The sequence below is a fragment of the Myripristis murdjan genome, chromosome 15 (genome assembly GCF_902150065.1).
Source record: "Myripristis murdjan chromosome 15, fMyrMur1.1, whole genome shotgun sequence".
In the NCBI taxonomy this organism is placed as follows: Eukaryota; Metazoa; Chordata; class Actinopteri; order Holocentriformes; family Holocentridae; genus Myripristis; species Myripristis murdjan.
The window spans coordinates 22,161,991-22,272,839 of NC_043994.1; the positions used below are offsets into that span (position 1 = coordinate 22,161,991).

Consider the following 110,849-nt stretch of genomic DNA (forward strand, 5'->3'; position numbering starts at 1 on the left):
TGATTTTTACCCACCTGCAGCTTCACACTCCCCAGCCAAGGGAGAATAAAAGATGTGATTCATTTGGCTTTTCATTAACTGCTCTACATTTGATCATTTTCACAGGACCTCGACTCAAAGCTGGCTGAACACCGGCTCTGCGTTTGTTTTGCTCTGATCCTTGCGAAACCTTTGCTGAGCTCAGTATTTATTTCAGATATAATTACAACCAGAAAGAGTACAACATGCTTGAAGGACCTGGAAACAGTGTGGCTCTCTTGTAAACGCTCGATCAGGATGTTAGTCATAACAGGAGACCTGTAATTGCATTCATTATTGAAATAACTCTGATCCCTGCAAATTGTGCTCGAAAACAGCACACATTATTGCTCTGCACATGGGGTTAAGAGGAGTCTGTGCCGAGGAAATCTGTCACTAAGTCTGTGCTCATCAGTTGGTCTATTTTCTGTTTCCACCATGCGCAGGCAGACAACAAAGCCCTTTGCTGTGGGATTGGTCAGTTGAGGCAATTAGCGGAGATGCTGAACTAGAATGTTTCCAATTTTTCCCTCACCATTTACTTCGCCACTTTTGATCATCATGGCTTTTGTTTTTATGTAATGCCTGCATGTTGCCAGGCTTGTACAGTACAAAAAGCATCATAAAAAAAATAAAACAGCTATCTCTGTTTCCCAAAGGAATAGCAGACTTGGAAATTAAACACACTACAGCCAATCCAACCCAGCTTTGACACCCAAATCAGTTTGCTTATGTAAAAAAATGATAATAATAATTTGAATAATGACAAATAAATCAAATTCTTGAATCTGTGCTTTGTTTTCCCTGGGTCAGCACACAAATGAAACTCACTGTCACACAAAGACAGTATGTACATGCATGATTATCCTAAGGGGAGGCGAGATTGCAGCTGAACCTCCTGCACCAAGCCACAGTCTCGCCTTGGGGTCTCAGCTGGTGTCAGAGCCATGCGCCTGAGTTCCTTCACTGCGGCACAAACCTCTGATTCCCTCATTTGTCAAAAAACTGCTGTTGCCATTCCTCTGCCTCTCCTCCCTCCCCCTCATCCCTCTCCTCTTTAGATTACAGCACATTAACACCCCTATAGCAGTTGTTATCAGATAAACTGCTTTTGTTTTCACTACAGAGGAATACACTAACTGAACACATATTTAAAAAAAAAAAGAAAAGAAAAGAAAAGAAAAGGAAGAAGAAGAAGAAGAAGAAAAGCTCCACCATGTTCCTGAACCCACTGGTGAAATGCCCTTGATCTTCATTTTAACAAGTCATCTAGATGGCAAGCTGCACAACATCAGCTCCTCTTTAAAATCCTGTCAAAGCAAACACATTTTCTGCTCAGGTTTCAGAGTGTGGGGCAGCTGCAGTGTTTTAGAGGCATTAACAGAGTCAAAGCGGCTGGTAGATTATAGGGTCTTAAAACTTAAATTATGTAATCTAGGTCCAATTTGTTGTCTTAATTTTTTTTTATTATGCATTTTAAACCACTGGGAAATGGTGTGTTTTGATTTAACAAAACAGTGAGACATAAATAATCAGCCTATATATTTTATTGTGTATTATTAGAATAGAATAGAATAGAATAGAATAGAATAGAATAGACTGCAGCATTCATGGGCAATTTTGTTCTTTTGTGAAAACTGGACTGGAAATTGAATCGTCTGCTCACTACTAAAACTGGACCAAAACTCAATGCCCATATGCCTTCATTTTAGCAGTATAAGTAGTTTCTGTGTAATTAGAATTTACAATATAGTGTTTTTTTTTTTTTTTTTTTTTTTTTTAATTGTAGCACAATTCCCCTTTAATCATAGAAATAAGGCAGCCACAAGTTAAAGGTTTACTCTTTTGGTCTGTGCTTGACTAAATCCGACCATTAGAATGTACTGATTAATATTCAGATTGAAGAAAATGAAAAATATCAAACTGTAATGTCAAAGCCCTAACTTTCCTACATTAGCTGTTTTGTACATTCATTTTCTCTCCGTTGCTCCCCATGCTGAACAAATTACAGCTGAGCAGATGCATACAGATGCCCTGATACACTGAATGTTGTCTTGAAGAGCTACAGTAATGTGTTTCTTTCCATTGACTGACTATGTAAAACAGAGCAAGGGTAACTGGAGGACTCTTGATGTGTATTATAAGCAGAGTGCAGAGGTCTGCCATTCTGAAGGACAAAATGGCCTTCAGTATAAATTTAGACATTTAAACACCGACTGTAATGGTTTTAAATCATTTAGACTGCCTCAGTCTGATATTCTGTACTCTGTGTGCTCAGGTCTTAACTCGGGGCAATGCATTTAGCATGATAGATTTAGCCATATTAAGGATCACTTTCATCCCAGCAGCCTCTCCTTAGGTATGCATTTCATGTGCGATGAAAGGCAATGCTGTTTTTTTTTTCTGCCTTTTTTTGCCTGTCTATTGAGAATGCACATGGGCAAGTCTCTTGAGATAACCTCTGGTGATATCTGAGGAAGTCATTCGCACATCTAAATTAAGGGTAGAGTGTGAATCAAAAGTCGTTGTAGAAACGAGAGAGTTACATGTCCATTGCTTGATTACCCTGAGTGATGATGCTATTACCTTATAAAGTCTATTCTTTGCTTTTTCTGGAGGAAGAGGCAGAGGGAAGGACGGGTTAAAAGATAAGGGAAACTCACAAATTCACTTAATGAAGTTTGAAATGATGCCCTCTCTCAGGTTCGTCTGAGAATACAGTGGTGTTTATTTGCCGAAGCTGAACGCAAGAGACGATCCGTCACCTTCACTGCAAATAAAGTGAGCCTGCTATTGATCAAGCTCGGAGGCGAGAGGAAAGCCTTTCTGCATTTAACACTTGAGGGATTCCTGCAGATCTAGCGCAGATAAACCAAAGTGCAGTCAGTTTGTGAATAAAACGGCTCCACAGAAGTCCCACCTGCCTTTTGGGAACTGAAATAGGAGATTTGATTTGCTTGAGTCTGCTTAGATCTAAATAATCAGCAATGAATCTCAGGACAAAATAATGCAAAACCGAATTAATTAAAAGAAGGAAACACTATTTTGCAGAAACAGAAATCTTTAAATGCAATAAGTCCACGTGATCAAACTGGAATCAGACCAAGAGAATAAATGTCAGCTGCAGACTAGAGTTGATTTAGATAATGGAAGCCCTCGAAAGCCTGGATTTTGTGTGGCGCACTACATCGTTAAAAAAAAAATAAATCAAAAGATCAAATATTTAGCTTTCCTTACAGGCAAGTCAGACCTGATGTTTGAAGTGGGATTCACGCTGACATTTCTTACAGTGTCTCCGTTCAGAGCCTCTGACATTGTAATGATGTATTTATGCAAATTTCCACAGTTACAGGCATTTCTTTTTTTCCCCCTATATCGCTGCTGTTGTGGCAGACTGTTTTAAAGACAGACTGGCCACCTCCAGATTTTATTTTCCCTCAACAAACTGCTGCGTAGTTTGCAGCTCAGCTTTTGAACTAAGGCGCCAGGTAGGAATAAACCTTGTTTTTCTTTACGCTGTTGCTTCAGCCAAAAGCTTTTGGAGCATTGGCTTTGTGTGGAAAGTGAACAGCCGGGAAATTCTATGTTAAAGGGAAATGATGGTGCATTTTAACTCTTCTTGCCTCATTACCTTCATCACACCTCATGCAAATTGCCTCTTTGCAATTTTCCTTTGCATGACTTTGTTGTTTTAATTTGGACAGGATGATTTAAAATCCGGTGCTGTAAAATGTAATTACTGTTAAGTTTACACAAGATTGTAAAAATCCAATCGAAAGCTGTCTTGGTACAGAGTGCACGTACCTGCCCTGGGACACTGACCACAGTATGGCGGTGGGTTCAATTGCCCTAACTCTGAACCATCTTTTAGCCCAAATCTATTTGCAATATCTCCCACAGATACTAATGTGTAGTGCAAAGAAGCATAAAAGTAGATCAAAGAGTGGTAATGTAATACCATTGATTTTTTTTTTTTTTCCATTGAGCACTATGGTATGTTTACAAAGAAGTTAATCAGTTTTTATTTCTAATGAAAACTGTATCAATTCTACGTAACTGTATTATGAGCTGTATGTATTATCAATACAAGCTTGTGCAGACCTGTGTAAAAGAAAATATGTCCTGTGTGGCGTTAAAAAGCATGAAAGTAGATCAAAGAAAGGCAGTGTGTCATTGTTTAGTTGATCGTTTTTTGGTCATTAAAGGTGCACTACATGCAAAATTGCTGAGGGGCGATTGAAGTGATTGTTCAAACCTTGGTGTAGACTCGGTTGACAAAAAACATGGAATAAGTGTGTAATTTTCAGAGAGTCAATGTGAACCACATAGGCTCGACCATCAAATTTTTCACATTTTTCTCTGAGCGACAGTTTTGCGCGCTGCACCTTTAAACGTGATGGCGCGCTCACAGTGAAATCAATCAGTTATCAGTTCTAATGCTTTTTGTATCGACTCCACATAGCTGTATTATTCCAAGTCTTCTTGTCTGCAAGGTAATGGTGTCTGGCCTTGGACTGAGGATGCTGTATTGGTGTGATTTTACATTGAATGGGATCCTGTGCGAGGTGGCGGCTCAATGGCTTTTGATGCGCACATCACCGTGTAACATGCAGCAACCTTGGTGGATGTGAAGGAGTGGAGACATGACAGAGACAAGTGGAAAACCCATTAACACCTGCATTTTCTCTTTGGTGTCTCATAGTCACACTGTAACAAATTGCTGTAAGAAAACAGCCAAATCGTGACAGTAACATACAGTTTTCCATGAAAACAGTACTATACGGTAGAAAACAATGCATTCTGGGCAATATTTATCGACGGCTACCCGTTTTACATAAAATACTGTAATATACCGTAAATAACGTTGCATTCTGGGAGTGATGTAGAATTCATGGCAAATAGGCCACACAAATACAGAACACTACCGTATTTCTGTAGGAGAGGAGCAGCACAGTCGACGCCAAAGAAATTTATTCTTGAGGAATATCCACCTGAATCCTGCACTTTATGCACAAATCGAGCAGAACACACGGTAAGTTGAAATACATTTTATCTGTCTGGTGATATTTGCTTGTACTATCGGGTGAGGACCGGCCATTTGGACTTTTCTGGAGAAGCTAGCACAGGACTCCAGTGGTCGAGTACGGCTAGCTGAACTGTTAAAATAATTTCAGAAATCGCGATTTGAAATGCAGTTAGTTAATTGCAAAGGCTGCTACATGTAAGCCATACATGCAGCGCATCTCACCCAGGGCAAACTCATGTCATGCAGGAGCACAGGGTGACAGAGAGCAACACGTGTTGGAGCCAGTAGCGGCATTCAGTTACAGAGTGGGCGGTAAGTAAGTACCACGGAGCCGAAAGCGGCAAATAAACAGTGTAATCCCCACTAAACCTACCGCTAAACTAAAGTGAGTCGTTGACAACTTTTTCGACTTCGTCAGGTGATTAAGTATATTTTATTTTTTGGAGACAATCTTGCTTTTTACTGTGATAGCTGACTTGTTTAGCTTAGCAAGTTTACCAGTTTTAACCAACACAAAGTCACCGGCTGCGTCTGAAACTCCTGCCAACATATTAACCACGCTATTGTGTGGGGTTTATCAGTGTGTCTGAAACTTTAGTGTAAAACTACAACTCGTGAATTGCAGATTATTAATGGGGATTTATTCCAGTATACAAGTACAGTTGTAACTTTTGCAGCCATTCTAATACTTGTCTCTAGCCTTTGGTCATCATATCCAAATTACTAATGATTTTCTATCAAAAATCATGTATGCAAATATCTTACAATAACATCACAACATTGATATTGAGGTATTCGGGCAAAAATATTTTGACATTTGATTTTGCTCCTATCATCCAGCCCTACTCTATATGGTAGTAGACTTTATTTCGATCCAACCTCTAATCTCAGACTGCTGTGTTTTTCAGGCGCTTCATTGGGATGAACCCAGAGAGAGGTACCAAGGCCAGCCGGGGCAAGATGGTCTCCAAGAGGACAGGGAAAGTTGTTCAGAAGAAGCCTGAAACAGTCAATCCCCGTGTGTCCAGTCTTCTGAAGAACCTCATAGACTTTGAGTGGAATTTCATATAGGTCAGTGAAATCTCTCTACATCAACGCAGCCACGATTTTTTCACACTGTTTGTCTTAAGTTATGTGTTCTTGTTTGCCTGTCTGCTAAATTTGCTATATTTCACTTCAAAAATTTGTGTATTTATGCTGTAGAACTACTATTTGGCATATTTAAGACCAAAACACTACTGAAGCCCCTTCCAGTTCCATTATTTTGCAGCAAGGAGGAAGGAGCTCCTGGTGGAAGGGTGAGGCGGGTTTTAGTGCAGATTTTACAGAGTGCTTCCCCTTCAGATGTAACCAGCCAGCTACTCTGCGGCTCTCCTTGAGACAGACGTAAAAAGCCTCACTGATAGAAATAGGGCCTGCATCTTCCTGAACACTGTCTCACTTGGCTGTAAGTGTTGCGTATCCCTGCGTGTTTGTCACCAAGGTAAATGTACACAGCCCCCTTTTTATTATCCTACAGTGGTGCGCCGACGGCTACATCTCGGAGACTGTCTCCATTTAGATCTGCAACAGAGGTGATGGTGGTCCCAAATCTGCCCCGAGACAACACAGAGACCTTCATCTCACTCTTCAGTTTCAGATGCGGGAAATGAGAAGATTAGTTAATAAAGGCATACTTAAATGATAATCCCAGTATTTTTCAACCTGGGCCCTGTTTTGCCACCTTCTTGAGTCTAAAAGACTGATAGGGTCAGATTTTTGGAATTGGAAAAACTATGTTTGTTGTTCTTTTGTCAGGGTAATACTTTCCTTTTTTTTAAATTCAGTGTCTCTTGTTTTATCTTTTGCTGCCACTCCTCATACAATCTCCTCGTATCCATATTTTGTCCTCTTTTCACCTTTGGCCCTGTATTTACCTTTTCCCTGTCTCCTCTTGTATTTTTCCAATCAGAGCATGCAAAGTTGGCTTGTCACAAACCCTACTGATGTTTCACATTTCAATGAGCTAGTGTATTCCTTTATGATGGTGAGCTGCGATTGTTGTTTGATTGTTGTGTTTGATGTTTGCCCACTGTGGATTGACACTGACAGTCCGTTTTAACCAAGATAATGAATGTTCAACAGTTCTTCATTACCATTGGTTTCTGGTGGATAATTGCATTTCACCCTGCTGCCTTTTTAAATAAATCATGGGTTACATCGTTAGTCATATTTTGTAAGTCTCTTCTTTTGAATAGGTCTTTTTTCATTGCTACATTTTAGTTAACTAAGTCATTCATTATATATTGCACATATCACATTGAAATTGCTAATCAAGGTTACTGTAAAGACAGTGCTTACTTCATAGTGATTGTCTGTCATCAATACTGCCAGTAATATGCTCTTTTTAGAAAAATGACTACATAGCACTGTATTTGGTATTATGGTGAAATTCCATTGCTAATTTGAAAAAAACAAAAAACAATACTGTAGACCCTGCCACAAGTATACTGTAAATTCAACAAAAATCAGCACTATACTGTGTTTTAGTACATGACACTGTAACAGTAATAAACTGTAAATAAGTTTACAGTAAGCAAACTAGCAAAAATGGTAATTTACTGGCAACCTTGCTGCCAGTAGTTTACTGTAAATCAGGAAAATACAGCAATGTACTGTAATTCAGTGTGTGGTATTATTACAGTAACATACTGTTGAGTTGATTACAGTAGGAGAACTGTTAAATTAACAGTAAAATACTGGCAACCCTGCTGCCAGTATTTTACTGTTAATCTACATGACAATTGTTTACAGTGCAGTTTTAGAAGAATTATCTATCTTTTTATGAATCTATCTCAAATTATTTGTAAAACTTTAGTAGCTGCATGCATTTCTTGTTATGGAATTGCACATGAAATTACTCATAGGAACACAGCACTTTGGAGAGGGCAACATACATTCAACCCTCTCCCTCTCTATCTCTTGTTCACTCTCTCTCTCTCTCTCTCTCTCTCTCTCTCTCATTCTCACCCACACATGCTCTCTCTCTCTCTCTATTCTCTCTTTCTCTCTCTCTCGCTCTTTCTAGAAAGAAGACATTGCAGTCAGTGTAGAATCTGCTGACTACACTTAAAAGCCTGCTATCAGTGACTGCCTCCACTTTAGTTCCCCCAGCAGCAGCTGAATTAATGTGACTGAACCCTTGGACATTTATGGTATTTCAATAAGGCTTAGTGGCAGAACAGAGCGGGAGAGGGACTGCAAAATCATTGAATGCATAGCTGTGAGGAGGCAAATTGGCAAGAGGCATTAATCATTTGCATATGGAGTTTAATTGGTCTCTTTTTACTATGAAGAAATGAACGTTACCAGAAGAAAAAAAAAAAAGGCCCTCTCTTATGATAAAATCCTTTTATGTTGGGCTAAACTCAAAAGAACAACAAAGACAGAGGCATTGTTTATCTGCTCTTCCTATGTAGTCATTAAACAGCAGGGGACTGGGGAGAGGGAGCATGAGAATAAGGGAAGGAGGGTGGTGGTGTAATTTCATGATGCCTCTCGATTCACTACGAACATTGCATTGGGATGCACTCGCTACATGAGAGGGTTAGGAGCCTGATGTGCGCTCCTCATTATGCTGAGAGCATTCCCATATAGCTCACATACTAGCACTGCGCCAGGAGCGGCTGGAGAGGGAGAAAGACACCCGGGAGGAATAACGAAGGTAAAAAAGAAAAAGAAAAAAAAGGCAATGGTGCTAGAGGCTATCAAAGAGAATGGAAATAAGAGCGGGATAGTTGAGTCACACAGCAAAGAAAGTCTCTGCTCTCCCCTCAGCTTTAATGCATTTGATCTATTCCCCAAAGAGTCTGTAAAGATGTTTGTTTCATTTAAGGAGAAAACTGGCCTGATTGAGCTTTTTTTTGTGCTCGTTTCTTATTCTTTCCACACTACTTCAAAGCCACCTTTCAGACTGCACTTCCTCAAATATGATTCCAAGGCTCACACGACGCCGCTCGGTTTGAAACGCTGTCAAATATCACGTTGACAGGTACCTTCATTCTTTGTCAAGCCAGAACCCCAAATACACCAGCGAAAACTAAGCTGTGCCGCTTAATTCTGACTTGAAAATGGGAGTTCCTGGCAGTGTCTGCTTGCTAGGTACAAGTTTAGGTTTCTAGTGGTAGCTGTTAATTGTTATTCCATGCATGCCGCCATATCTATGAACTGAATGTCACTCGGTGAGCCTGCATCTCCTGAAATCTCATTTGAAATAGAGGTGTGACGAGGGGAATGAAAGTGAAAAATGCCTGCACTTTTTAAAGCCGCAAAAACCAACTTCGTACTTTGACGGTCCCAAGTGCCAGCAGGAGATAACAATTTTTGAAAGTTTGAAGGACTTCTTTTATTTATTTATTTATTTATTTATTTATTTTATTATTAAACCCAGAAATCGTGTAACGTGACGTCCATAAGGTCTGAAGTCCTCTGAACTTTTCTTCTCATGGCTGGTTGGAGTGGAGATTCCTGTGCTCGGAGAAGAATACCAACCCTTGTCCATAAGCAACACAAAAGTTTCATCTCGACAGACAAAACAAAGCAGTCTTGGCTCAAATTAGTGGTTGGGGTTGTTAAAGCCCCAGTTTGTGATTTAGTCAGATAAAGCATGTTTATTTTTACATTAATATTTTACCAGGCACATCTTCAAGCTTTATAATAGTAGCATCAGCTGCAGTGGAGCAATATATAACTTTTTATAACCCCATCACTGTTTGCTTACTTCCTGAAAACGCTTTACACAGGTCAAACAAGCGCACACATTTGTGAAAATATCTGTCATCCAAACAGGGTTTATAAAGAAGACTCCACAGCACTGAAATATAAATAGTTTATGATTCGAGTAGTCTGGTATATATTATCCCTCCGGCTCATGGCCGTAATGCATTCATGGCCCTGCACTGAGACAGGCTGAGAGGTGAGGAAAGACTTGGTATGGACGCTGGTATCTAAAAAAACACATCTACAGTGTGTTACCCATGTGTTTTAACCGGTGAAAGTCAACACCTGTTAGCCACAATATCTGCCATTGTACTACAGTATTGCATCATCTTATTTGCAGGTCCTGCTTTTATCATTTCGACAGACTGTCGCCCCGGGGCACTGACGAAAGTTTTTTCAGAAACAGACAAACAATGAATATCCAAGTGTTCTCCGGAGCGGAAGATCTATTTAATTATCCATGATCCTCAGACATAACTGACTGCTGGATTCTGCTAAAAGACAGACACTCCCTGTGATCTGTGGGCATTTGTATGTGACTTGCGTATTACTGAAACGCCCTCTCCCCTTCTCTCCTCTCTGTCTTTCTCATACACGTATTTTCAACAGCGATGTAGTTATAGTTACTCATTGATGAGTGATGACCAGTCTATTTTCATTGAATTAAAACCACTCTCCACAATACTGCTGTGTAAGGTTTCATAATACTGTCTTAATTAGATGCTCTCTATCACCCACACACCATATGCCAAAAAATCCTATGTGGGTGGATGTTTGGCTGTGCTGAATATTCAAGGACACTCTTGTTCCGTGTTTATGCATGTGTTTATGCGTGCTTTACTCTATGCTCTGACACTAAGCCATTGTACTGTAGATGTATTTGGATAGGCCTTTTTTTGTACAACACAATAGGGAATAGCATCCGCACTAAGACTGTAATATTTCAAGTGATGTTTTCTGCTGAATCTATATAAAGTGAAGCTGCGCCTTTGCCCATTAAAGCCCACTGTTTGTAGCAACAGACCAGAGGTGTAACTACAGTCTGAGAGGTGTGGTGGAATCTTTCTTTTTGCCTTTTATTATTAATGTACAGCTTTTTTACACAACCCCACATGACAGATTTACATGTGTTGATGTGGATTTCCATTTTTATACTCACGTGTTGGCTAGATGTTAACTAGCTAACCAGTTTAATGTGCAAACTATTGTGTACACGATCTGTAAACTACATTTTTGTATTTCTATCAAATGTTTCTGTATGTACTGTAAACAAATAAAGAATGTAATTTATAGAAATCTTACAGTGAATATACATTCTTTGTTAATAATAACTGATTCTTTAAAATTAAATAAATAAATACAAATGCAAGGAAGGTAGATGGGGACAAAACAGCAATTTTCTTAAGAGCCTACCCCGTCCTTCATGAAAAGATGTAGAGAGAGAGATAAAAACTTCTCAGCAGGGGTCTGGACGTCTTTGATAGTCGCTTTTCTCTGTTAAACTAAGCAAATGCACACAGTGGAAAAAAGAGCTCTGTCTCTTTTTCCCTTGTAGGAGCAATAACTCCTCCTGAAAACTAATAAATGTGACCATACTGTGACTATTTATTGTGTCATGTTTTCAAAGAAAAAAGGCCAATCATTTGATACCGAATCGTTATATTATCATTCACCGGCTTCTGCTCCGTATGTGCGTACCTCACCACACGTTCCACACACTGAGGTGTGGTTAATGGCTGATACGCAACAGTCCCTTCCTGTTCCTGTGCAATTTGATTCTGTCAGTGTTTGGATAACACTGTGTGCAGGTTACTAAGAGCATCAGATATCCAGTGGAATACATTTCCTTTGTTGTGCCTCTATTTGACACATACAATATGTGTGACCGCTGATTTGCATATTTGTGCTAAGGTTTTGTGCTCACCCGTTTTCAGATCTCAAGAGAATCGTGAACATGAGGATGTCATATGCGTCCCTGATGGATGAGATTGTATAGATGTGTAGGGGCCCCTCTGACACCGTGGAGCCTCCTGAGTGACTATTTTCATTTGAATGTTTGATCAAATGCCAGTTTGCATGATTATAGAGGGTATGGCAGAAGGCTGCATGATGACAAGCAGTTTTCATCGCTGTTGTCTCACTATTAGACATTTCATCAACAGACATTTCAGTTCCTCATCATTTCCAGTATCCCATCCTGAACCCCTTGTGCATTCAAAGACACTCTACATATGCATATCATCAAACACAATGCGGTGATTATACTTGAAACACCCATGCTGTTACATTTTCCTGTTTTTAATGTTTTCCATACACCACAGTGTCTGTCATCAATCATTTAGGTCTGGCTGATGCTGCAGAGACAAAGCAAGAGATCAGCTCTTCAGCACTCGTGTCCATTTCTCCCGCAAGATCAGTGACAAAATCAACCATTGCCTCTGTCGCTCTCTTACACACAGTGATAATTATATTCTGGCCATAAGAGTTGAAATGTATGCATGCATGTATGCACCGTGAGGCTTAAAAAATGTATTTGTGTTCTATAAAATGTCTTAAAAACAATACCAGTCTTTTTTTCAATTGTTTATGACATTTTGTTAATCTTAATTGTTTCTGCATGCTGTTTCTTCTGTTTTTGTTTTTTTAGATGTCAGATTTCAGTTTCCTGCCTTCTGCAGAAGTGATTTGGTACCAGTCATTTTTTTCTTGGAAACCGCCTGCGCAGGGTAATCCATCACAGTAAACATGCTGCCTTCAAGGAGAATTCCAGCCTAAAACACATTAACAACTATTTAAAACACCGGATTGTTGATTTTCTGGTGCTGTTTTGTTGTTGTCTCTGCCAAAGAGGTGAAACCTGCAGCAGGAGGTTGTGAGATTGTCCCGTCCATCAATCTGTCTGTCTGTCTATCAGGAGGAGCAGGATAATCCAAAAAGTACTGGATGGGATTTGCATAAAACTTGGTAGGAAGTTTGGTCAAACCTTTTTGTTTTGTTTTATCTCCTATCACACTAAAAACAAAAAAGACCAAAATGAACGTGCCTGACAGAAAATAACTCCCCTTTACTTTGTTGCTGTGGTTTTCATTTATTTATTTATTTTATTATTTACAGCACAATTGTCAGTGTCAGACAACAGTTCAATTCAAGCTAGGTTGGACATTGAAATAGCCAGTAGGCTCTCTTAGGGGAAACTGGAGACTAATTCTTGCATGCAGTGTGTACAGGGAGGGCAGTGGCAGGTGCTCAGGCACATAAACCAGTACAGTAACACACCTCTGTCTGCTGCAGGTCTCCAGGATGGAGCTGCACTGAGGCAAAACTTATTGGGAGAATGCATTTACACTTGATGCCACTGGGACATGTAATCTAGTGTGCATTCCTGGTACTTCGGAGGAGATTTTATAATTATTCCTAATGTGACTGAGGGTTGATTAGCTTTAAGAAAACGTAATGAGTGTGTGGTCGAAACTATGACTGACAGTGTGATGCTAATCGGCTAGACAAGAGCTTCAAAGTTATGTAGCCCAATATTACTTCCTGTTTTGCTGTGTCTCTTTAATGCATTTTTTTCTAGCACCAAGAAGAAAACGGGTGATTCTCAGATCTCTTGCACCTCTACCTGATAACCCCCACCGCCACATCCAACATGCAGCAAATATCAACTTTCCTCTATACATGCACACACACACACACGCACACGCACACGCACACGCACACATGCACACATGCACACAAAACACACAGAGGCAGCAGTGGCATAGACAGACAAGAGAATAGATGGGTATAAACTAATGAGACTTCAGATCTGCTGTATTACTGTAAGGAATCTTATTTTACAAGGACGGGACCATTTTTTTCACTAGTCTATTATGCACATGGATTTCACACACACACACACACACACACACTCATACACACACACACACACACACACACACACACACACAGAGAGATAAAAGAGAATAGATGGCTAAAAACTTTAATGAGACTTCATTAAAGTTTTGTATCACTGTAAGGAATCTTATGTTACAAGGACAGGGCCAATTTTTTTCATTAATCCATTATCTACATGGATTTTTATGGATATCGTGACTCCATATTAGAGAGCAGCAACACAACTCGGCCAAACAACGGGGGAAACAAAAAACTGTCTTGTACATTAGGAGAAGCTCCTGTCTCGGCCAGTACCCTCAGTAATGTCAACAACCTGTCAGGGCCACAGAAACATGACCAGGCCGTGGGGCTAACAAGCTAGGAGAGACTGTGGGAGAGCTAATAGGAGGACTGTGAGGGAGCTGGAGAGCATCGCCCTCACTAAGGTGAAGAACACACACTTGCACATCGACTGTGTAAAGTTTGACAAATCGGGGCGTGTTGTCATAGAGTGGACATGCGATAATGCAGCCACACGACTCCAGCAGATGTCAATTACCTGGTTGGGCTGAACGAAGGCGGGTGGTGAGAGTGGCGTTTGTTTAAGGCAGAATGAGCAGGATTTGTCAGTTTTAGGTCATAAACACAACATTCAAAGTTGGCCCTTTCTCCTTGGCTAATGAAATGAAATGTAATGCTGTCATCCTAGGAAAAAAAAATTGGCCCACCGACCTGTCCAATAGAAAACAGATCAACACTAAGTCGCTCTTCATCCTCATCCTCTCCTTCAGTGCTCGCCAGTGGGTGAAAGCCAACCTCAGCTTTGTCCACTTGGTCTTTCGCCTTGCTATATTTCCTTTTTTTTTTTTTTTGCAACCCTCATCCACAATTTTAGAGGCCTCCTATTGGATGTTGTGTGCACCATCTGGCACTGCACGCTGTTATTGGCTGGGAGCTACACACCCACCCAAAGGCCGACACCCAGAAGTGTCCCAAGCTCAGCAGAACAAGAAAATGCAGGCAGAGGGTAGGGTCCCTGCAGATATACACACACACCAACACACACTTCTGGTGGCACATAAGTGGTGACTGAGATGAATTATTTTTGTATGAATGTATGCATTGGTTTTTAAGAAAATCCTACTCATTCTGCCTTTAAGTTTGGCTTTTGTTTTGTATTTTGTTCAGTTTATCATGCATGTTATTTAATCAGTATCAGGCAACAGTCATTTGTACTTTGTGTATGTAAATATTAGTCATGCTAAACTTATAATACATTTGCTAAATGTAGTGTAGGAGTGCCCATGTACCCTTCTCTGTATAATGGTGTTGATAGAGACCATAGCTATAAATGCCAGGTGGGAAAGCAGTGTGGTGTGTCACCTCAGACAGGCTTGTATTTGCTGGAGCAGAGAGAGAGAGAGAGAGAGAGAGAGGGAAAGTCGACCTTTTAACAGTATTTTCAGTCCACGTTAGTGAGCACTACTCCCAGTACGCACAAGTATATCGAGATGGGTCAAAGGATCCAGAACACCAGACTACTTGGGTTGCTTTTTTAGTTCCAGCAGAAAAGTTGCTGGAATAAACTGAGCTTCAAATTATCTGTGAGTCTACCCAGTGGAGATGGTGGCAGTACTCTTGGCTCTGCACTGGGCAGAGGAGAATAAACCAGTCGACACATTAATATGCTCTGGTCCTGTTTCAGTTCTTAAGAGACAGAGATGGAGGTGGTTTGAAATGTGGTTCCAGTCGGATTTCTACAAATGCATCTCAGTCCCGATTCTGCTCAAATCCTCTTTTGCATCACTTACAATGCAACACACAGCGATGACGGCACATCCAGACTGACGGAAGTGCATCAGAGCGGCAGAATACATGCTACTAATAGCAAAGCAGTTTGGAGGACAGCCTTTCCGTGTTGGTAAGCCTGTGTTGTTACCACAGCTACCCATGCAGATTGGTTGGTGATGTCTGCACACAGAGAATTTGATCTGATCACTTGCCAATAACAGTGTGGACAGTCTGTCTTAAAGACCTGACTTGAGAAACAAAGCCAATTTGCCTGCAGTTTGAACAAGGCCTAAGTATAATCAAGAAAGACAATATATGAAGGAAGAACTTAGGAGGACTGAAGTTCAGGAGCTCAGCATTAAAACTTTAATGAATCCCACTGGGTCGAGAAGCAGAGCCTCTGTTGAATTTATAAAAACAGATAGGATTAATGGGTAGGATTTAATCTCTGATCCTCACTCTGGAGCAGAGGGTGGCAGTAATGCACATTACCTGCTGGATGCCTACTGCCATTAAAAAACAAAAAGGAGAAATGTGTGGTGGTGTGTCAGAGAGAGTGGGTCAGGTTGGTCGTCAAATCTGTTGTTGGTGTCTGCTGCACCTGGGGTGGTAATTTTGTTGTCCACCAGCCTGGTACATGTTTTGTGAGAATTGTGGGACTTTTTGTAACTTGTTATGGTCACTAGTAGAAATCAGAGCTCTGGAAAACAAAAATCTCCGCTTGACTGACGCCGCTCATCTCTCCATCACACTTTGCACCTTGATCCTGCTGGCTTTCATCCTGTTTGTAAGGGTGCACCACCATCAAAACCTCTCAAGGACATATAGGAAGAAAGCTAATGAGAGGGGAGCAGTACAGCTGCAGAGTTCAGGGGAGTGAAGAGAAAGGTAACAGAAGGTGAGATTAAGCGTGATGGGGTAATGAGGGTACAGGTGACATGAATATGGTAAAGGAGTTGAGTCAGAGAGTGCAGCAGCATAGGTCAGCTCTCGACGAGAATGTATAAGCTGGAGATGGGATCACAGCCAGAGCAGTGGATAATTGGACAGTTCTCCCGGAGCACTCTGGATGCAAAAATGTGGTAATTATTGCTGGAACATTTTCATGTTACTCTGTGTTTTCACAAACAATGCAGGCATTTGAATACAGCTGTTAATACGCGAGATGTGCTCACTGATTTATGGCCATCAAAACCCAGGATTATTAATGAATGTGCGTTGGCTCATAACTGGCTTCATTTGTTGTCATTCAGTGTCAAAGGGGTAAGAATAAACATCAATATCAACATGATAAAATGCATCAATAATATATGCTTTGTAAATATAATACAAAACCAGCTCTCTCTCAGAAAAGCTTTTTAATATTTCCTCTGAAAATACACTGTCATCATCTAAGCTGCATCAGTTTGATACAACACAGTATGACATATACTCTGAATTTATGAAAAAAAAGACATCTGCCTAGAGTGGTGGGTTTATCCTTCATTTCTTCTTCTGTGTTGCTGCCATGCATCTTAGTTGTGCTCAGTCATTAAAACCCCCCTGTCCTTTCATAAGGCTCTCTGTCAGACCATCATTATAAAAAAAAAAAAAACATAAAATTGAATATCTTTTCAATTATTCTCCTCAGTCAGTAATGATTAAAAAGCCACGACAGATCAGATAAATGAAAATACAAACTTATATGGCAAAAGAGATAATTGTTGCAGAGGTGGAGAAGTATGAGTCATTCTCCTTGTGTAATGGCCCAATATTACCATACAAGCACAAACTATTTCAAGACCAAAATGATGCATGGTTTTGTTTTGTTTTGTTTTGTTTTGTTTTTCCTTTTTTCCCTTTTTCTGTCTTTTTTGGATATTGTATAATTTGTAGATATTGCCTTTTTGCAGAAGCAGTCTCATCAATAGTGAGCCCAGGCATGAAATTCAAAATGTCAGAAAATGGTTGCAAAGAGAATATAATTGCTATTTCTGAAATAAAACCGTGGCCTAAGATTGCCAACATGCAGGGCATTACAGTAAGAACTGTGGCGCAAGAGAGGGAGACAAATGAAAATGATAAATAAGACAGAAATAGACAAAGTCCTGTCTCTGAGGAACAAACATGCAGACTCCCATCTCAGCATCCCATCCTCCCAGCCATGATGAGTCATAACTGTGAGTCTGTGGAAACAGAGTAACTGTAAACCAGACACAATGTCAAGAGGAGATAAAGATAGGATTTGGAGACAGAAGGAAATGGAGACTGACAACCATGAAAGGGCAAAATAAAACTACGCATATACTTGCTTGTGTCTTTTGCATGCCCTTTTAAGTGGAAATGTCTGTCCATGTGAGCATGAAAGAGGAGAGACAATGAAGGAGAGAGAGGGTACGATGTGCGTAAGCGTTCTGCACTATATTAATCTGTATCAATAATTAAATTTAGAGCCACACAAGAAGAACATTTTCAGCTGTTGTGATTAGATGAGTTGAACTCCTTGCAGTTCTAATTACAGTGCACTGGTTCGGTGGCGGAGACAGTGAAATGCCATCTGGTGACGCTGAGAGCGGGTCCAAAGAGAAAAAGATTAACATGCGTAAACAGCTGTGACTTTGCTTATCCGGCCAACACCTTACAATACAACAAATGTCATCAGTATTTGTGTTTAACACATTTGCAAAGTGACAGCTCTCTCACTATCTTGCTCACACTCAGATATGGGTTTTCAGCATTGGAAGTGCAAGTAATTTTCCAACTGAAATACTACTCAAACTTTAAATGGCAAGTGTAGAAAGTATAAAAAATGTTTTTGGGATGTTTATGGATAAAGACATTGACTGATTACCGAATTTCACAATAAATGCTGGGACAAATACAACAGGAACTGAGACATAGTGCAAGAAGACGGACCAAGACATACTAAGAATAGTACACTATACACATGACTTTGCATATATATTCACCTTTTAATATTCCTTATCTGTGTGCATTTGAGCACTGTGGCATAGAGGTCTCATATATCTGGACGGAACTATGGTGAGTAACCGGGGCCTGATTCTAGTGGACCATGAGGATTTTATATTGGGTAGAATTAAATGCATGAAATAAATCACGGTTATGAGAAAAGCCACACTGCCAAGCAGAAAAAATGTCATTGTGTGCAAAGTCTGAGGCCACTCAGGGTTGTGCAGACATTGTAAATTGTGCCTGATTGCAAAGAAAGATATTAATGGTAGTAAGTTAAATTGGATGAAGAGGACTACAAAAACTGTCAGGGTTTGTAGGGCGGGTTCACTGGAGCCTCAACTCTGCAGAAGAAGTTGTTGAGGTGATAGATATTCTTTGTCTTAATGGACCGGTTTTGTCTCCCCGAGGTAAAGCCTTTGGAACAGATGGCTTCCAGGGTGGCAAAGGCGGTGGCAATCCTTCCTGCTCTTTTAGTTGTATCCCGCCATGATTACAACAGATGGTTAAAACACCCAAAACAACCACATTTACATTTTAACTATATGCTTAGAGATGGTGTCATGGACTGAACGCTGCCCCTGGAAACAAATGTGCCTTGGCTCTGGATGAGACACCCACTGCAACATTGTCTCATGTGTCTCCCTGCTCTTTCTGTCTCATCTTTCACACTGCCTGAATCCAGGAATAAAACGCACAAGGGAATGGACTGCCCTCTCGTTTAGTCATCATGAGTCACTAATATGTACAAATAAAACTCACTTCTACAGGCTATGCAACCTTTCATATTCTCTCTTTCCAAATGAGAGCTCATAAGTAAAACAAGAATCAATTTCGTCATATCAAATTAGTCTGGGCTCATCATTCTTGAATGAACCCAGCTAGAAGTTGAATAAATCTCTGAAGTGAAGAGCCGTAGGAAGAGTGCAGACTGGCCTCAAGATGACAGGATCATTGCTGTGGTCGTCACAACCAATCAGTAATATTAGATCTGACACATGTTTCAATATTTCCCATATCCAGAAGCAGCCAGTGTTCTTCTGTTTGAGATCTAGCCTCAGTGTAATTTCATACTGCCTCCATGTGAGCCTGAATCTACATCTCAGCCCAAAGCAGTTCTGTCCAGAAGACTCCTCTTCATCTTTTGAGAAAATGTCTTTGTTTGTTTCTTTAACCATACTCAGTATAACATTATGGAAATCTATGACAGTTGAGCAAGACATCAAAAATCCCATTATCATTGTGGTCAGGTGTGTGGCCATTAAAACATTTCAGATGCAGTTTATTTTGCTGCAACTCTGATGTGTTTTCATTGCCAACCATTTTTTAAAATTTCGTATCTATTTTGTATCTTATTTAACATTGCTAGCCAGTCTATTCAATAAGAGAATACATAATATACTATAAATGTAGTGATACAGTGTATTATTCTGTGTGTTGTCAATGTTTTCCTAACAATGAATCTGAAACAAACAAACAAAACAAAAAAATGCACCCATGTGCATCTTCATGTATCACCTTTACCTCCCTAATCTGCTCTTCACTCTGTTTGCAACACAGCCCCCCTTAGCTTTATCAGTGAAAAGATGAAAAACATGTCACAGTGTTGGCCACATTCATCACAAGCAATTTGGATTCTGCCCTGCTTTTCAATTACATTACTTGTTTTCACACTTGAGTCCTGTTATATGTGAGTGGCTCTCAACAGATATTACATTAGGATGTGGAACCTGTCTGTGAAATCATAACCATAGTCAATAGTACCAATAGAAGGCTTAATGACGCATTATTTTGAGGTAGAATTAATAATTACTAATATACTGTAGAAAGACTGCCAATATACAGTGTGTATTATAAACCATATTGCTTGAATGAAAACATTAACTAAATACTTTTTTCATAACAGCTAACCTCTGCTATATCACCCTAACTTTGAATAAATCTGATTTACTGATTTACTGAGTAAATTTAACTTAAATGTGGCAAAATGAAGGTACTTGTTGAAAGCCCCCAGACAGCTCCATAAAGTGAAACTGAAGCACCTGATGTGAGACAGTAAGCCCTTAACAGTGACAGGTACAGCAGAGCCTTGTTACAGATGGATCCATGGCCCTGAGGACTTCATCACATCTGTGCAGTTGTGTTTCATGCCGGACAAATGCAGGTCACTGGGGCTGAGGAGGAACAAGGTGACTAAACATATTTGGCTTTTTCCGAAGAGCCACTCTGATTCCATGCATCACGGAGAAACCAATCAGAAGCCTGAGCAGGGCCTGTGACTGCGCCCTGAGGGACAGAGTGTCCGTTGGGAGCGATTTTTCCAAGCTCTGGGAGGCTGAGCCTCAACATATCAAATTCACAATTAATCCTCAGCTGTTACCCATGAGCCCGGGGAGACGGATGCTAACACTGGCATCACAACCAGGTGCTGAAAGCTGCAGAGGCTTCATAAGGCATCACAGGCATACACAACTGGAAAGCAGTCAAAACCAGCACTGAACTGCAGAGGAGGAATAAAAAATGACTGTGGGTGGAGAGGAGTAATCTCTGGAGAGCATGTACTATTTTGACAGGCTGATTAACTCAGTCTGGGTTACCTCAGTAAAGTTAACTGAAAGACTGGAAACATCCAGTACTCTGAGATTATGTCACTGATCATCTGTTCAGGTTCATCAAAAGATATGTATATAAACAAGGCGCATGAAGAAAAAATATATATATACATACATACATTTTGTATATTTAATTTACCAAAGTCTATACCCTATAAAACAAGATGCCTCATAGAAAATCCCACATAATTACCTTCATTTTTAGCTGCTGCAGTATCTGTCCATACTTAATGTCCACTCTCCCTGCAGAGAGCTACTCATTAGCTGTTTTTCCTTAAAACATCAATATACCTCAGTCAATACAAAGCTGATGCAAATTAGCCAGCCATTTAAAAAGCTTTGTGCAAAATCCCAGAGAGCAAGGTGCAACATGGGCAGGAGTCAGGACACAAAGAAAATGACCTTTTTCTGAGATTTATGGTTGCCCTTACTCAATGCACGTCAACATTCACAGTATTCTTGGTGCTATTCAACTGTGCAGGATCCCGTTTAGGGCCGTTGCCCCACATTTGTAAAACTCTGTCAAACTGTGTGTGCCCTAAGCTGTTTAGCACCTTCATGTTATCCCGCTAAGTTACCATTTACCAGCAGCTCAAAATAAAACTGCTGTGGCAGACATGAGACAGCTGGCTCCCCGTGTCCTGGCCCACCCGCTCTACTGCATGACTCAGGGTGAGGAAAACTGCCTCGGGGTAAAGGGGAGCTCCATCACCCTGCCGTTAACCACCCATTGCTCACATCCACCCCTGTTCCAGGCATCCATCCCCACTGCAGACAAAAATGCCTGCTGTGTCGTGAGCATGGAGCCTGAATGCTGAAAAAAATGCAAATTACGGTCTTTATTTTACTTTCCATTTAGGCTTGAAAGACCAGTGAATCTGCACACACAGCAAATGGCTTTGAGGCCCAAAACGACACCTTTTTTGTCATCTTTTCTCCAACACACAGTAAAGTCTGACCCAGAAATTTATTTTAGGATATTTGCAAAATACCGGTTTCTAAAAGAAGAAAAATGTACTCCCACCCACAATGACATCTTTTTCTATTAGGTTCTTTGTATCTGATAGTTTTCATTACAACTCTTGAGGATGTTATCACTCATTCAATAGATTAGAGCCTAACAGTATTGAGACTGCACTTAATATAAATACTGAGAACGCAGTGCCATGATTCCACCACAAATCATCAAAAGATGAAGCAGATAACTTTGATCTCTCTGAACTGTGCTGCTTAAATATGTTTATGTGCTGTGTGGATCTTCCTCATTCTGTGAGAACGTCTACATCAACCACCTGCTGACATGTAAATCAGCACGGCTTCAATATGGGGTCACGGAAGACATGTTTCATGTTTCAAAAAGATGGCACAAGCATATGATGAATTTTTCATCCCCTCTGCTGCAGAAAATGAATAATGGCTAAGAAGAGGTGAAACGTGTCCCTGTCATTGACACATTCTAAAGAAAAAGGTGTACTCTGCAACTTTCCATTCAGGAGCAGGAGCCAGGAATTAAAGGAACTAAAGCTACAGGATGTGCTTTTGATAATGGCAAGGTCATGGAGTTTCCATTCTAGTTTTATGGGACCCAAGGTAGGTTAGCATCCTGGCCATTCTTGGTCCTCTGTTAATCACAATTTACATGCTACCCCTCAGGCAAATCATGTGTGAATTTGATATCCATTTCCATTGCTACGCGGATGATACGCAGCTATATGTCCTGTTAAAACCTGGCACTACCGCTGTTTCATCCATTACGTCCCGTCTCTCAGATATCAAAAATTGGATGTCCAATAATTTTCTGCAGTTAAATGATTCCAACGACTCCCCACAAACAATTTCTCTTCTAGTCTGTCTGCAAAGGGGCCCACAACCTGGGAGTGATTTTTAACTCAGAGCTGTCTTTTGATGCTCAAGTGATCAAAATGCTACAGTCCTGCTTCGCCCAACTGAGACAGCTAACTAAGATCAGCTCTTTCCTTTCGCCTGCAGATTTAGAAAAGGTCATCCATGCCTTTATTACTTCCAGACTTGACTATTGTAATGCACGCTATTCTGGTATTAGTAAGAGAAACATTCAGAGATTGCAATTGGTACAAAATGCTGCTACCAGGCTTTTAATAGGTACAAAGAGAGTCACCCACATTACACATGTACTTGCTGCCCTTCACTGGATACCTGTGGATTTTAGGATTGATTTTAAGATTTTACTGCTTGTTTTTAAGGCATTAAATGGCCAGGCTCCTGTCTCTATCTGTGAACTGTTGATCCCTTATGAGCCTGATCGCTGCCTGGGATCCTGGGATCCTGGGATCCAGATCAACTATGGGTCCCTTGATCCCTGCTTGACAGGGATTTTTCTGTTCACGCCCCTCGGTTGTGAAACTCCCTGCCTGGAGATCTCAGGTCGGCAAAGTCAGTGTCCTCTTTTAAATCTCTTCTTAAGACTGACTTTTATAATTTACCTTTTGTTGTCTGATGGTGGCCGCGTCTTAATTATTCTATTGTGTATTATCTCATGTTGGATTTTATTTCTTGTGTTATTGTTAAGCACTTTGTAACCCTTGCTCTATAAATAAAGTTTATTATTCTAAAAGCATGAATCTCTAAAAAAAAAAAAAAAAAAAAAAAAAAAAAAAAAAAGTATAAAATGTCCCTGAAACTCAACATTATGCACGCAGAAATACGGCTGCTGCACCGGTGGAGGTCACCTGTAGTGCTTGTCATTGTACAAAACTGCCTGCAAAGGTCAATCAGCAGAAACAGCACCACACTGGTAAAACATCCTACTAATTGAAACTGGGCGAGGTGTGGCAGCACAGAGACATACATTACCACACAGTCACTTTGGCAATTTCTGGGACTCTGGCCAAAGCTATCAAAGCAGCTCTTCCAGGTGGCAAAGAGGCATTTGCCACACAATTAAGAATACAACAATGGTACTCCACTGAGAGGATGTAAGCACCATACCAGAGAAGTCACAATATTAATTAATTTATGTTGATGGAATCTTAAACCAAACATGGAAAAATAACTGCATTGTGATACATTATAATGGGATTCAATAGAAGCATCTCTGTTGTAATATTAGGCATACCTTAGCAATACCAAAGGAGATAAAATAAATAAATAAATAAATACTTTATGCTCACTATAAACTCACTACCATGTGCCACAGACCAACTGTAAATCCCTATATAACAATAATATATGTAATACTGTTGTTGTAGTGTTTTTTTTTTTCAGGGTCCACAAAGAGTGCCTCTGATAAATTACTGTTATATTATCATAGGGCAGAGCCTCACGCACTCAAGAAGACTGGTGTTTGAAACATGATGGCATAAATATCATGGAAGTCTTGTTAGCTTTGCTTGAAACAGGCCTACAGCAAAATGACACTAAACTGTGGCCAAGCACTGTCCTCTTCTGTTCGGGCAATGCTATTGTTTGCATGTAACTTTTTTTCTTTATTTTATTTTATTTCATTTCCCTTTTTGAGAATAAGGACGTGTGGGATAGTGGCACACAGTTTGAAAACTACATGAACATTCTTTTTAGTTATTCATACATTCCCTCACAATTTGTGCATATCATTTAGTATTTATTATCCTGATTAAATCCTCATAATGAATTCACTGTAAATGTTTGTAGGATCTTAAACAAGTGTTGTACCTTGCCCTACCACTCTGTCATGAAGGCCTTGCTTCTGAACAGTGCATATTGGCTATCCCCTATAATTATTGTAATTATTGTATTATAATTAAATGGAAACTTTGGAGGAATAAGTCATCGAGTAGCTACTCCTCACATTTTAAAACTTTATAAAATCACGTAGCAATAAATTAATTGAGATTTAGGAGCATATCCACATGGGCTGCTGAATCAGCCTGCGCCATATAACCCACAGTTCTTGTAGATGTTACCTTAAAACGTTATACGACTAATGTTGGCAAGCATTGCATTCAGAAGTGAGCGATGCACCGCTCATATACGATTAAAATAATCCATACCCAGCCTATGACATACAATCATATCGTGTAGTAGATGAGTCAATATGAATGCAAGGACACAGTATGCTCAATTTGTTCATGCCAGAGGAGTGCACTCTCCTCCAAGGGGGGCGGTCTAGTTCGTCTAGCGGCGGACTGGGCCTTTAAACGCGGCTGTTACCGTTTTTCCTCCACGTTGGCCGCACAGGCGCACTGATCCCAGTCACCTGCTGCAAATCTGAGGCGAACAAGGAAGTCCAGCACTGGAGACTGGATGCCAGGATAGCGTCAAATAAACACCTTTCCGCCGGACTGTAGTTATTTGGTGGTTCGTCTATAGCTACATCGGCGTGAAAACATGTTTAAAAAACTCAAGCAAAAGATAAACGAGGAGCAGTCACCGCAGAGGAATGCGCAGTCACCACAACAGGCCCAGGTTGGTTGTTGTGCAGTTTGTAGCTAACTGTTAACTAGCTAGCTAACATCTGTTTTGGACTGTCTGTGGTGAGGCCAGGGAAATACCCTTGTAAACAGGCCCTAGTTGAGGCTTCAGTGCCGATTAGTTAAAGACAAGCCTTTGACACAACTTGTTGAAGTGTGTCCTGTTTGCTGACGAGCTGGTTTGTAGAGGCTAGCAGCAAGCTAACGTCGTCTAGCTAACAGGCTGGCTAGCTGTCACCAGCTGCTGTGAAGGTGCGTCCAGGACACAAACTAGGAAGTTGTGGCCTCCAAGTTGGGAAAAAAAATACCACAACAGGACGACCAGCCAGCCAACTGGGAAGTCTAGTGCGGTGAAAAAGCTGGAAATGTCGTCAGCATTGTCATGTAAACAAGAGTGGTGTTTGTGCACTGTGCTGCCTGCCTGCATTTTGTTGGTGGGCTGTCAGCCTGGGAGCTTTGACGTGTACTCGCCCTGATTGCGCTTTCCTCTGTCCTCTGCTGTGTCCCCAGAAAAAAAAACTGTGCATATGCCGCTTTTTACTGGAATCAAAGCCCAGGCCAGTTGCTTGATCTAAGTTAACTTCAGTGTTTGTGTTGCCCATAACTCAGGGAGTGGGATGGGCACAGGGGAGTGTTTGGGGTCACCTCTGAGCTGCTTCACTTGGGGAGGCTTTCCAACAATCTATTCACAATTTGTTTTATAAACCCACTGTGTCATTTAGACAAGGTCAGGTGTGTATGGAAAGTGAAACTGGGTGAGTGCACAGATGGGCCCCAGCAGAAAGTGTTTTTCCCCACATGGTCTGATTTACAGTATGTCTGTTCCACACTATGCTTTATGATGAAGAAAATTGGGTTGAAGTCCAATTAATTTCCAGCTGTTACTGAGGAACATTTATAAAAATATTTATCTCCAACATCAAAGACTTTGATTGGCATAATAGGCTGATTGAATGCCCACATTTCTTCCACATGTCAGCACCGTACACGGTCACATAATACTTTTTTTTTTTTTTTTTTTCACCATAGTGTAGAATAGCCTAAAACAACAATACTGCAACATTCAAAACATTAAATACCCCAGGGCTCTGGGGCAGAGCTTAAAGAGTAAGAATTTATGGATTAATTTGATGAACATCAAATGAACATTTTTCTCTGCACAGTATCTTGACAGACTTTTATCTTGACAGATTTTTTTGTACTTTACTACTGTTAATTTGCCAGAGGATAGTAAAAACAATGAAAGCATACTGGTTGGACCTTGAAAAATTATCTAATGTTGTGAGTACTCTTGAAATGTTTGGAGGTAATACATTTACTTTAAAGGCACATTAAGCAATATTACAGGTATTTTTGCAGTAAAATTACCTCTTGCAATGTGCAAGTCATCACAGTAGTTCTTCTTTCCACCAGAAAATTTATAGCCAGCCTGTTGTTTTTGCCTGGTTTGAGCTTTCTAAATTTCTGTAGCAGCCTGTCAACAAGCTCCTCCTCGGCCGAGTCTCCTCACCCTCTTGCTGCTATCAGCTTCATTCAAAACTTCTCTGATGCCACATACTCTGTAGATCAGGTATCCAAATTTCAGATCAGTTGTGCAAGTGCCTCTGTCGCTACATTCTGCCCTGCGGTGACAGAAAAAGTTCATTCAAAGCAGCTACATAATGGCTGAAAGTCTGCAGCTTCGCCACATTTTCAGATTAGCCAGAGACAGGTCAGAGACAAAATAATACAAATAATCCAACAAGAGCCTTGTGAGAGTGAAATGTATCCCTCATTTCGATCCCAAAAATGCTTTTTTTTTTTTACCTTCTTGTTTTGTACAAGCAATCTACTGTACAAGCATTACTGACACTGTTTACAAGTGGAGTTTGAGCTCTCAACACCTGCAGCTTTAACCTTATCATGCCTTGATGTTAGATTGATATATAGACATAGGCTCTATCTATCTATTTGTCTATCTATGTGTCTATTTAGGAATGACTTTGCTGTCAAACCAGTTGGGCATATTTCAAATCATTTTTTTTTAATGTTAACGTTAACTACCTAGATGACATACTTGTCATTTTTTGGCGAATTTTTTTTGTTACACTTTGTCAGTGATTGGAATTCATGACATTGTCCTATCACAAAACCTGCTTGTCAAGCTGAACAGGTCAAAGGAGAAGCGTGATAAATAGTGGAATGCACTGACAAGGTGGTAGACAGGACAAATAGCGAGACTGAATTACCATAATGGGGTTACTGTATATCACACTTATTTTAGGCTACCAAAAAACTTCAATCTCCGGTATAATCCGGTTTTTACACATTTGATTGCTTATTCAGAGATGGACCGTTATCTGGTTTGTGTCTTATGATATTGGAAGGGGAATTGGTAGGGTCACTAGGTCAGGTTGGCTTTGTGGAAGATCATGTTTGATACACGTTTATAATGTCTCGCTGCTCTTTTTTGTTTTTGTTTTTTTACAGGGGGCTGGAGAGAGGCGCAGCAGCCACACCCCTGCATTACACCATGACGGCACACCCTCTCCAAGTGACAGAGAGGTAAGCATGGAGTTACTTTGTGACTGATGCAGTTTCAATAAGCTTGCACTTATACTGCCGGCTGCCTGCACAAGTGGAGCATTCCCTCCCCTCCCTACTTTATATTCACTGCGATCAGTAGACATCTTTTAGTTATCAGTGCAGCTCAGTGATATGGGCAAGTACCCAAAATCTTCCACTCTTAACGCCCCCTAAATAAAGAATTTTTAATCAAGCCCTAATCAATGGCTACACTAGTAAGTCAGAGTAAATCTGTGGCAAGTAAATGTCAGAACTGTAGTTTCCAAAGAGGGCAGGCTATGATACCTAATTCAGTGCCCGTTCTCAGTCTTTGATGTAAGCTGCTAAAATTATCTCAGCTGTCAGCTTTCCAAATCTGATTGCAGCTGGTTTGCACACTGATGATAGAGGCAGATTATTCACATTGAATTGTAGATGTTGCGTTACTTACCCCACTTCAGTGTTTTGGTTGAAGACAACAGATGGGAATCACCACAGGGCATCTAATACGTTTAACAGAGTACATGGACCTCCTTCAGTTGACTGCAGGAAAAAAGCTGGATTATCCCTTAGGGTAATGTCCAATTTTCAATAAATTCAGAGCCTTTATACTTCTCATTTTTTATCATCACAAACATTTGGGAGATCATCATTACACAGTCTTTTGTCAGAAGCTTTGCACTTTAAATGAAATACCAATATATGTCGTCACAGTGTCACAATGAGATATTACAATGGCGTAACAATCCTATTTTCCTCCCCTTCAGCCCTATTTAAGACAGGAGATGAATTATTTTTCATTAATGTACCGAAACAGCCCCCATAAAACCAGATTCTCCATCCAAGGCACTGGGAAGGGCATTTTGTTTGTGGCGAGCAGACCATATTTCAGCATGTTAATGAATTATTGATGTATCCTCCTTTCAGTGTTTTTTCTCTAGTGAGTTGTTGCAGTGTTTTTCCCCAGTGATCTCTGTTGATGGGTATGGACAAGTTTATGTAAGACTTCTTTGACTCATTATATTGAGGTACATTAGCAGTGAAGTGTACAACATGACCAAAGATGGATGATGCAACTCATGGTTAATACATGTATTTTAGCTTTTAGTCTGAGCTGTTTGATCTTTAGATTATTAAAAAAAACGGACCTGCGTTATTTATGATTGTTCATTAATGACACATTTGCTACACTTCACACAGCAGACCCCAAACTGGAAAGGTCTTTTGAGACATGCTTGTGATGAAAGGCTATATAATGAAGGTATACAGTAGCTTTTGGTCAAATTTAGACATCCTTGTCTCTTTCGCCTCTGGAAGCACAGAGGGTCTCTCATAGCTGGGGACCATGTGCCTGTCAACTTAGAAGCTTTCTCATCATCACAGCATCTTTGATTTTTCACCTCACAATCTTTGACATCGCTGACACAGTCTATTTGATAAATTTCATTAAGCCTAAAAAAGGAAACATAACCTATTTTTGAGAGCATCATGACTTGAGATGACTTCAGAGATGTCAAATGGTTATTCATAACATTGATGTTGATTGGGTGTTTCACTTTCCCCCTTTTCTTCTTTATCTTCCTATTTCATATCTTTCTTACTATGTCTTTCTCTCCCTCCCTCTCTTTCTCTCTGACTCTCTCTCCCTCTCTCTGACTCTGACTCTGACTCTCCATCCATCTCAGTCTCTCTGGCCAGCCTGTGCAGAGAATATTCTGGACAGTCTGGCAAGACGACCCCCTCAAGGCTATTTTCACACTCATGGTGTTGTTTTTTTTCCATTGCTCTCTGTCTCCCTCTCCTCTCCCTACCTTTCGTCCCGTTACTGCACTGACGGGGTCAGATGCTGGCCGGGATGATAGCAGAGCCCGCTTTTCTCTCTGAGTATACTATCTTTGCTCTGGACCATTCAAAACGACCCAAAACGGCCCAGGTAGCCAGTGTGGTGAGTTTGTCCTCACTCCCTGCCTCCTCCCTTTCCTCTTCCCCCTCCTCCTCCTCCTCCTCCTCCTCCTGCCCTGTTCCTTCCTCGCATCTCAGTACCTTTGGGGACTAGGTAGAGGATTGTGGCCCAAGTAGGGACAGCTTGTTCCCTGCTCTCTCTCTCTTTCTCTCTTTCTCTCGCTCTCTCTCTCCCTACTTCCTTTGGATTTAGCAATAAGAAGGCATCTCACATCTAGGCTAACCTTGCATCCAGTGGGAGTAATGGTTTATACTGTGGGATAGAAGCTTGTGTGCTTCCTGGCATATGCTGGTGTATTGCCCTACCCTTCAGTTACTCTAATCTGTCACAGGACTTGAATGTCATCCTCCTTGTCTTTAGGTATCCCTTAGCTCTGAGCTGCTTCCCTTTTTAGACCCCCAACATTTTGTCTGTTATGTTGACTGATGGCCTTTGTTCGTTCTCCCCACAAGCCTGTTTATTTGGAGATTTGTTGTTGTCCTTTTATAAGCTGTGGGTTCTTTAAGCTGTGGAAATGTTTTTTTTTTCTTTTTTTCTTTTTTGTTTTAGCTTTTCCATATGAACAAACAGACCCGGGGCACCTTGGTACATGCCCTTGTTGAGCTCATATCATAAACTGTGTGTTCCTGTTTGGAGGCTGTTCAAGCTCATATTCAAATAAATGATCTTGCAATAGTCACACACAAGAAAAACAAATGTACATATGCTAATTTGGGCCAGAAATTACTTTATTTCAAATGTATCCTTAATTACTACATGAGGAAAGGTAAAACAAAATAATCTTGTCTAAATCTAAACCTCCATTTTGTAAACATGATATTTTCTGGGACAGGAAATGTTTTGGCATCACATGCAATAAATAAAGATGTTGTATTATTTCTGTGTTTAATTTTAAATAGATATGAGGTGTTTTGCTAACTCAGTAACTGCTCCATGGCAAGAGATTGAGGGTGCTTTTCTGCTGTCACTATGATGTGCATCTGATTTTAATATGCTGGTTCAGGCTGTTTACCCTGCTCCCCGTAGCACTGGTACAGTTTTCAAATGCTCTGGGTATTTTATGGTAATATTGATGTATCTTATAACAGCAAAAGTAGCTGAGGTAGCTCATTATTTGTAGGTAATGCTAATTTGTACTGCCTAGGGTTACAGTAGTGGCCCCATCTGAATAGTGTCCTCAGTGTTTACTGATGCCAATAAATACATACTGGTAATGTGGGCAAGTCCTTGGTCCAGTCAGTCATCATGTGAAAATGGGTCCTCATGATAGCTCCAACTCCTTACTCCATATCTTAATATAATCTAAAAATCCACACAGTTCTTTCTGGGTTAGCCTAAAACTTATTTTTCCCCTGTTGAAATGCCTTTGTTGTTATTTATATTTCCTAGATTGTGGTGAGCATTAAATTATTGCTTTATAGTCCAGAGTATATTCATTGTAGTAAAGCAGTCGAGATTGTTTATTGTCATCACAGTGATAACACAACCACACCAGACTTTTTCATCGTGCTAGTTTTTTCCTCATAATTGGAAATGTCAGCCATGTCATCAACACACTTAGGGTGAAAATTTATGCCATAAAGTGTTGGTCTGTGAAATGTCAATTGCTTAAGCATACTATGTAATGTCCATTGCATATTTCTGTCATTCCAGCAGGGCTCTACTGAAGGAAAGATGTTGTTTTTCCTGTCTCTGTAAGCTATCTGTGTGGTGGCAGCTGATAAAGATACCACTGTCTGCCGCTGTGATCCACAATGCAAGTGCTGTAGAGCACAGGAATTTTAATTCATAAACTATTTGAAGCATTGGAGTGTTGTTCATAGTTAGTGACCCCTTTTACACCTGGTATTAACATGTGTCTCGTATCTAGATTGTTTGTGGATTAGGGATGGGATGATATAGGATTTTATCATTGATTATGATTTTAAAAAAAAAATAAATAAATAAAAATAAATAAACACTAATGAAAAGTTGACTGTGGTGAATTTCCATTATCGGGATCATTATAAATTGGGATAATTGTGAATACTCTCACATGAGTGATTTGAAAAGCTATTAAGTTCGCTATATTAATATCCTGGTTTATATATACTCAAAAAAAAATTTGGTGCCAAACAAAATGTAATGTGAGGTGATTCCAGTATGTTTTAGTGCCACTTTTAAGTTTTAAGCATATTTTGATGATCAGGATAATATTGTGAATCACAATTATTTTGACCAGGATAATCGTGGCATGAATGTTTCATATGCCTATTCTGGATATGATTTAGCTGGAATACATTTACACTTGGTATTAATATGTATCTCTAGTGTCCGCACTGGGATCCAATTGCTTGTCGTTATGAGTCACATGATATTATAAACGTATGATCCTCTGCGTGTTTTTATTTATTTATTTTTGAATAATGGTAACTGTGTGCAATTTCTGCCCATCTATTTGTTGAGTATGGATTGAAGATGCAACTGCATTTACACTTCTGTTCAGTGTGGTTACGACACGTCCCTGACCACCTCCAGAGGCAGTTCGGGCGATTAGATCACATCATCTGTCCTCAAAGCATCTTGGGTGCATTTACGGCTGTATTTTCAAGTGGTCAAGCACTATCTGATTGCTGCCTGACCACCCAAGACACATTCTAACACCAGGTGTAAAGGGGGCCTCAGAAGTGAGAATGGGACTTTACAGCTGTGTCCCTTATGTGCTATTGTAAGGGACGTTAGTATGCTATTCATTTACTTAATCTTCTGAGACTACATAAAGAGTCTCAGAGTTTGCCTTGATCTCTGACCTTATCGAGGCTTAGCCTGTCAGCTTGTTTCACTTCACGGTAAAATCAGTGTTGTCTTTAAGCTTGTTTAGCTTTTCTGACACCAGAACACAGACATACACAATATACAGAAATTGCTGCCTACCTCATCATTTGGTCTTAAAGCCCTAATTTTCTAATCAGATTGGAACCATTCTCAAATTACAACACCGATTAAAACTGATCCTTCAACTCCAGGCGTGACTACCGTGCCATCTACAAATGTTCTGCAGGAAACACTAAAAATATCTTGATTGTTTTGTAGAATATCCCAGAGGAAGGAGTAGCTAGGAGCTGGACAAGGGAGGAGAAAAATCTGCTTACTCTGACCCTGCTTCTAACAAGTCAACTAAACCAAGCTGCTCAATGTTTACACACTTCAATTTTGACTCTGTGCTCTTGTAATACAGCTGCGCACAGCACCGCCAAGCATCTTTTAATTCAAATACTGGCTCCTTTAATTGAGTTTGACTGTTTGTTTGTTCTGACTTCATGGCTGTTCAGTAGTGTATAGTTTTAACCCCTTTTTGTTTAATGTACATAGAGATGCCTTCTTTTGTGTATTTAACCCCTCTGTTTTTTCCAAGTTGCATGAGGGTACCCATTGCCCCTGCATTGCTCCCAGCAATACTAATATTGCTCCCTAAAGAGTAATCAGGGAGTGGCACGCTGGGTGTGGATGACTAACTGGCCCGGGATAAATCCCCTGGCACATTTTATTTTCTCACATTTTATTTTTCTGCAGAGTGCCTCTAAAGGAGTGACAAGGTCTCCCAGAGGCAGCGTCAACGGAGATGCAAGTGCTTCTCCCCAGGTATGTTTATCACCCAATCATCATCAATCTCTTCAGTAAACTTCAACTTAATGCTGTAATGTTTCAGCTGCCATGCTGAATGTAGCATCAGGGACTATGAGACAAAATCTTGGGATCTAGTCACTTTTAGTGAATTAAAAGCTGTTGTAAAATGTAAGGAAACATCATCAACAACTGTAAATGTTAATTATGTTTTTACTGCTTGCACTTTTGATGTATTGTACTGTGTGCTTGGTGTTGTCTTGTGAGTTTTTAAATCATATCCAAATCATATCCATGTACTGCTGCTCTTCTTGGCCTGGTCTCTTTTGTAAAGGAGATTTTAATCTCAGTGGGATTAAACTGGTTAAATTAAGGATAAATAAAAATAATAAATGGACCATATTCCGCAAATAACCACATTACATCAAAACGTGAAATAAGAAATGTTCTTGTAAACAGCATTTTCTTAGTATAATATCCCGAATAAGGTCATAGTTGGAGTAATGCTCTGATTAAGACGTGGAGTATTCCGACTTCATTTGGGTTATTAAAGGGTATTTTTGCAATGCATATACATCAATCATAATATGTCATCCTCTTTGAATTTTTGTGACAAATTGCGACACATACAGCAGTCCAACTGCTTGATGGCTCATGTTCTTTTATGACCTTTATGGTGAATCACTACTATCAACTAGTACTTTGGAAAAGATGACCAACAACGAAGGCAAAAATCTCATTTTTGGGATGAGGTGGAAACACACTGCATGCTCAAATATTTTCTGTGAAATGAACACACAGGGCCCTATCTTGTGCCACCCGCTATCCGCTGCCACTACCCGCTACCCGCAAATTGCGGATTTAGGAACGTCCGCTATCCCTAAATGGTATCTTGCGCCACCCGCTACCCGCTATCCGTTATGCCGACTGCATCATTTGCGCCTGGAGGTGCGTCGTGGGCGTGTTTCATGCGCTATCCCTAAAGTTGCTATCTTGCGCACACACTTTAGGGATAGCGGATAGTGGGTGGTCAGGACCACCCGCTATATCGCCCCGACGGAGCCTCACCACGCACACGGTCGGACTGATACCGGGACGCCGCCGGAATGGACTGAGTATATTACTCATATAGACTGTTTAGAGGAAAGACTGTTTTAATTGGACACTTACGCCAGCACGTTTTATTGTTTTATCATAAGCCAGCAGCTGTGCTATATTTTTATTTTTAATATTTCATTTGCCCAATCTACCTTGTCAATAAATTAGTTTACACATAGTTCCACCTCTGCCTCTTGTGTGTCTGTGGTGTGACCCGGGGATTTTACTCAATCAGTACAACCTTGTGACACGTCCACTTGGACACATGTGGCTCCACCTCCCGAATTAACTCGCCTATAATATAATATAATATATAATATGTATATAAAGCCAACTTGCTTTAGCCTCAGTAGAAGCCCTGAGAAAATCTATCTCCCTCTCTCCATCGCGGGTTTAGGATTTAGGATTTAGGATAGCGCATCCTGCCCTTAAAGGCAATGGCACCTGGCACACTGATTGGTTTAACTGGCGTAACGCCCAAAACACGCCTATGCATAATATAGCGGGTAGCAGAGGTGTTTTGCGGATAGCGGGAGGTGCACAAGATAGCAACTTTTACGGGGGAACGCCTCTTCCTAAATCCTAAATCCGCAAATAGCGGGTTTAGGGAGTCTGGCGCAAGATAGGGCCCACAGTGTCTTATGTAGCACTTGGTAAAGCCAGGAAATATGAATGGAATCATTGTATAACCAACGCCTGTAAACAGATAGTAATCTGACTTTTGTCATATTTAGGGGAAGGCCAATAATCTGATTATTGTAACTGTGGGCATTGTGGATTAACATGAATGATGTTAGAATTTTATGTGATTTCTCATAAAATTTCCTAACAGAGAGACGAGCACCAGTCATTTGCCCAGAAACTACAGCTGAAGGTTCCCTCTGTGGAGTCTCTGCTTCGTGGCGGTGCCAGTCGGGCAGAAAATTTGTTCCGCTCTTCCTCTAGAGAGAGCCTGGTACGCAGCCCGTCCAGAGAATCCCTGACTCCTTTTGGGGAAAATGAATCTGTGGCCACCCCAACGTACGACCCCCCTTCAGATATTGAGAGTGAGGCTGAGGAGTCACCAGGAAATGCAGAGGCCATGTCCAAAGATCAGCTGCTGCATCGCCTGCACAGGGTGGAGAGGAGCCTGGGAAACTACAGAGGGAAGTACTCTGAGGTGAGGCTCATAATTAAATTTTCCACCCAAACTCTCCACTGACGGTTAAGAGGTTTAATTTGTTAGCTAGTTCTGATATACAGTATATCATGATATAATGCCCAATCTACTCATCATCTCTCTCTCTCTGTAGCTTTCTCTCACCCTCTTTCACCCTCTCCGTATGATTCTCTCTAAACTTTTCTTACTGTTTTTTCTTAGCCTCTGACTTACTTCTGCTTTATTTTTCTACAGCTGGTTACTGCTTACCGAACCGTGCAACGAGATAAAGAGAAAACCCAGGTAAATTTCACAATCTACAGTGTCAGTTAATATGTTTTGTGATCTTGATACTTCACAGATTGCGCTTTCCCTAGGAGGTCATTTTCGAAATGAATTCTTATCATGAACTGATCGGTTGTACGTTATTCTCTGCTCTTATCCTCTCAGGCCATCCTTAGTCAAAGTCAAGATAAAGCTCTCCGCAGGATAGGAGAGCTGAGGGAGGTATGGCAACAATGTGATTGTTGTTATCTCGTCATGTCAATATCTTAACCTCGTGTATCTCTTCCTTTGGGCTATCAGAGCAGACACGTGCTCAGCAAGCACTAGTAACAACAGAAGAGTGTCTACTCCTAAATTCCTCTTCTGAGATTTCGTCATATTGCACACAGTACCAACACAGCAAGTTCTTTATCTAAAACATTGCTTTTATTACAGTATTGGATTTATAGTCAGGACTTAACTGTGTATTCCCTTAAACAAATCTAAATAGTTTAACATAATGAGTTTTGAACGTATTTGATGATCTCCAGGAGCTTCAAATGGACCAGCAGGCCAAGAAACACCTGCAGGACGAGTTTGATGCTGCCCTGGAGGAGAAAGACCAGATGATCACCGTCCTCCAGACCCAGGTCAGTGTGTGGGTGTGTGGATATGTGCGTAGATACATGTTGAGGACACAGCCAGAGTTTTTAATCTTGTCAAGCCAAGAAAGTATTAATTCATGTTGGGCAAAAAAACTAACCTCAATATATACATTTTCTACCTCAAGATACATTTGCAAAGAGCATGTCATACAAACAATATTTACACTTGTTTTTCTGTAGTGGACTACAGCGTATCTCGTGGTCACTAAGTACACAGGGTACCAAATAACTGACCTTTGCGGTATGAATATTGATGCGGACAATAAATGAGGATGAAGGAAAATGCACAGACTAATGCATGGATAAAATCATGCCACATTTGGAAAATTAAACTCTCCTTGATCCCAGTAGTAGAAGAGGCTTCTTATCTCTTAGCTGTGGTTTTGTCTCCTTGTCCCAGGTGGCTCTGTTGAAGAAGCGAGTCAAGGGGGTGTCTGATGGTGCTGTGCCACCTGAGAATGAGGCCTCTCAGTCTGCAGATGCTGTGGACTCTGCTTCAGCCCCACAGAGCCCCTCTAAGGAGCCAGAAGTAGAGCCTGGTCCCACTGAAGGTAAGCACATATTTATTACATATGCACATATAATTTGAGTAGATGTATCATGTGTAATGGTTAAATAACAATTTGAATGGTTGTTGACTTTAGAGTTACTATTTAAAAGCCGTGACTAGCTTTATTTTGAGAGTGTTGCATTTTGTCTTCTGAGCAGAAGAGGGCAACAGTGATCCTGCCAAAGTGATGGAGGCACTGCAAAAGAGAGTGAAGAGGCAGGAAAACCTGCTGCAGAAGTGCAAAGACCTGCTGCGAACACACAAGGAGCGCAGTGCCCAGCTTAGCAGTGAGAACGAAACTTTGCAGGAGCAGCTGCAGGAGAGACTGCAGGAGCTGGAGAAGATGAAGGTAGCCAGCCTTTGTGTATTAACAACTACATTATACCAATCCTCATCCTGCTCATAAATGTTTATTAATGGAAATCATCAAGGAATTTCCATATTAAACTATTCTATCAAACTTCCCACTAATCTCCCTTTTTATACCAAGACCAGCATCACCTATAAGATATTTTCAAATGTAAAACTGTTAACCAGATATTTCAAAGGAATTCCCCAGAGACAGCCAGTTACTAGAAATTGATGTGGCGGTGAACTATAATTATGATGAGTTTTGATTAATATGGGGTTGGGTCAAGATGTTCCAAGTCACTCAACAGTGTATTTGAGCTATTGAATATAATGTTGTAAATCTTCTTCCACAGTCTTCATGGTCCACTGATAATGTGACTCCATTATCTCAGTGACACAGTGGAATGCTGTGGTTCTCACAGTCCGAGCCTCCAAACACTCTGGCTCGGCTCCAGGAGCGGGGTTCATGTCATGTCAGCTTGACATGAGTGGAACTTGATTTTTTTTCTTACTTCAAACAATTTGCTTTAGTGCTAAGCATACGGCATAGATACTATGATGTTTTGTAGCATCTACTCGCCAATGTTTGTTGGTAGAAAGACTTTGTGATAATAGACAGTTTGTCTGTGTCTATATGTTTGACTTGCATACTTTGATTTTTGTGTACTGAATCTGAACAATGTTTTGGAATTGGGCCTTTCCTGTGTCAGGAAGAGCAGAGGTTAACAGGCGTTTAGCCATCCTAAACGGCGTGGCAGCATCCTGGAATGGCTGGCCTGTGCTCATCCTCTGCCTCTGACAAATACCCTGTAAAACAGGCCAGCTGTCCACAATCCAGTCCTTCCCTCTCAGGGATTTTAGAATTTATTATATACTTTCCTGCTTCATAGAACAATACTTATTGTGTAAAGTGTACTGGCATCAGTGCATTAGTGTTATGGATTTGCATATGGATTTTTTTCTTGATATTGATAGTAAAATTCTGGATAATAGCATATCTGTATTTTTATTTCTGAGCCTTTTTGAACATGTAATGTTAGTTGTTGCATCGCTCTGTAAATCAGTTGGTTGAGTAGACACTCAAGCCCCATTACATTGATCAAACAACTGGGAAATATTCAGTCCAGCATTTCCTCTTTAGTAACCACCAGCTAAATAGCCGTGGCATAGAGACACAGCTACTGCAGGCCACTGCTGCTAACCTGGCCTGTAATTTGGGTTGGCTTGTTGGTTAAGCTGGGCTTGTATAGACTCTGGTTGCTTGCCTTGTGGGTGAGGTCTCCTGGGTGGTGTAGCAAGCATCTCATTTTCTGTGTCTGGCTGGTGAAACATATATTGCCTGCGAAAGACTACCACTGTAAAGGCATGAAAAGTGTCACTACTTTGAAGAACATGCAGCAAGTTACACATCATGAAATTTGAGATTGCCTAATTGTATTTGGGTCATATATATGTTTATGTTCATAGGAACTGCACACCACAGAAAAGACAAAGCTGATCACTCAGCTGCGTGATGCCAAGAACCTCATTGAACAGCTGGAGCAGGACAAGGTGAGGGAGAAGAGTCTTTTATGCTTTGGCCACATCTTGACTGAATATCCTGCAGACCCTCTTATTTATGAAATACAGCCATGTTTTTTACTCTGCCACTGAGGAAAGAGGTCAGAAACACTGCAGTCCCAGGTTTTTGCTCTTAAACTTTGACCTCAGCTCTGTGGGATAGACGGCAGCTCATGAGATCACGTTGAGGAATGCACCGACAAATGTCCGAAATGATTACAGGCCCAGAACCTGATTCAGAGTGAAAAATGTAAAGACAATGCTTGTCAAATTAAATTTAGTTTGAGTGTATTTTTATCTCTGTCTCTGAATGTAAAACCTTATTTTTCGACTATGGCTTGTTGGTATTTAGGGAATGGTCATTGCAGAGACAAAGCGTCAGATGCACGAAACTCTGGAGATGAAAGAGGAGGAGATTGCTCAGCTACGCTCCAGGCTTCAGCAGGCGAGTGCCCAGAGAGACGATCTGCAGGAGCAAAAAGAAAAGTCTGAGAAATCAGGTGAATGGAGTCCACCACTACTATAAATGAGCAGTGAAAAGATGTTTATGGTTGTCTTGACGATATGTTTTCCTTTATAGCTTTTGAAGAACTTGAAAAGGCTTTGGGTGTAGCCCAAAGGGCAGAGGAGGCCCGAAAGCAGCTGCAGGTTCAGCTGGAAGAGCAGGTGAAAGAAGTAGAAAGGGCCAGTGAGGAAGAGAGGAAGAGTTTGCAGCAGGAGCTCACACGAGTTAAACAGGAGGTTGTCACCATAATGAAGGTCAGGAACTGTCTGTCATCGCAACACTCCCTTTCCATCTGTTTACATTTCAAACAGGAAATTTTTTGCATTAACTGTTTTCCTTTTCATCCTTTTTTTTTTTGGTTCTTTGTTAATAACAGGGTGTCTGCAGGTCTTTAAAATGACTTATATTCAATTTTATAAATGTTAGGCCTGAAAAGTCATTAAATTTGAATTCCTTTCTAAAGTTCATTATATTTTCTTAATCCTTTTTCCATTATTTCTTTTTGTCAAATTTATTTGAGCATAACAACAGTTCATAAAATTATCTGGTCAACTGACTGACCGTATTCCTACATGAAACATGCACTGGACTAAATATACAGCACTAATCTTTATCATTATCTGTAATGCTTTTTGCATGCATTTTTTTTTAAAGATGATGTCCAAAAATGTGTTGTTAAATTTGTCTCAGAAATGTCTTACAAGCATCATATTCAGTCCTCTGATACCTGCAGACACCCTATAATATCCAGAGTTGTATGCACTTAAGGTCCAGATTTCTGTTCACATTATCAGATATGATAACATACATTTCAGCTGCAGTGAACACTAAAAAGACTAATAAACAGTCACAGTAACCAAAAATGACCAGTTGAAAAAATTTCCTCTACTCTCTTCCACACAGTGCAAGTAATGGTGATGCATTTTAATTTTTTTTTTTTTTTTTTTTTTTTTAATTGCAATAGTTAATCTACTTTACTTATATTAATATTGTAGAAATCATCTGAGGAAACAGTTGCCAATATGGAAAGATGCCACAACGAGGCACTGGCTGCTAAAGAAGAGGAAATAAGTGCCAGAATCAACCAAGCTTTGGTGAGTGCTTAAGATTTTTATTAATTTCATTCACCCCATAATCACATACAGCAGATGAAAAACAGTTTTAAAAATATGAATTGGCAAGCTGTTTGTTTTGTGTTGGATGTAGGAGCAATGCAAAGAGCAATTTGCCCAAAAAGCCAAGGAGCATGAACAACAGACTGCTCTTGCTCTGGAGGATGCAGAGTTACAAAAGACAGCTCTGAAGGTAGAAGCTGACAACAAGGTTAAAGAGATACAGCTGGAGCTGGAAGCTGCAAGAACTGTGAGTTTTGTACCACTGAATACATTTGAAATTGTGTTTAATTTATTTAAGAATAATCTGTTTAGAAACATAATATACAGTCTGGTTTTAGTTATTTCATAATCATGTGAAATTATTAGCTGCACTGATCTTATTGTGTAATAACCTTAATATCTCTGATTGCAGAGAGTGCTGGAGCTTGAGAGCTCCCTGAAAAAGAGCTGTGAAGATGGATCAAGCCTGTCCCATGAATTCTCCAGTCAGTTGGACGAACTGAAAGCTAAACACACAGAGCAAATATCTGCATTAGAGGAAAAGCACCGAGAGCAGCTGGAAAAGCACAAGGACACCTTAACTCAGCAGCATAATGCTGGTCTTGAGGAGGTCAAGGAAAAACATAAAGTGGAAGTGGAGACCATCCTGAAAAATAAAGAGCTACAGTTCCACGAACATATTGAAGACATGAACCAGAAAACTTTGGAGAAATTGACTACAAAGGAGACAGAGATAGAGGCACTTTCCATTGAACTCTCTGAGGCATTGAAGAGTAAACAGCTTCTGGAAGAAAGGCTGACTGCAGCTGAAGATGCTGATAGTGTTGCTCAGCAAGAACTCGAGCAGAGGCTACAGGATCAGGTGGCAAAGCACAATGCAGAGATTGCAAATATTAAGCAGGAACATGAGCAGTCTCTTGGAGGTATGGAGAAAACTCTGAAGGAGGAACTTAACACATTAAAAATTGTTTTGAAGGAGAAAGAAAAAGAGTTTGAAGAACACATGCATAGAGAAAAAACACTTAAAGAGGAATTGGATTCTGTGCTACAAGACCTGAATATCAAGGCTAAGGAACTGGAGGGTCTTCACCAGAGTTTGTTGCAAGCTCAGTCTGAAAATGAGAGCCTGAAGGAGTCTGGTGCAGAGTTAAGTAAGATCACAGCAGATTTTGCTCAGTGTAAGAGTGACCTGAAAGACTTGGAGTCCCAGTTGCAGGTAACAAAGACTGATTGCAAAGACAAAGAGGAGACACTTCAACAAAGGATGAAGGAGCTTAAAGAACAGGAACAGCAACTACAACAGGCTAAGAAGGAACTCTCTGAGCAAGACAAATCTTATAGTGAAAAACTGAACGCAAAGCAGGAAGAAGAGGAACGCCTGAAGAAACGGCTTGATGCTGAAACAGCTGCCCATGAGAAGAAGGTTGCAAACATTGTGAAGGAGATGGAGGGGAAGCTCAAGGCACAGGAAACAAAGATGGACAAGTTAAAACAGAAGGCCAAAGAAATGCAGGAGAAATTCAAGAAAAAGCTTCAGGAGACTGAAGAATGTATGAAGAAGGAACTTGCAAAGAAGGAGACAGAGCTCCAGCAAAAAGAGCAACAAGTTCAGGAGAAAATTCTAGAGATGGCCCAAAAAAGTTCTCAAGGCCTCAGCAGTGCAATGTCAGAATTGCAGGCAAACCATAAGGAAGAACTGGAGAAATTACATGACACCCATAAAAATGAGATTAAGGAGATTGAGCGTCGTTGGCAGGAAAAGTTGGGACAACAGGAAGAAGATATAACAGAGAGACACTCACACACACTACAGGAGAAGGCGCAGGAGCTAGAAGAAATTTCTCAGCAACTCAGCAGGAGCAGAGAGGAGAGTGACAAAGTCTTACATGAGATAAAGGATTTGAAGGAGGAGCTAGCAATTCGAGAGACCACTGTACAGAAACTGCAAGCTGAGCTGAGGGAAGCTGCAGTTAAGCTTGAAAGTTTATCTCAGGGTGAAGTATTGCTCAAAGAGCAAATGGAGTCAGTGGAGAGGAACCTTAACCAGGCTCTGAATGAGAGAAACTCCCTCCAAGATCAGCTTAGTTTGACTGAGGAAGAGAGCAAAGAGAGGGTAAAGGCTTTGTCAGATAAGCTTGAGGAAACTGAGAAACAGCTTAGAGCACTGGAAGCTTCCACACACCAAGAAGGTGAGGATTTGCAGAAAAAAATTGAGGAGAGTTCCACACAGCTGCAAGCCAAGGAAGCAGAGTTCCAGAAGCATTTAATAACAATAAGCAACCAAATGGAGCGTTACTGTAAGGAAATTCAGTCTAAGTTGGATTGTGGTTCTAATGAACTCTCTGAAAGAGTTGAGTGTAGAGTGAGAGAGCTTAAAGACAGAGTACTGTGTAATCAGAAGAAGGTGGGACATCTCAAAAACACTATCCTTACTAAAATAGATAGAATTTGCACTTTAGAAAAGAATCTCCAGCAACAGATGGAGGAGAATAAGAATCTATGCATTTCACTAGAGCAGATGACTGCTCAGGTAAATGCTCACTCAGAGCATATTGAAGCCTTAACAAGTGAGAGGGAGAGCCTACGGAGGACTGTTGAGAATCATTCTCAATCTATCTCTGAAAAAGTCAGTAGAATTGAGGAGCTTGGTGAAGAAAACAAAACTATATCAGAAAATGCGAAAACTCAAGACTTGCATATCAGTAACTTGGAAAGTATCATCAATGACTTGAAAACGCAGTTAGCAGGTAGCAAAATGGAGAAGGAGGAAGCCATAACACTGTTGAACCAGCAGTATAAGGAGGAGAGACAACAGGTTGTTGCTCAAATGGAGGAGGCCATTGAGAGATTAGAGCAAGAGAGAAAGTCTGCTGTAGAGCAGGCTGAAACACTCAGGAACAGTCTCTCTGAGCTTGAGAACACGGCAGAGTCTAACTTAACTCAAAACCACAATACTGTTATTTCTCTGCAGACCAGGCTTGAAGACATGGAGCGAGAAATCTCTGCCAAGAATGAAGCTTTGGAGAGGCTGACGGCCAGTATCGACAATCAGTCCATCAGCAAGTCTGAGATGGACCAGGCATTGAGTGAGAAAGAGCAGAGGGTCAGTGCACTTACCTTAGAGCTTGAGAGCTGCAACGGTAGACTTGTTGAGCTTCAGGAGCAATTGGCCTTAAAAACAAAGGAGTGTGAACAACTCACAGCTGACCTCAAACAGCAACTTAGTATCAGGGAGAATGAAAAAAGAGAGTTCACAGAACAGCTGCAGCAGACCCAGGCACAGTTCACTCAGAACGGTAATCTGGACCAAGAAACAGTGGAAAAACTACACACTCTGGAGAAGGAGAACCAAATATGTAAACTAGAACTGGAGAGTCAGAAGGAAGAATTTGAAAAGATAAAAAATGAGATCCTCAAGAGCAAGGAGGAGAGCCTGAAGGCAGCTGAAGAGAAGTTATCTACGGAGAGTGCTAAGAAGGTATCAGAGCTCAAGAAGAGGGCTGAGCAGAAAATTGGTCAAATAAAAAAACAACTAACCTCACAGCTTGAGGAAAAGGAACAGACCGTCAAGGCTCTACAGACTAGCTTGCAGGAAATCAAGAGGGATGAAGCATCCACCAAACAGCACATAGAAACCTTAGAAGAGAGGGGAAGGAAACTTGAGGAAGCTATTGTCAAACTTCAAGAACAGCAGGAGAAACAACTTGAAGAGGTTCAGAGCAACGAGAGGCTTGCAAAAGAAAAGTCTTTAGAAGAATTGAAAAACATGTATGAAGAGAAGCTATCTTCACATCAAAGAGATGCAACAAACCAGGAGGAGCCCAAAGCAGTTGAGACTGAATCAACGCTACAGGAAGTTAAGGCAATGCTCAAAGAAGCAGAAGAGCAGAATGGAATCCTTGTCGCTGAAATTAGTCGTCTGAAAGAAAAACTTCTTGAGAAGGATGCACAGCTTGATCAACAACAGGCAACTGTTTCTTATTTAGAAAAGGAGGGCCAGAATCCAATAGAACCAGAGGTTGCAGTTAAGCTTGAACATAGCAGTCTAACCCAAGAAGTGGACAGTGATTCTCATGAGTCCCTCAAGAATAAACTGACTGAGGTGAAGAATGAGAAACAGAGGATCCAGAAAGACTTCACCAGGTTGCAGAAAGATATCAGATCATTAAGGAAAGAGCATGAGCAGGACCTCGAATATATGAAGAAAGAATTATCAGAGGAATATGAGAAAAAGTTAAAGTAAGTCTAAGACTGCAGGAAAATAGAAATAGATATAAATCAGAGTTAGAAAAAACTGCATTTCTTGACAAGAACATGTGATGATTCTTTGTACTTAAACATTTTAATTTGTTTGGCCTCTCCATGCTATTTTTATATCGCCTTTACCATCTTATTCCCATAGGGTCGAGTTGGAAGATATGGAAATGAAGCACAATTCTGGTCTGAAGCAGCTAATGAGGGAGTTCAACACACAGATGGTTTTGAAAGAGAGGGAGCTTGATTCAGCAGTAAAGGAGGCTATTGGTGAGGCGGAACAAAATAACTCAATATTCACTGAATGAAACTTACAACATGCACAGTTATATTGTCTGTGAACTATGAAAAATGAGTGTGATTGAAACTCTGATCCTTGGTTGTGATGAAAACAACTTAGCATATTATAGCCTTGTTGTGTGTTTTTTAAGCCACACAAATAACTAGCTTAAAATAGAAAATCAAAGTAAATATGATTGACATTAGGGTGGAACAAGGACTTGGAAACTGATTGAAAGCAAACATAATGAACTTTTTAATGTTTAACAGTGGGTGGAACAAAATTCATTTTTCAGTGGTTAAGTGAACTTGCATTCCAAACGGGTTGTGAGTGAGTGAGTGGTTGGAATATGAGTTTGGAGTTCATGTGTGCTAACTCTGGCTTCTTTCCCTTTCCTCGGCACAGGGAAGGCCCAGAGCGTCGAAGCCGAGCTGATCAGTAGCCATCGTGAAGAAACCATTCAGCTTCAGAAGATGGTGGCCCAGAAAGAGGATGACTTGCACAGAACTGTTCAGAAATATGAACAGGTTCTGCAGGTATTGTACAAACATGCCAAACAAATAACAGAATAAATGTGGGGTTTTTTTCCCCTAAAATATGGCTATTTAAGTGTTTTGTTAAAACTTTTCATGGGATCAGATTATTAGCAGGACATGATATAGTTATTTGTGCTGCTCAAGAAAGGAGAATCACCCCATTTCTTTACTTGAATGTCTCAGTTATCAGCTTGTAGCCAGTAGTCTGTATTCTCTAGTCTAAAGACGTGAAACATATACAGTGTACCCAATGAACGCCTGCTGAAAGATTGACACTTCAAACATCTGCAAATTAATGATAAAGTGCAGTGAGCTAGTTTGAACTCCATTAAACCTGTTTCCCTCTCTTCTCTGCTTCTAAGCATAATTAAAGCTGGTAGGCCTGAAATGTGGCAGTGGGCAAGTTGACCAACATACTTGAGCTGTGATGCTAAGATGAAACATAGGAAATGACTCAGCCATTGTTCTCTTTTCTTCAGACTCGAGAGGAGGAGATGGGAGACAGAGTGTGGCAGGTTCAGAAAGAACTGGAGGAGTTGCAAGCAAGGAGCCGTGGTAATTCTGAGGTATGGTATTTTCAACCTGCACATTTAATGGGTCAACAAATATCAACCCTTAACAGGTTGTCACAAGCTGGCGCTTATTTTTTATTTTTTTTTCTGCTGACTCCAAGCACATATTGAAATGCATAGCTATTACAGTGTCAAGGTTATGTATAGCCCTAGAGGATTCACGGCCATATTGTGATTCTGGTGAAGTCAAAAGTGTTAACAGTCACCACATAAAAATGAAAATGCAGTTCTGCAAACTTTGGGGGAAGGACAGATTTTTAATCATGGCAGCATTACTATTTCGCAAAAGCATTTTTCTTATTTTTAGATGCTTTTTTAGATGAATAGATCCTTTAAGATACTTTATTATTTGGAGGTTTGAACCCAGTTTCCCCTCAGGGATCAATAAGGTATTTGTGATTCTCATTCTGATTCTGAATCACAATTAACAGACATAACAGTTATTATCAGTTATATTCTCTTTTGTTGTGGTTTGTAATTGAAGAATTCTGTCTGAGAGCTTAGGCACAGCTTGCTTACATACTTCGCCCTTACATACTTCGCCCTGATCACTTCAATGATGTGGCTGCTCTCCAAAGCACGCCGGATGCTGCGAAGCTAGTTAGAATTAGTCTGGAATGTTCTCACTGGAAAACAGAGATTGTGAGGCAGCAGACAGCCTCAATCCCTGTTACCAATTATCATTGTAAGAGGTGATCCTGGGCCTTAGATTTATGCTATAGGCATACTCTCAGGCAAGTTCTCCATGCTGGAAAGAAGCCAGATAGAAGAAAACTACTCGGGGGAGAAGTTTTACCCAGGTGTTGGCGTGCCATGAGACCTCCACACAGATTCTTCTACTCTCACACCAAACACACACAAATGTAAAGAAATACACTCTGCTCTCTTCTGCTTCTCTTTGCTGCATTTTTCCCGGGTGAGGTAATAACTTTATGGGAATTGTATTGGTTTATGTTCAAGAAGGCCTTTCCTCAGCAAGGGCCTCACAAACCATTTTTCATGTAGACAGTGGGTCACTGTGCCTCTGTGTTCAATATCCTCTGTGAGAAAGACAGGAGAGTGGAGACTAACTCTCTTTACATAAATGTCAAGTTGTTGCTGTTCTGCCATTTACCAATAATTTATTGGACTCTGCAATTTAAGGTAAAATTGACAGTTTGTGTAACCATTTAAAATTGGGGTATACTCATTTATATTATTTAAATATTGTGTATTTTAATCAGTGTTTGCCATTATCTCTAATCAATCCAATACTACTTACCATACTACACACTACCTAATATACATAATGCCAGTTGATGATGAGTTACAGCAGATTGAGGTCTTAGAATATAAAATACTTAGAACTTTTTCTTTTTTCCCCTAGATGAGCACGGAAGAACTAAAGGTATGTTGGTTGGCTCTAATATCATTATTTTTACTGCTGATATCTATATGATTCATGTCATTCGATCCCTGAATTACCACTGTAAAGAACAATTATGTTTTCAAAGGAACCATGAACCATTAATAGGCACAGTGTCTGCAACAACACAGATTTGCTCTGTACTAATCAAAGATCATACTAAAAAGTTGAGGCTCCAAGGCATCAACTCTTCCTTCCAGTCTTTCCAGTTCTCACAGTCTTTATGCTCTGTCCTGCTCATCCCTCTCTGCTGCAGGCTCAGCTTGCTGAGAAGACGACTTTGCTGAGCGAGATGAGGCTGAAGGAGCAGGAGTTTGTTGACAGAGTGAGTATAAGGCCCTGTGTGTGTCTGTGTGTGTGTGTGTGTGTGTGTGTGTGTGTGTGTGTGTGTCTGTGTGTGTGTGTGTGTGTGTGTGTGTGTGTGTGTGTGTGTGTGTGTGTGTGTGTGTGTGTGTGTGTGTATGTGTGTGTATGTGTGTGTGTGCTCTGCTCAGGGACAAGTGGACATGGTCTGCACAGCAAATCCCTCTCACTGTATTCCCAGGATTCGGTTGCCCTGCAGCAAGAGGAGCTACTGCTCTCCTGCTGCATCAAGTTAATTACACAGCACATCTGTTTACATTTGGCTTAACCCTATAAACAATTAAAATACCCCCTCCCACTGTTTTTCTCACACACATCATCATTCTCACAAATATTCCCCATGGATGACCATCACAATGCAGAGCTCATATCCTATGCAGCAATTAGACTAATTCATAGAATAAAACCAGTGGAGTGAAATTGTTTTTTTTAATTAACCTGTGTGTTCATTTGTGCTTCTCCACGGTAGATCCACTCGCTTGAGGACAAGATTAGATGTTTCCACAAAAACTCTGTTGTAACTCATCTTGGGAGCACATTGAAAGGTAATGTAAACATTATGAATGAATTTTCCTGGATTTTAGGCAGTTTTACTTGTTTGGGCACAAGACAGTTGCAATATGTAATACACAAGTCTTATACTACAATACCAGTGAATTTAAAGGAATACTTCATCCATAATAAATTGTATCAAGTACTCAGTGTGTGCTACTCTCAACTCCTGACAGAGAAAGATTTATTTCCAAGGCTTCATGGTAAACTAATATTCTTAAAACACCCGCCATCTCTGATCCAATAGAAAAAAATAGGTCATAATTTTACTATTTCACAACAGCAAAATGCTACCAAAAGTTTTGTTTGAAAGCATGCGCGTTTCACTGAGCAAGCTGCTTGGACAGACATACTTGTGCACGCACGCTCCATGAAAGGATTTTGCGGATGTGGTCTTTGCAGTAAGACTTAAGCGAAAATATGTGTTTTTGGGAAGCACTGAGCATTCGACAGGATACCAGAGACTTGGAGTACACAGCGAGACCAGGGTGAGCTTTTTAAACACACCTTTTGATAGCTTTTTGCTGTTGTAAAATTACGACCGCAGTTGTTCCCATTTGATCAGAGATGGCTGACATTTTTCACATATGAGTTTACCGTGAAGACTTTCAAGTAAAGCTGTCTTTGTCTGGGACTGAAGGCAGCACACAGTGAGTACTGGATACAAAAAATGATGCATTATGGGTGACGTATTCCTTTAAATCGACATGCAAACATAGTCTGCACATCTGTAAGATAGGATACTTAACTCACTTGTCACTGTCAGCAGGCGTATAAAGTGCATTCAGAACATTCATTTCACAGACTGTAGATTTCATACGCTGTTTTGTTATTTATGTGAGCTATAGTTTTACGTGCATGTCCCTAAAGCGCAGCTGCTCTGCAGGTTCTGGGAAATTGGTGTTTTACCGCAACACCATCAATCTGCCTAGTCTGCTGCGTACGCATTGCTGTGCACGCATCAGAAATATGGAACAAGAGATAGGGAAGTGGAGGATTGTGTGTGTGTATGAGAGAGAGAGAGAGTAAGAGAGAGTGAGTGAGTAGTGGGGGTGTTTGACTGAATTCTAGTCTCCTCTTAGGCCTTCCCTGCTGGTATAATAAAGTGAATCTTCTGTCAGAAGGGGGGGGGGGGGGGGGGGGGGGGGGGTGAAAAAGTCATCCTTGGGTTTAATGGGTTTTGCAGGTTGTGGTGTTAACTTTTCCCACACAAAACTCAGCAGCAGTTTTTCCTCTCCACCAAATCTTCACCAATCCCTTTCAGATGCACACATCTCAGACCTACTGCTAGCCCACCACACCATCCTCTACATCTCTGTTAGGGAAAGTGTGTTCCTCTCATCACGGGTCTGTTTAGCCTCTTTAAACCAAATACTCCCTGGCTGGATTCTCTACCCACTCTGAGAGTTGTGGTTCCAGGTGAAGGGGCTGATGAGAAAGCTGCTGGGATCTGGTTTCAGGTCTGTCGCTCCCCTCTTAGTGGAGCAGCAGGCTCAGCTGGGGCGGCATGGGGTCAGGAGGACAAAGGCCAGGCGATTTATTAGTTGCCCGTTTTTTCACGCCTGGTGATCAAAGTGTGTTTGTGCTCCCCAATCACCTCTGCCTCGCCCTGTTCCCTCATCATGATGTCTCTGCCGGCACACCCGGAGACATTTGGTGTCATCTAAATGGCTATTCCAGAGAGGCAGAGGGCAGCGGGGTGTTCAGTAGTCTGCACTCCGCCTCAGTAATGACCTGATGGAGATAGTTAAGTGGTAGAACCAGTAGCCTAAGTGTTACCAGCCTTGTGCACATCGTAATGTAGTTTCCCATTCATATTTTTTTGTTGGATGGTGGTATAATATAGCTGCGGGCAGTGTATTAAAATGTGGTCTCTAACGCTCTTGCAGTATTAGTGTGCTCCTGCTGAGCCTTGCCATTCTTTCCTGTGTGTGTAGGTGCCATTCAGGTTGAACTCATGCCTCTCTGAAAGTGTTTATGTATTTGGTTGCTAATACAAACATGATGCCGTGTACAAAAACAATTGCCAGAATGCAGTAGGAATGTTGGAGAGCTCGGTGAAGTTTGCCATTGTTTAAATCTGGAAGTAAATTAAACTTTTACAAACCAGTTATTATTATTTTTTTAAAACTGCATCCTGGTTTGAAACATTGTCTTATTATTTGCTCAAAGGAGTGGTACAACAAACCATTATGTAAGCACATTATTGTGTGTAAGAGTATATGTTTGGCATGGCGCAACAAAAGATTGCATTGTGCAATCACTCTTGTGACATGACAGTTGGGTGTTTCATTATTGACCAAGTGTGCATAATAATGTGACTGGCTGGCTTTTGAATTATTGTTTTTTGAGATTAAGTTTTGTTTGTGTTTCAGATCCAGGATACAACAGCGGTGATGCTCTCTCCGAACCCACTGAGTTTGAGTACCTGAGGAAAGTTTTGTTTGAGTACATGATGGGACGGGAAACAAAGGTGTGTTATTTTTATTTTTGTATTTTCTTCTTGAATTATTACTTAGCTTCAAAACACCCCAGTGACACTATACCCAGTAATCTAAGTCCTCAGTCTGAGTCAGTTTTATTTTAAGCCTATGTGCCACTGAATTGCTTTTTTCCCACACAAAACATGAGACCATTGAGGAAGCCATATAAAAGTCATATTGTGTCCAGTTTTGCAGGGTCCAATTAACAGCGATGTCCCTAATTAGGCGTGCTGTTGACATGGCCCTAAAGCCAGCGGGATTTTCCCAGCTCCTCAGTAAACAGTTAGCCTTTATGACGACCAGGCAGGCCTCCCTGTGTGGAAGGATGTCCCTCAGGCTGCCTGCTGCACATAGATCTCGCATGACGCTGACGTGCCATGTTAAGACTTGATAGCCTTGTTTAGTGTTAGTTGAGCGGTTGGGTTCCCTAAACAGCAGTCCTGTTTCTGATTATCCCTGTATTTATGGGGAAATGCATGCACTCTGGCAGATGGGCCTGGAATTGATTATGCAGATAATAGGGTTTTTCGTCCTGTTGGGCTTTTTAATTGTCTCAGAACAAGCTTGATTTGATTGTGTGATGGTGTCAAGGGTAGGGGTTCACAGTGCATCTGGCCTTTTTGTGGTGAGCTTAATGATATTTAAATTTTGTGCAGCAAGCAACACTGAGACGCACAATCCATTCAAGCAAAACATGAGTCTGTGCAACAAGCAACATGAATCTTGCAGACCATAATCATGAAATCCTGCCCTGAAAATGAAGTTCAAGGACTTGGGGTTCTTCTTATTGTCAGAACGGTAATTCACATCTTTGTTTTTCTCCTCGCAGACGATGGCCAAAGTCATAACCTCCATGCTCAAGTTCCCTCCAGACCAAGCGCAAAAGGTGCTGGACAAAGAGGACTCAAAAGCAATTGTAAGCATCTGTTTCCCTGCTGAGCCAGACTTTAATTTACTCATTCACCACAAGCCATTTCAGTCCCCAGTGTCCTCTTGCTCTTAAAACAATATACTATAAGGATAAATCTCGTTTGAAATATTAATAGATCTATGCTATGACTATATCGAGGCAATTTTAATCATCTATTAGCTTTACACATACCCCATATTGTGTATGCACTGCCAAGGAGAATGTATATCATTATGTTGTGGGTAACATGGGAAAATTACACTTGTTTGAATGCTCCAGACACTTGAATGAGTGTGAAAGTCATGTTGCTCGCCTGCTAACTGGAAAATTGTAATAAGGTGGTACATTGTCAATTTGGATTAATATTATTTCTCTTTCCACAGCCTTGGTTACGATGAGTGTTTTAATCTTTCGGCTTCTGGCATGGAGATACGCTGCTGCTGAGGGGCAAGACTGCCATGGATTTGATCAAGCCCTTCTCTTGTCTGCATTTCTTGTCATATAATATGTGTGTGCGTGTGTGTGCATATGTGCGTGCGTGTGTGTACATGTTTTGCTATACATTGTGAAGACCAACTGTTGAGAAACCACTGTTCTTTTGAGGACAAGTCGAGTTGTATGCACATTTTGGGTGGTCCGCACAAGGCAGTTTTTGCTTGCGTGGTTAAGGTTGGGTTAGCGTTACACATGACTCGATTATCGCTAAGATTAGGGAAAGGCTGTAGAGCGGGGTGGCAGCAAAAAGAAAAACAAAAACAAAACAAAACCACACTGTTGAAACACAACACGTGCAACTACAAAACACTACAAAAGCAACAGTAACATACGGGCCTAATCACATACTGTCGCCTAACGGTTTTCATAGGTGTTTTCTTACCTGGGTTTACTCGGTGGGACACCCGGCAGTCTTTGTTGTCCACAATCCTGGCTGGTTGATGGTCCATGCCCCCATGATGCCAATCTGACCGTCTTTGAATGGTTCGTAAATTTGTGAAAAAAACTGTCTGCTTCTCTGACCGACGTTTCAACGAGTTTGCCTTGTGCTTGTGAAGTTCAGTGCCTTAGGGAAACTCCTGGGCCATGTTAGCATGGAGTGAGGGTGAGGTGAAATGGTGCTCCAGGTTTGAAGATTTAAAATTTGACAGTCAAGTCTGGCATATCAAGTAAGAGGGTTTCCTGTGTTGTTTAACAAAAAAACACAATTCCTACCATTCAGGTAGAACTGTCCTGTGCTCCTCTTCATATTTGCGCTTTTTTTTTTTTCTTTTTTCCTGACTCCCATGGTCATTCAGTCAGTTAGCCTGGCAAAAGTATGTTTTATGTTTAGGATAGAGTAGCCATGTCCATGTCGTTTTTAATTTTAAAAATATCGGCAAATTTATCAGCAGTATTGTCAAATATTCAAATGCAAATGTATTAAAAAAAAAATACTAAAACGAGAACACTGATAGAACTGGGCCACAAGAGCAGGCAGAGAGCGGCGGGTTTGCCACCCCAGCTGTCGAGAAAGAATGTAAGTCAATGCAGTGTCCTCACAAAGATAGCAAAACCTGTGTGTGTGTGCATGTGTGTGTGTGAGAGAGAGAGAGAGGCGTGAGTGTGTGGGTGGTGTACGGTACAGTGTGTATGAGTACAGATGATGTATGAGGGAATGGGAATTATGCCAGAAAAAAAATCTTTCATGATTCTAGTTTTACTTTGAAATTAGGGATGTTAATTTATACATTATGTTGTAGATGAGGATAAACTGTTTCCTTTTTATTTAGACTGTTTATAAAGATTGGCTTGTGCAATAAATTCTATCACCATGTATTGATGCTGATGGTCAGTTGATTTATAGGTTTGTGTGTTGTGCTGTCTGCATCACTTCCTCTGTAAAACTGTAAACGACCCTTTAACTGTGCACTCGCACCACATTCAGATACTGGCCTCTAGGACCTTGTTTGTTTACCACAGCTTTTCTATACTTTATATTTTGTGGACACTGACAAATAGAAACCCAAAAAAACACAATGTATATTGTTATATGATAATTAAAACTGTACAATAGGGCACACTATGACTGTTGCTATACATTTTCAAACCAACTAATTAAATCTTATTTACAGTACACTTTTTTGTCACTCTTTTATCCTTCATTACCATGTCTTGTGCTCACAATTTTAAGTGATTATGTCATTACACAGCTATATGTTGAAATACAGGAAACGTAGCAGTCCAAAGGCCCTCAGATAACTGCATTTCCTGTATTTCAACATATCATGTAATGAGATGAGCAGCCATCTGATAGCATCTTGATGTTAAAGATGCAGTTATGTGAAGCATATTTTCACATACTTAATCAAGGGTGGCCTTTGGCTTTTATGCATTTCTTCCCACAGCAGGAGTGTAATCTGAAACAGAGCCGTCTGAACTTTCCATATCAAGGACGCATGAACAGACACACATTATCATGGGAAGAAGATATTGAAGAGCTCAGCACAAAAGAAATCTGCAATTGCTTATGATGTATTAAAAAAATAATAATTAGCATCTACACTGTGGCTGGGAGGGGGATAGAGTGAAACCTGTGAACAAAAACGCACCATTCCTCATTTTACAGAAGACAGCTTGGAGTATTCCCGAGGACCCCTGGTGGCCCCTGGTTTCCATCTGTGGACCGCTCACCTGGAAGGAGTGCAAATCACCTGGACAACATAAATAAACAAACTTGCGAGGATGGAGGTATATCAGTGCTGATGGTCACTGACAAACGTTAGGTGGCAGCACTGCGCCCTCCACTCCCAGCCTCAGTGAACTGAGCCCCCAAAGCCCACGGGTGAAATGTGATGCTTGCGCCTCAAAACCATTCGCGTCTTACCATGACCGCACAAGCAGCGTCAGACTAACGATAATTTAAAGAATACAGCTTCCGGTTGTAAATTCCACAATAAAACCCTCACTGACAGCGTCGCGTCCTTTGAAATAGAGATGCTTTTATTTTGATGGGAAAAACCAACCGTAGCCGGTGTTGCTCTTGGTGTTTGTGGCTGACTTGACGCAGCCGACCGCATTTATCTCCGGGATAGGGAGCCTGCGAGCAGCAACTTTCTCAGACTGACACAGAATGGAGAGAAGCTGACGCACCGTTATTTACCGGACCGTTAAGTTTCATTCTCAAGCTCTCGCCCTCGCCATCACAGCCTACATGGTGTGCTAGACCTTAGAAAAAAAAGTTGGACGGTACTTTTTTTGTAACTATCTGACCACTGACGCTCTGACAAATCCTTCTGATTTTCTTCTTTTTTGGACACTTTCACGGCGTTATTACGCATGATGCGCAAAGGGATGGCTCCGCTTCTGAGACAGAAAACGGGAGTACAAAATGTTTTTTATGTTTATCTCTCTATTTCAGTGGCTTATTCTTATAACATTGACTTAGAACATCCTTTAGTGTTCCGTGGACCAAATTCTAGTTTTTTTGGCTACTCTGTGCTGGAGCATTATCATGACAACACACGCTGGTGAGTCCCATACTGTGCCATTATGATATTTACTGTTAGGCTACTTATGCAAGGCTGCAGTGAAGTTGAACTTTGAAGTGCAGGGTGCATCCTACACCCCATAAAAAAATGCAAACTAAAAAAATATGCGTGCACAATATTCAGCAAGTACTTCCAGTAATGTTATCGTTTACTTGTATTTTTACCTCTAAGCTATTTTTACCTGTAAATAAGAACTTTTATCATTTGGCAGGTGATATGGCGGTTATACACATTGAAATAGAGGTGCCTAGTCTATTGTCTTCCCTCTGTTAATTTCTACAGGGTGTTAGTAGGGGCTCCAAGGGCAAACTCTACCTACAGTAGCTCTGTGCAAACTCCTGGAGCTGTGTATAAGTGTCGAGTTCACAGCAACCCAGAGCGCCGCTGCACAGAGATGGACCTGGGAAGAGGTCAGTCACCACATGCTGTCGCTTCAATATTGAAGCCTGATGACAGGAACAGCCGCAGGACTGCTCATGCACTCACACACCACTTCATATTAGGGCACAGCTTTCAGAAATTAACACTAATCTCACATGAAAGTTCATTTCGTGGTATAAGTTTATTCCCTGGACCAAGAGTTCCCCTGATGTGTAGCCATCACTGCAGTCACACAGACAAGACCTAAGTTCACAATATGCCAGGGGTGTTCCTGCAGCCTTTCCTTCTGCAGGCTCTGCACAAACTCCCCAAGCATCTGTTTTGTTTTATCAGAATAATACAGCCTTATACTAGTCTTAACAGTGTGACAGTTGTTCTTTTTGTTACCGGAGCTGTGATTCAGTGGATCTGCAAGTAAAGAGTGCTCTTTATCCAGGCGTCCAGAAATATTTTGATAAATATGATTAATGATTAATGCTTCTGCTAATATTTTCCAAGCACTTGAGCCAAAAAGTTCAGTTGAGTTGTAGAGTTGCCCCCCACTCCCTCAACTCAAGCTTGTGGTCAAAAGAGCTGGGGTCCAGGCATGGCTTTAATATTAATCCCCTGCTCTGTGAATGTGTCACCAAGAAAACATACATTATCAAAGTGAGCATCAGGGCAGACATGCAGCCCCTGTGTGTGAGCTGCAGTCAGGGAACCACATGGGCCAGAGGAGCTAACCTCTGGTGGGCCCGACTGAACTTACAACAGATGGTCTTGGAAATGGCAGTGCTTAGAACTGCATACCATTATACTGAATCAACTGTCTTGAGGTGTGTCGAGTGGTTTTAATTTAATTTGATATTCTGTCTCTAAGCGATGTAGCCTATTTGCAAAACATCTTTGTACATTTTGATTTGCTTTATTGTGCTTATTATGCCCAGTTGTCTTCATTTACTCGTTCTGGACTTTTTGTTTTTTCCTCTGAAACAATGTAGTGCCTTTAACAGTTTCAAAAGAATTTAAACTCACTGATTGTAATATAATATCAGTAAATGAGCTGCTAAAGCTACTTTTTCTCATTTAACATTATGTGTCGTTATTCCGCATGGCTAAAAAGATCAACAATGTTGCTAAACTCTCCTTGGCTGTGTCCTCAATGTGCCCTTTTCTTATGGATTGAATTCCTGTCTGGAATATACAGTAAACTTTATCTTAAGCTGATAGTTAACCACTTTGTCAGCATAGACTTAAACATGCTTGCATGACAGTGGTAATGTGTCAGGTTAGATTTGTTATCAGAGAAATAGTTTATTTACAGTATTCAGTGTAATTGAGCCATACTGTTACCCACAAACAAAGCAGTTGTTGTGAAATAGAAAAGATAGCCACAGCGTTTGGGCCGATCTTGTGCTTTCTGAACAGTTTAATGCTGTCCAATGTGTCAAACTGTCAATTGTGTCAACGTCATTCATGCGTTCAGCGAGGATAAAGAATGACACCTCAGAAACGAAAGCTGACAATAGCTTAAGTAACCTGCTCCAAGACATCCTCTGACCTGATGACTCAACGTCTGAAAACCGCTCTCATTGTCTTTCAGGAAACAAGCCGAGGGAGTCGTGTGGGAAGACGTGCCAGGGAGACAGAGATGATGAGTGGATGGGGGTCAGTCTGGCCCGCCAGGACCGAGCCAACGGCAAAATATTGGTGGGTTCAGGGACAGAGCACTGCAGTCACTTAAGCAAATTGTTTAATGCAAACCATGTATACTCGTAAAAACAGACTCGATTATACCACCATCACTGCTACAAATGTCTTACCATGAACCGCACTGTTAAACCACAGCTGGTTCCAGCATCAAAACCCTCGCCTAGTAAAGACTTTTCCCTCCATTCCTCTGTTTTCAGGGAAAGGCCAGTGCTACATCCTGTAGTGAAACTGAGTGTGTTGAATTACATAAGGAAACAAGACTGCAGTTAAAGTAATGATTTTTGAGTGATTTTTGCAAACACAAAGCTGAAGTAACAACTGAACCAAGCAAGTTTTGGAAATTGTTGTGGGCTTACATAATATTGTGAAACATGTTGCTATTTTTTTGTGCTGGAATAGTCAGTGGAAAAGGGCTTCTTTTTTCATCAAAGCAGATATTTGTTTATAAAAAAGGAAAGGGTGATTTAGAGAGATCAGCAGACTAACTAGTGGTGCTAATCCCGGTGGTGCTTGGCTGGGTGTTTGCACAGAGATCATAGGGCAGCTGGCTCAGTTTGTTTAGGCTTCAGGCCCATCCAAGTGCAGCCTTTCATTAAACGTTAACCCCAGTGTCCTGCCGTGGATAGTGAAGGACTTCTCTCCGGCCCATGGGGAGACCCAGCAGCCCTGTGGGACAGTCTGAGGGCGACTGCTGGGCTGGAGAGCTCTTGAAGTCCTCCTCAGTCACGCGGATGTTCTGTAAACACTCCTGACAGGCGTGAATGTGCTGGAATACCTGTTGTTTTTAATTGACTTCCTCCTTAGGGAGTTAGAAAAATCACAAGACGTCTAGATAACTTTTTGGCCAGCCAAAACCAAATTATTTTGAATATATTCCTCTCCGGTCCTGTTTTTTTTAATCTCAGTGGAATCTGTTGGCGAGATTTTGAAACCATTACCCTTGGCTTTTCTCGTCAGTCAAAATTTGAAGACTTCTTGGAGTTGTCGATGGCAGATGATTTGAGCGTGGAGTTGTATAATGAGAAGCCCTCTGTTCCAGACATTTTGGCTCTCCTGTAGGACGATGATAAAAGAAAGGTAGTGACTCTGCGGAGCCACGTGTTGGTGGGCCTCTCCAGCGAGCGCTCATGCTTGTTTTTATCTCATCTGAATGGACTCACGTTTCTGTGCGAGAGGAGGGAAACGGCTGCTTGGCAGATGTGAACCGTGGTGATTTCATCTGCGCTCTCAGTGAGGGCCTCGCCGTCTGACCAATCAGCTCTCGAGCTGAACAGGAACATGACAACAGCACAACTCCATACTTGGTCTGCTTCTGTCAGAGAAACAAAAGCATAGCAGCCTCCTTTATTACTTCTATGCGGCTTGTCTGCTGCTGCATGCAAGCCTCAGAGGTTTTCCTGCTGTATTTATGTCAGCTGATTGTAAAACTGCTTGTATTATCCTAAAAGAAGCAAGTGAGGATAAGATATACTTGAGCAGGGAGACTTTTGCCAATATTGCTCGCGCTGTTGGCCAAGTTCTGCTTTGAAACACGAGTGTTTCTCAACAAAGCATCTTGCTTTCAGACAGTCATCTGACGCCCTCCGTGTGCCCGCAATCTGCAGACCTCTTATATTCATTTAGATTGGCTGTGTGAGGGGACTGGGGGAGTTCTACAGTGCAAAGGGAAATGAGCTGAACTTTGCCTGTAGAAACGCGTCCAGAACTGTCCTGAGATCCACAGGAGCCTGACCGCTTTTCCCAGGGTACCAAATTGTTACCAGATTTACACATTTATGTGGCATAATTTGTGCAGCAATTGAAATCTGTCCTATATGATTTTTTTTTCCCTAGTTGCTCACTGATCCATGGAATGTGATGTTTTGAAAAACACGGCGGCAAAATATTGTTTTGCATTGCTCGCTGTTGGGGGTTATTGTAATCAAACAGATCTTTGGCAGAGAATTTTACTCCCTATTTCAGTTGCAGCATAAAGCAGGAATTACTTCTCTGTCTTTTTATCCACTTAATTAATTTATTTATTTATTTTGCCATGGAATGCAGCGTCTCCCAACCTTTTAAACTTTGTGCACTTTGCCGACCCCAGCTGAGATGCCGGTAAAGCCTAGAGGAGCTCGTTTGAAATTAGGAGTAAAAGGAGCTCAGGCGTTAATGCGAGGATGCTGTCGGGACCGTGCTCTCGCTGCACACAAAGTGCTGTTCAAGCAGCAGGGATGTTTCGCTGTAGCTGAGATATTCACACCACAGACCATGGCTGTTATGGTCAGAGCTGGATGGGCTGTAATTCCCCGCTCATTGACGATCATTTGACAGCCACAAAGTCGCACTGACTCCAGCCCTGCGAGAAAGGAGCTCCTTTGTCTGATCTACACATGAACATGGACAGATTACAGTCTGAGATGTTTGTGTACAGAATGAGCATGTGTCTGATTTTATTCGGTTCCCTGTGTGTCTCGTGCAGGCCTGCGCTCACCGTTGGAAAAACGTCTACTACGATTCACAGCACGTCCTTCCCCACGGATATTGCTCCATCATCCCTCCAACTCTGCAGGGGAGGACGCGGCCGCTCATCCCCTGCTATGAAGGTACAGTATAGACACCATGGTGGACAAGCACACCAGGCTGAGGTATTTGCTGAGGCTACGCTGAGGGTGAATTGGCTTAGTTCAAGCTGTGTACCCCTCATCTGTGGATGGGGAGTGGGAACAGTTTGTCATGGCACATGATCCCCGCAACCATCACCGTGAGTTATGGAGTCTTTCCCCTGCTTCAGGCCTCTGACTGGTGTTTTGGCACTGAAGGCTCGTAGGAGGAGAGCCTTGAAGTGTGTTCCCTCTTTTTCAATCCAAAGCAAGTACTCTGGCAAGCCCCAGCACCTGGGCTTGTGAAGGACACACAGTTCGTTATACTGAGGATTAAATATCCAGCACATTAAGCATTCAGCCAATGGAGACTTAGATTTGTGTTCCCTTTGCACCTTTTTGCAATGAAAAATGTTTACGTAAAGGTATAATTGTGGTGGAGCATTTGTTGAAAAACAGACCTTGGCTTGCTTTCCAAAAAAAACTGCTGGTGTTAGAGAAGTATTTGCATGCAATGTAGGTGAAATTACTTGTTGTTGTACAATTTGGTCATTTATGGTCGTAGTAAATCAAGTCCAGTTGTAGTGCGTTTTATTTTGGTTAGCACGGAGGTTTTCCTGTACCCACGGTGGCCCGATTTGGCCCTTCGCAACACTAAAAATCAAATTTCATCCGAAAAATAATGTCCTGAGGATTTAGCTGACTCATGCAAGTATGCTCTTTTATGTGTTTTGATTTGTGAATAAGAGCTATTTATCAAAGGCTGCTTAAACGTTAATTGCGCTCCCAGGTCAGGATTTCACTTCCTTCCGTTCCTCTTGTTGCCGACAGTTTTTCGGAGGGGCCAGGCGGGCTTTTCATGGGTTCGTGTGTACAGTGCATTCTGCGAGGATCCAAGCACAATATTTTTTGTAACTTGAGAGCACTGTGCCCCCCCCCCCTCCAAGTGAGAGCTCTTGTTGAACGTGGTGTTGCACCCTTTTTCTCAGTCTGCTCTCTGCCCCCAGATTCCACTTGGATGGGACTGCTACTTTGACTAGCTCCATATGGAATGCAGGAAGAACTCCAGTAAATGCTGGCTCAGGCACACAGTGAAATAATTTGTGGTTTGTTTTTTCTTACAGACTATAAGCAGAAGTATGGGGAAGAGCATGGCTCGTGCCAAGCAGGGATAGCGGGTGTTTTTACGGAGGTCAGTAACAGTGCATGTTCATCTTTTTAATCCATGTGATACCCTGTTTCTGTTAGTGTAGTCATACTGTTAGTTGTCTGCTCTTTGTCCAGACTTTGTTTTGTTGTCTGGCTCTCAGAGTCCTTCAACATTAACTTCAGCCAGAGATCAGCCCGTCTGCTGTTTGCTAAAGTGCTTGAAACACTTCAACTGTTGTATTAACAATGACTTCACCAAGATATTTATTAATGAACAGTTTTATATAAATAGCTTTTATCTACCTTCCATGAAGTTTCTGGTTTCTTATCTGTATGTAGATTATTATTTCATGTGTTGCGTCAGTGTATAATATGACAAAAAAAATTAACATCACCAGCTGCCCATCAACCTCCATGAGTGCCAAAGTTCATTTTTTTTTCACTCACTCTTTGTTGACTTTTTGATCTGTGTGATTTTGAAAATAGTTGCCTCTGAGGAGTGAAAACTTCACTTATAATATTATAGGAGAAATGCCAATTTTTTTCATTTCTTTTCATTTGTAATGCTCCCCAAACTGTTTAAGACACTGAAAGTTCTGTATAGTCAAGCTCCTAACATAGGGCTGAGCGTTAAAATAGTAACAATAATTATCATAATACATTTTCCTCAATATAAACATTTTAAAAAATGTTTAAAAAAAAAAAAAAAGCTCACTAAAATTTCCGTATAATTATGTCCCATGATTGATGCACAAATAGCCAATCATATAGCAGGAGGAGAGAATGGTCCAATTACATGCCAGGTTATGAACGAAGAGACACAGACAACACACAGGAACTTCATGCTGTTTTATTTTGGAGGGCTAAAGGAGATGAGCATAGCAAGGTTTCTACAGATGTCACTCAGCAGCAAAAAGTAGCTTTTACATGTGACACAATAATTATTTGATATATATTGGTGTAATTGTCTGATAAGATAAATTTTATCATGACAGTATTTTTTTACCATATCGCACAGCCCAGTCCTTGCAAAAATATCTAAATATGATTGAAACTAGCGAAGACCTTTCACTCCCAAGCATTTGTCTCCACATGCAGGTAGGAAAGCTCACCGTGGCCTCACCTGACCTCTGCTCCGTTCCACAGGAGCCTGTGCTCAAGGAAAAAAAAAAAAATTCCCTCCCATGACAGCACTGAAGTACACACTAGGCACACTGTCTTTTTTCCCTCTAATATATTATGTCACCCATGGGAACAAAATAACATTTTTTATATCTTATTAATACCTGTTGGTCTTAAACAATTGTCATTTGATGCCCAGTCTGGTTTGTAATCAGTCTAGGAAGGTGAGGTTAGTAGAGGAAGGTCAAATAGATTTAACTTTTAAATATCTGCGGGCAAAACTGTGAGAGGAAAATGTACATATGGAAAAACCTCAGAATTTGAAAAATGGGCTTTATGTTTGACAAGTTGAGACAATATTTCCCTGAAGTTGCCTCCAGATATGTTCAGTAAGGGTCCTTCTCAAGCTTCAAATTACAGTTACGCTCAATTAAGGACATACAGTACAGTATGGTGCACACTAACTTAATGTAAAATGTGTCCTCGGGCCACAGGAAAGCTCCTAGGGCGGATCGAGTCTCACTGGACGAGGATCTTTAATAGCGAAAAGTCTCATTGAAGAATGTGGAAATGCCAAGCCATGCTTTCTTTTTTTTTTTTTTTTTCACTTCCATTTTATTTCTGCCAAACATCATTTTCAACCTCAGCAGCAGGTCTGTTGCTAAGTTTAAACACTTGAAGTCTCCACTGAAACTTTTTTTAGAAGTTGGACAGCGCATGCACACACACTCATAAATATACATGCAACACAAGCTCATGCACACACTCACAAACATGCATATGAAAGTGTACGCACACACACGCACACAGAAAGAGAGAGAGAGAGAGAGAGAGAGAGAGAGAGAGCTTTGGTTGCACAAGATGTTTTCCTATTCTAGTCCAGATATTAAAATGCGGTCAGCTCGCTCACATGATCTGCTTGTTGGACATTTTACGAGACATTGTATGATGTGTTATAAGACAGTGTCAGAGCGCCTTTTTAAGTCTTGCCCAAGGCTGTTATGAACGCTTCGCATGGCCTGAAAGAGTGGAACGAATTGGATGAGGGGTTTGAATCTAGCACCTCATCAAACCGGCAGAATGTTATCTCCATCTATCAGAGCAGAGCACGAGTCACACCGCTTTTCCTTACGCACCAAGAGACTGAGCACAGCACAAATCATGTTTAGTTTAGGTAGGTCTGCTCTTATTTATTTATCTCTCCGTCCCATTAAACATGATAAGTATGAGCGCTGTGCAGATGGAGCGAGAAAGCTGCAAGGAGCGCGTTAAGTGGAATCTGACCGAGTTACATAACATGGTCTCTCTCTAGTCATGTGAATAAAAAAAAAAATAAAAAGTCCAACTCACTGGGAGAGTCAGAGTAGTATCTGTTAAAGCCTTTGGACAGATTCTCCTCAAGGAATGTGAGGAATTTAAAAAGAGAGAGAGAGAGAGAGGGAGATGGACAGCTGTAAAACCTTATCCCGGTCTGACCCGTGGTCAGTTTGCCTAGTGGTCCGCAGATGTTTGACATCATAGCACTGGGATGTGCGTGCTCAATAAGGTCCTCATTGTGTTTAGTTTGTTTGTATCAGGGATATGGAGAGCTCAGTGGTCAACAATATGAGAGAGATTTCGGTTTCTGTTTTGATTGGCAAAAAAATAAAAAATGAGGCCTCGGGTGATGTGTTTCATGCCGTTAATGAATCTCAGTGTGCTTACAGTACGTTCTTCCTCTCCATTTTCAAGTGTCATGATCTGGGCCATTTAATTCCTGTGAACTGTCACAACAAAAAGCTGCGAACAACACATCTCACCGCTGTAAATTTTGCATGGGCTCTGAATTCCTCAAAACATCAAAGGAAGCCGCTACAGCTGGCATGTCGTCTGGCGGTGTGGTTAAGAGCAGATAGCACAAACAGTCTGTGGCCACTGGTTAACCAGAACTTCACCCAGCAGCACTTTTTTTTTTTCCCCCCTGTTACTTCTTCTCAGCGGGCTCTGGACGTGCAGATAGTATTATGAGCGACAGCCGCAGTCAGAGTTTATCTTCTGAATTGATTGGGGGCGGGTGGTCTCGTCGCTTTCAGGAGCTGGTGGTGATGGGGGCACCAGGGTCGTACTACTGGACTGGGACGATTAAGGTGTACAATCTGACTTCTGACACCTTCTACAGCCCAAACAAAGAAGAAGTGGACTCCCACAGATACAGCTACCTTGGTGAGAGTCGGCTTTTTGAGGATGTTGCTTTTGCTCAAGAATTTCAAACACTCCAGGGAACTCTGACTTTTCACCTCTGTGTCTTTAGGTTACGCTGTGACTGCTGGGCATTTCTCCTCTCCTAATGTAATAGACATTGCCGCCGGGGCGCCTCAACACAGCGGCAGTGGAAAAGTAGGCACCCCGTCTTTTGTATTGTTTCTCTAAATGTGTTTCTGTGCCACTTGCTACATTGATTTCTTTGCTCTCTCTTGCCCAGGTTTACATATTCAAAATTGATGGTCTATCTTTGGTGAAGAGTTTCCAAGCCTCAGGGAAAATGGTATGAGCTTGGATGTGGTCTAATGTTATTCAGAAAGGTCTCTGACACAGCCCTGTTTCTAATCTCCGCACATATTTTGAGCCGAAGCTATGGTTTTTCTATCATCAAGTCGGCTTCTATCAGAGAGAACGCAGCACTGTTTGTTTAATGCAATCTATCTCTGGGATTATGTAGTTGACGCTCGTGAGACACGGCAGACACGCTACTCTAATTGCTTTCTGAACGAACCGCATTGTTTACGTCAAGCGTGCATTAAGTGTTAAGCGAGCAACAGCGGTTTGAAGAGGAGACGCTCTTGCCAGAAACCAAAGCCAGGGAGGTAGCTAATGCTTTCCATTCAGAGTAAATAAAAGAAAATCAGGGTAGATCAAAGACCTAAGTTGTGTAAATATCCCTTTAATATCAGTGTAGATATGAAAGAGACTATAAATCCAGTCAGATTGAGGAGCGGATGAGCTGCCTGTCTCGAGGGGACGGGGAAAATGCATCTCTTTGGCGATGTGGTCTGACCCAATGCTCTGTGGCTCGGCTTGGTTCCAGATGGGCTCTTACTTTGGCTCCTCATTGTGTGCAGTTGATCTGAACCAGGACGGCCTGTCAGACCTGCTGGTGGGGGCACCCATGCACAGCCAGCTCCGGGATGAGGGCCAGGTGTCTGTGTACCTCAGCAAGGGCAACGTGAGTGGGATCTAGGGGGTCAGCGGGAACATAATATCATAACTTGCAGGTTTATTGTACTATGTCATGTAGTACGGTGAGACCCCTACAGAAGTGCTTTCCTGCACCGGTATTGCTATTATTATTATTATTATTATATTAATACAGTGCTGAGCTTTCAGATACATTCATGCTTGATTCATTTCAGACTGCAGGTGTTATCATATTATTAAAATGACACAGTGGAACAGTGTTTGATTCAGCGGTGAGATTATTTTACTTACTAAGATTAGGGTCTCCGTTTGTACCTTTTAAGCTGTTACTATTAGTCAAAGGGAAAAGCTCAAGTAATTTCACGTGTTCCCAGCTCAGCATTATTGGAATTTTTTTACCCAGGCCAGTGCATGAACTATTCTGTTGCCTGGTTGTGTTTTCAGGGGGTGATGGAGGAGGCAGGGCTCCTGAACGGGGACAATGCCTACAACGCACACTTTGGAGAATGCATCGCCTCGATTGGAGACTTAGACGACGATGGTTATCAAGGTCGGTACAAAATATTAATTCGTTATAGACGATTATAAACAGTTTGAAAGGAGATTGGACAGTACACTTGTTTGCTTTGAGTTTTTATTCTTCATTTTGACAGTGGAAAGATAAAGAGGAAGACAGGAGGGAGAGCTCTGCTGGGACTCGGTCCCAGGACAGCGCAGGCACATGTGTTTCCGTAGGCGGGAGACTTCACCAGTCAATTGTCTCGGGGCACATATAACATTTTGTAACAGTCACAGGTCATTACCAGCCTCTGGTCAGAGGTCAGAATGGAGACTGAGTTTTAGCTTTTTTTGGTATTAGCTCTATAATAACCCTCCTGTGGTCTATGAATCTATAATCTTGGCAGTGGCAGCCCCTGTGTAATGCTGTTCAGCGTCATTAGGGTAACATTGTCCTGTATCCAACTAACAAAGCTGTTTCCTCTGTCATCTGGAATGTAAAAAGGTCATCCAGTTTATACTATTTTCAGCGTCGGCCTATGAGCAAACGTTGGCCGGCCGAGATGCTCGGTAGGTGCAGCGAAACCCAGACGTTCTCACAGACGCTTCACTTTGATTACCCTGTGGTGAGGGAGGATCTTCAGAAAATACTGCCCTCTCTCACCCTTGTGTGCTCAAAATCATCCAAATGGAGTTATACACAAACACACACACACACACACACGCAGGCGTACATTTACACTGTCTGTTTTCCTGGCACTCGTCGGCTTGGCTCCGAGGGCTCAACTTGGCATGCGGCTCACACTCCGGGCTGGAAGCTGTTCCCCGGGTTTCATCTTTGTCTTTAGATATGCTCCAAGGCCTGCAGCCTGGCACCGTGTGTGTGGAGAAAGATGGCAACTGGGAATTATAACTCACCAGGCCTTACAGAGTGCAGAAAGATTCGGACTAGACCCCTAAACTGACACTAATCTACCATAACAACATAGCGGCTATAATTCAATTTGAGAAAACTGCCATACAAATCAGCGTATATGTTCTGCTTGCCGAGTCGCTTGATTAACTCTACCTTTATCTAGTAAGCTGATTATAGTTTAATATTCACTACAAGAGTGCTACTGACCCCGTTTTGATCACAACCATTTGTGCTTTGGTATGCTGCACTACATGGCAAAGGAAATGTTGTGGTTTCAGAGAGGAAAGTGCATATATGGGCTTTCTCCAGAGATGGGAGCAGGAGACGTTGTTTCAAGCTTTTTTTTTTTTTTCGCTGGCTCTTTATAGTCTTTTTTTTTTTTTTTTTTTTTTCCACTCTCTCAGAGTTCTCAACAGCTTTTATGGCCACTGACAACACTTAAGTGTCTATTAAGAGACTCACTGTAACAACGTGTTTCACAGGCACTGGCCAGCACACACTGAGCCGAGGGTTAATCAGAGTCTTTATTCTTACACTCACACACATTTGTGTCTGCACTCATTCATTTCTTCGCAGCTTTTTTTTTTTTTTTTTTTTTTTTTTTAATAAAACTTGTGTCTCTGCCCTCTGTTTTAGATGTTGCCATAGGAGCTCCTAAAGAGGACGACTATGGAGGAGCGGTCTATATCTATCATGGAGACGCCACAGGAATTATCAGCAAATACTCCATGGTAAAGACTCTTGATGCTGTTACACACCCCATGCCGAGGACTCACACTTGTTTACTCTTAGGTTATAAAACAGTGCTGTTGAGGGACATTAAAGGAACAGTTCACCCAAAATACAAAATAACTAAGCCGTGCTCCCCTTTACCTCTCGTTCAATCTGTCCATCCAGATAATGTCTGTGATTTTAGGAGGTTTCCAGTATGCTGTGACCCACCTCTCTCTCCCAGCACCCTGATGCAATCCCACTTGGATGGGTATTGTTTTGTGGTGCTCAAACCATCAAAAATTTCCATTTGAAACTGAAACTGGCAAACTGCATCTATCCACAAACAATGAGTACAAATTAGAGGCGGATAGGTACATTTTCCCAGTTTTCTTGGTCAGGAAATAGCTCCCAGAGAAAAAAAATCTTCACCCCCCCCCCGATGGTGGTGGATTATGACGGGTATCCATGTCACTGTTTTCATGAAGAGCTGTTGCTGTTGAATTTTTCGCATATAATTTTTTTGATGTTTTGAGCTCCACAAAACAATATCCATCCAGCACCGATGTACCGCGGTGAAGGGAGACGGAGAAGACCGCAGCAGACTAGAAACGCTGCCAAATCATACAGTAACATCAGGATGGATAGACTTCACAAGGGATAATTGGGAAAATATACATACACACACACACAGACACACATTAATTTGAGTGAACTGTTCCTTTAAACCTTAGATGATTAGTCTGTTAGGGACTTAGAAATATGAACTTTTCTGTCCTCATTTTACAATTTATTTGTCACAGTATTCTTCACCGTCACATTCTGAGTTTTGCCGAACAGCAGTATGTCCATTCCTGCATCTGTGTGTGTGTGTGTGTGTGTGTGTGTGTGTGTGTGTGTGTGTGTGTGTGTGTGTGTGTGTGTGTGTGTGTTGATGCAGCAGTTTGGTGAAGTCACTGAGTAATGTGTGGTAAAGACCCAGGTGGTAGTATAGCCTTGGGAACACACTTTCCACCCACAGAACTCAGTATGAAGCACAGGCCGTTCCTCAGGAGCTTGTTTTCATTAGTGACTACAAAGCATTTCCATGCCGAAAATTAGCCCTCAAACTCCCACATAAAGTAGTCCATCGTCATAACTTAAAATACTCTGCCCTGCCTTTCAGGAGTCTCCCTTTTTGATGCAATAACCCCTGTGTTGTTGTAAGATTAGGGCACAGAGAGCGCTGTGTTTTAGTAGCGAGCTCGATCCATTTAGGCTCGGTGTGTACAGAGTTGCTCTTGCATGTCCCCTGGCAGGTCTTTCTGTATTATTAATCAAAGAGAAAGATCACTTTTTCATTTTCAGCTGTGTGGTCCTCCTGTTTCTCAGTGGGTTGAGCATCTGCCAGGGTTAGGGCTGCGATTTCCAACTGGGCCTCCCACATTAAATGTATGCACTCCATGGTGCCTCGAGGCGCGTTGGATTCAAGCGTTCGCCAAATAGCATATGTGAGCACCACTATAAAGCCAGGCTCATTTAAGTTAACATTTTTCATCAGAAGCAGAGGAGGGGTTGCTTCAAACAAATACGAAGCAGCTATGCAAACAAATACAATAAAACAAAATAATTTATTGAATCCTGTTGTGTAATCTTCCATTTTAACCCTCCTATTATATTTTGGGTCAAGGGGATCCCATTCAATGTTTAACATCTCAAAAAAGATAATTAACTTTTTTTTTTTGCTGTGTATTTAATGACTTTTCCTAATTTAATGGGGATAATTGAATAGTAAGTAACATGTTGATATGTTTTGCTGCATGTCATCCTCTCTCTCTCGCTTGTGTTTCCTATTTCTCTCTACTGTGATAGTAAAAAAAAGCAGAAATGCAAAAATAAAACAACATCTGTGAGAGAAAACAACAAAGCTATGTCCCACAATGTGTTTGTGTTTCCATGTTGAGGCCCATACGTTATATGGGGGCTAATGTGTTGTGTTACAGAGGCTGTCTGGGCGCGGTGTAAACCCCGGGCTGCAGATGTTTGGCCAGTCAATCTCCGGCAATGTGGACATGGACGGCAACGGATACACAGGTACTTTCACACAGCACAGAGTTAAGGCTCGAAGGAATCTCCCTAGCAAAACCCAGGCCATAACATGAACATAACGTGAAGACATCAAATAGGAAAAGGAGGCAGTTCTCTTGCCGTTTTTACCCTCGTTCTCCTGCAACTGCAGTGCAGCAGACTCGTGATGCAGAGGCATCTTGTTTACTGCATTCCACAATGGACACTCAGACTTGGACGGCATAACAAGCAACAAGTGGGGCTTCAGTATTAAGGAGCTCTGGGCTTGGCTTAGGCGTCACACGTGCTGAATACAAACTATCACACAAATATGGAAATGAGCAGCTCAGCCTTTTTATTCACCAAAATGAGGGAATTCCCTTCCCAAGGCTTTTAAGAGATGCAAGCTCTGTGGACATTTTTAAACAACAATTGAAAACTTATTCATTCAGCATTGCTTTTAACTAACTGCAATGCATCCTTTTATTCTTTTATTCTGTTCTTTTTCATATCTTTTATCTATTGTTTTTATGTCATCCTCTGTTTTACACATTTTTCTGTCTCCACATCCTCCTTTGTCTTATCTCCAGATTTTATATATCTCATTGACTGTGTTTACATGGACTTTAGTATCCCGGTTTTGAGGCTTATCCCGGCTTTGAGCATATTCGGGATATGATGTTTACATGGAACACAGAGAAACCCGGTTATTCATATCCCTGTATACATGATAAATACCAGTAACCCGTTTTCTGATCACTGCATCCTCTCTGCGCAGGCGTGTCGTACGTCTTTTACGTCTTTTATTTACAACAGATTGAGCGGGAAGTGTGATATATTTATTATATTTAGAAGTAAGCCAAACATGAGACCTCTGTGGCTTCTAGCGGGCTTAGCGTTAATAAATACTAAGTACTGCTTCTTCAGTATTTCCACCGCGACCTAAGTTGTTCAACGGTGCTCAACAAGTAAGCAAATGTAGCGTATTCCCTCAGAAGAAAATCTATACCGCTCATGGAGAATATCGTCAGGAAATGCCAGCGGATCCGCGCGATCCCTAAATCCTCTTTTTGTCTCCGTAATGAGCCTCGGACAGTCCTGGCTCCCAGGTCCACCAGATCATGAATGAACGGTGACGCCATCTCCAAAAGAGTTAAATGGTGAGATAGCGCCGCTTTTATAGCCGGGCGGGGTTAAACTTAGCTCATAACCTGGTCAGGACCAGGTTATGAGTTAAGCATAAGTTACCATGGTGATCTAGCCGGGTTAAAAGAGAGCCACCTTCGTGATACAGGAAAGCCTGGCTTTAGACTCAACATACCTCGCTAACCCACTAAACCTGCTTCGTAGTACACCCCTCTACTCAGCTCCACTCGGCTCGGCTCTACTCAGTACAACTGAAACCGAGGCGAGCCGAGTGGAGCCGAGTAGGTGCTAGCGGAAAATCGCCAGTAGTCATGTTGAGTTCTTTCATTATTTTCAGGCAAATTTCAGTCTTTTCATCGCTCCAAAAATGGGAAGCTCTCGTTGCCGCCATGTTGCTTGTTTATCTGGTGCGTCACTCTGGCGCCTGCGCACACGGTGGGCAGCCGTCAGAAACCGGGATAAGGTGTATACATGCTCCAGTATCCCGGCTTCTATCGGAGTACTCCAGGTAGCAAAACCGGGTTTCTTGAAACCGGGATAAGGTCATAACCCGGTTTCTGAATACGGGATATGGTGTTTACATGCACAAACACAAAAACGGGATACTTAAAAAACCTGATCAAAACCGGGATACTAAAGACCATGTAAACGCAGTCATTGATATTTGTGCAACTGATTGCCTGTTTTTTGTTCTTATTGCAGATGTCACTATTGGAGCCTTTATGGCTGATAGCGTGGTGCTGCTAAGGTGAGTAACAGCCTGGATCACTCTGTATGAGACGGCAGCATTTGTGAAAGGCAAAGCGCTGCTTCTCTTCCTTCGAGAGACATTTTACTGTCCAGCGTCGCCCACAATGTGCTCTCGTGTTGGTTGATGTGGCTGCAGGTCCCGGCCTGTCATTACCGTGGACGTCTCCATTTTCCTGCCGGTCTCCATCAACATCTCTGTGCCTCAGTGTCATGAAGGCCTGCAAAACCACAACTGTTTCAGTGTCACCGTCTGCATGCGCTTCCGTGGACGACAGCTGCCCGGACAGATAGGTAAGGAGGAGGGGAAGCCATAAAAAAAAGTGTTGAAGTTGTAATGACAGAGGCTCTCACCCCTCCCTTGAATTTATGTGGCCAGCAATGGACAAACATTTAATTAATGCTTGCACAACACAGATAAATAGGCTGCCTAATTAGAGCTGAGATCAAACCAAAGTGTCCACTGATGCCGCAATATATCACGATGCAAATGCTGTCATACTATTAATAATATTGTTTTTTAATATTGTTTTTTTGGGGGGAGGCTTTGGAACAAAATGTCTTGTTCGGTTCATAGCACTGTCCTGCATCATCAACCAAATGTCAAATTCAAGTAGGTTGTCAGAAGAGCCTGGGAGTTTAAATCCCAACAGACGGGATGTTTTTGTCCCCGGACTTGAGAATGCAGGCCAGAAAGTTTTGAAAGAGATATCAGCACCTCGTCAAGTCATAGTCAGTGCTACTAATAAACAGCCCAATCAAACGCTGACAGATATATTATGGTAATTTGGTGTTATGGCGCAGTAAAAGCCTTACTTCTTGACCCTTTCCTGGTCATTTAAACTTTGTAAACAGAATTACGCTGAGCATTTCTCTCCATACTTGGAGACAGTCACTTTGGTTAGCCTTTGGCCAGCGGCTGACTGTGGCCGATGGTTACCCTTGGGTCCATGTTTACTATCTGGCCTTTGGGTGCGGTGTCTGTTGAGCGTCGGGGTGTGGTCCTGCTCCAGTGTTTGGGGTGTGACCTTGCACAGCGCCCCCAGGAGAGCAGGAGTGCCAGACTGGCGTTACATAATGAATACGTCCTGGCCAGCGGGAATAAAGCCTCTCTGTTTGGCTATCTGGCGTACACCATGGAAAGTGCAGCACCTCATGTTTGGTGACTCCCATAATGAAGCCCTCCTTTGCCTCCTTTGCAGTGAGGTCATGGTATTCCCTCTGTTGGGGGGGGGCAAACAGTAGGCTTTGGTCTGACTGGGGCGTGTGTGCCACCCCTCCCACTGTTTTAAAAGCATGACACCCTCTTGAAGCAATTATTACAGACTGAGGCTGATTCATGCAGCGGGATCGGGTTTAAAAATGGCCAGAGGCCCTTATATGGTTTTTTCGGAAACATTTGTAATGTTTGACTTCATGCTTATGATTTCTCAACTAGTTCTGTTCCTCAACACCACCAAAAGCCAGGGGTGGAACCAAAGGGAGGGTTGTTATTGCAAACCTTTCTTTCATAGCAATGTTATTTCTGTTCCAGCAGTTGGAAAATTAATTTCCTTTGTTTGTAAATCCTGAGCTGCTCACCTTAAGCTGCTGTAATGCCGCTACAAAAAGGCTGTCTGCACGTAAAAGTGTTTTCAGTCATAGTCAATTCAGCATGACTTCATGTCAGATCTTATAATAGGTTATAATGCATACATCATCTTTTCTTTACGTCTCTGCTGGCTTGTGGCTCTGTGCAGTACATTTTTTACATGGATCGTTATGTCTTTTTTACGAGCATCAACTGATTGCTTGACCTTAGTTTGGTCTGGGATGAATTTGGAATGTGTGATTAGTTTTCTGGTGATATAAAAATGTAGCCTTTAGCAAACACATGGTCAAATTACCTTAAATTACCTTAAATGAACAACACTGTTCATCGTCGCGGAGCATAAATCAAAGGGTTTGCTGTTAAACTGAAGTAATTTTGGTTGATTTGACCAAGAAAAATCAATCACGCTTCAGTTTCCCGTATGACTCCTATTTAACTGACAGCGAACGTAGATATTTTATCTTTTTTTTTCTGATGTTTTTCTGGTGATTATCAGAAAACCAAACCCTGCATTCTTCAAGTAGTTCTCAGGGTAATCTTTGGCCAAAAAAATCATCGCTGTCAGTTTTGATCTTGTTTTTGTCTCTCCTCAGAGCTGCTGTACAACCTGACCGCTGATGCCGATAAGAGGCAGAAGAGCCAGCCCTCCCGCGTCTATTTTTCTCAGAACGGAGCTCAGGTCAGCCTCCTGAGCCAGCAGCTCAGCCTGGACATCAACAGGGAGCAGTGCCAGCGTTACACCGCCTACGTTAAAGTAAGTTTGAATAATCCGTCCCTGCTGCGTGTTGTGTTGATGTCCATGTGTACTGTGTCCTCGTGGCCTCAGCTGATCTCTCTGCTTGTTTCTCATGACCCGGAGTGCACTCACACTGACATTTTGCGCTGCGATAAGAGTTATTTAGTTATGTGGTTGTTTTCCTCTGCTTTTATCTCAGCATACAAAATTGCGGCTTTTTTTTTTTTTTAATGGCCTAATGAGTTTGGACAACCAAAACAAAAGTAATGTCACTGTTGAGTAAAAACCTTGTATGAATTTAGAAATTTCTCAACCCAACCGGTGGAGTAAGTAAGTTGAACTTAAAATGTGAAAATCACCAAAATTTTTCCCTAATATCAATATACATGACTCATGTATGAAAAATCATACATGGTAAGTAATCAGATTAGTGCTCATTCCATTGAACCAAATGGTAACGTTAGTAAAACTAAAATATTTCAAATAAAATATTTCATGCCTAATTCATGACAGTTTTTAAACATTTGCTTGGCATCATCAGTTTCAGAACTGTGTGTCATGATACTGCAAAATTGAAATATCACCACGATAATGAGAGGTTCTTTGGTTTTTCTTTAAATTTGCCACATGGTTGACTCCCACACTTTAAAGGTAATGATAAAGATAATAACTTACAATGCTGAATTATCAACCAGCCCTAGTTACAAGGCTCTCATACGACAACAGAAACGATATTCAGAGCTCAAGAAGACAAAGGAAGTGCTATCAGAGAGGTTACAGAGCGCTGCACGCTGTGAGCTCGCTTGGTGGCAGGCCAGCAGGCGTCTGCACGAGAGTTATTTGTGTCACCCTGCTGAGTTAGGGCAAAGGTAACAGCCTGGCGCTTGATGGTTTGTGAGACTGTTATACTGGGAGTGTGTGTGTGTGTGTGTGTCTGTGTTACCAGCCTCACGTGTGTCCTGGCAGAAACTGACAGAAACAGGAAACAGACTCTCCTTTGTCGCCACATAGTCACCCTATTGTGTTGCGCTGTGATTTAGCCATGAAGCCACCGCGAGGGTCCGCGTCCTGAGGGAACCATCCATGTTTCACCTCCTCCAACATGGAGGCCTGTAAATTTCACCAGGGTTTGTAAGTGGGCACTCCAGGCACTTTCACTGTGGGAAGCCGAGCTGTGGGGTGAGGAAGGGGGTTGTCATTACCACGCCTGCCTCTCCTCTTTCAACCATGCAGACAATAACAGTGATCAAGACTTAATGCCATGAAACCTGGCGTGTGTTTACCCCGTCTCTTCAATAAACCTGGACAGTTTTGAGCTTAACTCAGGAGTAAATCTAACATTTCATATCTCGAAGTTTCATTAACCTTAGTGCAATTTATGTTAAGTAGTATTTTTGCCTGAAGTAAATCTGGCATTTCAACATTTTAACCAAACATCTTCAGGTTTGTGGGTGGCCGAGTGAATTGCCACTCACACATGGTGCCTAGCTGCTGCAATATCTGCGACATCTCTTTAGCTACGAGGTAAACACACTTCACTTTAAGCAATGCTGCAAGAGCCATCCATCAGGCCAGAATGACACGGTACTTCAGAGACGAGCCGTAGTGAGGTCAGTCATTAACGTTACGAGTGTTACTTCAAAGACAGACGTCAAACTTACAACATTACATTACGTTTGTCTGCAAATTTGAATTTGGACTGCCTGGTTTGAGGTATGGAGTGAGTTGGGGCATGGATGAGGTGTCTGTTTAGTCTAGCCAAGCAGCCAGAGTTGGTTGGATTTATATTCTATATTTCCCCATGTTCATTGTGTGGATTATTATCCTATCAATCCATGTGGTCATAAAGTCCACCTGCTCAACAGCAAAAAACAGATAAGAGGCCCAGGGTTATCATACAGCAAGGTAACTGTGCAGTATCTGAATTCCAGCGGACCGCGGCTCTGACAGACTGTTTATACGCTGGAGAACAACCTTAGATTTGTATGATAGAGGGAAAGTAAAGGGAGCAAAGATTATGGCCCAGCTTGATAATGGCCTCCTTGGTTTTATCATCATATATGTTTGTCCTGAGCCTTCGGAGAAGAGCTGGAGAATCACCATAATCAGAAGTGATCTGGCTCCACTCCGGGAGAGGGTCTAAGTCTGTTTGGCCAATCTCATCATTTATCTTGCTCATGTGTCTGCCCACATGAGCCAGTCCTCCCATTCCCTCGAAGAGGTATGCTAATGGAAACCAGCTGGTTGCCCGACTGCATCCTCAGAGGGGGGCCTGTACACCCCCCGGCCCCCCTCCCAGCTAAAACATACAGTGAAAACACAGGATGGAGGCGAGTGTCACAGCAGGGTGCGGGGCTGGTGTTGTGTCAACTGGAACTCCACGCTGGCACGGGTGATGGAAAACCCGCGTGTCAGGGTTGATTGCTCAAGCCCCGGTGCTTGAGCGCCGGTGGGAGCAGCCCGTGAGCTATTCTGAGCCACACTCACGTTCGTAACTGCTCGCACGCTGACCATTTGTCGACCCCGCTTGTTGACTGCACAGTTTAAACACTTTTAAAAGACCTTTGACTTCGCATTTGATGCTAATCATTTAACTTAATCGCACACCGTTAAAGTCAGGTCTGCTCTGCATGTAAATGGAGCAACCGGAGTGGAAAAGACAGGCCCAATTTTCAGCACCTAAAATGCAGTTAAAAGGCTGTAATGGCCACTGAATAAACCACACGCGGGACAGAGGGACACATCACAAGTTAAGACAGAGAGCACGGACCACAGAAGTTAATAGTTCAATCATAACATTTTTTTTTTTTCCATCGTAATTCCTCCTGAAATTATGCAAGTCTTTTATGTTGATCATTTTAAGCATGTTTTCACTGGCAGCAGCTAACAGCATACCAGACCTCCAGATGGTCTTTGTTTGGTTATTTTTAGCTAAATAAACTACACACAGCCCTTTTACTTCAGTGGTACCTCACATTTAGGGAGGGAAAACAATTCTCTGCGATGATGACTGGCGAATGATTAGGGTTCACGTGAGCAGATGGGCGAAGCGTGAGATGGGAGTGAGTAATTCAACACACAAACACAACGCCTACTTGATACAGAAACTCTGGATGTATTACGTTAAGTAATTTCACGCAGTTGGCACATTTATCTTTTTATTTGTTATTTCTTAACTTACTGTGTCAGACTGACCACCTCCAGCCAAATAGCTTGCAGGTTAGTGCACACACACCTCACTCCTGTAGTGTTTTGAACACGTGCCAAGCTTCATGTAGCATGGCATATGATGAGGAACGCACACGAGCTGCAGGAATGCCAAGCTCTAGAAGAGCTGCCAAGACTGTAATGAAGATATTTCAGTTCTCTATCCAACTTAAAAGTGAAACAGAAAAAAAAAAAATCACATTTTGTAGTTGTAGCAGTGTTGGGAAGGCGACTTTTGTAATGTAATCACTCACAGAATTAAAAGTTACTTTGTTAAAAATGTAATAAGTTATTTAACTATTTTAATTACTTCATTAAAGTGATTAGTTATAATATCTGATAGCTTAATTATTACTTTTCTAACAAAAAATGTTGGTAAACAAGCTAGTAAACATGCTTCACACTGCACAGTAATGTTAGGGCCCTTTTCTGATTTCAGAAGGGAAATATTGTTCAATTTGCAGAACTGAAAGGCATTCTGGTCTGACAACACGTCCGCCGGCCTTGACGTGGTCGGCTGGTCACAGGCACGGCAGGCTGGCTGCTCGGAGAAACGTGCATGGATTTGATTGGCAGTCGAGAGGCAATTCAAATTCAAACAAGACAACCAATCAAAAACAACGCTCAAAATTTGAGCGCATACAGCCAAATGAATGGAGCCTGTCTGGACGTAGAGACAGCTGCTTGTACAACATCCTTCCATTGATGGTGTTGCACTCAAATGTGACGGTTTTGTTGTCTGGAAATATGTCAAAACAAGGCATTCCTGCACAGCGAAAAGATGGAAAGCAACAGAAAGAATGTTATAGCCTGTTCTACATATAAGCTTTTTACTGAAAAGAATATATTTGCATATAATCCCTTTGTAATCACCATCATTTGATTAGTAACTGTAATTTTCCACAATTTTTTTCCTAGTAACTATACTGAATTGCATTTATTTTGCAGTTCAATTACATGTAACTAGTTACTCCCCAACACTGCAGGTATGTGTGTGTGCATGATGACCCTCCTGGCTGTGCTGTATATTCTGTGAAGGACCTCAGTGTGATGTTAACATTGCCCAGCGATATGTCTTGCTGCAAGATGTAGTGCATTCATAATTGATTTCAGTCATGCATTTAGTGTTACAACCGTGTTTTTCTTCAGCGCAGCACTGAAAAATAATCCCACTTGTTTCCAGTGCTGTTGCTGAAGTGTTATTTTCCTGGTACCAGTGGGCTGATCTGCTTTATTCTGCCTTGTTTGAGCATATTCATAATCATTCCTTAAACAAGTTAAGCTGCATTGGAGACAAGTGGGATTATCTCATCCCCCTGACAGATTGTTGAGACTGAATATGAGGCTCAAGGACTTGTTAAGGTGCAGGTTGTTTTGCAGAGTTTGCTTTGATGTGCTTCGTGTCCCAGTAAATATATCATTTTAAATATTGCTTTCTTAGATGTTCAGCGCTACTTAAAAACTATTTCTGTGATCGCGTCACATGGCATGTTTACAGTTGAGGTAATTTATTCGCCGCTGTTCATGTGTTTATATTTCAGCAGCCCCATCACAGCGTACTGCACGTGTGCCTTGAATTCATGCCAAGGGCCAATGCCATTTGTGGTCATGAGCGGTATTGTGTAGCTCTGCAGATGCATCAGTCTCCAAGGAAGAGCTAAAATAGGCAGCCAAAGCCCTGCCTGTAGCAGTTGTCTGTTTAATTTAGCTCGTAAAGTATACTCCTGACGGTGCCCTGCTCCTCTGGCCTATATTCCTCTTGGTGTGTGCCCTATATCTCATGTCCCCATAACATTTCCCTGGCACCATGAGGATATTTAAAGGCCCATCAGACCCTATCCTGATGCCTGCTGCTGCTGCTGCCGTCTGTATGGTGGACATCAATCTGTCAAAGCTCAGTGCAGCGAGGCCTTCTCCAGTCTCATAGGACTCAGATAGATGAGGCTGACATATTGAGTTTAAATGATCCAACTTATGACTTTTTTTTATAAGTTAAGCTTTTCAGGCTCAGTAGATGGGGTGATTATGCTGTGTAGAGTTACAGAAGGAACCAAGTAACCCCTCTGGTTACCTCCAATAGCAAAATTGGAACAAGGTTTTCACCCATCTGTGTATCTGTTTGTCTGTTTGTCAGCAAGATAGCTCAAAAAAAGTACAAAGGGTTTTGCCTGAAATGCGGTGGACAGATAAGCCTTGACCCAAGGATCAGCTGATTAGATTTCGAGGTTTGACCTGGGATTTCTGTCATTAGACGATTTTTGTCTTTCAACCCAGCATCTGGAACTTCTGAGGCGACTGTGAAACCTGGAGCGCCAACGATAAACAATCGTAAACCACTATTGACGCTGCAGCTTTGCGAGTTTGAGGTTGTTTTTTTTTTTCAGCATTGGCAGAGGTTTTCGCTCTACCAAGTGCTTTCTAAGTTCATTAACACACAGTTTCGGCTCTGTGTGTCGAGTGATACTGTAAATGTTCCCTTGTGCCGAGTGTGAGATCCTGGGAACATGTGAGCCCCGATCTCTTTATGTTGTCTCTGTATGTTAGCAGTCAGTGTGTGGTTGCAATAAGTAAAAAAGTAAATCTTTTTTCCTCTGCCAACAGAATTTGATGGTGTTTTTTTTTTTTGTTTTTTTTCTCAGACTGTTTTCGCCCCATTCCATCTGTGTGTCTGTTAACAGGGTATCTCAAAAACTTAGGAATGGATTTACATGAAACTTTGCGGAACGGTTGTTCATGGGGAGAGGAAAAACTGAGTAACTGTTTATACCAGTTGGTCAAAGGGTTAGGATTTGGTGAGGGGTGTGGCAAACCCTCTGTTATCGGTCCAATTAAACAACAGAAAGCTCATTTCCAGTTTAGAAATAACTTGCCTTGCCAATTTCTCTGAAAACTTGGTACAGCGGTCACATAGTGTTGCAATACTTTGTGAAAATGTTTAAAAGTGGCTAGAGTTTCAGAAGCACACAGATTGAAACACATCTCATGTCCAATTTCAGGCACATTCATAAAAATGTTTGCATCTCTGGATGTGAAACCAGCAGGTAATGGGGCATGGAAGAAATATTTACCTTTTAGTGAAAATCCAACATGGAACTGACATATCTTGACTGTAGCATTGCGTTGTTGGCAATATGCGCTCAGCTGAATGCCATAATAGCACTTGTCAAAAGTTGGACTACAAAATGCTTCACAAAACAAAAGGAGCAACAGCAATATTTTAAAAAAAAAGAAAAAAAAAATCTGAAATAAATGAGACACTGGAATGAGAAACAAGTGATTCTGATTTTGTTTTGCTTGATTGAAGCAGATCAACATCCTTTGGACAGTTATCACTGACTCTACAATGGGAGAACAGTGTTTGAAAGTACATTTCCTCGTTCCAGATGTACCAGATGGTGGAGTACGCCGTGTAAGAGAAACATGGAAGAGAAAGTGCCAGAAAGTAAATACAATCACGGGGAAAAATGTGAAAGTCAATGGTTTGTTGTTGACAACTGACAGTTTCTGAGCTGCATGTTGCGGTGAAACCCACCAGTGTGGTACTCAGAATAGGTCAAAACAAATCACGAAAATGAGTCACAGTTACTGTTTGACCCAGGTCTCCTCTCCACTGACGCAGGGAGGTTGATCGAGTGAAATAGGAGTTTGCTGCATCTCACAGAGACTCCAGTAGGACTGGGGAGTCCTGACTGGGACAAACTTTGAGCCTGGCTGCCACACTGCCTGCTTTGTTTGCCTCTTTACAGTTGGACAGAAATGTGCAATTCCCTTGATGCCATTCCCCTGGTTTCATTTACCCCAGGCCAAGAAAGTTGATACAATGAAAGTGTATAGCAGGAAGGTAATCATATCCAGCTGTCTTCTATTACACAAGGCAGCAAGTCAAACACCTATTTATAAAGAGTGAGATGGAAAAATATTAAAATATACTACAGTAGTATGGTACAAAAATAAATCAAGTAGGGAAAATGCCATAGAAGCCGTTCTTGTAAGTAAGCTAAATGCTTCGTCTGCAAGTATTAGTAGTAATGGCATGGCTGTATCCTGGAAAAAAAACAAAACATTCATACTAATTTTAGAACAGGGTAGTGTTTTGGTCAGGATTTCCCTAGATGGCTGTGCCAGAGTGAACATTAGTCAATTCTTCTCCAGTTCAGGCTTGTTTTGGAAGAGCAGGCCTTACAGACAGACAGTTTTACTGTGCGAAATAAAGCTCCTCTCGTGCCGGTGTATTAAAACTATGATTGCTGCATTATTTTCATCATGGTTTCTCATTAGAGCCGCTTCGTGTGGTTGCTATAGTGAATCCATTGTTGTTGCTCGTATCGCAAGCGACCAAATGTTGGGATTTTTTGATGATTTGTTGACTTTGGCAGCAGAGCGTGCTGGGCAAAATGTTTCCTCATCGTCTGTTGGCCACGTTACTGCCACACAGTGCCACCGCAAAGCAACTTAATGGGTGGCCAACTCTGACCAAAATGAAAGAGTTGCTCTCGCCATGTTTCCCACTTCCACTGCAGGGGAAATGTGTATGTATTTGTGTGTGTGTGTGTGTGTGTATGTGTGTGTGTGTGTGCATGCGCTGAAAAAAGGATAGATTCTAAAGAAATGTTGACTAAGAGAGCAGGTCTCAGGCCTTTCTTTGAGCAGAACAGAGTTAAAACACAATGGGCTCTGATTACTTCATCGCTCGGTCTTCGTCATGATGCTTCCTTCTGGGAGCCTGACGATGACCCCTCTTTCTCCTTCCCGCTACTCAAACCATTTGTTAATGAAAGCCGCTATTGTGGCATCAGCATCCTTATTCTGCTTCCTGTCTACATGGGCAGGGTCTCCTGCAGTGGAAGTCAGGCAAATATACACATGTGAGACATTTGTTTATATGCAGCAGAGCCTGTAACCTGCCATCATGAGGTAAATTTGACAGATTTGTATTTGCGGGCCGCAGTTTTATCTAGGCGTTGCCTCGAAACAATCGTCCCAAGAATAACAATGAAGTAAAAGCGCCCCAGTTTTTTTGTGCATAGTGACCAAATCAGTTACAGGAAGCATCTGGAGGCCTCTTCTATCACCAGGATGGAACAGCCTCAAACACACAGATACAGGACTGCATGATAAAACTACACAGTTCAGAGCAGATCTTCCCCTCTGGTATCTAGTCTATCAGAACACTTTATTCCCCTTTGACCAAACCTAACATGAGCATATGAGTACAGCACAAGTTGAACTGTCAAGGCACCACACTTCTTCAGCGGTAAACATTGTAATATACTGTGATTTATCGTCATAAAGCTGTCCTTTGGACAATTCTGTTGGAAAAATTTGCATTTCCAAAATACACAAGGGTGCAAATAAAAAGCATCCTGTTTACACAGCCAGGAGGATTATCAGGATGTTGAAGGAAGTACATCTCTCAAAGAGAGGAAGTCTTCAGATGCTTATTGTTGTTGTTGTGGAGTCAAAACAGCAACAAAGTGTTTCTTATCTGCTTCTTATTATGACGTGTTAATGTCCAGGACATTCCTGTTAAACAGATTTTTAATCTCAGTGAGGCCTTTCTGGTTAAATAAAGGTTAAAAATGAATATGTATATACGTACATATACATAAATATATGCGTAAATGTGAAATTCAGGCTATTGTTTTGGCTGAATCTACTCTGTTTTCCCTCTATATGCCTCTCAGTCGTCTAAACCCAAGCCTTCCTCTCTTCCTTAAAAGGATCTCATCTGGATTCTGCCTCTTTTTTTTGCGAGGTTTGTTTTGCTTTGTCAGGGAGTCTTGATTGTGTCCTCATGGTGACTCCCCACTCCTCAGCCAGGTTCAGTTACAGTAGAGACCAGCGAGAGCGTGAAGGTAGATGGACGTGACGATGCGAGTCCCACGTCTGGAATTCTGAGAATGAAGACGCACTGGTGTCGGGCGTTTAGCGCTGATTTTCCCCGAGTGTCTCCTGTGGCTCTGTGGGGCTTCCACAGGTCAACACACAGACTCCAGGGCCATTTCAACAGATCGAAACCATGTAGGAAGCAAACCCGCTCAAATTATATGACATCATGATCCTGAAAATAGCGTAGGAGCAAGCGATGTGTCGAGAATCTCAAAATGCGAGAGGTTAGTGAGGGCACAGCTGTGTATTTTTAGGTGGACAGCTGGATCTCAGCGTGGTATTATAGTACAACAGCTCCATGTCGGCACTGGCATGAAATCAAATTGTTGTTGATAGACTGTACCAATAATAAGAGGTCAGTGATTTTGTTATGTTTGAGCAGAAAAGCTGGCCCGTTTGCCAGTTTCCAGCAGGGAACCAAGGTACCTTCCTCTCCTTTATAAATCCCAGCTGTGGTTTTAACTGTCTGAGGGTCAAATGTTGAATGCCTTTTTCATGATGCATGCGAGACCATAAAAGTTTCCTGTAATTTGTGTTTACGTGAACATTGTTTCAAAAAGCAATAAATTCATTCTGCCTGTATTCTCGTAGGCCTAGGTGATGTGTATCGCCTTATCTGCACCCCTGGGCCTTTTACTGACTGCTGTGTAATTGTATATCTAAAGTAAAGTGGTGTGTGTGTGTGTGTGTGTGTTTTGGAAGATAGTTGGGGACTAGGACCTGCTTCAGCTGCTTAATATTTGGATGGAAGTGTGGTATGCGTGCTTTTGTGAAGGAATGTTTCTTGGGTGTGCTGTTTTAAGGGCAACAGGGTATTTATTGGTGTTTATTCAGGAAATAGCTGCATGCATGACAGTACAGATGGTATACGTTTCCTGTCAGTTAACTGATTGTCCTCTATAAAGTGCTCTTTGCCCTTAAAGACAGATTTTCTCCCTTAACCAGGGGGAAATATGTGGTGAATATTTGCTCATGGGAGACATTACAACACTCCGGCATATCTAGCAGCACTCAGTCTTACTAAAGGTTGGGGCTTGTTTGATTTATATTTTTTAAAGTATTAGCCCATATAAAACACATGACTGAAATGGTTCCCAATATATTAGTCGCTGGAAAAGTGCAGCTAAATATATTTTCTTGCAGTTTGTTTTTAAATTGTACAGCTAGTTATTTATCTAATTAATCTAATCTTGATTATTCATCTTAAGGTTGGGGCTGTTTTTTATCATTAGTCCACCGCAGGGCCCTTTATAGGGTATTTAAAAAATCAACATATCCAGTAAAGCAAAAGTATCTACAAACAGTACAGAGCTGAATTCAGAGGGAAGAAACAGGAGGAAACAATAGAAAAGAAAGGCTTTATCCATGCTAGTTAAAATCTCCGTAGACAGTTTATATCAAGGGTTATTGAATAATAAAGTCATTTTATAACTCGCTCAAATAGGGAAGGTCTCTGAATAAGAGGCTGCTGTCCTCGTTTATGAGGTAAATTCACTTTTCTTACTATTGAACGTCCTTGTCTGCAGTTATACAAAATGAACAAAACCCAACTAACCGAAAGTAACCTTGGTTCGATGCGTTATTATCTGGATTGAAAACCCAGGGATTGTTTTAATTAACGTTGGCATCATAGTAATTCAGAAGGCGTCAACCTTGAGCTTTTCTTTAATCCCCTGTATAATAAAAGTACAGGTAGAAGAAGAAATAGATGCCTGTAAACTTATATTAAGCAATACTGACAACACAATCTGTTCCCAGAGATGTTAGCTCTCTCTGTTAAAAGCATTTTTTTCCGTTTTACTATACACATTCTGTAGCTGCATCTTTTTTTTTTTTTTTTCTTACAAAGCTGTGTGTGTTTGATTTGTTACTGGAAACAATGTGTTTTGATGCACACCAGGTTCTTGAGTCGAACACTGGGATTTATTATGTGTTAAGGTTCGTGCCCAACACTGGACAGACATCTGAGAGTCTCTACCTCTATTACTGACATCAAACTGACTCAGCTACTCTCCGGTAAACATGGCTCATGTTGAATGGAAACGGTTTTCAGAGGCATGCTTCATACGCTCGGTATGATTGGTAGTCTGTGGTTTTGCGCAGGCTGAAAGTATCAAAGCCCGACTTCACTATTTTGTGGACTTTTTTTTTTCCTAACAGGCCAATTAAGAACATATTTTATTTACAGAGATGCTCTGACAAAAACCTAAAAGCGTTTTGCAGACAGACAGGAAATTCTCCTTCAAATCAAAGAACACACAGTAGAGGCATGACAGTGAGACACGAAAATCACCAGCAGATTCAGCAGCTACAATAAATGCCATAGGAAACATTTTTTGGGGGGAAAAAGTAAAAACATTTACAAGAGCTGGCCCACTCTTTAAGACACCAGAGGCTCAACAAAGGTATAAACACACTCAGGCACAGGCAAGGCATAATCAAGACATAATAAAAATGAGAAACAGGCCACAAATGAACAAGAGTATAGAGAGAGGCTGTATATATCAGAGAGGAGATAACTGCTCTCAGTCATGTCTCACTTGGCGAGAAAATCCTTTACAAAGCCCTAGAAAGATGTCATCAAGATAAAATCCTGTCAGTGGGAACAGCAAACAGAAATGAAGAGTGGTCCTTTGGGAATTTTAACAGGATGTGATGGGCAGACGGGACTTTGTTGGTAATGGATGAGGTTCACAGCAAATAAGTCAAGTAAGGGGGAGTTAACAGAGCATTTGATGCTCCCAGGCAGCCGTACCCCGTCTGATCTGTCCATCATGTCGCTGTGGTGAGGATGATTTAGAATGAGGATCGGTTTCACAGATGGAGTGAGGAAGGAGCTGTTTGTACTTGAATTGTAAAAAAAAAAAAAAAAAAAAAGTTTTCCGACTCAAATGGTTGGATCATACTATCTCCTACTCCTACTGCTAGACAAATTGTCATTCAAGCTCACTCTAAGCCTCTAAACATCTACGCCTCTTCGCTCCTTGAAAGGCCATGATGGGATTCATTTGAGGAGAGCGGCGGCTATATTTTATCCCTGACTCGTGGTCTTATCTGGCAAAGAGTTCAGTGCTAAAAACTTCAGCAATTGTCTCAGGTAGGATTCAACTAGAAGCCAAGATAAGCTACTTAAGCGCATGTCTCCCATATGCCGGTGACATTGCTGTAAATATTTTCAAGATAGTAGCCTCTCACTATACACACATAACCATAACCCTTTACGGGTCGAATGCATCCATCACTCAACGAAAAAGCTTTTTCCATTTAAACTGGGGTGCTCTGGCATCCAGCCACTGAACAGAAAGGCCTCAACCTGCAAGTCATCCAAACACCCATTGTCCTAAAAAGGAGTGTGTGCATTTCCCTCGCCGTAGTTAATAAAGACTTCCTATATGAGCTATATGCATGTGCGTTTTACATTTGAGGGAGTGGTTTGGCCGAGAAGATGGTGAGAGGCGCTTTCGTGAGCTGCTTGTGCGCCTCAGCCAAGCATGAGGCGTTTAAAGTCAAGATCAGAGCGCGTGCAGCTGACATCATCCTCCCCGCGCCCACTGTGACGGAGCTGCTCTGTGAGCATGAAGGGGCAGCTTGGTGCGCTGCCATCTTGTTGATCAGATTAACATGTGAGCTTGTGAGATCAGGGCTTGCGCTCTCCTTCAGCTGTTGAGGCATAGTTCAGGGTGAAACCTATAAAATAAAGTTGTACCGAGTTACAGTGTGCAGGCACGCATTTGTCAAGTCAAATCCATTCAGTGCTTGTAATAGATTGTGTTTGCTACTGCTTGTTGTACAGAGAAACAAAGAACATAAAGTGTGTGTGTGTGTGTGTGTGTGCCTGAATTTGTGTATATGCATGCATATCATGGGTGGGTGGATGTATGTGAGACGCAGCAAGGTAGTCACCAAAACAAAGAGTAAATTGCAGGTTCCAGAGAGGGAAAAGAAGGGGAAAGAATGGCTGGTAAGGTGGGAGTTGCAGTCGATTGCAAGCTGTACTAAATAAATGGGTCTTGAGTGTGCAGCATAAGCGCTGAGATAATATATTGGCAGCAGCTTCTTGTTCCAAAGGGAGGGGTCATTATAGGTCAAGACTGGCTGTTTTTGCTGACAAAATATGGCGACTGACAAGCTGTTCGACATCCTTTAAGCTGACTGTGTTGATAGGGAGAAAGTCTTTATGTATCAAGTCAGCGATAATGTGCATAATTGCTGTAATATGGTCAAGAAGTTGGAAATGCACCATTTTTTTATGTATGGTGGGAGCTACTGGATAATGTGTACATGTTTTTTGGGTAACTCTGGCATGACTCTATTAAAGACATATCTCCAGTTGTATTCTACTACAAACCAAGTTTTTTTTATTTTATTTTTTAAGTAATATCCATTGAATTGCATGCTAAAAGGCTATTGCAGAGGCAATATTGCAATACAATAGTAAATCCTTTTTTTTTTTCGAGAATGGTGTTTACCTTGTTTTGTAAAAAAAAAAAAAAAAAAACTCTTCATATATGTCCATAAGTTGAAGAGAGGGCTGTTAGTATTTGTGAGTTACCAGGCATCCTCCTGCAACTTCATATGTCTGATGAGGGAAATTTTATTGGCAGTATTTTCCTCTCTAAGGATATTGACAAAGAAGCCATGAGGGCAACACTTAATCCTTGCTCTGTTTCAAAATTATTTGTATTACATAAACCCATCATGCGCTATTAGCCACAACTTTAATTGTAATGAGTTTTTAAATAACAGGAATTCCATTCCCAGAAATGTCTTGTCAGATCTGAGAGGCACAGACCCGCCCTGAGGCTTTTGTGTTTGAATGAGGATTAACACAATGGCAGCCTTTGAGTTGAGAGAGTGACCTGCCACAGGCTGTCTTTTGTGAATTTGACCGGCATGTAAGGAACAGTTGTCGGGGTTCGTTCCACTCACAAAATTATAGGTAACAGGCAATTAACACTAGCGGGTGTCCATCTCAGTGGGAGTGCAGGAAGTCCTCTGTTCCATAAATACAGGAATTAAAAACAGGCTCAAGAGGGAGTAGTTGACGGGGCCAGGGACGGAGACTGGGGTGTGGCGATTGGGAGCATTAATATCGGGCTCATAAAAGCTTAGGTCAAGTGTTACCGCTGACCTCCGGCACTTCTAATGTGAGCTGGCTGTGAGTCTTGGACGTTAGCGGCCCGTAGTCCTGTGTTGAAAGTGGGACGCGATCCTGTATCCGCATAATAAAACAGGCACTGTTTAAAACGGTTTGGAAATACGTCTACAACACGTTATAGCCTGATGGAAATTCTAATGACTGCGCCCATTCACTTGTGTTCAAACGTCATTTGTAAAAGAACACAACGTTTCGTTTTCTAAGAATAGCTCATTATGTCCCTAAACTCTCAAGCGGCTCATGAAAATGTGAGATAAACAGTGGGAATGCTTGGCCGAGGTTAGATGTGGAGACCCCAGCAGTGAAAGTTCCCAGGGGGTGGGTTCACTGCGAGGGCGCTGGACAGGGGCCATTTGAAGCATTCTGCTTTAATGGCAACTGAGGCTGAGGGTTTTGCCAGACCCTTACATGGTATACCGTCACTTGTCACAGACAGAGTACAACATTGTTCATGTTACCTCCCAGCTGAGCAGACGTATTACTAGAACAACACAGTCTCTATAAGACCAATGAGGCATGAATTGCAGGCCAGTGATGGATGGGAGGTTGACATCTGCTGTGTCTGTGCCTCTGAGCCTTATCGTTGACCAATTCTGGCACAGCAACTTTGACTTTTCACTTGTTAGCGGTGGGTCCAATCAAGAGGAGTAAATATTGTCTTAAAATAATCACAGAAAATCACTAACAATGTGCTGATGTGGCCAGTAATCCCATCTGTTTATAGGTGTGCAAAACTGTTTCCCAAAGGAGCCCCAAACGGTCTGCGTTTCTGTCTATTCATGTCCTGACCATAACTCAGCTTTTCCCCTTTCCTGCTATAACTCTCTCACTGCTGCAAGGTAGGGCGAGCTCTCCACCGTGATGCCTGATATGTTCAAAGCCCAGACTGGCCGTGCGCCTGCCTGAGGAAAGGGGATGGGTGGGTGGATATTGGAAAACTTTATGATAATGGCAAAGAGAGAAAGTGCAAAAGAACGAGTGGCCCTAAGTGACCACCGGAAAACACAGAGAACCCCCTGTGTTTACATTATGGGTTTGGCTCCATGTTGGCAGAAATCAGGGCAAAGCGGCACAACTTGCCTCTGGAGGTTGTGTGTTTTCACTGCGGCTTTGAGGCGCTGAGATCAGAGCCAGACCCGCCGAGCCACCTTCAAAGAGCCGAGTGTAGTTTAATGGACAGGAGTGATGAAAAAGCAACATTAATATCTGCTTTTCCCATGTACCCCTTCCAGCGCTGTCCTCTAATGAAGACAAGGGATTTGATCCCATTTAGCCCTATGTTTTCATTCGGTCCTCATTGTTTCCAAATCTGTTTCCAAATGAAACACTTCTTTTGTGGTTTTAGATTGTGTAGCCAGAAATAAAAAGATATCTCTCAGAGGCAGTGCCAGCAGGTTATTGCAAAACTGATTAGCCAGTCTTTCTCCCAGTGACTTTTGGAAGTCCAGTTGACCCAAAATGTCCACGGGGGGCCCCGGGGTTTGTCTATCAACAAACAACAAATGTCAGTTCTTACAGCGAGAGTTTAATTTGACCAGTTCACCAAAACCAAGCTGCTGCATTACAATTTGTAAACAACACACACAATTTTATGGTTCAGTAAAAAAACATATCTACATCCAGCCTTCTGTTTCCACATTACGCTCTTTGCCAGCAGGTTAGGGCGATAATTTCAAGCTTATATGGTGTTTAAATAATCAGCCAGCAGTGTAAACAATCATCGAAGCAGGCGTTTATGGGAGGCAGATGTTAAATTACTGTAACATAAAGATGTCACAGGCTGTTTAACTCTCAGCCACTTATTTGACGTTATTAGGACTTTTTTATTACCGAGTTTTAATAGTTATGAGTCCATTTTGAAACAGATGATTTTGTAATGGCCGTGTTGTTTGCGCTCTCTGCAGAAGGACGTGAAGGAGGTTTTCACACCCATCACGTTCGAGGTGGCGTACAGCCTGGGGAAGCACGTGCTGAGTGGACACCAGGAGCGGGACCTGCCCGCCCTCTCTCCTGTGTTACGGTGGAATAAAGGACGCAAGATTGCGGCGAGGAACGAGGTGAGGCACGCCGCCGGTGCTGATGTGGTGAAAAGTACAGTGCGTGGTGACCGAGATTAGTCAGGCATGATCGATAAGAAGAAAAAATACCCCAAGGCAGGGCTTTGAAAGTTTTCCAGGTTTTCTCAATGTCTGATTTTGTGTGCTGAAAGAATAGTGTACTGTAATAGGGACGTCACCAGAACAGACTGAACAAGTAGGTTATGGAAAGAGATTATTTAACAGAGACTCAGTTCAGTCGTCAGTTTCGATTTAAGAATTTAAATTTAAATTTAAGAAGTTTTATTTGTGAGTTTGTAAGCCATGATCTAAATCAATGATTCAATGCAATACGTACAAAGTTTTATATCAATTAAATAAATACACGCAATAATTCTTCCTTTATGAAATGTAAAAAAAAAAAAAAACAGACAAGAAAATTACTTTTACATTACTTCTATTCTGAAAAATAATACACTATTCTATTCTTATGCTATTCTAAAAAACAAATGTCATTGACAAAAATAGCTTCTTATAGTATTCTTTTTTTAAGGATTGTGAATGATTTCAAAGCATTTCGCAGTCATAGTCAGAGTAATTTGTTTATTTCTTTTAGAGACTGATGCGGCTGAATTGGCAGAATTTATAATCGCTGCAATGATGCAATGCATGAATCACCAGACTCATAATGAAAGTCTCATTGCCAATAACCAGCGATATTCCTCTGTCTCCAACATTAGAATCATTTGACTGTAGTTATGATGACAGTCAGTTGATGTTTCTCCCATTTGAGCAAAACAAAGACAGAGAGGATCACAGTGGGGAACAGTCCAGTTTTCTTTTCTGTAAATCGCACACTCCCTGAGCCTCCTCCCCTGGCGGACGGTGCCCCACAGCGTGAGGACGGCAGCTTTAAAATAACAATCAGTCATTTTCAACAAACTTAGTTTCTGATATACTTCATTTCCTGAATTCATTGGGGGTGAAAATGAAATTCACCGCAGACCTGATGTATGTAAGCAAAGTCATACCTTTCCCTGGCAGGGAAAGAATGTAGGAAATCGCTGAAATTGTGGTTATAATGATTTGGTGTTAGTTACCAGCTTGGTATTGGCTGTGTTAGCTTTTCTTGAGTGGAATCCAGATGACTGATGCATTTGTTTTCTTTGCACCCACCTCTAACCTGCCCCACATGTGAGGCCTGCGCTTCTTGAGTAGTGGGGGATTAGCATCTTTCAGCACTTACAGGATCCATTCATCTGGACTTCACCAGCGTTACATACAACTTGACTGTTTGACTTAAGTTTCCTTTCATGATTTAGCCGCAAGCCAAAGACCGTCCTTGGTCTGATTAAAAAAGAGATCAGATATAGTAAAGACCCTGGCCTTCCTGGATATTAATCTCCTGGACCCGGTCCATTTTTTCCAGCAGTGACACAACACTGCCCCCTAGTTTGACATCTGTGTTTAGGCCACGGACACCATGAGGTCATCTGAACTGTGTACTGTACCGTTTCCTCTCCCAGACATGGTTTGAGAAGAACTGCCTGTCAGACGACTGTGCCGCAGACCTGCGCCTTCATGGGAAACTGCTGCTTTCTGGGTAAATCTCTCTGCCTCTCAGTTTGGCCGGTTCACTCATTTATATTGCCATTACTCCTCTTTCTTGGCCTTCGCTCCTTATTTTGAGGAAGCAAGCTGACGTCATAGACATTAGGCCATGTGGGTGTGGAGAGTGGAACAGTGACGCATGCTTGGCTCCAATAACTTGGAGGAAGTCCATATATTTTCCATATTAAGGGAGTTCCTTCTCTTTTTGTTGTATATCTTTGGCTGTGCCTACATTTGAGAACAAAAGCATACAGTTTATGTCTGTCAGAATAAGTCAGTCCTCTGTTACCTATTTTTTAAGTTTTCCTATGGAAAGAAACATACTTCTTTTGAATGACCACTCCTCTGCAGGTCACATGTAATAACTTTAAATATCAAATTAAATCAAGCTCAGTATTATACACTGAATCCTTGCTTTCTGCTTTTCCTCTGGTAGCTCACGGATGTTATCAGCAGTGTGTTCATTCACTGACATACATTGTGTACTGTGTGTTCCCATCAGATTGTACAGCAAGCCTCACTTGGCCCTAGGAGGAGTGAAAAACGTCTCTTTGAATCTGACCATCTCCAACGCTGGAGATGACGCCTATGACACCAACATCTACTTCAACTTCTCCAGAGAAGTGTTCTACATCAACTTCTGGCAGAAGGTCTGTTGCTGTTGAAGTGGCCACTGTTTATTGACTGCGGTGCTCGTGTTTATTTCAGTGAAGTCAGGTTGTTGTTGTTTTGCTGCAGTAAAGAGGTGGCCAAAGCACAAGGGAATCATTCAAATGACAGCAGGGATGTACGGTTTTTCTAAGTGAATTTATCAAAAGGGGATTGGTGAAATAGTTCATAATAGTGTGTCAGGAGAGCAGTCTAAACAATGAAGCATACAGAAAGACAGACTCAACTTTGCCTGAGTTGTGTGGGCAGCGCAGCAGATGAAAGGTTAAAGGCGAGGAAGAGGAGGAGAGCCCCAGCAGCGGCAGCAACAGCTGTTCCACCTCAGAGCAGAGCTCCTCTGGCTGACCTGTCATATGCTTTTCTGACTCATTCAAGACAGACCGACCATGTCAAGACCACGGCCGACATGTCAGAATGGGAGCTTTGTGCAAAATGTGCATGCGTCCAATTGAAACACATATATTTTATATCCCCACAAACCTTGACCTATTTACCATTCAAATACCATTGTGCACTCGTCTCATGAGACTTTTCTTGCAGGGCCATAACTGAGATGGTGAATGCACATATGTGGACAGAGGATAGTGCCTGACTTTGGTCCAGGTTCTGATTGCAGCTAATCCTCACCTATTCACAGTCTTAAACCTCTGACAGAAAATTGTTTTTCCACATTGTCACTGTTAAGGAAATATCTGCCCACTACCATCCCACATTAAAACATCAGAGATTTTTCTTGAGGCTATATGTGGATGGATTTCACAGAGGAGTGTTACGTGGGCCGGAGGCGAGTGTCCAGCTCTGCCTCCACTCATGTCTGCTCGCTCACTTCCAGTGAAGAGGCCAGCAGATCCAGTCATACCTGAGAGAGATGCCACGTCAGACAGAGAGACCTGACATGAGTCTGCATTCAGCTCAGTTCAGTCTTATTTACCATCATTACACAGCAAAAAGTGGGGTGTGTATACTCTACAACAGTGCAAAGTGGCATGTGAAACAGACATTATTTAAAAAAAAAAAACAAAACAAGTGCTTATGAGGACAGGATGTCAGTATATGAATGCATGGACGTCACATCCGTGCAGACACAGGATCTGTCAGGAAGGCCTCTCCCCCTTATAATAAACCTCTGTGTTTACCCTCCACACCCCATCACATGATTTAAAACGTTGCAACAAAGGCAATATCGGCGTTAATGAATTTAAATAGAAGCTATGTTTTGGGCAAACGCTACAAAAACACTATTTCAGTGTCAGTTTCATGGTTAATCTAATGAAGAAGGTTGACATAAAGTATCAGGTTACCATTAGTCACAGGGCCTCCTTTTGTCAGGGAACCAGATTATTCAGGGTGGCCCGCTCCACAAAGCCAACAGGAAGCGGACAATATTAAGACATGACAAAGAAGCCACCGTGCAGCCTTACTACTGTATGCTTGGCAAGACGTTTCTTATTAACCCTCTCTCCTTGAAAAGTCCAAGGTGATGATATGACCCCTTTTTGCAAAGTTAAAGTGAGCTCCTAATCCTCCCTTGAGGCTCTTTCTCCACCGGGTGAAGCTTGAACTTGTGCTTCCCCCGTGTCCCAGAGCGAGGTCTGTTATCTCTCCGTTGTTCTTGCAATTCAAGCTGTCTGGAAGCTGTGGAGGTGAATTAGTTTCAGAAGCTGGGTGTCTTCACTCTCATATGAATAAGAGACCACTGCACTGGCTTCAGTTTTTTTTTTTTTTTTTTTTTTTTCACCTTTATGAAATTTCAAGGGGAGTCAGATGTAGTTACTTTTCCTGAAAGGCCGGAGCTATGGCAGACGTTATTTTTAAGAACAGGAAAATGGAGCCGGCAGTAAATGGAAGAAAAAAAATGAATGTATATTTTTGTATCCTCGTAATATTCCCGAGCCTTATTTTGTGCCTTGTAATTATTTGGGACACTAAGTACCCAAATAAAATTTTGTTTTTTTTCTTGCATTTACTGGCTGCTCCATTTTCCTGTTCTTTATATGTTTTTTGCCCCTCAGCACCATTGCAATGTTATCCCATGCAGACATTATTTTTGAACATTCTTGTGAATCATAGTCATGTGAATTAACATTTGGAACAGATGAGGATCAGGGTGACAAGTCAAAAAAAATTTTGGAATGCAAAAGAGAAATGTGTGAAACTGTGAATTGCAGTGGTCCAGTACTTAAACCTAAGAATCCATGAAGGGCTGATTTTTATAGCCATGAAATGTCCTTGCACATGCTGTGAATGTGTGAGCTGGGTCTCTTTTCTTCATATTTTTGGAGGTAGTAGAAAGCCGAGGCTCACGTTTGGTTTGAAAAGGTAGACCAAAGTCAAGCCAAATGTACAAACACTGAAGTCGATAGAGACATGAAGAGACACACAGTGTATGCAGAAAACAGGTCTCCTGTGTATTGTCATTCCCACTCAAGTGCTTCTCCACTGGAGGCTTCTGCTGACACTAAAGCAGGGTAAACAAACCCGGTGATATTTAATGGGCCTGCCATTTGTGGAAAACCCTAACATGTATTTGTTCCTGATGGATAAAGACCAGAGAAAGTCAGCGAGAGCGAGAAAGTGAAGGAGTGCTGAACAAACAGACTTAGGTCGCTTTTCTCCCCATGGAGGCACAACACGCCATATGTCTGAGCCCTCTGTTCTCTCTCAAAGCCTGCCAGGTGGGTGATGGGTAAACAGGCTGACTTCCCCAATCCTGCCCAGTCCCATGAGACAGGCAATGTTTGCACAGCAGCACTGAGGAATACAGGAAATAGAGGAAATTCCACCATTGCCAGTTGTGCAAGGGTCCCCACCTCCCCTGTTGAGCTCACCATAGTATCCATGCTAAGGGCAGCGCTGCTTATTTAAGCTGACTTAATGAAGATGGAGGGCACGGCCCCACCCTGGGCCATAGCTGGGAAACTGCTGAATAAGGAGGGTGGGATGATACTGTGGATGGATGTCTACCTCTTAAATATGTCGACACAGTCAACCCTCACAGCTCTATTCTTTATCGTATTTAGAGACTCACATCTGTATTAAACACAAAAAAGATAAAATCGGGAGGCAAAAAAAAAAACATTTGCACGCATTACCTTAAGCCTTCGCTGAATGTTCCAGAAGCATTGGTCTGTCTCCTTTATCACCGAAGCTGTGAAGTATCTCTGCCCTCTTTCATGCTCCCAGCGCACAGGCCCAGAAGAAGACAGCCTCTCAGTGAACTTGCTCTGAAAGAATTCCTACTCCTCATAGGGTCAAGGCCCAAATGTTTACACAGCACAGCCGGTGAAGCTCCATATTGTTTAGACAAGCTTCCAAACACACAGCCTGGAGGTTGTCCAATTACCCACCCGCTAGGATCTGTGTGTGCCATCACTTCTTTTTCCATTCTTCTTTTATCTCAATTTAGGGCTTCAATTCAATGTACAGGTGGCCAGCCACTTTCTATGTAAGAACCTTTTTAGATCGATACACTATCAGCATATTGTCAGTGTAGTTGTGTGAGTGTTGCAATTATATGCTGTTTTCTCACCGTGTTTTAGCAAATTATTCCTTCTTTGCCATGCGTATATAAGCTTATGATATTTGCTTTTATGTTTCCTCCAAAAACACCCATTGCTGTCCTTTTTTTTTCTCAAATTTGAGTGCACCCTGTCACTGTTTGAGGCCTGTCTAGCCATGTGTCTCCTGTCTTGCCTGTCAGTATATCTTCTCTCCCACTCTGTCTCCAGTCTGCCTGTCTGCATCGCCTCCTCTCACTCTCTGTCTATCTTTCTTCTCCAGGAAGAAAAGGGCATTTCCTGTGGACTTGTTGATTTGGACTTCCTCAAATGCAGCGTGGGATTTCCTTTCATGAGAGCGCAGACCAAGGTAGCTAAGACAAACCCAGAACTAAATGCGTAATGCAGGAGGCTTACTGTATATGCCCCATACCTTTTATGTGGCATAGCTAATCACACTGTGGCATAAATATTCAGACCACAAAGTAGTTAAAGTTGCTGTAATCCTGTGCAAGCGCAGCACATTGGTGTGCAGAAGCCTCCTGCTGACTGCATTTTTGCATGGTATGAATTATGCAGCACCGTATGATTTAAAAGTAAACAAATAACTGTGACAGCGATTTCATTTTCATAATACTCTGAGAAACACAATGCTGCAACCTCACTCTGTCTCTCCAGTATCATTTCGCAGTGATTTTTGACACAAGTCGGCTCTCCGGGGAAAATGACACGTTGCAGTTCTTAATTCAAGCGAAAAGGTAAGTATTAAAAGTCCCATGGTTCAGTGCAAGCCTAAGAACAGCCAACAAAGGGGATGCTCATAAAGGGATGTAGTATAACATGATAAAAAACAGAGGTTTCCCCCCATAAATGTGCTTAATGTCATGGTACAATGTTTCTCTGTTTTTGTAATGCAGTAATTGTTACATCCCTCCAATAGCAGCAAAAATCCCAGATGTTGTTGATGTATTGTGCTGTTTCACACCAAGTGGTCAATGTCAAAGAGTGACATGCCTGGACGAACTCTTGTGCTAAATATTTGGCAACTTTACATTTCACTCAGACTATCACAGTATGCATACGACTGACATCACTGTCTAACAATCAGAGTTTGTGCAAGTGCTGGAAATCCTTGAAAATGCTTGAGTTTTATGTGTATGTGGCATTTTCAAGGTTTTAAAGGTGCTTGGATTCAGAGTAAAGTGCTTGGAATTGCTTGAAATTGTAATGGCATTATGTTTGTGGTAAATGGATGAGTCGGTGAAAGATTCTGAAACTTGAAGCTTGCTGTCTTTTCATTTTAATTTGTCTCCCTTCTGTGGAGTGCTCTCACTAAACATAATTTTGGTTGTTTTATAGCACAATAACATCTGAATGAAAGTGATGAAAAAGTAAATAATCATTTTGAGGAGCCGTAGACAGCTGTGAAGTGCTGGAAAAACTTGAAAATGCATCTTGAAAATGCTTGAAGAGTAATTAGATTTGATTTAAGAAAAGGTGTGGAAAACCTGCCAGGAGTTCTATGCCAATTTGGCACCTTTTAGAAAAAAACAATGTGTCTTTCTCGTGATTTTTAAAGGAAAACTGAAGGGGAAGAACTGAACAGTCTGTTCTTGGTATGACAGTAGCTGAATGATGTTATTGTTCCTTGTTTATAGTGCCAACCCCGAGCACAAACTCGCAGACAACAGCTTGGATCTCTCCATCCCGCTGGTCCATGAGGTCGATACCACTATCACTGGGTAAGAAAAGAACAAGAGAAACAAAAACACCCACAGCACTATACGGGCTTACTATTACACACACTTAATGCCGTATTCCTGTGTGAGCTTGTATGTCTGATACAGATAGGCTTGGTCTGGTCTGCCAGCTGTTGGCTCTTTGGAGGAGAGGGAGGGCTGTTAGTAGTTTGGAACATATCAGCTTGAAAAGCCTTATCTCAAACATTTTATCACCAGTTCAGTTATTGCACCAGTTCAGAGAGGAGGGAGAGCGATGTAAAACAGCCCAATTCCGCCAGAACTCTGACATCTGATAAAGCTGCTGCGTCTGGTTGTCTTTAATCTGAAGGGAGGCTTTAGAGCAAAGCTCAACAGATCTGACTTATATCACAAGGAAACTCTCCTTCTAACTTAATAGCATGACCTGAGCCAGATTATTTTATGTGGCTTGTTTAAAATTAATGTTTTAAAACAAACAGTCTTTTTGAAGTGTGAATACGCTGTTTGGACTTGCTGTCATTTCACATAAATGCTGTTGCCTCCGCCCCCACAGTGTGGTGACACCTACCTCGTTTGTGTACGGAAACTCCATCGATGCCTCCCGCTTCGTCCAGCTGGAAGACATGGAGTGCAACTTTCAGCCTCTCAATCTCACTTTCCAGGTACTAAAAGCGCAGAGTATGTAAGGTTTTCGGTACTTTTACACGCTTCCCTGTACATTCACTTCTCTCCGTGTCTCTCTCCGTCTTCCCCCGCCTGTGTGTGATGTGGTTCCAGGCAATAAACAACGGGCCCAGCAGGCTTCCTGGCTCCAAAGTGGACATCAGGATACCCAACCGCCTGGCTGGCAGCGGAGCCGATATGTTCCACATCGTTGACACACAGGTGGATGCCAACAGCAGCCTTTTCACATCATTTATCCACCCAACATCATTATTCATTAGTTGTCCACCTGCAGCAGTCCACATTTTTCGTTCATTTATCCAACCCCTGCCTGTGGGGCTTGTTTTGTCTTGATTGCATGGAAGACACTTTTATTTAAGCTGCTGTGGCCCAATGGCCCTGTGTCTCTAGTGAAGGTTTTGCAGCACAGGCTGTCAGTATAAATAGTGTGAGGCACCATTGGTCCAACAAAAAAAAGTGAAAAACGTATATCTACTAAATCTAGCTAGCCATTTTGTTTCACAACATTTTACATTTAGATAATGAAAAGCAATACCCTCAGTGGGGCAAAATGTTTTCTTAACCCTTGCATTGCCTCTTTCACATAGGTAGATCTTGGGGGAGGTCAACCTGTTAATTGTATTTACTGTGAATGGGTGGACTGGGTTGCCTGTATCCCACCCTCCTAGAGCCCATCTGGAATCACTTTCAGGGATCAGACAGCTTGCACGAAACAGGGGAATGGGACACCTGCGGAGCTGGCTACTGCCCTGTATCATCCCAACCTGGGACCCCACATCATAAACACTGTTAACACCATCTGTAGCCCATGGCACGCTGGACAGTTGCATATATACATGTTTTATAGTGAGATATTCTTACATTTTATACGGACCTCTATTTGCTCAGACGTGATTTACAAGTTCTTCGCCGTAGTGCGCCATGTGTTCTAATTTTGCAATACAAAATACCTGTTTTCTTTATTTACTGTGAAACTCCTGCTCTCGTGGGAGATTTCGCCAGGTTAGAGTTAACACAGCCAATGAATCCTTGTGGCAGCAATAGCAGCGAAAACACTGGACGCGAGAAAGCCTGGTGATAAAAAGCTCTGTGGAGCCGGACATGCTGGGTGGTGGGAGAACAGACAATGAGGAAGGCCGTTGTATATTTCCACCTCAGGAGTCTCGGGTCTGGCTGAGGAGAGGGCCGGCAGAGAGGGGAAAAGTGGAAGTGTTCCCTGGGGGCAGGGCAGTAAAACAGCCACCTCTAAATCACTCCATATGGGAAATCTGTCTGGGAGGGGCACCAGCCTCTTGCTGGGGAAGAACTTCCTTTCAACCCTGGAGACACAGAACAATGGTGGGGCCGGGCTGCTTTAGGTGACAGTAGGCCTGATCCTCTCCACATTTACTCTGTCACTCCCAAACGTCAGAGATCGCTGCACTCTCACGCTCCATTCTGTATAAACATGCCAAAACTATACCACTTTTGCAGCAAACAAACAGGTTTTATGCAGGCTTCTCTAACGTGGGACTACATGCTAAAAAAAAAAAAAGAAAAAAAAAGTGTCAGGCACTTCTTACAGTAGCAGAAACCCTGTGTGTATATTTCACCTCCAAGTTAAAAAGATAGGTTCAGTATTTTTCAGTCCAAGCTGTACTAAAATATCAATACCCAATCATTTATAATCTTACAAGGCACAATCTGACTGCTGTCTTGGGTTAACTTTCTCTGCTGCAGCTTCTTGCTATCCTTCAGCATAATCCAACAGCAGGGCGCTGTTTTTTTTGGCCTTGAAAACCATTATAAATCTCCTGTTTCACAATGGGAAACTCACTACGCAGTCAAATACATCTTTAAAATTTTCAACAAAAAAAAATGCCTTGTATACATCCTTCCATTGCTGCTGCTACTACAGCTCAGCGAATGTGTTTACTTGAAGTCGAAACTCTAAATTGCTGTCTTGTAAATTTGTGACATGTGACAGCATGACGTTTACGTTGCCTGCTCAGGAAAAAGCGATACTCTTTTCCTTTGATATTCTCTGTGGATGACAAGTCACGGTTTCTTCTTCTTACATTGACTGTTTTGAAGGCTAACAAGAAGCTGCAGCAGGGTGGTAAGTTTCCCTCACTAAAGCAAGCTGTGATGCTGTGCTGCATTCAGGACTAAATGATGGGTATTAACATTTTAATACAACCTCAGTGGAAACAACAGAGCCTATCCTTTAACGGTTGTCACAATCTGTTTTTTCCAATGTTCCACCTCAGTGCTTTCTCATTACAGCTGCACTATGAACATAAGCACTGGACTCTGATTTATTGGTTGTTTGTCACATTACATAGGTTTAAGTTACACTGACGTTTGGATGTCCTGCCTAAAATGCAGAGCGTGTCCTGTACCAGGTCACAAATTAGCAGGTGGCCAGTTTACACCTCTGCCAAATGGAGCCAAAGACAGTTATTACCCAGGACTGTTGAAGGGCTTAAACATGGGACTGAAATGCAAGTTAACTTTTTTAGGTTAGTTTAATGCGGGTATAACAGAGACTAAACTCTGACTTCCTTCATCACCCACAAAACATTTTCCACTGCTTTTCAATTCAACATGCAGCTATTTTGACAGCATTTGTGTTTGGCAGGTATGTTTTTAAGTTCAATCTGGGTCAACGTGTCTAATACTGATCCACTGCTCCTGTGCTTCAGGTGGCCGATGGCAGAGGGAACTGCACCCCTCACAGGAACCCGACACCCTGCACCATCCCCCAGGACCGAGAGAGCATCTTCCACACCATATTTGCCTTCTTCACCAAATCAGGCCGCAGAGTCTTGGTAAATTTACAGCGCTCATTTCTCTCCGTGGCATCTCAGGGGTCACTGACAGTCACACCCTGTGCAGATTCTTTTCTTTTTTAGTCGGTGCAACATCTGTTTATCACACGTCTCTCGTTTGCGCTCTCTCTCTGTTTCTCAATCTTTCCACCTCGCTCTCTCCTCTTTCTGTCTTCTGCAACAGGACTGCGACCGGCCGGGGAGAGCATGTCTAACAATCTCCTGCAGTTTGGGCCCACAGTTAAAGGAAGAAGCTTTGAGTATAGATATAAAAGTATTGCTCAACACTGAAATTCTGAAAAGGGTAAGAAACGTCTCACAACTATGATCACTTGAGTTGGTCACATGTTATTAAGAGTAACAGTCCCCTCTTTCAAAAACAAAAAACACAAGAAAAAAACTTCCCAAATCTTCCCACAGGATAGTTCCTCTGTGATTCAGTTTGTGACGAGGGGAAATGTGCAAGTCGATGACAGGGCCATGGAGGTGCCAAATGGCCAGCCAGAGGACATTTCTGTGAGTACATCACATGCACACAGTTTATGCACCATACACTTAAAGGACCATGCCAGTGATTTTGAGTGTTTGGTCTGTTTACTACAATTTAACCACATTTTACATCATCAAAAAAATTTTCAAATCATGCAGGGTTACTAAAGATTCCAGAGCATAGAATCACAATCTCTTGATTTTCAAATTAAAATTTTTGGTTGAAACACCCACCTTATAATGTTCTGCTTCTCAGCTAAAAGAGTCGTTGCCTCTCATAAATCGTAGAATTGATAAGCAAACCATTCCCCGGGGACTGTTTTCCGGCAGCGAGTGATTCAAGTCATCAAAATACAACACTGCTGATGCTTTTAGGGAAACTAGCGTGGAAGACTTTACTATGGTGTTGCAATACTGGTGTGAAAGTCTCTGAAAGCACTGGCTCAATGAACAGTAGGAGAAATGATATTGGAGTTTTAAAATATGACTCCTTGTATATTTGTAGCTGAAATCACTTGTATGGGGCATTATTCCACCTTAAAACACTCAAACTCTGTTAAAAATCGACTCGTAATGATGCAACTTGCATTATGAGTACAGCTAGGTACCTGTATTCATCAGCCCTTTGGGAGTTACATCAGATTCGCAGAAAGGGAGTGATTTAAAGGTAATTTGCAACATTTCATCAGAGTTTAACTTCTGAAATGCACTGAACCTCACAAACTGTTGATATGTAACAGCATAAGTGTATCTGAGCATGGATTTTTTTTCCTTTAAAATCAACTTAAACCTTGCTTTCTTTTGCCCAGTCTGGATTCATTGGCTTGGCATATAGTATATTTTGCAATACCCTATTGATCTCACAAACCCATGAGAAATAAGAAATCTTAAATTCCCCAGTGGGAGGTTAGAGGTCAGAGGTCAGGGTAAGCTACAGAGCAGCAGGCCTGGAGCTGGAAGGACTTCACTGTCTCTCTTTAGGACAGCTAAGACTTGAAGTCAGGACACTGCCTACTTACAGCATCACCCTACTGGAAAAAAAAAATCTGTCAACAAGAATGTATATTTCTGTCCTTAAATGTACTGAGCAGCAGGACTAAAAGGCATAACATCAGGATTTGGTTTCTTTGAGACAGTATTTGAGCTCGCAGATACACTTTAGAGCAGTGGCTCTCAATCCGGGGTTCTGGGGGAAAGAAAAATATATTTAAAAACATTTTACACTTACTCTGTTTTCTTATGAAATAGTGAGTAGTTTTAAAATGGGAGGCCTCCTCTAACAGTTAGGCAAATGAAGCAACCCTCTGCATAAGGTCGCGAGCATGCACTGGTTTGTTTTAAGCTCAAAAAGAAGCCAAAACGATTGAGAACCACTGGTTTAGAGAGATATAAGTTCAGGGAACAGCTGGGCACTGTGGGTATATTGTGGCAGTGCTATTGGCTGTTTTTGGGGTCCTCAGCTGTTCTCAAGGACAGGCTCTCCTCTAAGGCATTAAGTCCCCTCCTGGGTGCCGACTGATTGAATGGGCCACCAGATCAGTGGTGATGATTACACTGAGCGCCCAGCGTCCCCGTGCTGGGACCTCTCAGCTAATGAGGTTGCTGACCAGGCTGTAGCCCTCTGCTCTGTCTGCTGACCCCAGGCTCCAGCAGAGCTCGGAAAATTCAGACCCGCTGTGAAAATGTCCATCCCATGCCGCTCTCTCAGCACTTAGCGAGTGTGCTGCTTCCAACATCTATACCTCTGTCGTTTTTTGTAAACACCGTAACCTTGTCCCACAGGACCCTGACTGTCTAGAGTACACATTGCAAAACGTAATTTGTGGCTCCCGCTTGTGTCCCTCACAGCGAGCCTACTGGCTGTCAGCCGGACAGCCAGCGCAGTTTATCGCCTGGGTCGTGTAAACAAAACGACGTAAATCCATGTCACTGCATTTTAAGTGTGCGAGTTACAAGTTCAGCAATGCATGGCTAAGTTGAATGGACCCTGAAATTCAATTATCCATAATAATTAACTGATAAACATAACATAAATGGATGTAGAGTGAGGGAGGAAGGGCCAGCAGAGCTTTCATCTTTACTGTACATGTAATCTGTTTGGCATGCATGACAACAGTCAGATTCCAGCGCTCGCGAGGAGGGAGGGAGGTGTAAATGTGGGAAAGTATTCAAGTGAGAGAGATTAATCTTCAGTTGCCCGCCTGGTTTTGTCTTGGTTCACAGTTGGTGTCTCATGCCACGTTTGTTTTCAAAGCCTAAGAGCTAATTGCTGCACAATGAACCAGTTAAATTCTCAATTAAATTTTGCCTTTGTCAAATGTTGGCACTCATATTTTTGTAGAATTGTATTATTTCAGATAGTTAATTTGCACATTAATTAGCTTAGTGCTTAATTGGGTTTAAAAAACTATGATAATTACATACTATTCATTAATAAATATTCATCATATAATTCTCATTGCACTGTGTACATAAACACGTCCATTCATCTCTTGGTATTATTTAATGCATCCTTAGTCAACGGTGCAGGGCTGCGTCAAGAGGCTGCTACAGAAGGACAGAGAAACTTTCACAGTGCCTTGTTAAATAGGACCTAAGAGACAGCTAGGGCTAAAATTTGGCATAATGTAATATTTACATTTAAACTGGCTGATCTGTGGCGCAGTTCGCGAAAAACCACTCTTAATTCTGCGAAACTCAATTTGAGAGATAAAAATGATTGTTTTGGAAATTACTCATGCAGAATTACCAAAGAACTTCAAAGTGTTTTTGTTTTTTTTTATATGCGCTGGGTTAAGTCAACTGTGTTTTGTCAGGGACAGTTTGTTCAGTGGGCCACTGTTGTTCACCATGTCATGGGAAAACGTCTAAAAAGCTGTTATTTATTGTGGAATCAGGCTGTTTTTTTTTAAGCTGTCAACCCTCCCTGACTGGAGGAGATGCTCAAAATAAGCGTCTTTGCTGGACGGCAGGAAATTAATTTCAGTGTTCCCGAATTTTAAAAAGAACTGGATGACATAGATATTATTTTGGACTCCAGGGGTCTAGAAGTGATTAATACCTCTTGTTGTTGAACTCCTAAATATTTCAGTACTTTAGATAATTGTGATTTTCAAGCTTACTTACTTTACAGACATGTTAATGATGTTAGCCCTAGAAATTAGCAGTTTGTGTGAAAAACAGTTTGATGTTGTGGTAAGAAAAAAAAAAAATTTTTAATAGAAAAATAGGAGTTGTATTCAGTTTGTGCTGACACAGGTGACTACAGTTTGTCTCAGTCTTGAGTTCATGTCACCCGATGAGGTTGCCAAACTCTTGCATATGGAGGGAAGACCGGATGTTTTCAAGGAACTGAATATAAAACTGTGGCTGTTGCTTGAAAAATAAGTGTATCCATTTCTAAAAGGAATGTACGTATGTTAATTTTGAGTAATGTCTGCTGCCTAATCCAGATCTGGATTCTTATCCTTTTGGAAACAGATGTTGATCACAGTGTGATTTTTTTTTTTTTTTTTTTTTAAATATCACAGGTGCACTCTTATCCACACAGAAAAAAATAATTTTGACTTCTTCATTTCTTGATTAAGAATATTTATTTGCATGTTCATTCATATGGTCATTTGTTCATTGTCTCTTTGCCTAGCAGCCTTGTAATTTTGTTGGGAAATTAACCTGTAGCTGTTAAAATATATCTATAAATTGTATATTGCCATACATTCTTCTGGCAATATTTAAAGCTAAATAGCTGAACAACTTTGGATCAACTCAGTATTTTGGTAATAGCTAAAGCAGACTGTTATAGTAAGTTGTGGCTGTTAGTGGCCTCGAACATGAGTGTGTCTGGGCATATATCTGAGTGTGACTGACTGCCTGTTATGTTGCAGCTGGTCTTCGAGGCGCTGCACAGTCAGGAACCGAGGGGATACGTAGTCGGCTGGATCATCGCCATCAGTCTACTGGTGGGAATCCTCATCTTCTTGCTGTTAGCTGTGTTACTCTGGAAGGTAAACCCACAAATGCACACCTGGATACGCCTGCTTGCATCCAGACACATTCATACAATATAAACTATTGTGAACCCCAATGCCCATGTGAGTGTCTGTCAAATGCAATGTGAGCACGCATCCATATTCTTCCCCTCAGAATAGCATTGGGGTTTTAGTAGCAAATGTTTCTACCAGTGTACAATAGTAAACAAAATACCATTGGGCAATTCTTATAGAATTGTGCGCCATTGCCAGAATCACAAAGACAAAGCTGTGGTTAGACCTCAATACATTATCCAGTTGTGTAAAAACAGTCGGGTGGCTGGGGGAGTTTGGGGTGGTGGAGGAAACATTTAGAAAAGCCTTTAACAAAGATGCAAAGGCCAGATCAAAGACCGGACAGTAATTCACACCATACCACTCACATGAGAGCACAATTGTGAAGGGAAATCGCAATTATGCTGATGTCCAGAGGCCCTGTTAGCACAAAACTCCTTTTCTTTTTCACTCCTTTTCCTTTTCCACTGGGAATACCACAACTAAACCTTGGAATGTTGGTCCTGGGATACGTTTCCCCCCACCTCCCCTCTTTCCCCAAGTCCTTGGATCCTGCCAAAATAAACCCCACTTACAAGACCAGCACATGTCCTGTATTGCTCTTTTCAGGAAATGCCAGGGGTGTGCAGAGGTCTGCGTCAATAAACTATAGCGGCCAAATGCAGATAAATGAGCGGAGTCATAGGGAGATCAGCATCATCTCAGTTTTGCTGACACACGTTTTGCTGCTTTCCCACAGCATTGCACTTTTTGTTTAGACACACACTACAGACCTGCTGTTGCAGGTTATAGCCCAATGAAACAATTTTATCACACAAGATCACAAGGGGTGTAATAATTCACCTTTTTCATGGTTCAGTACCTGTTGTTTTTAGGGCACAATTCAGTTCAAAGTTTGGCTTGTTCTTGCTTCTTAACCATATACTGACAATTCAACTCAAAAATTTAAATGAGGCTTTTGCCAGCATTCTGTAACTTGTACTAACCCTAACCCTAACCCTTTTACAGTAGCAGCATAAGACCTTTGTATTCAGCTCATGGAAATGTCAGGTATTATTTGTAATGATGTTGTAAATCAAAGGCAGTGTTGAAATTTTCTGTGTTATGAATGTGCTCACTGTAGTTCCATATTGTGCTCCAAAAAAAACAGCAGTGAATACATAAATAAATTAATGAATGAGTAAAGCATCATATGTAAGAATGACGGTGCAAAAAAACACAAACAAAACATGATGACAACCTTGAAATATGCACCTTTTACAGTGATTATCACTATAGGCTTATTATAGGCTTCTAAAAATGAAAACTTTTTATGCACATGGTTTGGTACAAAATCAATGTACCATTTTCCATATCCCTTGATCCAAAAAGAAACAACAAATTTCTAGGGGGGAAAACTCTGCTTGTTCCCTTTATCCTTTAATTAATGTGGCTAGCACCACCAAGCCCAGGCACAGTTTACAAACCAACTGTTGTTCCTCTCTCTCCTTTTCAGATGGGTTTCTTCCGTCGGCGCTACAGAGAGATCATTGAAGCTGAAAAGAACAGGAAGGACAGTGATGAAAGCTGGGATTGGGTGGAAAAGAACCACTGAGAGTTGCGGTCGGGCCCCAGAGGAGCCAATGAGATTAGGAATTGGGTCGAGAAGGATCCAATGCCGTGGGGTCTCGCAGCCCAGCCGCCACAGTGGGACCAGGCCTTTCAGTCTTTCATATGTGGAAGAGAAGAATATTCTCCATATTTTTTGGAGACTTGATATTTTTGTGGGTGGGGGTCCAAGAAACAGGCTTCTGAGGTGACAGCGTGGCTTGCCAGAGGACACTTGCTGTGGAATTCAAGTTAATCTCAAAGGAGGGAGCTCCCAGCCAGCAGAGTGAAACTGCTGATGGAGACTGACATCCCTGCAGGGATGTACAAATGGCATGAATATTAGTGGACAACAAAACCCTCAGGGCTGTGTTAAATAGCAAATTTATTTTTATACATACAGTATAAGCCATATTGTATAAAACTGGGCTTCGAGAAGAGTTGGGTTTTTGAAGGCCATTATAAACATATTGTATCGACAGTATGTTTTCCTAAAAGCACTGATGTTTGATAAGAATGAATGCCTTGGCTCCATACTGTTACTTTAAGGCCAAAGATATGTCATATATAGTATATAATTGGAGTCAGTTTGTATATTCAGTTCTTCCTGGGAGTGAGAGATTGTATCTTTTCTGTACTATTTCCGGCTTATGAATATCTCCTTACACATCTGTCCCTCCCTCTCATAGATAATGAGCCAGAGCAAATTCTTTGTTTGACACCCCCACACACACCGATTTGCACACTTTGCCCCCTATGTCATCCACAAGTATTGTCAGAGTTGTGTCACAAGTGTTGAGGGCCCAGCGAAAGCGCTCTCTGAGGTCATTAGGACTTAGTTCAGGATGTGGTTATCAACAGCACTGCACAGTAATCTATTTACACTTTATTTGCCATGTTTCCTCTATTATCCACGCCTGGGACGTTTGCGGAGGGCGCGTAGTAAATCGTACTGTAAGCCACCATTCACTCTTTTAGGCTTTGTGACTTTCCAACATAAGCATTCCATCTGGTTATGGTTTAGCTTTTTCACCCGGTTGTTTGTATGTGATGTGAGTGAACACAGCATCGCCAGATCTGCCGAATTTGAATTTTAGTCTACCCGGTGTCTTCTCCAATGCTTTTAATCAAGGAATGCTTTAAAAGTGCAATGTGCAGGAGATCCAAAGCTGCTTTTGCAATGAACTATTGCTCAGGTATACAGCTGACTTCAGTGACGTGCTTGTTTTTTTTCTTTTTCTTTTTCTTTTGCCTTTTTTTAAAGATGAGATGGACTATGGTGTGTCTTCATGACATGGAAAGTGATTCTCAATCTGTAATCATTCTATAGGTAATGACAGGTCTAATTGTGATTTATGTCTGAACTTTTCCATAGTCTTCGCCTAAGTACACCATCTTTAGTTTTACTATTATGTTATTAGGCATTAAGCTTTAGAGAGAAATATGAGATACTTCACTCTCCACGGCCAGATGAAAGTTTGAGATGGGAGTCTACCTACAGCCATTTCCAGGGGCCCATGGCATGAGTAATGCCCTAAAAATAGGTGGGAATGTGCTGCACTCAATCACTACGCATAAACTCGCTCTTTGGGGCTCATGGGAAAAGCTCATTTTAAGTCAACATGTAGGAATGTTAGCGCCCTGAAAATCTGCTACCATTAAAATACACGGCTCCCCAGCAAACCGACTCTGAATCCCACATGTTGCGTTTCTTTTGAAAGGCTCCGTTTGCTTAGTCTTTTGAATGGAATGAATGGAACTTCGTATTAAATGCCCGTGAAGGAGAAATTATATTTTGTTAAATGAATTTGAAGTGTTTCATTCCAAAATGAGATGAAATTATTTTTGAAATTATTCTCTTAATTAGATGAGCTATAGTTTTTGAACAGTGACTGTGCATGAGTTTGGGATATTTTTGAAGCAGACCAGAATCATGTTTGAATGTGCAATGCCAAAGAACGACAACTATAATTTAGGTGTTCTTAATGTATCCCTCAATTTTCACTTGGAGTAACAAAATTATGTGTTGACACTTTATGGCTCACTATGATTGCTTGACTCTCTGTAATGATCTATGAACCTTTTATTGATCAGATACACTTTATTTCACCAATTAATTCCACTGGCACGGCATATACTGCACACATTCACATCTTCCCTCTGCACCTGTAAACGTTATGCTATACACACATGCAGAGAAACCAACACTTGACTTTTTTGGATTTTTTTTTAACTGTGATGGTTATATTTTTGTGTTTGTATGGTGTCACCATTATCACATTTAGATATTTGGGGATTTGTTCTGAATATACTACTGTCACTGAATATCATTTGCATTAGAGTGTGCTATATGTTTGATGTTTAAACTCATGTTCAAGCTGTATATTTATCTGTTGATAAATTTTAGAATGAAATTTTATGGTGTTGTATGCTGTTTTTGTCAAGAAAATTCCACTTGGGTTGTTGTTGTCTCTTTTTTGAGGTGTGTGGCGCCCTCTGCTGGTTGCCTTGTTCTTCTATCTCTGTCATTACAGGCAAAAATGCAAGAACAGTGAAAATTCAAAACTTCCATAACTGTCTTTAGGCTGTAATTACACTAATGTATGTTGGTTAGTGTATCTGCCTTAAATGCACAAACATCACAACATTTTACTTTTTAAGCTGTAAGTTTCCATTCTTTACATTTGTTCTCTCAACCCAGAGGGACACTGACACTGCATGCCAGAAAGCCAAGTAATGAATCTATAAAACATGGTGAGGTTATGTGTGTTCGTCATCTGACACCGGTTGCCATGAAACACTGACATCAAACACATGTGGTTTCTCCCTAGAGCACAATGAATTATTAACACACAACTACCACACAGTACAGCAGGACCACTACAGTAAATAGAGCTGTTCTCTGCCTTGTTGCCTGCAGAGAATCACTCTGCCAACAATGTCTTCTTTACTGGATCATGGTTTGATCAAGACTGCAGCGGTGGAGCAGGTGGTGGCACCGATTGCAGGTCATTTATGCCACTTGGTTCTGCTGTGTGAAAATGCAGAGGATCCTGAACAATTCGCCCAGCTGGAGGGGGCAGCACAAGCTGTGGCTAAAGCAACTAACAACATGGCAGCAGTGGCTTCCAGGTATGTTTACAGTATGCGTACTGAGGCAAAGGAAAAACTGCTACTGCATTACAAAAAGTATATGAACATCAAATGAAGATTATTTGAGGAGGGTTGAATTTATTACATTTATCAGATGAACACCAGGCTCTTT

At 41.6% G+C, this 110,849-nt stretch overlaps 2 protein-coding genes across 3 annotated transcripts; both read left to right on the forward strand.

The window, feature by feature from the left end:
* Window positions 1–25,243: 25,243 nt before the first annotated feature.
* golga4 (golgin A4) lies at window positions 25,244–54,280 on the forward strand. 2 transcript variants are annotated; one of them, XM_030070913.1, is made up of 25 exons: window positions 25,244–25,452; window positions 27,927–28,001; window positions 29,845–29,946; window positions 33,517–33,585; window positions 35,498–35,824; window positions 36,059–36,106; window positions 36,254–36,310; window positions 36,619–36,717; window positions 37,133–37,283; window positions 37,441–37,631; window positions 39,101–39,184; window positions 39,546–39,693; window positions 39,774–39,952; window positions 40,694–40,792; window positions 40,905–41,060; window positions 41,226–45,052; window positions 45,216–45,337; window positions 45,753–45,883; window positions 46,363–46,449; window positions 47,822–47,842; window positions 48,117–48,185; window positions 48,693–48,768; window positions 51,151–51,248; window positions 52,088–52,174; window positions 52,552–54,280. In XM_030070913.1, exons 1-25 carry the CDS (start codon window positions 25,375–25,377, stop codon window positions 52,564–52,566), a joined length of 6,396 nt encoding a protein of 2,131 aa, XP_029926773.1. In that variant the 5' UTR covers window positions 25,244–25,374; the 3' UTR covers window positions 52,567–54,280. The 2 variants fall into 2 exon arrangements, with proteins under 2 accessions (XP_029926773.1, XP_029926774.1); XM_030070914.1 differs by lacking the exon at window positions 29,845–29,946.
* A 995-nt stretch (window positions 54,281–55,275) lies between these two features.
* Window positions 55,276–109,992, forward strand: itga9 (integrin, alpha 9). Its single transcript, XM_030070915.1, has 28 exons — window positions 55,276–55,671; window positions 55,975–56,102; window positions 57,656–57,762; window positions 60,227–60,350; window positions 61,472–61,539; window positions 64,691–64,820; window positions 64,909–64,994; window positions 65,080–65,142; window positions 65,683–65,820; window positions 66,237–66,342; window positions 67,843–67,937; window positions 69,900–69,990; window positions 71,812–71,857; window positions 71,996–72,150; window positions 74,041–74,201; window positions 90,342–90,494; window positions 92,000–92,076; window positions 92,587–92,734; window positions 96,534–96,620; window positions 96,929–97,008; window positions 97,909–97,992; window positions 98,525–98,633; window positions 98,749–98,856; window positions 101,340–101,465; window positions 101,650–101,769; window positions 101,886–101,981; window positions 105,839–105,958; window positions 107,493–109,992. The coding sequence occupies exons 1-28, from the start codon at window positions 55,481–55,483 to the stop codon at window positions 107,589–107,591; spliced, it is 3,096 nt and encodes a 1,031-aa protein (XP_029926775.1). The 5' UTR covers window positions 55,276–55,480; the 3' UTR covers window positions 107,592–109,992.
* Window positions 109,993–110,849: the final 857 nt, after the last annotated feature.

What these genes read in the sequence shown, in the direction of transcription:
- golga4 (XM_030070913.1), top strand. Translation starts at nt 25,375, where the DNA reads ATGTTTAAAAAACTCAAGCAAAAGATAAACGAGGAGCAGTCACCGCAG. An exon ending in TGAGCACGGAAGAACTAAAG is followed by an intron (nt 47,843 to 48,116) that starts GTATGTTGGTTG and finishes TCTCTGCTGCAG; the next exon opens with GCTCAGCTTGCTGAGAAGAC. An exon ending in AGCAGGAGTTTGTTGACAGA is followed by an intron (nt 48,186 to 48,692) that starts GTGAGTATAAGG and finishes TCTCCACGGTAG; the next exon opens with ATCCACTCGCTTGAGGACAA.
- itga9 (XM_030070915.1), top strand. Translation starts at nt 55,481, where the DNA reads ATGATGCGCAAAGGGATGGCTCCGCTTCTGAGACAGAAAACGGGAGTA. An exon ending in GCTCATCCCCTGCTATGAAG is followed by an intron (nt 60,351 to 61,471) that starts GTACAGTATAGA and finishes TTTTTCTTACAG; the next exon opens with ACTATAAGCAGAAGTATGGG. An exon ending in ACAGCTGCCCGGACAGATAG is followed by an intron (nt 72,151 to 74,040) that starts GTAAGGAGGAGG and finishes GTCTCTCCTCAG; the next exon opens with AGCTGCTGTACAACCTGACC.